This window comes from Salvia splendens, chromosome 6 (assembly GCF_004379255.2).
Source record: "Salvia splendens isolate huo1 chromosome 6, SspV2, whole genome shotgun sequence".
NCBI lineage: Eukaryota > Viridiplantae > Streptophyta > Magnoliopsida > Lamiales > Lamiaceae > Salvia > Salvia splendens.
The window spans coordinates 20,055,622-20,199,800 of record NC_056037.1 but is presented as its reverse complement, the minus strand read 5'-3'; the positions used below and the strand labels follow the sequence as shown (position 1 = coordinate 20,199,800).

At 39.4% G+C, this 144,179-nt stretch overlaps 6 protein-coding genes, 2 long non-coding RNA genes and 1 pseudogene across 21 annotated transcripts; 6 read left to right on the top strand and 3 right to left on the bottom strand.

The window, feature by feature from the left end:
* The first annotated feature begins 8,145 nt into the window (after positions 1 to 8,145).
* LOC121806753 lies at positions 8,146 to 9,409 on the top strand. Its single transcript, XM_042206888.1, has 3 exons — positions 8,146 to 8,666; positions 8,857 to 9,022; positions 9,124 to 9,409. The coding sequence occupies exons 1-3, from the start codon at positions 8,630 to 8,632 to the stop codon at positions 9,242 to 9,244; spliced, it is 324 nt and encodes a 107-aa protein (XP_042062822.1). The 5' UTR covers positions 8,146 to 8,629; the 3' UTR covers positions 9,245 to 9,409.
* Positions 9,410 to 12,575: 3,166 nt separating this feature from the next.
* Positions 12,576 to 14,925, top strand: LOC121807144 (ankyrin repeat-containing protein BDA1-like). Its single transcript, XM_042207342.1, has 2 exons — positions 12,576 to 13,335; positions 14,140 to 14,925. The coding sequence occupies exons 1-2, from the start codon at positions 12,757 to 12,759 to the stop codon at positions 14,875 to 14,877; spliced, it is 1,317 nt and encodes a 438-aa protein (XP_042063276.1). The 5' UTR covers positions 12,576 to 12,756; the 3' UTR covers positions 14,878 to 14,925.
* A 27,393-nt stretch (positions 14,926 to 42,318) lies between these two features.
* On the top strand, positions 42,319 to 50,972 carry LOC121808498 (protein MODIFIER OF SNC1 1-like). 4 transcript variants are annotated; one of them, XM_042209030.1, is made up of 11 exons: positions 42,319 to 42,565; positions 44,403 to 44,478; positions 44,812 to 44,892; positions 44,992 to 45,036; positions 45,189 to 45,561; positions 45,752 to 45,854; positions 46,346 to 46,414; positions 46,486 to 46,872; positions 47,038 to 47,794; positions 47,889 to 48,156; positions 48,240 to 50,972. In XM_042209030.1, the coding sequence occupies exons 2-11, from the start codon at positions 44,447 to 44,449 to the stop codon at positions 50,601 to 50,603; spliced, it is 4,479 nt and encodes a 1,492-aa protein (XP_042064964.1). In that variant the 5' UTR covers positions 42,319 to 42,565; positions 44,403 to 44,446; the 3' UTR covers positions 50,604 to 50,972. The 4 variants fall into 4 exon arrangements, with proteins under 4 accessions (XP_042064964.1, XP_042064962.1, XP_042064963.1 ...); XM_042209028.1 differs by having other exon boundaries at positions 45,201 to 45,561; positions 46,486 to 47,794; XM_042209029.1 differs by having other exon boundaries at positions 46,486 to 47,794; positions 47,889 to 48,126.
* Positions 50,973 to 52,199: 1,227 nt separating this feature from the next.
* Positions 52,200 to 91,062, top strand: LOC121808500 (annotated as a pseudogene).
* On the bottom strand, positions 58,171 to 59,720 carry LOC121808501. Its single transcript, XR_006052221.1, has 2 exons — positions 58,577 to 59,720; positions 58,171 to 58,428 (listed from the first exon to the last, which is right to left on the bottom strand). It is a non-coding gene; the product is annotated as an uncharacterized LOC121808501 (long non-coding RNA).
* Positions 91,063 to 110,128: 19,066 nt separating the features above from the next.
* Positions 110,129 to 114,209, top strand: LOC121808361 (eukaryotic translation initiation factor 3 subunit C-like). Its single transcript, XM_042208795.1, has 4 exons — positions 110,129 to 110,276; positions 110,514 to 110,579; positions 110,995 to 112,764; positions 113,031 to 114,209. Exons 2-4 carry the CDS (start codon positions 110,556 to 110,558, stop codon positions 113,979 to 113,981), a joined length of 2,745 nt encoding a protein of 914 aa, XP_042064729.1. The 5' UTR covers positions 110,129 to 110,276; positions 110,514 to 110,555; the 3' UTR covers positions 113,982 to 114,209.
* A 4,019-nt stretch (positions 114,210 to 118,228) lies between these two features.
* Positions 118,229 to 127,185, bottom strand: LOC121807995. Of its 11 annotated transcripts, none has more exons than XR_006052085.1 (8): positions 126,791 to 127,185; positions 120,772 to 120,968; positions 120,293 to 120,350; positions 120,194 to 120,223; positions 119,693 to 120,054; positions 119,581 to 119,624; positions 119,358 to 119,499; positions 118,229 to 118,394 (listed from the first exon to the last, which is right to left on the bottom strand). XR_006052085.1 is itself a non-coding variant. In XM_042208325.1 (6 exons), exons 2-6 carry the CDS (start codon positions 120,220 to 120,222, stop codon positions 119,463 to 119,465), a joined length of 309 nt encoding a protein of 102 aa, XP_042064259.1. In that variant the 5' UTR covers position 120,223; positions 120,293 to 120,763; the 3' UTR covers positions 118,683 to 119,462. The 11 variants fall into 11 exon arrangements, 1 of the variants encoding a protein (XP_042064259.1); XR_006052078.1 differs by lacking the exon at positions 118,229 to 118,394 and adding an exon at positions 121,318 to 121,445 and having other exon boundaries at positions 118,683 to 119,499; XR_006052077.1 differs by lacking the exon at positions 118,229 to 118,394 and adding an exon at positions 121,318 to 121,442 and having other exon boundaries at positions 118,683 to 119,499.
* Positions 127,186 to 127,509: 324 nt separating this feature from the next.
* Positions 127,510 to 128,276, top strand: LOC121808945. The gene is made up of 2 exons (XM_042209500.1): positions 127,510 to 127,853; positions 128,049 to 128,276. The coding sequence occupies exons 1-2, from the start codon at positions 127,551 to 127,553 to the stop codon at positions 128,274 to 128,276; spliced, it is 531 nt and encodes a 176-aa protein (XP_042065434.1). The 5' UTR covers positions 127,510 to 127,550.
* A 1,995-nt stretch (positions 128,277 to 130,271) lies between these two features.
* Positions 130,272 to 133,019, bottom strand: LOC121807222. Its single transcript, XR_006051773.1, has 2 exons — positions 131,804 to 133,019; positions 130,272 to 130,708 (listed from the first exon to the last, which is right to left on the bottom strand). It is a non-coding gene; the product is annotated as an uncharacterized LOC121807222 (long non-coding RNA).
* Between the last annotated feature and the right edge of the window lie 11,160 nt (positions 133,020 to 144,179).

Sequence of the window (144,179 nt, the reverse complement as noted above, 5' to 3'; positions counted from 1 at the left end):
ATTACGAGTTCTGTCCCGGGGTACTGTAACGCTATCTGTCTCTCTTTACAACGAATGGTAGCGTACTTCTCGGCTAACCAATCCATTCCTAGTATGATGTCGATGCTCCTCATCAACATCACATGTAAGTTATGAGCTACTAGGTTCAGATTTCCCATAGAAAATTTTATGTTCGAGCACGTTCGTGAGATGTCTATAAGGCCTCCTACGGGTGAGGACACCCTCATCTTATGTTCAATCACGTCCGTAGGCAAGTTCAAAGTATCCACACAATGTGTTGATATAAAAGAGTGCGATGCACCGGTATCAAACAAAATGGCGATAGGCACGTTGAGGAGAGTTCCCATACCTGCCAAGTTGTCTTGCTCCCATTTCCCCTTCTCGGCCTTAGGCTGCTTCTGCCGCAGTGCAAAGGCTCTCGCCTGTGGGGGAAGTCTCGGGCATAGCTGCCGCTGAGTCTGTGGAGCAGGGAGTGTTGTACCCTCTTTCTCTTGTTCAGCTTGGAGTGCCCGCAGTTGCAAACGCTATCCTCATGTCCCAGCTACTTTCCCTGGGCAGTCCCTGGCGAAATGCCCCTTCTGGCCACAGTGGAAGCATCCATCTGTCCCGGCCTTGCACTCGCCACATGTTTCTTCGAGCATCTTACACATCAAGGTGTCTGAGCTCGGTGCTCCACATTTTGGGTTGGGGCAGTCTGGTGCCAACTGTTCTATTGTGGCTTTGGGGCGAACTGTGGCTTCTTAGCATCAGTCGAGACACGGTCCCCTTCCCACTTCCACTTTTCTCGAGGGGGCTGCAGCTGTGGCAGCGGTTGTGCAGTGGTGACATGTGCAGTCAGCCTCTCTTTGGGCATAGCTGCCTCGATGTCAAGGGCTCGGCCCAATGACTCGACATAAGAGCATCTCCAGTGGGCGGACATCCCACTAGGACATCCACTAGGACATCCCAAAAACACCTTCTGCCACGTCACTAGGACTTCCCATCCCACTGCCACGTCACTAGGACATCCCCTCCTATGTCCGCCCTTCCCACTAGGACATCCCGCAATAAAAAAATCACAATAATTTAATTAGGTAAAAACGGAAATATAATTTTAACACGGAATACGGGAAATCAAAATACGGGCAAAAATACATATTCATAAAACATAAAAAACACATAGTTAGAAAAAAGCAAAATACATAGTCATTCAAAAAAAAGAAAAATACATAATCCAACATCCCCGGCTCACTCCGCGCTGTCCTCGTCGTCCGTGCCGCCCCCGTCGCCCGTACCGTCACCGTCGCCCGTGCCGCCCCCATCGTCCCCTCCGCTAATCTCGGCGCCATCATCTCCAATGGGGGGCATCCCCAAATCGCGCCGACATCCATCGATGACATCCTTCAGCATCCTCTTGTACAGCGGATCGGTCGTGCTATGCCACCTATGCATGGTTCGGACCAAGCTTGTCGTTAACTACGCGCGGGCGAGGCGGTCGATATCTTCTTGGGGAGCAGGGGCCTCCGATTCGACCTCGAACGACCTGCTACCGCCGCTGGTTCCCCTAGCCCTCCGCTGCGCAGCCTTTTGCCCAACCGGGCGACGACGACGGCGAGAGTCTGATTGCGGTAGCGGGGACACTTCGTCGGCTTCCGGGAGCTCGTGCGAACCAGCACTGCTGCTGTATTCACCGAAAGCGTTGATCTTCGTCCGCTTCGCCCAGCCCGATTCGACTCCCCCACAAAACTTTGGGGAATCCTTCACCACGAGAAAGGCCTCCCACTGGTCGAATTGTTTGAATTTCAAGGCTTTGTCAGGGTACTGAGCAAAGGCACGGTTCCGGACATCCTCCTCGGACATACCGCTGCTTGCCTGGCGGAGGTTGTTTTGGTAGAGGCCAGCAAATCGACTAAGCTTAGGCCTCAACCGCTCCCACTGTTTCCAGCACTGTTCGGGAAGGCGAAGCTTCGCCCCAGCCGGTTTGTGTGTGTGGTAGGCTTCAGCGATCCGATGCCACAGTCTGTCAATATGCTGGTTGGCACCGACATAGGTATCCTCGACAATTGCAATCCAAGCCTTCGCAAGCGCGACGTTTTCCCACTGGCTCCAGATCGTCCTCTTTCCCGTCTCCTCATCCTCCTCCTCTGCCACCGTTCGTGAGGAAGACCCTGGGGCTTTCCCCTTGCCCTTGCCACGTCCCTTCCCCCTGCCCCCGCTCATATCATCGGGCGTCTGCCTGACTGGAGATATCCCCAACTCCACAAAAGAGAAAGTGTCTATGCCGGTGAACTGAGTATCCGGAACATAAGTGGAAGGGGTATCAGTAGACTGCATATCCACAACCGGTCGATAGACATCGTCCGCTAGTGGTTCAGGACCCCTGCCACCCCCTCCCACATGCATCATCCCCGGCATCATCCCCGCCATCATCCCCGCCATCATCCCCGGCATCATCCCCGGCATCATCATATTTGGGGTCATGCCCCCCATCCCCATCCCCGGCATCATCATATTTGGGGTCATGCCCCCCATCCCGGCTGCCCTGGGCATCATACCACCCATACCACCCATCTGTCCCATCCAATTGTACATATAAGGGGACATCATCCCACCCATGGCCCCCATCTGTCTCATTCCCGGTACCGTTGTCGCATTTCCGCTTACGTTTCCCTCCAGGTGGCCGGGGAGTTCCTATCGTTCTCCATTAAAAGTAGAAATGAAATTTGTAGTAAAAGAAGAGAGAAACTTGTTAACAACAAGTGGTGCAAATGAAATGAAGTTCAACGAGCCGTATATATAGGGTTTAAAAAAAATAAAAAAAATTCGGACGTCCGAGCGGGACGTCCGACCCTTGCCACAGTGGCGGACGTCCGCCCGCCCGTCGCAGGGACGTCCGAGGACACCCGACGTCCTCACGGGACGTCCGTATCCGACCCTAAACGCCACAGTGGCGGACGTCCGGGTCGCCCGTCGCGACGTCCGACCAGATGTCCGACCTGACGTCCGCCATTGGAGATGCTCTAAGTCAGACCTCTATGACTGACCAAAGCCATCCTTATCTCCGATCTCAGGTCAGTGCAGAACTTTTCTGCCATTTTCTCGTCCGTGTCCACTAAGCCAGGCGCATAGTCAGACATATTGCAAAACATTCGATCATACTCAGTCACCGATATCTTTCCCTGCTTCAGACTATAGAATTCTACTTCCTTTGCTTTGCGATAGCTCTTGGGAATGTACTTGTCGTACAGTTCATTCTTAAACTCTTCCCAGGTTAGGTGTGCCAGTTGTTCACGCGTCATAATCATTCTCTTGGCTTTCGGCGGATTCAGCTAGTTGAAAATTCACACAGGTGAGACGCTCCCTGTCCGTGCACTGTAGGAAGTCGAAGATGCGCTCTATAGCACGCACCCAGGTCTCTGCTATGGCTGGGCCTCCGAGACCATTGAAAACCGGAGGGTTCTTCCTGAGGAATAACTCCTCCACTCGTCTCTCTTGTGGTGCAGGAGGCGGTGGAGGAGGAGGTGGCGGCTGAGCTCCCGCTTCCCCAGCTTGATTCCCCTGGGGCACACACTCTGGTACTTGCGCGTTCTTTTTTGGTCGGCCCCCGTGTCTTCTGGGCGGCATTCTGTTTACAAGGTGATATTAGTACTATTTATCCACTTTCCTCATTAGACAAGTCTGTTTTCCTTAGGACTCATTTCATGTTTCATGCATTTACTTTCATGCATATACTTAAAAATAAACAAGTAGGAGTCATAACTGTGCAACGTCATAAGCATTCATTGAAAGTAGGGGAAAATTGTCTCTCGTGAGGACTTAATATCTGTTACATATGACGTCATTAAAGTTCTACAAAAGGAATGAAAGTTAATCTACTACACTGGCATGGCTACGATCCGTCCAACCGACCCTACTCTGAATCGCTACTGATCCACACTGGGTCATCGTGGCTCGTCCCTGGAAAGGGAATCTCAATTGGTGACCACAGTTCCCCCTCATCCTCGGGTGCGACGATAGGTTGGGGAACCCTTGGGGCCATATCTGGCGCCACTGGAATGTTGGGGTCGGCGGCGAAATCTCGATCCACATGCTCTGCGTAGAGATACAACCCCTTGTAGAAGACTAGATCTACCGGATGGAGAGGCTGCTGTAACTCCTCGTGATAGGGCTCCATGGGAGGTGGAGGGATCTCTGGTGGAGGCCCGATAAGATGCGGAGGAACGACCCCATCATCAAGTCTGCGGGGCCGCCAATATGTGGCTCCCTGGTGTCGTCGTCCCCCATCATATCCTCCTCTGGATCCTCATCGGGATCCTCCTCCTCTGAAGCCTCCTCTAGAGCCTCCTCATCATCTCCATCTCTGGTGCCGCTCTCCATGGGATGGAACTCGTCGCTGGAATCCGACGTGTCCTCCATCTCTGCCCTGCCCCTGCGACGGGCGGGAGCTCGGGACGACTGTCCCTCCTCGAATATCCCATCTGTCGCCCGCATAAGGGCCAATGGTGGCAGGCTACGGAAACGCTCGCTACTTGGGGCCTGGGTGGCTGGCGGAGGCCCATTCCCGAAGTGGAAACATCCGGCCGAGACCGCACTCAAGAAGCCCGGCATGTCTCTTGTCGGCTCATAGGTAGGAGGCTGTGATGAGGTGTACAACTGTGTTGTGGCCGCCATCCACCCTTGCCACTCCGGAAGGATTAGCTCTACGAGTCTGACTATGCCCTCGTAGGGTTTCACCCCATGCCGATTCACCTCGTCCCATAGCTTTCCATAATGGGCGACAAACTCGGTGAGAGTATCCCCATGACTGTGCCGATACGTCCTGTAGTAACGCACGGCTGCATCGGGATCAGCTCCTGTCCGGAGTGGGCGTTGGTGGGTATAGCGATGTCGAACCATCTCTACATGAAAAGAACAAAGCTCTCAAGAATGGCTCGTGACTGAATGTACATATATATATATATATATATATGAAAAACTGTGTAAAAGATGGTATGAACCGATTCGCTGTCTCTCGAAGAGGTTATACTAGGTCTGTCTGTGGCTATATCTCATAACCGTCTAGTATATATATATATATATATATATATATATATATATATATATATATATATATATATATATATATATATGCGTACTATATGTGTGTTCTAAGGAATGGACTTCATTTTCTTGCTGTCTATAGGTAGTACAACTATACTTTCTGGTTCGCTGTTGCTTTCTCATAATTCCAAGGAATTAGAAGCTCTCCCAAACTGACGGGTGTTAGTTGGTTTCATCGCCCTGGAAGGCGGTAACAAATTCTCATTCTACTAGCACTTGGCCGCATATGTCTCACCTACGGTACTTTTCTAAAGCACTCTAGGTTCGCATACATAGTCCACATGACATCTGTACATTCATGTCAAGCTCTTTGAACATAAATCACAGATACATTAAGCATATCTCATGCAAAGTATCAGCTATCACGTTGCATCTTGCAACATTTTTCAAATAAACATTTTCGTTCCCCAAAGGGCTGTGAAAATATTTTTTTTTCTTTTTCTGAAAATCTAGAAAATTTCATTTTCCTTCTCAAAACGGAAAAATATTTTCTTTCTTTAAAATTCTCTTTTCTGGACGAGCGGGCGTCGACCCCTGTTTCTGGTGCGGTTGATCGTGTCGAGCTGAGATGTTGGGATCTTGTACTGATCATTATGTTCACTTCCTAGCCTAGTACTATTGTTCTGGACTAAGGCTTAGAAGGAAGATTCTTGGGTTAGAGCGAAAGAAAAGTGTTCTGATACCACTCTGTCACGGCCACATCCCTCTAGTCAAAGAAGGTGTAGTTATATCGCGACTAAATCTTACTGCAACTGTCTCAACTCATCATAAGATGCTTAAATCAAGGGAACATTGTCTGAAATGTGTTGAGGGTACAAATCATACTGAATCCGAGTAGTTATGGGACATTTGTCTTTACTAGAACAAGTTCTAAATTTGCGCAACGGAAGAGTACCAAGACAAATGTAATATGTATGAAGACATACTACATCAGCTATCTTTCTACTTATTCAATCTTCTGTCCCAACACCTTCTCGGCCTTGACAACGATCAACCTGCATATTAAGGAAAACAATATGTAGGGCTGAGTACTTGAAGCACTCAGTGGACTCATGCCGAAAACATTTCTCTTTTAGTTGTCAGCCAAGCTGAGTGAACACGGGGTTTTTCTGAAAATAAGTCTCAGTCACTAAAACTGTTATTTCTTTCTGAAAATAGATTGCAGTCATTTAAACTTCTGATGATATACCATATCTAATCTGTGTGAACCGGGAATGTAGCCACATTCCACGATCACCGGACCGGCCAACCTGGCGCTAGCACACGGTCCCTATTGGGACCCCGAATTCGATTTAACTTGCTTGGCATAGCCAACAGATAGGTAATCATAAATAAAACAAGGCATGACAAATCATCTCAAAACATTCACGTTTTCACATAAAGTTACGTTTTGAAAGAAAAGAAGAGCCCACGTCGTTTGCTTAAACTCGTTCAAACGAGTGCTTTTTCCTGTCCTGAGATTACGCGTCGTGCGACGACGTTCCTTTACAAAAATTAATATACTTAAATTAGGCTTTAAGTAATTATTCATCTTGCATGTATGCATGCCTAAGCATGTGCTTATTATTTTACTTCTTGCCTTCTAGATTTAGAAGTCTTAAATCTGTAATTAAATCGGTGATTTAATTTATTCGGGATCTTGCCGAACTGATCGGGTATGATGAAATTCCCGAATTATCTTAAGTATTTTAGAATACTTACTTTGACTAATAAGAGTCTGTTTTTCAGTGAATAGTGTGGGAAATGTTGGTGACTTCATCAACTGTGGGGATGATGATGGAAACACTGTTTTGCATTGAACCGCCGTGAATCGGTAGGTAGTCCGGTCCGGTTCACCCATTTAAACCACCACTACATTGAACCGTCGTGAACCGGTGGAACTAGCCGGTTGGACCGTGAACCGATAACCGGTTTTCTATTTTTTTTCAAAATTTTTTAAAATTTGTTGTTGGTAGAGGTTGAACTCATGACCTCTCTTCTAGTTAAGAAGACCTCTACCACTTCACCACATGGGCTCATTAAACAATTTGAACATTAAATATTTTTATACATTAACCATTAATTTTATCTACAAAAACTAATAATTCATTTTAATTTTATTATTCTTTAATATAATTATTAATTATAATATATATAATTATCATCCTTTATATTTTAATGATGCTCTATTTACCACCTATATTATTATTAGTACCATATAAGATTCATTATTTACTATAAATAAATTTTTTATATTACATACTTAATTTATATACCCTAGCTATTAATGATGCTCTACTTACCACCTATATTATTATTAGTACCATATAAGATTCATTATTTACTATAAATAAATTTTTTATATTACATACTTAATTTATATACCCTAGCTATTGACATTAATGAATAATCTTATCTAAACTAATTAATAAGTACTTAATTCGTATTTAATTATATATTATTTTATGAAATAAATTTTGTTAAATTAATATAAACATTATCTATTTTAATACATGAAATATTAAATTTTTTATCTAGACTAACTAATATTAAATATATATATCTGAATATATTTACTAAATTTTAATATTATTTATATTTATACATCACTAATTATCTATAAGGTTTAATGTTTTGTGATATATTATTAATTGTAAATCATTTACTAAATTTAATATATTTTTATATATATTTGCAATAGTAAAACGGTTAGACCGGTGGTTCGACCGGTTGGACCGGTTGAACCGTGAACCATTAACGTCGCCGGTTCGCTTGCCGGTCCGGATTTTTAAACATTCTTAAATTTTTGGTTGAATACTATTTCACACGGACTAACAAACTTCTTCTTTTCTGTGGCTTAGGGAATTAATCCCATAATGCTTTTAAATTGATTTAGGATAATGGCTTCAACCATGTTAATGGTCCAAAAAAAAAACTCGGGTCCATAATACTTCTTCGTTAAATAAAATCGCCCCAGCCTTCCTTGGTATAAGAGGCCCACATTTTTTTTAAAAAGTCACTAGTGGCCCAACTCTTCTCTTCTTTTTTTCTAATTGCCCAAAAGAAAGTGAACCAGGCCCAAATCCCTTATTCCTCAATTGCATCCCCCCCCACATCTCCTTCACTCTCAAAATCAGCAAATCCCCAATTTGGGAGGGCCAAACCCTAGCTAAATCAGTCGTCTCCCTCGCCGTCTCGCGGTCTTCCACCGCACCGGAGTTCTCGTCCTCCTAGCTCGGGTCGGATTCTCCTCGGAGCTGAGAGGCCTATCCTCATTCAAGCGGCAATAGTGATGTTCTCTTCGCGAGGGAACTGCTGGCGTTGCCTCCTTCTTCTCGCGACGTCATTGTTCGTCGTCACTGGAGTCACATCGTCGGAGGAGGAGAGGAGTGATCGCCTCTCTCTCTCCCTCTACGCATACGCCCCTTGATCTATGTCTCTCGGTTCCAGCCCTTGGTCTCAGCCTCCCTTACTCGTTAACTCACCAGAATTTCAAAGATTTGGTGATGGAGAAGGCAAGGGCTGGGGTGATACCCTTTATATAGGGTGATGTGCAACTGAAAGCAGCAAAATGGCTGATGTACTTGGCTGGAAAAAGGGATTCACAGGTTGTGCAGCTTTGCAGAGCATGTACTCTGAGTCCCTGTTCCTTTCTAACTGATCTTGGCTTATAGTGGAGTACTCGTGGTTTTATTAGAAATGCTGAGCCCTTGCTATGCCCCACACCCTTTGACTGTTTTTGGCTTATTGTGTGGCCTAGTACTGAACTCATTTAAGCATTTTCGTCCCTTGTTACAGGTGCACTCAGGAGATGGCATTTGTGGCTGATTTCCTTGACCATGGCAGTTCTAAATGCAGGTGGTACAAGCTGTCAACTGCGGTCTTGCAGTGTGCAGTTGTGGGAGGGGAATTTGCTGCCTGATCTTGCCCTTCTCAGCCCAGCCCTGCCTCACCTTTCCGAAAGGTGAGGTTCCTCCTTCATTTTCTAATACATGGTAATCGTTGTCTTTTATTTATGCATTCAAAACTCCCACCTAATGTGTGGTTTGGTCTGTTTTTGGCTAGGTGCTGGCAGCCTCGCGCGGCTAGCCGCGGAGAGAGTGCTCCTTTGATGTCTCGCCCATTCGGGCATTTTCTGAAATCTGGACCGAGGCGGCCTATTGATGAAAATCAACATAGTTGCTAGGGCTTCAACCATGTAATAGTGTAGCTCGACTTAAACTTATTTCCCAACTTGTACGAAAGTTCGACAAAAGTGGGTGTGTAATTGTACTTTATTAGCTTTGAAATTCTGGATACTTATATTTATACTCTTTTTCAAGAAATAAAAACACTCCGTTCTTTATTAAAATTCTAGTATTAACTTTTGAAAATTCTCGAGAATTTAGGTCTCGGCTATTACATGGGCAGATAACTCGGCGGTTGATAGAATACTCTGACGCCCAATTAGGATCGGCGGAGGGAATTTCTGATGTCTCTGTGTGCTGATTCTTCCATCAGGCAGAGAGCCAAAATTAAGATTGGAAAACACATGTTTATCTTTGGTGGGGAAAATATTTCAGTAATTAATTGAATGCCTAAAATGATAACAATCTTTGCTATTTATAATACTAGAATACCTACTTAATGAACAAGAAACAAATATATAAAAAGATATGCAAATCCCTAATATATCTAAACTAAATGAAGTGCGGTCAAATTCTCTTAATAAAGTTAAGATAAAAAGAAATATGGGCCATTTATTTTGGGTAACCGGCTCCCACATAATGGGATCAACCCAACAATGTTCTGATATCATACGACCATGTAATTTTTACATGAGAAAAGAGTTTTAAAAAATGAGAAATATACATAGATACAATTGGGAAAATAATTAAGATTCAAGAACTTTTGCTATTATTGAAGAGATGGGAGATCGAATGGAACTCATCCTTATTTTTCAAAATAAATTTCCAAATAATTTTTCAATTATTGTGAATTACGTAATGGGTAAATTTTGACCTTTCAACATATTAGAAAAAATTACCACTACAACAATAATAAAATAGGGAGTGTTAACGACATAAAAAAAATGAAGTGGTAAAGAAATAAATAACAGATATATTTAACAAGTATACTTATAAATTAAATTCATGAATCAAGATTCAGAAAACAAATAAAAACACTGAAAAACAAAGTGAACATTGGCCCTTTTCCTTTTCTTTTCGTTTGTTTTTTATAGAAATCCATGGGTTCCATCCTAAAACCAATTGGTGATAGGAGGAGAGTCCATGAGACTTATATAGTAGATTAAGCTCTTTGTGTACAAAGAAGTGGGATATTTTTTATGTTCATTTTATGTTTCAATTGCCAACACCCTCCCTCTTATGTTCATTTTATGTTTTAATTGCCAACACCCTCCCTCAAACCCTTCAAGGTGAATCTTGGAGGGGTTGGACTTTATCTTGGAGGGGTTGGACTTTTTTATGATCGATTGGACAATCGGCCCAATTTTTTTCCGATCGGTTAGACCACTGGCCCAAATTTTCAGCCCAATTATACTGCTGGGTCAGTCATTTTTTTCGGTTTCAGCCCAGATATACTGCTGGGTCAGTCAATTTTAGCCCACAATCAGTGACCCGTTCTAATACCATGATAGAAATCCATGGGTTCCATCCTAAAACCAATTGGTGATAGGAGGAGAGCCCATGAGGCCGAGGCTACGAGCCGCATATCATAACCCTTGTCCCGTACTTCGTGCAACGTGTGGTCCGAACCTCGCCTATTCTTTTTAGACCACTTGAAATTCCACTTTGTCCATGTCGTGCCCCCGTTCAACCTCAACGCATGTCATGTCCCAAATGGACCTGGACATGTCCACAATGGACCACATCGTGTAGTGTGTCCGAATGTATCTTCAGCTCCCACAACGACTAGTAGCCCCTGCGGTTTTAGTCAAAGACATGATGATGGCAACTTTATATCTGTTAACTCCAGCACCCCCTACAGGTGGACTCGGCATATAAATAGGCATGCATCCCTTGTATTTTCGACACAACACACTCAATTATTCTGCATACACGCGCTCTCCCTCTCTGCGTTGTTCTTCTGTCGAAGCTTTGCCCTCGCTATCATCCAGATCGCCAGAGCTCTATTGTGAGCTATGCTGCTACTTCATAGACAAAGCAGTTTTATCTTTAGACAGCAGTACCGGGGCATATCTCGTCTTGCGAAAAGAGGACTGCTCGACTCGTCTTACCTTTTCGTACATTTTTATAGTTCATTTGTTTAGTTTTATTCCGTGTAGTAAAATTTCAAATGGTGAACCGAATTTGAAATTGAACTCCTTGCACTCTGTTTTCTTTGTTTTTCATGCACTAAATCTGTCATATGGATACGTATAAAATTTCAAATATTTATTCATGAAGAAGTAAAAGTAGTACAAACTTGATTGCATAACAAGTGTTCGATAAAACATAATTCGAAAATTGACAAGAAATTTACTGAGTCTTACAAATCAGCTCCAATTCATCAATCTCGATTTGTATTTTTTGGTGTTTTGGAGTGACGACGATTCCAAATTAGCAAAGTGTGAGATAATTTTTAGTTTTGTAGTCTTTGGTGTTCTGCTATTTCTTTAAAATTGTTTGCATTTTCATATTTTTCAAGAAAAAATTACTACCTCCGTCCACGAAAAATAGATAAGTTTTGCCATTTTGGTCCATTTACAAAAAATATACATAGTTCAAAAAGGAAAGTTTTCAACCAATACTAATCCTACACATCATTCTAAATGTGGACCCCACATTCCACTAACACTCGTTTCACTACCTTTTCCCTCTCTTTGCTTTTACCCTCTCTCTTATTTTACCAATTATACATTAAAACTCTTGTCATTCACAATCTTGTCTATTTTTCGTGGACGGAGGGAGTATGCCAGAATTTAGTCATTAATAAAACATAATACTCCCTCCGTCCTCAAAGAATATACATTTTGGGTTCGACACGAGTTTTAATGCAAAATTGAAAAAGTAAGAGAGAGGTAGAGAGAAAAAGTAATTAAAGTACTGTTAGTGGAGAATGGGTCTCATCTCATTAGACTGAAAATGATTTTTCAAAATTGTAAAGTGTATATTCTTGTGAAACGGACTAAAAAGGAAATAGTGCTTATTCTTGTTAGACGGAGGGAGTAGTAACCTAATCCAGTTAAAATAGACTTAATTGTTGTTGACCATCACTTTTTCATAATCCATCCAAAATGAACTAAATTCAACCCGTTTTCAATTGTGTAAGATGGAATAATTCAAAAGATAATGTTCTTGATCATAATCATAAAATCAGCATATATCTAACACCACCTGCCTTTACTAAGTTACGATTTACTATCACGACAATTATTTATTCCGACTACTATTCACCATCATAACAAATTAACAATCATTAGTCAAATATGGTGACTTCAATATGAGGTAGATCATCTCAACAAAACTTACACAAAAAAAATCATTAGCCAAGCATTTAAGAGAGAGAGAGTGATAAACTGAAATCATCTTTAATTTGTTTTTACTAACAAAATTCCAGATGTTATCTTCAATTGTTATGGATTGGTCCACCACAAAAATAAATTATACTACTATCTAGCTATTAAGCGTCCATAAATGAGCTGGAGCACTTGAGTCCATGTATCACACACACACAAAAAGAGAGAAAAAAAATTAAATGGAGCAGCTGCAAACCAAGCTATTCGAAGCTGCAATGCAAAATTCCATCACTCAACTTCAACAACTACTGATTGATGATCCACTGATCCTCGAGCGAGCTCTAGTTAACCGTTTCAACGAGACACCTTTGCACGTTGCAGCCATGTTCGGTCACGTGGATTTCGTGCGGGAAATCGTAGGGTTGCAACCTCAATTGGTGAACGAGTTGAATTTGCAGCTCTCTTCTCCTCTGCATCTTGCAGCGGCTAAAGGGAATGTTGGGGTCGTGAAGGCTCTTCTATCTGTCGATAACCGGGCCTGTTTGGCCCGCGATAGGAACGAGCTTTTGCCGTTGCATTTGGCAGCGGCTAAAGGCTATGTTGAAGTTATGAAACCGCTGTTTGAAGCTCGGCCGGAGGCGGCTATGGTTAAGGCTTGTGGAGGAGAGAGCATCCTGCATTTGTGTGTCAAAAGTTATCAACTGGAGGCTCTCAAGCTAACAGTGAATAGTGTGGGAAATGTTGGTGACTTCATCAACTGTGGGGATGATGATGGAAACACTGTTTTGCATTTGGCTGCTGCAGAGAAGCAAGTTGAGGTACAACTTATTTTTCAATAACTTTATTTATTACTCCCTTCATGCACAATTAAATTTCTCATTTTTCTTTTTTCGTACAATAAATGTCTCATTTCACTTTTACTATATTTGATAAGTGGACCTTACATTTCACTAACTCATTCCACTCACATTTTATTATAAAACCAATATATAAGAGTAGGTCACACGTTCAACTAACTTTTTTTATCCACTTTACTTTATAAAGTCAAACAATTTATTAAAACTCGTACTGGTCAAATATGTGACATTTAATCATGACGGAGGGAGTACTTCTTCTCGTGTCCACTAATTGTCTCATTTTGTTGTCTCATTTCAGTTTTACTATTTTTTATAAATGAACCACATTGTCTACTAACTCATTGCATTCAAAGTTATCATAAAACTAATAGTACTCCATTCGTCCCAGTTAATAGTCTTCTTTTCTTTATTTTGGTTTGTCTCGTAAAATTAGTTCACTTCCATTTTTGACAAGTTTTACTCTATTATTATGAGGTGGGTTCATTCTCCACTAACTGAACACCAATCACTTTACCAATTTCACATTAAATCTCATGTAGTCCCCAAAATCTTTATTTTCATAAACGGAATAAGTATATAAAGGTAGAATCCACATTCCACTTATTTTTTCCTCTCACTTTTCTTAAAACACGCGCCAGTCAAACATATGAGACAGTTAATGAGGACAAAAGGGAGTATATGCAGTAAAATTGAGATATAAGTTGGTATAAAATCTTGGGGTAAAGAAAAAAAGAAATGATTTTGATTGGGTTTATTTGAAATTAGGTGGTGAAATATCTAGTGAGTATGAGTGCATTACAAGTGGATGTGAAGAATGGCGATGGCTTAACAGCCATGGATATTCTAATCAGAAGCAGAAGAGATCTGAGGGACTCTGAAATTGAACACTTGCTTAAACATGGTGATAAGCCAGCAAAGAAGAAGGCAAAGAAAAACAGTTGGAATGGTTTGATGAAGCAGCATTCTGCTTGGCTTGAGAAAGAGAAACATATATTGATGGTGGTGGCTTCCCTTATCGCGGCCATGGCTTTTCAAGCCGGAGTTAACCCTCCCGATGGTCTTTGGAAAATCCATGACATTCCAAAGAATGCAACAAGCGATATTGATCCAAAGGCGCTCAAACCATCCACACATATCACCCTCGAATATTCTACGAAATTCTACATTTGGAACACAATAGCGTTTATATCGTCTCTAAGCATCATATTGCTTTTGACAAGTGGATTGCCGATAAGGCGTAGGTTTTTTATGTGGATCCTTATGGTGATCACGTGGATCGCCATCTCAGCCATCGCACTGAGCTATTTAGTCACCGTGAAGTATTTGAGAGAGATAGAGGGAAACCATGATCCGTTTGAGTTAGGAGACCCGCAAGGGTACACGCTGCTCGTGTGGACCTTTTTTATGTTCCTCCTTCTCGTTGGTCACACCGTCCGTATTGTAGTGAAGCTCATTAAAAAGCTTAGAAATGGATGGATCAAGTGTACAAGCTCTTTGTGCTAACATATTACTGCTATATATGTATGTTCATGCTTTTAATTTGTTACTTTATCTTTTAGTTGTGTTATCCGCCTTAGTGTTAGAGACAAAGAAATTGGAGATCCAAGTGTAAGTTTATAGAACAGTCTACATAGAAAAAGAAAATACTCCCTTTGTCCCACTTTAGTAGACCTATTGAGTTTTTCGGAGTTTTCAGAAATATAAAGAAATATTTTGGTGGAAAAAGATAGTGGAACGTGGATATCATTTTTATGTGGTATTAATTTTATAATAAAATGTTAGTGGAATGTGTGACTATTACTATTTATGGAAGATTCTAATTCAGACTCCTAATGCTGGACGGACTAAACTAAAGTGGGAAAGGATGGAGTAATATTGATATGCAAATTGAGAGTACCGCGTAATCTTTTGACCTAATCATAATCTTTTGGAGTAATCTTTTGACCTAATCATAATCTTTTGGAAAGTGTTTAGAGTGAGTTATTTAAGTTCCACGCCCTTCTTTTCTTTGAATTTCAATTTAATCAAGTAATAAAGTGCACTGAAATCCATTTTTTTATTTGCACCAAACAAGTAGTTGGCTTATCCGAATCTTATCAGAATCAAAGTAACTAAAAGGGAGGTTTTTTTTGCCTCAGCAAATTGGGTATTTTGGTAGTCGTTTGCTCAAATCCTTAGTCACTTTCTTTAATGCCTCGACACGAGTTTCAATTTGTGGCACTGTCATCTCCAAATTCACCGCACCGATTGTCAAAGACAAGAAGCGAATGGAGATCAAAGTGTAACTTTATGTAACAATATGTAAAGGAATAGGAAAACTCCTTTGTTTGAAGGCCTTCGCTATTCAAGTTGATTCTAGTCTTTTAACCACCAAGGACTATTTATATATTATATACATGTAATAATAATAAAGTAAATACAATGGTAATTAAGTCTGCTTAATTCCCACTAACTCCACTACTCCAAATGATAATTATTCTAATAACTCCCACTACGTCCACTACTCCAAATGACAATAATTGCAGCTAATAACTTCCACTGCTCTCACTCCTCATAGGGGCTGTGAAGTTGCGTTTTGTTCTCAAAAGCTTGGCTCCTCATATTATAACTTGGTTCGCTTCTATAATACCAAGATTAGATGGTATCTTATTATTAACTATCTCACTTTTAGTTTTGTGATTAATTTATTTTAGACAAATTCCATTGCGGCTTATCTCATATTGTATCTTACTACTCTCTCTATCTCTCATTATATGTCTCAGTTTTTCAATTTGGTTCGTCTCGTGATATTGTAACTTGGTCTGCTTCTATAATACCAAAGATTAGACTGTATCTTATTATTAACTATCTCACTTTTAATTATATGACTAATTTAATTCTAGACCAATTCTGTAGTGGCTTATCCAATATTGTATCTTACTACTCTCTCTGTCCCTCATTATATGTCTCAGTTTTCCAATTTGGTTCGTCTCGTGATATAGTAACTTGGTCCGCTTCTATAATACCCCCTCATTATATGTCTCAGTTTTCCAATTTGGTTCGTCTCGTGATATAGTAACTTGGTTCGCTTTGTATCCTATTATTAACTATCTCACTTTCAGCTTTATGACTAATTTAATTCTAGACAAATTCCATAGTGGCTTATCCCATATTGTATCTTACTACTCTCTGTCGCTCATTATATGTCTCAATTTTTCAATTTGGTTCATCTCGTGAGATTGTAACATGGTCCACTTCTATAATACCAAGATTGAATTCTATCTTATTATTAACCATTTCACTTTCAAAAAATTTCTGTAGTGGCTTATCCCATATTGTATCTTACTACTCCCCGTGTCCCATACTATGTGTCTCAGTTTTTCAAACTGGTTCATCTCGTGATATTGTAACTTGGTCCGCTCTTTTAATACCAAGATTATATTGTATTTTATTATTAACTACTCCCTATGTCCCACTTTAGGAGTCTCGGTTATTTTTCTACACTTGTTTTATAAAAATGATAATAAATAGTTAAAGTAGAGAAATTGTAAAGTAAGATAGAAAATAATGTTGAGAAGACTATTAATATTATTCTTTATCTTACTTTACCATTTTTCCACTTTAACTATTTATTACTCCCTCCGTCCCAGATAGTTTGTCCCACTTCCTTTTTCGCACTAGTTTTGCAAAATTAATACTCCCTCCGTCCGCATTAGGAGTCTCATTTATGAGCGACACTGGTTTTGAGAAATATTAAGAAAAGTGGGTGGAAAAAAGTTGGTGGAATAGGGGTCCCACTAGTATATATTAATTTTAAAAGAAATGTGATTGGAATGAGTTAGTGGAAGGTGAGACCATATTACCATTTATAGTAAAAGTGAACCGGACTCCTATTCGCGGATGGACTAAAATGAAAAAACGGGACTCCTATTCGCAGACAGAGGGAGTAATAAATAGTTAAAGTGGAGAGCTTGCAAAGTAAAATATAGAATAATGTAGATAATAGTCTTGCCTACATTATTGTTTCTCTTATTTTACTTTCTCTCAACTTTACATATTTATTATTATTTTTGCAAAATGAATGCGAAAAAAGAGGGGAGACAAACTATCTGGGATGGAGGGAGTATCATTTTTATAAAATGAGTGCAAAAAAGTGAAGACTCCTAAAGAGGGACGGAGGGAGTATTTCACTTTCAACTTTATGACTAGTTTAATTCTAGACAAATTCCATTGTGGCTTATCTCACATGGTACCTTACTACTCCCTCGGTTTCTCATTATGTGTCCAGTTTTCCAATTTGGTTCGTCCTTTATTAATTGTTCTACTTTATCTTTACTATATTTGGCAGTGAACCCCATATTCCACTGTCTTTTTACATTCACATTTTATAACAATATTAATTTATAAAAGTGGGACTCACATTCTACTAACTTTTCCAACTAACTTTTTATTGTATTTCTTAAAATCCGTGTCAGATCATAGTGGGATACATATTAAGGCTAGGACGGAGAAAGTATTATCTTGTCTAAAATATTACCATTACATAATGGATAGTAACGGTTGCCTCCATACTTTCACACCGATATCATCCTCCAAACTTTTGTCCTCTTACACGATATGTGAAGATATAGCGAGTTATCAAATATTCTTTGAAGAATCAAACTGTAAAAGTCTGGATCCTTAAATTTCATGTCATAGGATTTAATGTCCTTTACGTTAATTAAATGCATTTTTCATGTTGAAAGCACGAATTGAATTAATCCTCATACTAAATAGATTCTCAATTACAAATTTGTTTACTTTGTTATCATACGCTGCAAAACCCAACAGTACTGCATTGCATGTTTTCTTGTTATAGATATAGCTGCTTTGCAAACTAGCATCATCAAAAACATCCATTAATTTCGAACCTGCAATTTTTTTTAGAAGGAAGTTGTGATCGAACATGCATGTTTGTTAATTGGGCTAATCCAGATGCCCAATAACATGTCAATTGGGGCTACGACCAAACCTCTAGCTTATGGGCCATTTGGACGTGTAATATTCAAACAATAACAATAATACAAAAGGGAGCGATAGGAATAAAGTGAAGTAGTAAATACACTGGGATACAAAACGAACATTGGCTATTTTTCTTATTCCCTCCGTTCCCTTATAGTTGGGCGAAACTTTTCGGCACAGAGTTTAATAAAGGGATGTTGAATGTGTTAAATAAATAGACCAAAAAGTAAGAGAAAGAAAAAAGTAGAGAGAATAAAGTAAAAAGTGAATAAAGTAAAAGAGAGAAAAATGTTACTATATATGAAAATTACTCAACTATGAGGGAATTTACCGAAATTGAAAAATGACTCAACTATAAGAGAACGGAGGGAGTACTATGGAAGCATCGACGATAGAAGATATGAGTCCACATACCCAAAAAAATACTTCCTCCGTCCCTCACTAAGTGGGGCATTATTTTTCAGCATGAATATTAAGAAAAATGGAGTTTTGTTAGTTAAATGGAAAGAATAAGTGAAGTGTAGAAAATAAAGTAAAATAGTTAAAAAATAATAGAGAGGAAAACATAAGAAAGAGTGCTATAAAGGGAAATGATTCACGTTGCTTGGACTTCCCTAAAAGGAATATGAATCACTTAGTAAGGGACAAAGTAGTATAAATTAACAGACCTGATCAAATTAATAAGAGACATTACTCATCCTGTTCTAGAATTGCTTCTATGTTTAGTATTCAATTATTAATACTCCTCTACTGACCTTCATCCTATATTTCAGATTTTGAACATTGTCAAACATTAAAATACATAATAAGGGGAAAAAATAGAACAATATCTTAAAAATTTATTATAAAATGAAGGGATAGCTCTAACATTACAAATTCTTCAGCCACTTCTGATCTGATGCACTTTTTATTAGCACTAAATAAACCTGCAAGTATACAGAGTATGTATAGCATAGCTAAAGGCCAGTATCGAATATCGAACACAGGAAAAACGATCACAGATTGTCTACCTTCTACTAAGTTGCTTCTACTATTTGGAGAAAACAAAGGTTTTTTGAAGTAAAAATTGTAAAAACACGAAAGCAAATAACAATTGTAGATAAAAACACAGACATAAATCAATGAGATAAGGGAATTCCAAGGATGTGCTTTCACAATTATGGTTATACAAGTTCCAATTACAACACCCTAGCACGGTTCATACTTCACTAGAACGAGTCACATAAATATTGTCCATGCGGCATAAGGTAGATTACAAACACTAGGGGTGTCAATCCTAGATTAGTATCTCCTAAAAGCTCCTAAGACTCATAATGTTCTCGCTCTCCATTAACAGTGTTGTTTTAAGGGCCTATTCTAACTCGCAAACCTCCTCTCACGATTATGTTACAAGTCAATGGATCATCACACAATGTGTCACTCAAACGTGAAACAATTATCCAGCACTTAGAATAGAAGCAAAGTAATGAATAAAACGGATATTAAATAAATAGGAACTGTATGAACCAATAAGAGTTAATAACTCATCCCTAGAATTCTATTAGTTTAGTTACTCACGATGAAATAAGCTAAACACATAGTTTGTAGGGAAAACAAAGAAAACATGAGAACTAAAATAATAAAACCCAAAGATTGAATCTTGAAGCTTCGATCTTCTCTTGAATCACACTTCAAACGCCTTGGATCTTGATAAACAATAGAAGGAACTCTCAAATATTATGCTCTGAAATTATGTAGCAAAAGGTTCCTTTGATGAAGCTTGAGGGTGTATTTGTAGCCCCAAAGTCAAATTCCACATTATGGTAAATCTTCAACATAGTATGGTAAGTCTTGGAGAGGAAAAAGGGCAATTTCAGTGCACTGCGTTTATCCAGCGGGCCGCTGCATATGGTTCAGCGGTCGCTGGCAACTAATCCTGTAGCTTCTGTCTCTCGATCAACGGTCGCTGCAAATTATTCCATAGCTACTGGATCTCTCAGAGCAGTCGCTGCGCACTTCCCAGCGGTTTCCAAACGTTTTCTTCTTTTCAGCTCTAATTTTCCGAAGCAGACCGCTGCAGGTACAACGGTCGCTGGCTGAGTGGCAGCGGACCGCTGGCTGGCTTGAATACTCTAGATTTCCATTTTCGACCTTTTGCTATCTTTTTAGGCTCTGATTTGCACATTTCTCACCAAAATAGATAAAAATGCAAATAATGGACATGTAACCTTTTAACACACAAAACGGACCAAATAATGGCCTTAAAACAGTGCAAAATCTAAGCGTATCAACTTCTCATCTTACTAACTAGACTATATGGAAAACATGCACATCATACCAGCATAAGAAAATTGTCAAGTTCAGTTACAAAATACAAAACCAACACAAAAAAACATAGGATGAGAATTCTTTTAAGATGCAAAAAGATAAAAGACAACAAAACATAAACACCAACTCTGATTACCCATCTAAATAGAACAAATAATTTTCTTTCTTCCGCTGAACTTCATCAACATCTCACATCCTTCAATTTCTAAATCCAAGCATCGCTTCACTGAGCCTTCAACACCCCATTCATGATTTTTCTCATTAGAAACAGTGGGCAGATCATGTGTAACAAAGACTTTCTGAGAACACTATATTAATAATGTAAGTTAGTTATAAAACAGTAAGAACAATTACAAAATAATCAAAATAGCTAAAATGTAAACACAATTTAGAAATACCTCAGCAACATCAACTCCAAACTTTAATTCAGATTCTTCAACACACAATTCATTGATATTCTCATTAGCAACAGAGGACAAATCAGGTGTAACATTTGCTTTATGAGAAACCTATAAGTAAAATGAAATCAAATAAAAAACAATAAGAACTTTTTCAATATAAAAAATATAGCTAATGAATAATAAGAAAATAGAAATACCTTAGCAAGATGAGCTCCAAAAAGTATATTAGATAACCTCAAATCAGATTTAAAGATATGTTCACCAAAGTTTTTAGGAGTATACTTGTCAACTACTTTGGGGAGATTGCATAATTTGTTAACAGTAAAAGGGTAACTTTTGCAATACTCAATATGATTTTTCAGCTGAAGTTTAAACAATACATTCTGACCCACAAGACTGTCTTCAACAAGTGTAGGAATGGAATTCATAGGAGAAACCAGATGAAATTGAAATGAAATTAGAACTCACCATGATTTAAAAAAAATAAATTTCAATGTTTAAAAATACAAACCTGACCACCATTTCCTAAAAAATTAGTCACATTTCTCCCTAACAATTGGCTGCCTTCCCTATCCCACAATAACAAAGATGCATTGCTGGTATGATCAACAACATTCACTACAAACCTAAACTTGAACAAGATAAAATTATCTATCAATATATAAAGTGAGATTTTTTGGGAACTTTTTAAAATACCAGTTTGCCCTTTTTGGCAAGGAACTGTGCATTATAACTATTGTATTTTTATGTTTTTTTTACCAATTTTGTGTTAATATTATAAATCATGTTAGATATAGCTTGATTGTAGTATTTTTGGCTAGCAAGCCTATATTTGCTATCTTGAAAGCCTACATTTTATTTATAATAATTACTACTCCCTCTGTCCCATTAAATATGAAACGTTTGCTTTTTCACAGATGTTTTGAAAAATGATAATAAATAGCTAAAGTGAAGAAAAAATAAAGTAAAAAGAGAATAATGTAAAGGGGACTCTCACCTACATTATTTTCTCTCTTACTTTATTTTTTCACCACTTTAGTTATTTATAATAATTTTTCCAAAACAAGTGCGAAAAAGCAAATGATTCATATTTAATGGGACAACGTATTTACTATTACATTATGTATTTATTTCATTCTTTCAAGTCATTTCATGCTCCTTTAGACCTCTTTGCAATTCATACCTGAAAAATGAAATACATCATTGGTTAAAATCCAAGCAAACTTTCAGGAGTTATTATAGTTTGTTACTAATACCCCATTTAAAATAAAATGTATTTCATTTGCTTGATAACTTAATTAGTATCAACTTCCCTAACTATTATTGAAATCTATAGATGAATATAACTCAAATCAGACTTTATTGAGATAACAATACAATTCAAGTATTATTTGATGGAATTGAATATGTATTTGGTAGTTCTCTACTTACCTGATTTTAAACCAAGTAGAACTTCAATTCAAATCAACAAGTTGTGTTTGGTGGAATTCAATGTGTATATGTTAGTTCTCCACTAACTATGTCTTAAACCAAATAGAAATTCAATTGAAATCATATAGTTTGAAAGCTTCTTACCTTTTCAGATTATAATGGTTTGTTATTATGCTTGTGCATGAACTAGAAACTGTTGGAATCGTGTTTGGTCAAACGACTTTGACTAATAATAAATGTTATAAGACATTTAATTTTATGAAATTAAATGCAATAGCCATGATCTACGTTCCGAGTGGATGACCGTAGTATATTCATTTTCTCAAATCCGATTCCCGGTGAGTGAGAAATAATATATTAAAGTTGGTCACAATAAAGCTAAAAATGAGCTATGGGAAAAACCAAGGGATTAATTAACTAAGTATTAATTATCCCACATCGGGGATGATAAACTTATTTGATGAAATATTTAATAAGATGAATTATTATGTGTGATAATTATCGTGGAACAAGACGGGTGACAGAGCCCACAAGCGCGCCGCCGCCCGCCCGCGAGCCGCGAGTCGCGCACCGTGTGCCTTGTGCCTTGTGCCTTGTGCCTTGGCAATTGGTCTTTGGAGCGGGTCGTTGAGCGTGGTTCAAGCCCCGCTTATTCTTTTTAGACCACCCCAAACTCCACGCTATCCCCGACGGGTCCTGGTCCCTTTCATGGGACAAACTCGGCATCAATGGCACCAAGGATGATGCCACCCGCCGAGAAGCCATCAAAGTTCACGGGAACGGATTTCAAGAGATGGCAATAAAAAATATTGTTCTACCTAACAACGTTGGGTGTCGTGAACTTCCTCAAGGAGAACGAGCCAACCCCGCCAAGTGATGACGAGGCACGTGTCGAGATATACGTCGAGTATGACGCTTGGCGCAAAGGAGACTATCTTTGTAAAAATTTTATTTTAAGTGCTTTACATGATAGTCTCTACAACGTGTATTGTACTATTCCCACATCAAAACAAGTATGGGAAATGCTAGATAAGAAGTATCGTAGTGATGATGCGGGCACTAAGAAATTTGTAAAAGCCAAGTACTTGGACTACAAAATGGTCGATTCCCGACCAATCATGGACCAAGTGCAAGAGTTCCAGCTGATCGTCCACGACCTCGCCGCCGAGGGAATGGCCCTGTCTGAAGCTTTCACGGCGGGCACAATCATTGTAAAACTTCCACCCGGCTGGAAGGACTTCAAGAGCTACCTTAAGCACAAGCGAAAGGAGATGAATCTTGAAGACTTGATCGTGAAGCTGCGCACTGAGTCAGGCGTGCGCAAACGCGATGATTTGGCTAAGGGTCATGGTCCACCTGTTGCAAAGGCCAATCTGTTGGAGCGGGGCGGTCCCTCCAACAAACGCTCCCGTCCAACTGCAAAGGACAAGGGCAAGAGGAAGCAGCCTGCGAGGGAGGTTGAAGGCAACTGCTACAACTGTGGCAAACCTGGCCACTTTTCCAAAGACTGTCGCAAGCCGAAGAAGAAGCCGACTGGCTACGTTGTTGAAAAAGAGTTCAAGGAATGGGATGAAAATGACCTTGTTGTTGTGGTCACGGAAGAAGTCAACCTTGTTGATAACAAATGTGGTTGGTACATCGACACTGGAGCTACTGCCCACATCTGTGCCAATAAGAGCAAGTTCGCCTCCTACACCGCTGTTGAAGAGAGGAAAACCAATATGGGGAATCAAGCCTCGTCTCAACATTGGGGACGTGATTCTCATGATGACGTCCGGCGTCACCATCACCTTGAAGGATGTGCTGCACGTCCCGAACATCCTCAAGAACCTAGTGTCATGATCAATACTAGTGAATAAGGGGTTTAAACTTGTATTCGAATCTGATAGGTTATCTTTGTACAAGTTTGGAAAGTCACTCGGAAAAGGCTTTGTAACCGATGGACTTTTCAAACTTAGTGTAGCTACACGCCATGTCCCTAAGCCGTTGGCTAATAATAAGAATGCATCTACTTCTTCTTACTTTACTGAGTGTTCTAACTTGTGGCACAATAGATTGGGACATGCAAATCCAAATGCCATTAAAAGATTAGTAAGTTTAGATTTACTAAAGGCAAATGAAGTAGAAACTCAAAACAAATGTGAAACTTGTCTTGAGGCGAAAATGACTAAGTTACCGTTTTATTCGGCTGAACAGAACACGAAACCCCTTGAATTAATTCACACGGACGTATGTGACTTAAAATTGGTGCAAATGAGAGGTGGTAAAAAATACTTTATCACATTCATAGATGATTGCACAAGATATTATTATGTCTATCTTTTAAGAAGTAAAGACGAAGCAATAGAAGCGTTCAAAAATTATAAGAACGAAGTCGAGAATCAATTTGGATATAAAATCAAAATGATTCGAAGTGATTGAGAAGGTAAATACGTAACCCCGTTTGAGGACTTATGCAACGCAAGTGGTATAATTCATCAAACGACTGCACCATATTGACCACAATCTAATGGTGTTGCAGAACGCAAGAATCAAACTCTCAAAGAGATGATGAATGCGTTACTGATCAGTTCGGGGATGCCCTAGAACATGTGGGGGGAAGCTGTTTTGACAGCCAACTACATCCTAAACAAAATCCCACGCAAAGGTAAGGACGTTACTCCTTATGAGTTGTGGAAGGGAAGGAAGTCATCCTACAAATACCTCAAAGTGTGGGGGTGTTTGGCAAAGGTAATGGTTCCTCCGCCCAAAGAAGTTACATTCGGTCCTAAAACGGTTGACTGCATCTTCATTGGGTATGCACTTAATAGTAGTACATATCGATTTGTTGTTCACAAGTCTGAAATATCGACTGTGACAGTGGGAACAACAATCGAGTCAAGAAATGTTGTATTTATTGAAAATATATTTCCTCGCAAAGACAAGGAAAATATTGCACCCAATTCTAAGATGAGAATTGAGGACGAAACCACTAGTTCTAAATCAGTGGATGAAGAGCCAGAATCCCGTAAACGAACAAGGCCTGATCCAAACTATGCGGTACCAAGACGTGGTAGCAGGGTCAGAACACCAAAGACATTTGGTCCTGACTATATTGCATTTATGTTGGATGAAAAACCAACATCGATAAAAGTAGTCTTTGTTTGCCCAGACGAGTTGCATTGGAAAGAAGCTGTTTAAAGTGAAATTGATTCAATTTTGCTAAATCACACGTGGGTGTTGGTTGATCTACCTGAATGTGCTAAACCTTTAGTATGCAAATGGGTTCTTAAAAGAAAATTTAAGGCCGATGGAATAGTGGACAAGTATAAAGCTCGACTAGTAGTCAAAGGCTTTAAACAAAAGGAAGGGTACAATTTCTTTGATACCTACTCACCTGTAACGAGGATTACATCAATTCGAGTGCTTCCCGCGATTGCTGTTGTACACAATCTTGAGATTCATCAAATGAATGTTAAGACTGCCTTTCTAAACGGTGACCTTGAAAATGAAATCTATATGGAACAACCTGAAGGTTTTGTAGTACCTGGACAAGAGAAAAAGGTATGAAAACTGGTTAAATCCCTCTATGGATTGAAACAAGGGTCGTTGCAGTGGCACTTGAAATTTGATAACGTGATGTTATCAAATGGATTTAAAATCAACGAATGTGACAAATGTGTCTACATTAAGAACACTGATAATGGATATGTTATAGTGTGTCTCTATGCTGATGATATGTTAATCATGGGTAGTAACACCAAGTGATTAACGACACGAAAGCCATGTTAAAGAGAAACTTCGACATGAAGGATATGAGTCTGGCCGATGTAATTCTTGGAATGAAAATTCTAAGAACATCCGAAGAAATCACCTTATCACAATCTCATTATGTTGAGAAAGTATTAAAGAGGTTCAACGCCTATGATGACATCCAGGCTAAAACGCCTATAGAGCTCAATGTTCACTTGAGCAAGAACATGGGTGAGCCCGTTGCACAAGAAGATTATGCACGGGTCATTGATGCATTATGTATCTTACTAATTGCACTCGACCTGATATTGCTTGCGTCGTGAACAAGTTGAGCCGTTATACGAGCAATCCAAGCAAAGAGCATTGGAAAGCTCTTGTAAGAGTATTGAGGTATCTCAAGTATACTCAAAATCATGGGCTACACTTTTCGAGATACCCCCCGGTACTTGAAGGGTACTGCGATGCAAAATGGATATCCGATAACAAAGACTCACTTTCGACAAGTGGATATGTCTTTACCATCGGGGGTGGTGCTGTCTCGTGGAAATCTACGAAACAGACATATATAGCCCGATCCACCATGGAATCTGAATTCATAGCTTTAGAAAAAGCTGCAGAAGAAGCCGAATGGCTTAAAAACTTCCTTGAAGATATTCCATATTGGTCAAAGCTCGTGCCTCCAGTGTTAATTCACTGTGATAGCCAAGCCGCTATTAGGAGGGCAAACAATGGCCTGTACAATGGTAAGTCTCGACACATTCGTCGACGACATAATACCGTGAGACATTTTATCACAACATGGGTGATTACAATTGATTACGTGAAGTCATTGGATAATCTAGCGGATCCGCTAACCAAATGGTTAAATCGTGATTAAATGAATAAATTGCTAGAGGGAATGGGTTTGAAATCCACAAACTAAAGAATTGTCATAGTGGTAACCCAACCTGATGACTAGAGATCCTAAGAACTTGGTTCAATGGGAAAACTAAGCTATGAGAATTCGTGCGAACACTCATCTACATCTATTCCCTAGAGAGTAATAGAGTGTTGAAAAAATTTACCTAGTGGTGAGGTTAAGTCTATGACTTTTAATGATCCCTAAAGGATCTCGTTGAGATGAAGTTCTCAAGGAGACCGAGTATGGCAAAATACTTAACGAGGAATCACCTATATAAGTGTGAAGTGGGGCCGCTTCAAACAATATACTTATGAATCCAAAGTGGTGTCCAAGGCCTGAAATGGACACAAAACGTGAGAACGGATGAGGTTAAGGTGTTTAAGTGTTAACATCATTGTCTCGGTGCACGTCGTGGAGGAATAGTTCAAAGCATTGCGCTACTAGTACACCTGTGTATCCGATGGTGTTGACTATGGATGGTTCAAAGCTAAAAACTACCTATCCTTATGCTTACATACCTCTTGAGGGTTGAACTTGTGTCTGCATACATATACATTTGGCAATTTCCACTCATGTGGGAGATTGTTGGAATCGTGCTTGGTCAAACAACTTTGACTAATAATAAATGTTACAAGACATTTAATTTTGTGAAATTAAATGCAAAAGCCACGATATACGTTCCGAGTAGATATTGTCTCGGTGCACGCCGTGGAGGAATAGTTCAAAGCATCGCGCTACTAGTCCGCCTGTATATCCGATGGTGTTGACTTTGGATGGTTCAAAGCCAAAAACTACATATCCTTATGCTTAAATACCTCTTGAGGGTTGAGCTTGTGTCTGCATACATATGCATTTGGCAATTTCCACTCATGTGGGAGATTGTTGGAATCGTGCTTGGTCAAATGATTTTGACTAATAATAAATGTTACAAGACATTTAATTTTGTGAAATTAAATGCAATAGCCACGATCTACGTTCCGAGTAGATGACCGTAGTATATTCATTTTCTCAAATCCGATTCCCGGTGAGTGAGAAATAATATATTAAAGTTGGTCACAATAAAGAAAAAAATTAGCTATTGGAAAAACTAAGGGATTAATTAACTAAGTGTTAATTATCCCACATCGGGGATGATAAACTTCTTTGATGAAGTATTTAATAAGATGAATTATTATGTGTAATAATTATCACGGAACAAGACGGGTGACAGAGCCCACACGCGCGCGTCGCCGCCCGCCTGCGAGTCGCGCACCGCGCACCGTGACCCGTGCCCCGTGCGTCAGGTGTCGTGTTCCTTGTGCCTTGGATCTTAGCAATTGGTCTTTGGGTGGTCTTTGGAGCTGGTCGGTGAGCGTGGTTCAAGCCCCGCTTATTCTTTTTAGACCACCCCAAACTCCACGCTATCCCCGACGGGTCCTGGTCCACGTCATGTTTCCGCTGGACCCCGACGCATAGCAGGAGACAAAAGGTCCCGCTGGACCCCGACGGTCCATGGTGTATCCCATCGTGTAGCATGTCCAGGTGCGTCGTGTCTCTTCAGCTCCCAATGGCTAGTGCACCAGTCAATAACCCCCGGCGGTTACAGTCAAGCCATCATGGCACACATAATGGTTGTTGACTCCATCAATGCCCCTGCGGGTGGACTTGGCCTATAAATAGGCATGCATCCATTGCATTCAAACAGAACATACACAAGCATTCTGGCATACACGCTCTTTCCCTCTCTGCATAATCTTCCCGTCGAAGCTCTGCCCCTGCCTTAATCCCGTTCGCCGGAGCTCTGCTGCTAGCGGTGCTGCTACTTCAGAGACGAAGCCGTTTTATCTTTGGGGACGACATGCCAAACCGTGAGCACTACCGGGGAGTATCTCGTCTTGCGGAAAGAGGACTCCTCGACTCGGCTTACCACTTTCCACAAGTTTCCATGTAAATTTTCTTAGTTTTTTCGTGTAATTTTCGCCCGGCAAGTTTGTATCTCTCATTTTCTTAAAGAAACAATCTTTGTTCCATCTTCACAAAGCTACTTTGATTAAACTTTAGTCCTTTTTAGTTCCCGTAAGGTACACAAAAAACTTATATTAAATTTCTTCCTTTGATTTTTTTTATAGTATTGTTTCAAAAAAAGTTTATGATTATATGTACATTGAGCACATGTAATATTCAAAGTAAAGAGGATCGAGGGATGCTCATTATTAATACCTTTTTCTGTTAGTTTACAGCTTCAGTCTTTAAATCTAGACATTATATAAATTGTTTAGTAATATTTCATGCACATAATCATTGAGATAAAAAGTTTGCCCTGAATAGATTTATAAGATTATCTTTAATCTATAAAATTTTCTTACCTTTTATTTGTTTTTCTTTCTGCCTACCATTTTGTTCAGGTTGTAGACTTGTGTAGCTCTTCATGCGTGCATCATTAATGTGTGCCTTTCTATAATCATTCTACAAAACATTCTCTTTCTTTATTAGGTTTCTTTTTCTTCCTCTTGGTATTCTTGTGAAAAAAGCCTTTTTAAAATAGGAGAAAGATCAATAATTTCTCATTTAATGTGTCATTAAATTTTCCAGTCAGAGAAGCCATTCAATGTGCCATTATTTTCTATCTATTCTATATATGTTGGCTACCGTATTTAATGAAAATTTACTAAAACTTAGTAATACAGCAATTTATGGTTTTGTTTAATATTGTGTATTTTAGTTTTATTAAAGAATGAGTATATACACGTTTTGTCTGTTTAATTTTCAGTTTTGTTACTTTCTTTAAATTCCCATTTTCAATGATGTTTATATTTATTATGTGAAATTTGGAAGATTGTTGTCATTATGATGTCTTTTTGGGAACCTGCACAAAACTTTATGAGTGTATGCTCAGCTTGCCCATCTTCTATAAATACCTTAGCATGGTTGTTTACACTCTCATTCACACATTCAGCTTCTGAGAAGAAATAACCATCTAGCATCTTTAAGTTTCCAATTCAGTTGTTAGGTAGTTTTCTTCTTTCCTCTCTTCTCTTTTATCAAATCAGAATATAGCTTATTCCTTACATTCATATTTAAAGCTTCTTCTCTCTATATAATATGTCCTGAGACACACGTTTTTCACTGGTCGATACATTAATTGTTTTTGTTTTTAAATAGAAACTGTCATTCATTTTTATTCTCTTTTAATTGTTGATTCGATTATGATATTCCTTATATTGAGATTTAAATGTTATAACATCTATCACTATGTGGCCATATGTATTCTTATATCTAGTGAAAGAGTTCTAACATCTTTTTATTGCTTTTTCCTATTGTATAGAACATTTGATACTCTCATTCACACCTTCAGCATCTGAGAAGAAATAACCATCTAGCACCTTTAAGTTTCTAATTCAGTTGTTAGGTAGTTTTCTTCTTTCCCCTCTTCTCTTCTAACAAATCAGACATATAGCTTATTCCTTGCATTCTATTTAAAGCTTCTTCTCTCTATATAATATGTCCTGAGACACACGTTTTTCACTGATCTATACATTCATTCACTACACAAAACTCGCAATTTAATGACGGATAATTCCATCACTAATTAGCGAAATTAAGGCACTTCCCATATTTGGTGACAGAGTGAATATCGGCAGATCCGTCATTAAAAATCTTGTCAATAAAATACATTAGTGACGGATCCGTCTGTCACGAATATTACAATGACGGATGTCAAAGGCGACTGCCACGGTAAATTCGGTTTAGTGACGGACTATTCTGTCACCAACTAGTGGCTGATGTTTTTCAGTCATATATCCGTCACTAATTCTTGAAATTTCAGCGGTGTCACTAATATCCGTCACTAATGAGCGATTTTTTTGTAGTGATTGTTTCTGTTTTTAAATGGAAACTGTCATTCATTTTTATTCTCTTTTTATTGTTGATTCAGTTATGATATTCCTTACATTGAGATTTAAATGTTATAATCTCTATCACTATGTGGCCATATGTATTCTTATATCTAGTGAAAGAGTTCTAACATTTTTTTATTATTTTTTCCTATTGTATAGAACATTTGTTGATATGTGTCATTTGTGAATTGTTTTTTACCATCCTTTTGTCACTTCCATTGGCCTTCTTTCGCAACTTATTAGCTATAAAAAAAAGGTGAAATCAGTCTCAAATTATTATTCTTTGCAGGCATGTATAAATGAAAATGTTTTGGAGTTCACCTGTGAAATGTCTTCATCATTTGATATTGTCATTTTTTAATTGTTTCTAACCATTTGTTTGTCACTTCATTAGCCTTTTTCAGAGGTTATAACCTAGCCAATATTTTGAGATCAGTACTCTACATAATAGAGTTGTATGAGTTGCATAAGTCATTATATATCTTTGTAATTGAACCAACTTTTTGGCTTTTTTACAAGAGTACTTCTCAAGTAATAACTCCATTCATTACCTGTGTTAACAATCTTTGCAAGGCAATTACCAATTCCACAATCAAAGTGAGGTGTGTTTGGGTTTATCAAGGTCTACCTGAAGATAAGAATGAAAAAAGTTTAGAATGTGTATTTCATGACTCCAAGGTAGATAATATCTGGAAAATATGCAAGCTAACACTATCTATTATTTTAACTACAATTAAGAACCAATGTTATTCTTTATAACATATGTTTTAATATTGCTTTCTAGGGTACCAGAATTCAAGCTACATTTCCAAACAACTTAGTTCAGAATTTTGGCTAGAATAAGTTGTTTGGAAAAATGTAGCTTGGATTCTGGTACCCTGAAAAGCAATACCAAAACATATGTTATAAAGAATAACATTGGTTCTTAATTGTAATTCAAATAATAGATAATGTTAACTTACATATTTTCTAGAGATTATCTACCTTGGAGTCATGAAATACACATTCTAAATTTTTTTCATTCTTATCTTCAGGCAGATCTTGATAAACCCGAATACATCTCACTTTGGTTGTGGAGTTGATAATTGCCTTGCAAAGATTGTTAACACGGGTAATGAATGTAGTCATTACTTCAGAAGTACTCCTGTAAAAAGCCAAAATGTTGGTTCAATTAAAGAGATATATAATGACTCATGCAACTCATACAACATTATTATTCAAATATCTAACTCACGTATCTATCTGTAGGTATCTATCAATAATACAGGAGTGGAGTCCTAAACTTAAAGTTACAAAGAAAGGTAATAAGAGCCTCCATTCATTATGTAAACTGTTTATTCCTGCCAAAAACATTTATGTAGAGTACTAATCTCAAAATGTTGGCCAGGTTATAACCTCTAAAAGAGTCTAATGAAGTGACGAACAGATGGTTAGAAACAATTAAAAAATGACAACATCAAATGATGAAGACATTACACAGGTGAACTCGAGAAACAATTTCATTTATACATGCCTACAAAGAATAATAATTTTAAATTGATTTCACCTTTTTTTCATAGCTAATAAGGGGCGAAAGAAGGCCAATGAAAGTGACAAAAGGATGGTCATAAACAAATCACAAATGACAGATGGTCAAACATATGTTATATACAATAGGAAAAAGCAATAAAAGGATGTTAGAACTCTTTCAATATATATAAGAATACATATGGCCACATAATGATAGAGATTATAACATTCAAATCTAAATGTAAGGAATATCACAACTGAATCAACAATTTAAAGAGAATAAAAATGAATGACAATTTTCATTTAAAAACAGAAACATTAAATTTATAGACCAGTGAAAAACATGTGTCTCATGACATATTATATAGAGAGAAGAAGCTTTAAATATGAATGTAAGGAATAAGTCATATGTCTGATTTGATAGAAGAGAAGAGGGGAAAGAAGAAAACTACCTAACAACGGAATTAGAAACTTAAGGATGCTAGATGGTTATTTATTCTCAGATGCTGAAGGTGTAGCAGAGAGTGAAAAACAATCACACCAAGGTATTTATAGAAATGGGCAAGCTAAGCATGCACTAATAAAGTTTTGTGTAGGTTACCAAAAAGACATCATAATGATAAAAATCTTCCAAATACTAACACTTAATAAATATAAACAGCATTGAAAATGGGAATTTAAAGAGAGTATAAAAACTGAAAATTAAATAGACAAAACGTATATATACTCATTCTTGAATAAAACTAAAATACACAACATTAAACAAAACCATAAATTGTTGTATTACTAAGTTTTTAGTAAATTTTCATTAAATGTTATAGCCAACATATACAGAATAAATCGAAAATAATGGCACATTGAATGGCATGTCTGACTGCAACTTTAATGACACATTAAATGAGAAATTATTGAACTTTCTCCTATTTAAAAAGGCTTTTTTCATATGAATACCAAGAGTTAGAAAAAGGAAACCTAATTGGAGTCTGGCCGCCTTCCTTCTTCAAGGATAAAGAAAGAGAAACTTTCTGTATAATGATTGCAAAAGGGCACACATTGATGATGCACTAGTTAATAGCTACACAAGTCTACAACCTGAACAAAATGGTAGGCAGAAAGAAGAACAAATAAAAGGTAAGCAAATTTTATAGATTAAAGATAATCTTATAAATCTTTTCAGGGCAAACTTTTCAACTTAGTGATTATGTGCATGAAATATTACTAAACGGTTTACATAATGTCTAGATTGAAACACTAAAGTTGTAAACTAACAGAAAAAGGTATTAGTAATGAGCATCCCTCAATCCCTTTTAGTATGAATATTATATGTGCTCAATGTACGTATAATCATAAACTTTTTTTTCAAACAATACTATAAAAATCAAAGGAAGAAATTTAATTTAAGTTTTTTTTGTACCTTACATGAATTAAGAAGGACTAAAGTTGAATCTTAATAGCTTTGTGAAGATGGAACAAAGATTGTTTCCAGTTCCTGCACAAGCATAAATAATAAATCATTATAATCTGAAAAGGTAAGAAACTTTCAAACTATATGATTTCAATTGAATTTCTATATGGTTTAAGACATGGTTAGTAGAGAACTAACTTATACACATTGAATTCCATCAAACACAACTTGAATTATAATGGTTTCTCAATACAGTCTTATTTGAATTATATTTCTCTATTAAACTCATACTACTTGATTTGAATTGAAGTTCTATTTGGTTTAAAATCAGGTTACTAGAGAACTACCAAATACACATTCAACTCCATCAAATAATACTTGAATTGTACTGTTTTCTCAATACAGTCTGATTTGAGTTATATTCATCTATAGATTTCAGTAATGGTTAGGGAAGTAGATATTAATTATATTATCAAGCAGATGATATACTCCATCTGTCCCTAAAAATTTTTCATGTTTCATTTTCTGCACTCTTTTTGAACAAATGTTAATAAATAATTAAAGTGGAGATAAAGTAAAGTAGGAGAGACAATAATATAGATAAGACTCTCATCTACGTTATTATCTCTCTTACTTTACCCTCTCTTCACTTTAGCTATTTATTATCATTTTCCTAAAATGAGTGTAGAAAATGAAATGTGACAAAATTTCAGGGACGAAGGGAGTACATTTTATTTTAAATGGGGTATTAGTAACAAACTATAATAACTCCTGAAAATTTTCTTGGATTTTTTTAACTAATGATGTATTTAATTTTACAGGTATGAATTGCAAAGAGGTCTAAAGGAGCATGGAATGGCTTGAAAGAATGAAATAAATACATAATGCAGGTAAATATTAAATATTGTAATGGAATAATATATAAAAAGTAGGCCTTCAAGATAGCAGATATAGGTCTGCCTCTATACAGTCCACAAAATAGCTGAAAATACTACTATCAAGCTATATCTAACAGGATTTATAATATTAACACAAAATTAGTAAAAAAAACATAAAAACAAAGCAGTTATAATGCTCAGTTTCCCACAAAAAAGGGCAAAACTGGCATTTTAAAGAGTTCCCAAAAAACTCTCACAAATAGATTTTTATTTCAACCTCATTTTCTATTGAAATAAAGCTTTGTTAAATTAACATTTATAATAATTTCAATGTTTGAATTTAATAATATGTTTATCTCTTTCTAATGAATGCAAATAATATTTTATTTAACAATACTTTTATATTCATTATTATTATTATTATTATTATTATTATTATTATTATTATTATGAGTATAGTTTTACATATTAATTTACCTAATAAAAACTAGTAATCTAATTTATAAATCTTAACATGTTTTTTAAACACATGAATTAGTATATTATATTGGATTCGTATTTTTAAAACTCACATTACTATGAAGCATAATACCAGAAATCATAATCCTAGTAATCATTTTCTCTGACAACTTTACTCTCCTACCAACAAATGAGGCCTACTGTAAAAATATAACACCATTATGACAAAATAATACTCCCCCCGTCCCATAAAAATATGTGCACTTTCCATTTTCGTTCGTCCCACAAAAATATGTGCATTCCATTTTTTGAAAGTTATATCAATTTAATAATGTAGGTCTCATTATCCACTAACTCTACTTTAACTACTATTCTCCTCCTCTCAGTTACTTTACCAATTTTGTCTTAATTCTCGTGCCTTTTCATCTGCCTATATTTTTAACGGTAATTGGTTCTCACATTCCACTAACTCCTTCCACTCACATTTCATTTAAAACTAACATAAACAAATGACAAATATTCCACTAACTTTTTTCCATCAATTCTTCTTAACATTTCTTAAATCTCGTGCTACCAAGAAATGAGAATCCTAATGGCGGACGAGGGGAGTAATATCTAGATGACAGAAGTTTGATGATTTTAACTAGTAAACAACAATAATTTTTATAAAATAGAAAATATATAAATTAAACTTTTAATTAGGATTGAAGCTATGTTAGGAGGACCACATTCATAATAAAAAATTCTCCTTCTAAAAGTGCTCGAACAGTTTTTTTTTTCATTAAGAAATGACACTAATAGGGCATAACACAGTAGAGACAAAAAATGCAGCTAAAGATTGTTCTCTGATACGAGTCTTATACTATTATTATTTAGTTTAGATATATTAAGGATTTGCATATATTTTTCTATATCTTTATTTTCTTGTTCATTAAGTCAGTAGCATTATAAATAGAAGTTATTGTTATCACTTTATTTAGTCAATCAATATATGAAATTATCATTCTTTTGGCTCAATTGAGTAGCAAACAAGAAACATCTCCTAAGGTTGCCGACGAGGCTGATCTTGCGCTCAACCGCCCCTTTTTGCCGTCCAAGTCACGACCCAACGTTGGGCGCTCGACAACGACGACATCTCGTTTCTTGATTTTGTGTGAAAATCGACGTTAAGGATTTAGGTCCTTAACAACTGGTGCTTTCATTGAGAGTCACCCTCCGCATCCATTCACCCTAATTAGAGACTTTGAGATGCCAAATTTGGAAGACTCCTATACAACCAAGTTGTTTGATCGCATACATGCTGCGATTGACAAACTGGAGACCCGGTTGGACGCAGCCAATCGACGCTTTGGCAAACTTCGTGCGCCTCCCCTGCCGGAGCCACCGCCTCATCAGACTCCAGACCCGATGTACTCGCAGCGAACCCGCCGCTATCCACCCCACAGTTAGTCGCGGCCTAGAACACCTCCATACACCTCTAGGCCGTCATCGTATTTCAGCCCAGATACGTACGGCCCGCAGCCGTATTCGTGTTCAGACTGGGAACAACCTGGAGTGCTCAGCGACTACTACGAGCCGCCGCACGCACGCTCTATTTCCAGCTGGTATTCCACCCGACAGAATGTCTACCGGCCTCCGCGCAACGCCTTCACCTCTGGGGATCAGTTCGCGGAGCAGGAACGGCCACTCCGACAGCCGCATTGCGCTCGCCAAAGCCCGAACTCGGGTTGGTCTTCGTCAGAATCGCACCAGCAGCCGTTTCTGCATGTGAAAAACCAGACTTGCTGGGATCTGCCCTCCCAAACGTCCGGTCGCCGTGTTGGAAAGATTCGCGCTCCCCCGTTGCCAGAACATCAGCCACAGCTGACTCCGTCAGATCGTCAGCTACAGCAGCCAAGTACAACATCGACTATTGAGCTTCCTCCCTACGCCGCACCGAGCCCTTGCCAGCCCTTGCTATCGATGTCCGTGAAAGCTCCATTATGCGCCTTTCCTCGTCAACCGCAAGCGGGTGTCTCAAGCTCAAGGAAAAAGGAGTGGAAAATTGATTCGCACGATGATGAAGAGAAGAGGGAAGAGAAGTTGATAGTACTTAGTAATGTGTGGAATCAAAAAGAGATAAGGAAAGAGAATGACTCTATTACCAAAAGAGAAGATGAGGTCAACAACACTTTTCTGAGGGTGATCGAGAAAGAGATGAAACCTGAAGCTCTTGATTCTAGTTTGGAGTCGAAAGAAAAGACTTTAAGTATGCATCCTGAAAAGCAGAGCAAAATCGAGAGGATGGAGAGTCTAAGCCTTGTTGAGGAGGACAAGGCTGCTTTTGAGATACAAAAGTACAACCTTGAAGAGGAAATGGAAGAGAAGAGAATGTTATTTGAGGAAGAGATTAGAGTCAAGACTGTAAAATTGGTTACGAAGAAGACCGCAATCAGCAACACAAAGAAAATATTGAAAAAGAGAGGGCAGTCTTGTGCGTTTGATCCCGGAGGGACTCTTCATGGTGTCGTGGTTTCCACCTTGAGGACAAGGTGGATTTTAACCGTGGGGGAGTTGTTACGATCCCCATATATCTTAGGATTCCCCAAATATTTAGTTATCTTTTTATTCCCCATATCTTTTGATTCATAGTATATTTTCATATCTTGTTTTCTTGTTCCCTAAGCTAGTATTCTAGTATTATAAATAGGGCTAGGTTGTTATCTTTTTATTCATTGAATGAAGAAATAATTTGCCCACATTACTTGTGCAATACTCATTATCAAACCTTGAAGACTGCCGACGGAGGAAGTTCTCCGCGCCAGCCACGAATTGAGCCGCCGACCCCAACGTTCGGGGCGCCGGATTGGTGTGTTGCGAGTGTAATCGCAGGATTTCTTCGTTAAGAGAATTGTGCTCTTAACAACTGGTGCTTTCATTGAGAGCTGACCCTCCCACCATCTCGAACCGAAGCTACACCGCTGCCCGACGGAAAACATTCCGCGCACAGCAACTGCTTTGGTTGTCGAGTCCCGCCTGTCCGCCGAGCTCTAGCCGCAGGACAACACTACTTCTGCAACGCCCGACGGGAAGGATTCCCGCATGCCGCGTCGAAGTCAGACGATCATCATCCACCACAGCCACGCCTCAGTCCGTCAACATGTCATACGACTACGCCGGCTATCGTCGTCGTCAATACTACTTCCCTCAGGCCACACAATCATTCCGTCCCTACCATCCGGCCCAACCTCACCGTGTAACCAGTTGGGACCCTCCGAGCAGTCGGGTGGAAGTACTCCGCCCGCAGTCGTGGCCTGATCCAGAAACACCTTACGTCTCACACCACTTGGATCCACCTGATCGTCACCCACGGCCGATATACCAGCCCATCAGGTACCGCGATCGCGCGCAAGACGCTTGGCCGCGACACCGCGGTGGCTACGTCGAGAGGGGTGGCCACCTATCTGATCGCGGAGATTATCAGACCCAATTAGGGTTTGATTGGGCCAACCCCAACGCAGCGGCACCGTCCAACGTGCTGGGACCCACCGGCTCAACAGGAGGACCGCGGCTACCCGACCGTTGACCGGCCCCGACGCTCGGAGACGTGCTGGGACCGACCTCGCCCTCGGGAGGAGGTGAGAGCGCGAGTCCAGCCCGCCTCCCACCAGCCCCGCTACTCCACCGAAAAGCCAACGCGGGACCTGTACAGTCAGCCCGCGCGTGTGACCAGTCAAACTCCAGAGCAGCCACGCCTGCCGCTAATACGGGTCTCCCAAGCGGAGAAGTCAGAACGGTCCAGGTTGGGTCTTTGCTGGCACTGTCCCGAGAAATGGGTGATGGGACATGTGTGTAAACAACGCATTCTCTGTTATGCGGATGATGAGGAGGAGTTTGAGGAGAACATTCAAGATGAGAATTTAGCCGAAGAGAAAACTGATAATACTCCCACGATAGTATTCGGTGATGATGTTCCCAATGACATTATCGATGTTCACAATGATGGCGCTCCTCTTGATGTTCCAAACAACGAGTCCCCTGGAGAGTTCGTCAAGAACGACAATGAGTCACCGCAAGTGCTCGTTGAGGTATATGATGAGAAGATTGGTGAAAAGGAGGAGACATTGCTAAAAGATAAAGAGGAGGATGGTTCTATTGGTGATTACACTGTTTTCCACGAAAGTGCTTGTGTCTATAAGGATTTGAATGTTGGTGATGTTACAAGTTTGAATCAACGTTCAACATCGCTCGACGTCGATCCAAGGTTGATTCCTCTGCGAAATAACACGCCGTGTTTGAGCATTCATGACTGTGTGGCAGAACTTTCCATTCTATAGTTGAATTTGGACGACCACATTAGTCTACCTTTGTTGATTTTTTATGGAGGTGAAGAAGGGAGACGGTCAGCTGTTCGATGTGTGTTTGATCCTGGAGGAGTTGCCACGCCGAAGCTTCTGATTTCAACTCTCCTTTTTGCTTCGTGGTTCCCACCTTGAGAATAAGGTGGATTTTAACCGTGGGGGAGTTGATACGAGTCTTATACTATTATTTAGTTTAGATATATTAGGGATTTGCATATCTTTTTCTATATCTTTGTTTTCTTGTTCATTAAGTCAGTAGCATTATAAATAGAAGTTATTGTTATCACTTTATTTAGTCAATCAATATATGAAATTATCATTCTTTTGGCTCAATTAAGTAGCAAACAAGAAACATCTCCTAAGGTTGCCGACGAGGCTGATCTCGCGCTCAACCGCCCCTTTTTGCCGTCCAAGTCACGACCCAACGTTGGGCGCTCGACAACGACGACATCTCGTTTCTTGATTTTGTGTGAAAATCGACGTTAAGGATTTAGGTCCTTAACATTCTCACAGTATAGACAAAAATGCAGCTAAGGACTGAAAATAGATTATATCAATCCCTTTTGTCCTCAAAGCCTTCTTGTTTTGCCACAAACTTTATTATACGGCCAAGAATTTCACAATACATCTACTCAGTCGTGGATATTTCAAACAGTCCCTTAATTTAGGGATGATACGGATGTGATTAGGTGCTTGGAGTGGGGAGTGTTATGATCTTGTCGATTGGTATAAGAATCAGAGTGAACGACAACAAGTGAACCAAAGCATATGACAAATGAAGCGCTAAGATCGCTTAACCATGCAATGGATACAATTTCAAACCATGAGTGTTTAACTTTCAACAAGTCAGTAAAATATGTTATCCACGTACTTAATCTCAAATATATTTTCAGATCTATTCTGTCAGAGTCCACCCCTTAATGCAGAACTAGAGATCAAATTAGAGCCCTTAGATCTAGATTTTGATGGATGAGATGACATAATATGGTGAAAATTTTGGCCTTCATTAAGTAGCCAAATTACTTAAATTGAGGGTTATTTTTGTCAAATTATATTCGTAGTTTATTACTTCTTTCCATTATTTAATTACTTCATTTTAGTAGTTAATTACTTCATTCCACTTTGAATATGAAATCATTTAAACTTTTTGCAAACTTTAAAGCGAATTGACTATATGGAGTGTTTTAAAAATGAAGTTTTTTTTCTTTATTATGATTTATTCGTATTTCAATGTTGATGAAGTTATAACCTCACTGATAAAGTTATAACCTCGCTTAATAAGAGAGTGAACTGAAGTAATAACGCACTTGAAGTTTAATAAAGTAAAAACCTATTTTGATGAAGTGATATACTTGTTGAATGAAGTAAATGCACGTAAATGAAGTAGTGATCAGTCTTCCCCATCTACTCTTCCTCATATGCTCCAGAATCATTTAGACTAATAACCTAATTGAATGAAGTGATGGAACTATATGAATGAAGTAATAGAACATAAAAAATGAAGTAATGACCTAGTCAAATGAAGTAATATAGAAAATTAAATAATGAAGTAGTAACCTAGTTGAATGAACTAATAATCTAACTAAATGAAGTTATAACCTAGTTGAATGAAGTAAAATCGAAAATGACGATTTCCACATTGCTCTGCAGTTTCTTCATTTTCTCCGCCACCGACAACAGCTCGTCCAGCATCCTCTCCGGCCAATTCCCATGTAGCCCCATAACCTCATCAATTAACTCCTTCTAGATCTCCTTATTCGCCACTTTTCCAATGTTGAACATCAAGTGCAACACCATGTTATCCACCATCTTGTGTGTCACTTCATTCTAGTAGGTAAGTACTTCATTCCAGTATTTTATTACTCCATCCGTCCCTGAAATTTTATCACATTTTTTCATTTTCGTTCGTCCCACAAAATTTATCATATTTCACTTTTTACCATTTTCGGTAGTGGATCCCACATTCCACTAACTTATTCTCACTCACGCTACCTTTAAAACTTTTGCTAAATTAATGGTTGGACAAATAAAATATGGAATATAATAATTTAATGTTGTAGCTCTATGCTTGAGAGCCCCAAATAACCTCGACAACAATGGTGGCGTATTCCGATTGCGAAACACAAACCTCATATTGTAGCTCTCTCCAATATAAGTTATTTCACCACCCCCTTCTCTATGTGCCGCAGCCCTTCACCCACCTCCAACCTCGCCATGCACTACGTAAACCCCACTTCCGAGCTCTGCAGCACCGCTAGCTTCCAAATCATGCCGCCGTTGATAACCGCCTCCACCGCCTTCTTCCGCCCGAATTATCCGATCTCCATCACGCACTCCATCGCCACCGCCCTCACCTCCGCCTCCTCCGCCGACAGGTTCCTCACGATCGTAGCGATGCCGCCGCAGATGGGATTCGGTAGTGGTGATGGGATTGCTTGGGATCGTGGGTGAATCATCTTGTTTTCCAATTATACCCTTCAGCCATTTTAATATAAATAAATTAATATTTTTTGGATGAATTATTGTGACACAAGATTGTAAAATTGATGGATGAGATTTGATCTGTAGTTCGATCTTTAAAATTAGTTCGACATTGATCACAACTGTCAATATCAAATTTTTTATTAATGGCAAAATCAAAATAAATGAATATTCAGGTAGTTCAGATACTATAATTTATTTTAACAAAAATAAAAATAACGAACTCCATCGCAATATAGTTTTAGATTTTCAGTCGACCTTTCTCTCTCCTCCAATTTTTCTCTCTCTCCCCCTTCTCCTCCGATCCTCTCTCGCCACCGCCTCCTCTCACCTTTCCTCGCCGCGATCAATATTATCACCCTCCGCCGTCTCTATCATCTATCCCTACGTGTATATAAACTCCCACAACTATTTGCATTCCTTCAATTTTGTGATTCTCGACTCTCGCAGATAGATACTTCGCAGATCCACCTGGCTTCGCTCCCTTGCTCGGTTCGTTCGTTTAATATCTGAATTTCGACTAATTTACGGATGATTTGTGGAAGCTAGTTTAAAGATTAAATTTTGATCGAGAATTAGAAAAAAGTATCTGGATTTAGGGTTTCAATATTTGGTACTTCAAAATTGTGGTGAGTAGTACACGGGCAAAGATAGTTGTATATGATGTATGTAATATCTGTGTGCTTGGATTTCTGCGGTCTTTGGCTGCTTGGGGCTAAAGGGTGAGGTACACAGGAGAAAAATATGAAGATTATTGTTTACTCCCATTGAGATTATGAGGCGTAGCTTGTTCGTTGCCATGTGATACGAGCTGATTTGCCAATGTGATTGTGATAGTTGATATGTATAACTGCGTTCAGTAGAATCTGTGTGCGGATAGGTACAATAAACTATGAGTCATTAGGGGAGTTGGAAAGTAGGTCTGAGGGAAGGATACGCTACAATAAACTATGAGTCATTTCGGATGACATACTTGAACATTATTTTCATTATTATTAGGACTTGGGAGTGCTAATATGTCTTCTTTTCTCTACTACACGGCTCACTATGTGCGGGAGTTCCAATCCATTCCATTCACAAATTTACCCACGAGAGTCGAGACCTATGTGGGAGTGCCAGGGATTTGCTAACCTTGTCTTTTAGACGGAAATTTTGTAAAATAAAATATGAATTTGATGCTCATTGATTACCCATTTAAGTTTCTGTCATGGAGTTGTTTGTTTTTCTTTCTTGCTAGTCTTATAAAAGAAGAATATTTGTATTGTAATTAATTTATGAAATGTTTTATACGCATGAATAATTCAGTTAAATGTTTTATTTTTTGTTCTAAAGAATACTATCTATCGTTAGACCAGTTAATTATTACTCCCTCCGTCCCATAAAAATAGTCTTCTTTTTTCATTTTGATCCGTCCCACAAAAATAGCCACTTTCTATTTCTATTTTTTGGCAAGTCTTTTCTCTCTTATAAGGTGGGCCCCCCATTCTCCACTAACAATACTTCAATCACTTTTTCTTTCTACATCTCTCATACTTTACCAATTTCGCATTAAAACCCGTCCCATCCCCAAAGTCCCCATTTGTATGGGACGGAGGGAGTACTTTCTAATTCTGCAAAAAAAAAAAATCCCAAATTTCCCCACATATGCCTTCTGTCAAATTCTCAGAAGTTCCTCACATATAATTTCTCCCTTTCCTATTTGTATTCCTGGCTCCGCCCCTGAACTTATATGTACATGTGGTGAATTCTAGCGGAAGTCATCACACACCAGTTGACACCGCCATTTAGGGTGGTCGGTGGGTACTTTTCAAGGCTTATCGGGCTTGCTTAGCGAAGTTTAAGCTCACTAGGATTCTTAGGATGTGCTTTGGTCAAAGTGTGATATCTGAATAGTAGATGGTTTTGCAGAATTGATATATAATATGACTGATAAGACTCTTGAATTTTGATACTGGTCTAACCATGGAGAAATAAATCCCGAGTTGTTTACTGATTTAAGTGTTACTGGTAGTAAAGAGTTAGAGTGTCCAGAGGGGTAGTCTGATGTCATTGTCAGCTACAGATGAGCTGTATAACAAGTTAACAACCTGTACAAAGTATAAACCATATTATATGTTGTTTTAACTAGTATAATTATTGGTGATCTGTTAGTCTCATTATTTCTTGCACCTTGATTAGTCCCTCCCATCATATATTTACCCTTTTTGTGGCCCTGTCTTTTCTATCAATCCATTCGATTGTACAAGGGACAAACATTTTAAGAAAGCTTCCCTAGCCCCCATATTTTAGTTTGAACTTGTTCTTATTAAAGTTTTGTCTTGTCTTTTAGGCTACTGCAAGTTGTTTGGATGACATTGACACTTCCGTTGAACAATGAATTCAAGTATGTTGGCTGGAGAGCGGAGGTACTTTATGAGCCTTCCCTTTGTCATGGAATATTATGTAGCACCTGTACTTTTTGGTTAACTCATAAAGTGTCATTAGAAATGACTTAATTTTGCATTTTGCTATTATAGATTCCATAATAATTTACACTCTACTAATTTCCCGATCCTTTAATTTTTTGACACTAAGTAAAAAACGCTGCTAGATCTGGTTTTGTTTCACGTATATTCCTGTAGTTTCTCTTGCCCTTCTAGTTTATTATGTTGTGAAGAACATTGTGTTTTCCTATTTCTTTCAAGGAATTGGGTTTATTTGACCTATCCACTGTCTTATTTTGACTTATTCCTTTGTAGATGGGCTTCTGCAAGAAGGGGTGGCATGACCGTGTTGGGGAAAGTTGCTGTTCCAAAACCAATAAACTTGCCAAGCCAACGGTATTTGCATCCTGATTACCCCCACCCAACCTATTTCTCATCCTTTCTTGGGCTTTCTTATTTCCTGTTTTCTAATAGCATCTTTGACTTCATTTTAAGGTTGGAGAATCATGGTTTGGATCCTAATGTTGAAATTGTTCCCAAGTGAGTGCTTCTTGTTGTTTGATACAGAAGCAACATTCTAGAGTTCTTAATCTGGAGCAGTTTCCTTTAAAAGTTTCTTGTTTGCTAGAGCTGTATCTTTGTATATCCAGCACTATTTTCCAAGTAATTAATTGAGCTTTTGAGCTGAATAGGGGTACTGTTAGCTGGGGAAGCCATTCTTCTTCAGCTGGTTCAGGTGCATGGAACGCTTCATCTTTGTCCCCAAATGCTGATGGTGGCACTGTTTCACCTAGTCATCTCATTGGCCGCCCTTCATCAGGTGGAACTGGTACACGACCATCATCCTCAGGCAGTGATAGAACTCATGATCTCGTTCCAAATGCATGGTCTGCAAACTCCAGACCTTCATCTGCTTCTGGGACGTTGTCATCAAACCAGACATCATCATCATTGCGCCCTAGAAGTGCCGAAAACCGGCCTAATAGCTCACAGCTTTCAAGGTTTGCTGAGCCTGTGTCCAAATCTTCTGTAGCATGGGGTTCAAGTGGTACCGCAGAAAGATTGGTATGATTAGTATGCTTTTCTTAGTCAGTTAGTCTTCATATCCAAATGAACTTATATATGCAAATAGAAAACCCTTTGTGTATCCTTGTGAACGCCACGTTTCTTGCATTTTTCAGGTGTACTATAAGTTTATAAGCATGATGTCTAAGCTATAGTTGACTTTGTTTTTGGTTCTGTATGTCATTTGCAGGGGGTGAAGTCGATGAAGGATGATAGTTTCTCTCTGACTTCTGGAGACTTTCCAACCCTTGGTTCTGAGAAAGATAATTCAGTAAAAAATGTTGAAACAGAAGGTGATTACTTTACATGAAATGATTATCTTCGGCCAAATATTAATGCTCCACATTTAGTTTAATTTTCAAATCTAGTAATTCATATAATTTTCTTCTGTGCTTTTGTAGTGCTATGATGATATATTCAGCTTATAATGACCCGAGTAATTATTTTACTTGTAATGCTGCTAATCTAGACACTACGTCTCTTGACCATGTTATGCACAGTTCATATTCTGCAGCCAATAGCCCAATACTATTTTAGACACTTTTGGTCAGCACTGTATTCTGTCCAAATCCTATCCGTTACTCCCTAAAAAATATTACCATATTGTATTTCAAGATTTTCATTGCCCTGGTTACATAGCTCTGACGTTTATAATTATAGAGAAACTTGATTTCTTTTTTTGGTTGTCATTTGTCTTGCTTATACACGCATTCATGAATGGCAGTGACATTTGAAGGATGGGCTTGAATTATGTTTTTATTTACCTGCCAACTTTGCTTTGCAGATAGCCGCCCTAGCTCTACTTCTAGTAGAATAGTTCAGGCCAGCAAAGATGACAATATACCCCTTGATGGTATGCTTTCTAATTTTTTATTCTAATTTAGGTTGCCTAAAAATATGCTCAGTGATCTTCTTTGAGTACAGATGTCAAACATGGAACTGTCAATACATGGAGGGCAGAAACTACCCCACATACTGAGGATGATATCCCGCCTAGCATGGAGAAGTGGCAAGGGGGTCCCCATCAATATTATCCAAATACTGCCCCTCAGCGATTTGAAGGGTGGCATGGTCCTCCTATGAATGGCCCATCTGGTGGTTGGTATGGGGGACGTCCTCGAGGTCCTGCTTTTGGGGCTCATGTTCCCCCTGGTGGCTTCCCGATGGAACCATTTCCTTATTATCGACCTCAAATTCGGCCTCCACCTTTGGCAGGCTCACAGCCAGTTCGGCAGCCGGGTCCTCGAGGACCCCACCCTAAAAATGGGGATTTATACAGACCACAGATGCATGAGGCCTACCCTCGACCAGGTATGCAGTTTAGGCCTAATTTCTACCCAGGACCCCCAGGTCCCATGCGCTTTGAGGGTTACTATGGGCCACCTATGGGCTATTGCAACAATGAACGTGATATGCCTTATATGGGTATGCCAACAGCCCCCCATGTTTATAATGGTTACCCTGCCCCTGCTCCAGATATAAGCAATTCTCAAGGTCGAGCTACTGTGCATGGCCCTACTGGAAAAACAATGCCAGAACAAGTGGAGGCCGGTCATTCAGAGGAAACACGCGGACCAAAAAGAGTTCCTGTAAACATCCATAATGAGTATGAGCAGGAGGATAGTGATCATTGGGAACAACATTTGCCACCTGATATCTCGCATCATGGGAAAATTCGGTTTCCCACATCTTCTCAAAAGACTGAGTGGGGTGCGGAAGAGGTTGGAGAAGAATCTGTATCCATCAAGAGGATGGCACCAAATCAGAACCCTTCTAACAGTTGTGGAAATAGAATTCATTCAGCAGACCACATAAAAGTGAAGGCATTTGAGGGAATGTCCAATACTAAAGGACTTGACGATAACTGGACAAATAGGTCTGAAATTCCTCCTTTTCCTTCTGTAGAGCCTCAGTTAGCTGTTGCTAGTGAGAGAGATACTGTACCAGATACAACAAAAAATGCAGCACTGATACATAAAATTGATGGCTTAAATGCAAAATTTCGTGTTTCTGATGGATGGAGTGATTCCATGAATGCTGATAATAGGGAAAAAGAAAAGACTGCTGCTCAAATAGTTGATTTGAAAGTTAATAATTGCACCAGGGAAGTTAGTAATGCTGCAGCTGCTGTGGCTTCTCATAGGATTATTGTTTCCAGAAACTCTGCTGCCCCTGATGAAGTGACTGTTCCTGTTGGTGATAATCCATTGCACCCGATTGCTGTCATCCCTAGGTATGAGAGCAGATACATATGTTTTTCAAACCATTTATTTGACTTCGAGTAAATACCATTATGCTTATTGCATGATAATTAATTGATTTCACAGGAGATCATATCAAGGTGGGCATCCTAGAGTTGATCAGCGTGGTAAAGGGAAGTTCAACAGCCAGGAAGCTGATGGATGGCGGAGGAAGCCTCTCAGTAATGATTCCTCAAATGCAGTTATATCTTCAAACAATGAATCTACACCACATATTCATTTTCGTGGCCCTAATATTGTTGGGAAGGCTTATGAGAATTCTATGATGGATCTGGTAGGAAATACTGAAGGCGATTCGGCTGAAGTATGTGATTCTGCTGATATTCAGGCTCAGGTTGATACTATGGATTCTTGTATTCCGCTCTATACTAACTTTTTTCATTTCTTTGTGACCATAAATATTTGTGTTGAAATCAGCGTGCCAAGATGAAAGAGTTAGCCAAGCAACGCTACCTGCAACTGCAGAAGGAAGAGGAAGAGCGAGTAAGGGAGCAGAAGGCCAAGGCTCTTGCTAAACTAGAAGAATTGGACCGCCGAAAACTATCAGGTGAAGCTTCAAACCAGAAGGCTGAAAGAACTCTGGTCATTGGTGACGTCGGGGTAGAACAGCAAGAAGTGCATACAGTTATAGGCACTGTGATTGCTGAACTCAAGACTAATGAATCTGGCTTTAACTTAGTTTTGAGTCCTGCTGTTGCTTCTGCGGGGACAGATAGCAACACAAATCAGGCTGGAGATTCGACTGAAGTGTCGAGGGACTTGCACATGCGGATACAACAACAAGGTTTAGTGGAATCTAATGTGTCTCCTTTGTGTAGAATTGAAGACTCTGAGGATGGGAGTACTAAAAAAGTAGTATCACAACCAGATGATAGAGGAATCTCCAGACACAAGCGAGCAGGCTACAAACAGAAGCAGAATAATGTGCCGCAGAAAGCTGTATATAGCCCTACATTTGAGGTGCAAAATGATCGTACTCTTCCAGCTGTTGCTGATATGCATGAGCCTCCATCAAGTGAGTCAAATGTGCTGAACACATCCAATACCGTGGTTGAGCCATCATCCCAGCAGAGAAAGAGAATCAATCTGAGTAATAAAACTAAGCCCAAACCCGAAGAAATACATAGTCTTTCTGCTTTACCACCAGTGATATCTAACATTACTCATGCAGATGAATCACTTGACAATGGTGGATCTAATGATTTGGTGTCAAATTTGGGTGTGCCAATCTCAGCAGTGCATGAGTCTGATACAGCAGTGCACACTCGGGAGCACTCTTCTCTACCCAGTGAGGAATCCCAGAGCAAAGTATCGAGTCAGTGGAAACAAAATCGCAGAATTCCCAAAAACCAACAGGGTCATAGATTTACAGACAAGCATAGTGATACCGTGGTTTGGGCACCTAAGGCTAAGGGTTCAGATGAAGTGAGTCAAAAGACTCAAAACTCTCCGCAGGAATCTGCTGATTCAATGAAGAGTAATAATGTGGCACAGAAAAGTTTGAAAGGCAAGAGGGCTGAAATGGAGAGATATGTTCCAAAGCCACAGCTGGCTCAGCAAGGAAATTCTCCGCCTCTGTCATCCTCAGTTAGTTCATCTAGATCAACTGAGGATGCTTCTGGGGAACAATCGGGGTCAAATATTTCTGCAAATGTCAGGTCTAACTTGGAGATGAATGTGGGGGATAGCAGCCATAGCAAGAACAAAAGTTGGAAACAACGTGGTTTGATAGATTCATCCGAGATGAAGAGCGTGCCTACTGGTCCAACAGATACTTCTCAAGTGAAGGCTGCCCATTCTGGGCAATCTCCAATATCTGAGCCTATAAAGGAGATTCAGCAGTCCAAGGAGCTTGTGCATTTTGGGAGAAGTGAATCTAATAGAGTGAATTCTGAAATCAAAATCTCTGGTGATATGGCTGCAGATTCAACCTCAGCTGCTGTGAGCAAACATCCTTCAGTGAAAGATCAGGGTGCGACAGGCAGAGGAAAGAGGCATCCAATAAGGGGTCCAAGAAGCGGTGGAAATAATACTGATTTTGAGGACACTTTACATGGTGAAGGTGATGGAAGTTTGTCTTCAGTACCAGATGTGAACCAGATGGATAAATCTATTATTTCAAAAGAGAATCGTAGCTTTGGGGAGCGAACATCCTCTCATTGGCAGCCCAAGTCCAGCCCAAGTTCTGCTAATCATCAAGGAAATAGAAATGGTAGAAGTGAATACATTACTTTCGAAACTAATAGGGTTCCGAGGAAGGGTGCTCCTCAGGATAAGGAGAGTAGCAACTCTAGCCAACCTCAGCTTCAGCCCGGCCAATCTGTTAACGTCAGAAGTAATGTGGCTGGTGATTCAGTTGCTCATCGCCATCAAGACTTTGACAGAGAAAAGAAGCCAGTAAAAGGGCGTGCTTACTCCCCAAACCAAGATCTAGTTGGCACTGGCAAATCATCTCTTACTAACGCAGATGATCTGCTTGAGCACAATGTTACATCAGGATCTAGGAGAACTGGAAGGCAAAACAGTCGGCCTGTTAGAGGCCATGAATCCCGTGGAGAATGGTCTTCAGAGCATGAAAACAGGTCACATAATGCCCCAGCGTTCCAGGACAGGCAGAGGCAGAATGTGCACTTGGAGTACCAGCCAGTTGGACCTTTCAAGGGTCACAAAGCTGAAAATGTGGAGGAGCTAGCGGATGGAGGAGCTGATAATGTGGACCAAAGGCACAGGGAAAGAGGCCAGAGTCACCCCAAACGTGGAGGAAACTACTACAGGAGATGAAAGTGTCTCATTTCACGGAACCTGGTCAGGAGATTCTGGGATTTACAAGATAATCTTCCAATTTGTCGCCTTTGCTTGATTAGGTATCTTCATCCTAGGTATGCATCTACATTTTCTGTTCTCATGATAAATAGAACGGTAGTTTATCTGCTAACTGGTGGCACGTGCACTGAGTAGCAGGATTAGAGGCCAGGTTAGGGCACACCTTTGAGGGATGTGGTATTTTAGATCGAGGAAATGAGACACGATAAACCCTTTAAAAATTGTAATTGGTGCGTGATACACTGCAATGTGACGGATTTTCAAATGCAGCATTTTGTGCATCTGGTAATCTAATGTGTGCCTGAGTGCAGGCCAAAAAATTGTTTAGATAGTAGCATATATTCCTCGTATATTTGCTGGAACCTTTTCGTTGCGCTTGATGCTTTTATTTTTGTGCTAGTGATTGCATTTGCATTTTTGATGCAAGTAGATGCACTTGGATGAGTTGGACCTCGTCGATATTTGAAGTGAAACGGCGCAATTTGTTCATGGTTTCCCTATTTCTCTCAAACTTTAGCTAATATTACTTGTAAACTTATGTCTAAGCTGTCAATATCCATAAAAAGTTATGCAAAACTGTTACAAAAATGATGACAAACATTTACTGAAACATAGAGGAAATTATAAATGGTGTACCAATGAAATGAATCTTACTACTAAAAAAGAAAAAAAGATTCTCCAATTTTTCAATACCCCCTTCACTACTAAAAAGAAAGAAACGAGTTTCCAATTATCAATATTTATGGTTGATCGATATTATATCTTTACCAAATGTATCATTTTATGTTGTACTGAAATCGTTGGTATTATAAATTTCACACCGATGCAGAAATGCTTAATGACTCTTAAGACACACCACTCCAGATTCGTTTAATGAGTATCTTCATGTTGTCGACACAATAGGATGAGAGTGCCCAACGATGTTCATAGATTTCACATTCCAAATGAAAGAATTATCTTGTGACATGGAGGGTTGCATCACTAGTGGGGAAAAGGACACACCTTATTAAAGGCCATATCTGGATTTGACATGTATATTTCACAACTCATTCCAAATGAAAGAATTATCTTGTGACATGGAGGGTTGCATCACTAGTGGGGAAAAGGACACACCTTATTAAAGGCCATATCTGGATTTGACATGTATATTTCACAACTCAAGTAAGCATGAGAGGGACCCATGGAGAGAGCTTCCCGTTGTGGACTAATGTTGACTAATATGAGAATGAAGATTTGGCAGGGAGTTGTGCTATGATGTATATAATTTTCGTTTCTATACATATTCAAACATCATTCTTAGAGTATATAGTAGTACATACTCTCCGTCTCTGAAAAGTATGAACTCTTTCATTTTTAATCCGTCCCAAAAAAATATAAATTTACTAATTTTGAAAACTATTTTCTCTCTAACGAGTGAGACTCATTTTCCATTAATAATATTTTAAAAAAATTTCTTTCTATCTCTTTTATTTCACTGATTATGCATTAAAACTCCTACTGATTTTATATGTAATACAGAATTTGTATACATTTTCACCCCTTCAAAATAGTTTAAAAAAATTAAATTTAAATGAATGATTGATTGGGGTGGGCACTACTCAGTTGATACACACACTCAGGTGACGATTATTTCCACACATCACCACTCTCGATCTCTCCGCCCTCTCTCCCTCCTATATTAATTTCTTCCGATTCATTCATTCATTCTTTCTCCTCAATCTCCCTTCAGATTTCCGCGGCAATCACAAACCTTTTGGGGTCTCTCCCATTGCCTTGCGCTCTCGCCGGAAAAATGGCAAATATCATTCACAATCCTCTCGTGCTCAGCTCCTCAAGATCTGCTGAAAAGTCTGAATCTTGCTGCAAATTATCCGGCCCCGCCTCGTTTACGAGCTCCAAGTTTCTCGGAAGTAAGTTACTCTGTAACGACCCACTTTTCGAACCCTAATTTTCGAACCCTAAGACGATTGTATTTATTACTTTGATTGCCGCAATTAAATGACGAATTGTTATGTGTTTGCTTTGGTGACCTAATTTTGATTTGACCGAGTCAAATCCGTTGATTTTATGACGTGGCTTAAATTAATTGATGTGGAATGAAATATATATTGCGGTGAATTATATTTTAAGGAGGTGAGATTTAATTAGGATCATAAATAATTACCTTGCCCTTTTATGGAGAAAATTTCGACCACTATTAATTATAGGGGAGGAAATTCTTTTTCTTGGATTTAATTAATTGTTTTGGGATAATTATCCAAATTAAATCCAAAGCCTAATCATCTTATTGCTTCATGATAAAAATCGACCCCTATTATTTTTCCTAAGGGAGATTTCGAAATCTCCTAATTTTTGGGAGGAGGGGATTATTCATTATTTATTTTGATTCCTTAATTATTTCTTTCCATGTTTTAATTGGAATGTCCTAGCAAATCTTTCCCTACTTTATTTTATTAAAGATTTGGAAATTATTCATTGTGAGAGGAATATTCCACACGCCTACTACCATATTATTTGGGAGGATTTTCATTAATTTTCTGCTCTGTATTATTTTACTCTGCTCCGTGGAAATACCAAATTAAATCATGGCTAATTAAATAGCCATAATTTTTGAAAATCCTCCTTATTTCTCCCTCAATATTCACTCCATTTCCTCCCATCAAATCTCCTCAAATCTCTCAAATCTTTATTTCAATTATTCCCCCATATCTTGAATTAATTGGGAAATATTGTATTTTCCAACTCTATAAATAGGGATAACCCAAAACCCCCTAACCCTAGCCCCACTAATCACACGCCTACTCCACTCTCTCCTCACGCCATTTTCTTCCCCTCCACATCTCCCACTCGTTCTTCTACTCTACTCAAGATCCTTTCGAATTGCCAAGGGTTTGTTGAAGAATCGAGAATTATATTCGTTCCTACCGTTTGTTTCGTCCAAAGAAGGTAAAATCAAACCTCCATTCTTCATTCCTCTCCATCTAAACATTCCTTGACTCCCTCATGCATGTAGAGAGTGTAGGAAATTCAAATCTAAGGGTTTAATCGGTGGGAATTTGTGTTTGTATGTGTGTATGCGTTTTGAATGAAATTGTATGAATTTAAATGAATCTTTGGTGAATGATGTGTGATGTTATGAAAGCATGAGGGTGATGATTCTTTTAAGCATGTTCGTGTGTTCAAAGCATGAGAAGATTGTGTTTGAATGAATAGGGATAAAACCCTAATTCGGATTTAAAAGCATGAAAAAAAACTGTGAGTTCAGACAGTAGGTCCCGACACGTATTTGACCGACCAAATGAACTCCGTTTCGATCGATTCTTTTTCCTGAGTAAACTTCATGATGTCTTCTGTGTTGTGTGTGAATTTCAACCCTTTTGGATAAAATATGAATTTGTGGTAAATTTTTGAAGTTGACTGCGCAATTCTGCCAGAAAATGTTTTCTCGACCAGTAGGTTACGTTTTCGAATTGACCGACCAAAAAGGGGTATTTTGATATGAAATTTAAACTGGAAGTTATTTGATGAGTCTACTGCATTGTGGTAAATTTTTAGCCCCAACGGAAGTCGGGTGAATTTTAATGATTTTTACAAAATGGTTGCGCAGTTCTGCCAGATTTTTATCTTTACAAGATGACTAGATTGTTATGTAATAAGTGATATACATGATTTATATATGGGTTAAAGAACCACTCTATGATGAAGTGATGTGTTATTCAAAGATGTATGCTATGATGTGATTTCCATATGTTGATGGGGAAAAGGGAACCGTCGGGGGCATGCATAATATTAAGTCAATGTTTGTGACTAATTGGTAATACACATCATCTAAAGGTGATAACGCGTGCGCGAAGTGTGATAACAAAGGAAAAACAGGACTTGAGATTCTAAACGGTCGAGGTGGGCTCTCTTTTAAATAAGGACGATGTCCTAAATGCTTTATTGATGAAAATTTCTATGATTATCATGCTGCGATTTGTTTTAACGTGCCTATCTGATGTGGCTTTTGCCACTGTTATATAAATCGAATTCGGGTCCTCGTAGGGCCGCAAACCCTACGTGGATTAGTGTACACCTATGGTAGACTGTGTGCTAGCGTACGGGCTGGCCGGTCTAGTGGCTTGGTTTGTGGCCACATTCCAAGTCATGTATTGGCAGATATGGTTGACGTCTATAGGAAAATGACTGGGCAGTCGCTATTTTGAACAATGGAAAATATTTTGGGTGCCTCAGGCCTTTCTAAAACTCAAACCCCGATGATTATTTACGTATGGGATGATAACATATACTCTTATTTAAAATGTTTTCGGCATGAGCCACTGAGTATTTTTATAGTACTCAGCCCTGCATGTGTTTTCCCTATGTGCAGGTTGAGCGGCGACGGACGGTTGGTGGTGTTGAGCAGAATTAATAATATACTATGTTTGTTTTGAAACTCCGAGTGTCGTTGTGTCTTCACACATGACTTCACTCTTCTCTTGGATGCTTCCGCTGTGATATTTTCTTTACTATTTTTTTTATTTAACTATGAAACTGTTTGTTGGGATGTTTGAAAACTTATTATCTTTTGAATAAATGCTAAACCTTTAGTCTTTTTATTTATTAAACTTAAATTCTTGGTCAGACTTTTATTGAAACCCTAGTCTTCTATGTCTGTTCATTAAGTCCTTTTAATCACGATCGCCCGCTTTTATTAACCCTAAAGGGCGGTCGTGACATACTCTCTACTAATAGCTCCGCGATTTCGCCTGCTACCCGCCGATCCGGCGTCGTCGTCGTAGTTTCCTCCGATGTTGTGAAGGAGAAAAAGCTCAAGTCCACCTCCTCCGTCGCTAATCTGGTAAATTTTTCGATTTTCCCTTAACATTGTTGTGTGCATTTTGCAATAGATACTGTATTCCATCAATGTAGTGTAGTGTGATAATTAAAATTTAGTCGTGAATCTAATATCTGCGCAGGACTCGTGATCCTTGTTGATTTGAGTATTTATGTTTGGGGTAATTCTTTTGTTGTTCTAGAGTATAATTAACGTTCCATAAGTGTACTAGACTTTTTTTTGTTTCGGCTTTGGGAGAGCCGCATGAGGGTCATGCATCTCCCGTTAATGAAACGCATGATGGAGATGCGTTTTACAGAAAGACGCATGACTCTCATGCGGCTTTCAATTTTTCGTTTTTTTAAAGACGCATTAGCGTCATGCGTCTTAGGGAGAGACGCATCTCCATCATGCGTCGATTGTTTTTTTATTTTATTTTATAGACGTCGCATGACCGTCATGCATCTTAGGGAAAGACGCATGAGGCTCATGCATCTCTAATTTGCATAAATCAGACGGGCCAGACGCGACAGAGGGCAGACGCGAGAGAGAAAGAGCAGACGCGAGCAGAAACAACAGAGCAGGCGCAACTCAGCGATTTCAGCAATTTCTTGGCGAATTCCCGTCATATTCCGGTAAGTTTCCTTCAATCTTTCAACATTCCTCCCTTATTTGTTGGTTATTTGCATATTTAATGTAGATTTCTCTCAATTTTGTAAATTATGGTTTATAAGAAAATTTTCAAATTTGGCTGATGTTTTGTTGTTTTGTTAGTTGTAATGGATTTTATTGGTGAAATTCATTCTATTGTATAGTTTTTGATATGTTTGAAATGCTTGGTGTTGCGATTTTGGTTGTTATTGGAGAAGAGAGTAGGGGTTGAAATGTATCTTGTAATTTAACCTTCTAATTTAGTAGTTATATGTAAATTAGGCCTTATAAATCATGAATTGTGATGAATTGGAGTTTCTAATATATAGTATTCAATAGATTAGGAGTGAATCATTTGGTTTATAATGTTTTGTTGTTTTGATGATGATTTGAATTTATATGTTATTTGTATTTGAAATGTGAGTTTGTAAATGTTGTTTTGTGAATATGTTATTAGATTAGATGAAAACTTCAAGTTCTAGCGGACAGTTATTATATGGACCAGAAGATCCGTCAGTGCTATATCTTAAAAAAAAACACATTTCAAATAAACTATTGAAAGATGGCACAACACAAGTTTTCAAAGTTCGAAGGCTGGAAAGTAAGACATGAGATGTGGACATGCATGAGAATGTGAGGTATTGGCTTGACCTATTTGGTTTCAAAGGCGTGATGGATTGTGGGAAGTCGATGAAGGTCGACAATGAGCTTATCACGGCTTTGATTGAGCGTTGGAGGCCGGAGACGCACACTTTTCATCTACCAATTGGAGAGGCGACAGTGACCTTGGAAGATGTGCAAGCCATTTGGGGCTTGAGAGCGGACGGTCGCATTTTCACAGGACGTGACCATCATGTCGGATATCCCGATTGGCCTAGCAAGTGCCGAGATTTGTTGGGATGGATACCGGATACAAACACAGAGACAAAGCAAGACGGTTTGCTGATGACCGCTCTGATCAACCAGACGAGGATACCTTTGGGTGGTGACCTACCTACATATGCATACATCCAAATGGCACGTATCCATGCCCTAATTTTGTTAGCAGGTCTCATTCTACCAGACACCACGGGGTGTAAGGTTCCTTTTATGTGGTTGAATTCATTTGAGGATCCAGACGAGGTGCAGAATATTAGTTGGGGAAGTGCGGCTTTGTCGTACCTGTATCATTACATGTGCGAGACTTCCATGGATAAGAGGAAAGAGTTGGGCGGACCTATGATGCTTCTGCAGCTATGGGCGTGGGAAAGAATGCCCACATTGAGGTCGTCGTTCATAGGAGCACTCGTGCACGAGCTATATACGCCATGTGGCACCAGGTATATATTTAAATATTTATTTGTTTAGGCATCTTAGGTTATTTCCCATGAACATTCATTCGTTTTTTTAGCATCAGTCTTGCTGATAATAGCTACCCCATCTTCTGTCCTCCCTGCTGGATATTTGTATACGGCATGCTACCTTCTTAATTTGCTCTCAACCACCCTAAATTGTCGGTGTTGCCTCAGACTCCACATAGTAATAGCAGTCTTCACATGCAGCTTGCTATCAAATTTTGTTACCGCATTAATCCGATACGGGTGTGCTTCATCCCAGTACATAGTACTGTGATTATTACCAATATCAGGTACCTCAGAAGGACCACTCGGTAGTCTGCGAAAATATTTCAACCCACTGTGAACGTACTCTGGAAGTGGATGTTCACCTTGCACGACGGGTTTACACACTATCTCCTCATCACTAGAAACATCACCTGAAGAATCATCACTTAAAATAGCATCAGATGATGATGACGACAATGGTGGATCAAGGTCTCTTCGTACAACATCAACATGCTCTTGCACATTCACTTGATTATTCATTCCAACATCAGCAGCATCTGCAATATCTACTTGCTCATTCATACCACAATCAAGACTCATATGTTCAGCCTCGCAGATGAAACAACACCATAATCAACAACCGGTGAGATTTCAAAATTTCCAACAGACGAATACTCAACAAATAATTCAATATAACGAGTAGAATTTAGAGCCTCATTGAACATAAACATCACACTTTTATCACTGTCAACCCCAGTACATATATAACTCGTATCGGTACCAAAGAGATAATGCCTCTATGATATTTCGATGGAGTGTTGATATGAATCTATTATTATCTTAGCACATATCATTGTAACTAATTCAGAGAATGAAACACACGAATTCAATACGATGGAGGCTCTCGCACGAGGAGGATCATAACAAATACCCACTTGAGGAAGTTGAACTATTCTATTACCCCAATATAAACTCACAAATACTTACATGATTTCTGCAAAAATATATACAAACCAATTTAGAGACAATTTTTTCTATAAATCCTAATTTAGTAAGTTTAAGATAAATTTATTAGAAACCCTAATAATATGCAAATAAACAACAAATAAGGGAGGAATGTTGAAAGATTGAAGGAAACTTACCGAAATATGACGAGAAATCGCCGGAATTGCCAAGAAATCGCCTAAGTTTGCGTCTGCCTCTTTCTCTCGCGCAGAATGTGAGCTACTGATTCGCCTCGCGCCTGTTTTGTTTAATATTAGAGACGCATGAGCCTCATGCGTCTCTCCCTAAGACGCATGACGGTCATGCGTCGTCTAATAAAATATTTAAAAAAAGGTGACGCATGTGGAAGATGCGTCTCTCCCTATGACGCATGATGCTTATGCGTCTTTAAAAAAATAAAAAAATAAACGACGCATCTCACTCATGCGTGTTACCCAAAGACGCATCTCCGTCATGCGTTTCATAAAAGGGAGACACATGACCCTCATGCGTCTCTCCGAAAGCAGGAACAAAAAAAAAAGTCCAGTACACTTATGGAACGTTAATTATACTCTAGAACAACAAAAGAATTACCCCTTTATGTTTGTTTTTCTATTGTTGGAGTGGTTAACCTAATGTGATTTGTCATTACCATTGATTGTGCTTATGCTCTTATTAATAGAGTCTGTGACTGAAAGAACATCCGTTTAATTTTTATTTAATTTTATTATTGTTGGTATTACTCACTCCATCCACGATTAATTGAGCCCTTTTGACTTAGCACGAGTTTTAAGAAATACTCCCTCTGTCACACTCTAAGTGACACATTTTCCTTTTGAAGATGACACTCTGAATGCCACATTTCTAAATATAGAAACTTTATTTTTTGCAATTTACTCTCAAAATAACACTACATAAAATCTCGTACCGAATTAGAAATGCTCCACTTAGAGTGGGACACAAGGACTATAGTATAAAGATTATAGTATAAAGTGAGTTTAAAAAGTTAGTGGAATATGACTTCTACTTTTGTATATTAGTTTATATAAAATGTGTGTGATAAGTTAATGCAATGTGAGGTCCATTATCAAAAATAGTAAAAAGTTAGGGTGTCGATTAATTATGGACGGACGGAAAAGGAAATTTATGTCAATTAATCGTGGACGGAGGGAGTATTTGTTTACCTGAGATAGGTTATGAATAAATCAGTCCCGTGTATTTTGTGTAAAGAAACATTGGAGGGGTTTCAAGGAAATTTGTTTTTCTTTGTATGCAAAGGGATAATTTGAAGTATGTGTTAATATGCAGCTGATCACAAAAGAAGAGGGATTGGTATTGTATGAGGACATGATTCTGGGGAGAGCCTTTGAGGATATGTGTGCCCAGATGTACTACAGGGGCAAAATGTTTGGTTTTGTCCATTTGTACAATGGTTAGGAGGCCGTGTCGACTAGTCATTAATATTGTAAAACATCAACCGCAAAACCTTTTTCCATTTTTTTTTACATGTCAAAACACCATGCGAATCTTTCAAAGCTCACAACATATTTGCATTCCAATCAAAACACTCATGCACTTCACATATGTGTTTGAAACAACATTTTTAGATTACTCATTTTTTTTCCTCGAAAATTTCAACATTCTCACAACAACTCATCAATTTCCATCTTTCATGTAAAACACTCCATCTTCCTATGTTCACATGCTTACGTCATATCATTTCCACACATATAACACATACTTAGGTCATCATATCAATCTCGCTCATGTCTCACATAATCATACCATGACAATATCATATTCAAACATACAATACGTGTTTTAATTATCATGCCAATCATACTTGTATTCCACGAAACCATGCTATTACAACATCATATTTACGCACTTAATATATGCTTAAGCTATCATAGCAATCATGCTCACATAGTGATCACATTACAACTCATCCTCATGCATATCGTTCATTCACATGTATAAACTTGTCAATCATCATATCATATCATCATCCATTTCATGCATCTATCTCACATGCCTTCAACAAATAAAACATACCTCACTTTCATTGGTTGAGCGTGATGCTATGGATGTTGAGCCTTCATGACACTTCTAGTCAATAAGGATTCACTAATCTAGACTTAAGACAAAAGAAGACTCTCGGACCAGAGCGAACACTAGGCTCTGATACCACTCTGTCACGACCGCCCATACTAGGGTTACTACAAACGCGGCGATCGTGATACAACATGCAAGGATAGAGTTTTATTTGAAAACTTAATTAACTTAAAAGAATGAAAAACATTTTGGTTTAAAGAAGTTTAAAGTTATAACTTTTCTATTAAATAAAAACGACTCAAAATAAATACCTTTAAAAGAAAGCAGCGGAGAAAAATTAATTATTAAAAACCCAATCAACTTCTAAGAAAAACATTTAGTTTACTTCGCGGGAAACATCATTTTTAAGTAACATTGTAAATACTCGTTTAAAACCTAACACAACCAAACATACTCAAACACAGTACGAAAAAGATTAAAGTATTGGAACATAGTTCAAGACATAGCAGCGGAAATAAGGTTCAAAGAGAGAGTCAAGGATAATGCCTATGTATGGAGACACATCGCATCCTAAGTTCTTAGGCCGACTCAACATCCTCCGCAACATCCCGCTCAACCTGCACATAAGAAAAAAAAATATATGCAGGGCTGAGTACTTGTTGTACCCAATGGGCTCATGCCGAAAACATTTTATATTAGTTATGTCATCCATACCAGTGATCTCGAGTTTTATGTAGTAAGAAATATCACGAGAACACAAAAACATTTCAAGTATGGCCAGACAATTTATCTCCCCACTTTTCACATCATTCCATCAATCACAATCATCATATCACAGTGCGACGAAAGTGTGGCCACACTATTCGCCCACGAGACCGGCCGACTAGCAAGGACAGCTCACGATCCCACCAGTGTACACAGCCTGATAGGGTTTACGGCCCTACTCAGACCCGAATTCGTTTCACAACACAACCATATAGCCTAACGGAGTAAGCTCATACGAACTAGGCATCAGGCAACAATCTCACAAACAAAATAACATGGCATGACATAACAAGTTAAACCACCCTTATAACACCACATCGTACTTTCGAAAAATAAAAAGGTTTGAAAAGAAAGCCCACCTCGATTGCTTAACAACACAATTCCAACTTATGCAACTCTCGTTCCTCGAGCTCACATATACTCAATCACCCTTGCCAACGATAACGCAATCAGCTTTCCATAAACTTATGTTATCATGCATGTCCTATTGTTCCTTTTTCGTTTCCCTTAAATTACCCATCCCATCATTCATCGACATAAGGAAAAACATGCCATATTATTTCTCAACGTGTCACACGTAATTACGTCATAGGATACTTTCCCAAATCATACATGCATCATATAGTTCATCAAACTTAGCAACAAGTGATATTTTCACATAACAACAAAACTGGCAGAACTGCGCGGTTGGTTTGTAAAAATCACCAAAAATTCATCCGACCTCATATGAAGCTAAAATTTGGTCACAACACAGTATACACATTCAGGTTCATTAAGTTAAAGTTTCACACTCAAATCATGGCATTTGATCAGTCAAAACATTTATACAACTCTATTGTCGGAACATAAAAATTCTGGCAACATTGCGCAGTTTATTGGAAAAATATTCACCATAAATTTATCCGATGTCCAATGAGGCTGAACTTTTTACAAGACTCAGAAGACACTTCAAATGTTCATTTAGTTCAAGAATCACATCAAACGGAGGTCATTTGTTTGGTCAAACAGAATACGAAACTTTCTAGGCGAGAACACAAGTTTCTGGTAGAATTTCGCAGTCAACTTCAAACATTTATTAAAAATCCATTTTTCGACAAAAAAGGGCTGAAATTCTCACGAGGCACAGAAAACACCTTGAAATTTACTTAATAAAATTTTCACATCAAAATTCGATAGTTTGATAGGTCAATTACACATCAGAAACTGCTGTTCGAACGTCACCGATTTCAGGCTCACAAATTCGAAATTAGGGTTTCTTCCTCAATCATCCAAATACAATTTTTCATGCTTATAACACAAAATCATGCTTCAAAAAGGTTCTCATAATCATTTTTGCACATTAACTCACATCATTCACCGAAGATTCAAATCAAACTTCACATAAACTCAATCAAAATCGCATAATTATCAAAGTTCTCATGCAAACACACTTTCCCACCGATTAATTTTGCGATCTATCATTCCTACACTCACTATATGCATGTAGGGTTCAAGAACAAGGATTATATGAAAAGATTGAGGGAAAGTGAATCAAATATACCTTTCTTGATGAAAACGAATCGGTAGAAACAAGAATTGATGCGATTCGTCGGAGACTCTTGAAAATAAACTTCAACGGATGCAAGAACAAGGATTGAAGGAGAGTTTATGGAGAGAATGTGGAGAGGTGGAAGAGGCGTGTGGGAGAGGGAGAAAGGAGGAGGGAGCGTGTGAAAGAGAGGAATGGTGGCTAGGGTTAATTTGATTTTATAGTCTAGGTTTAATCCTACACTTAAATTAAATAATTAAAATTGTGGAGGAATAATAAAATCCCACAATTAACATGGAAATGGGCGTGTGAAATTGGAGTAATGAAAGGAAAATACTTAAACCTCAATTAAATAAGAATAGGTTTTAAATTTGGAAATTTACTTGTTGGAAAAAGGCTCCCACAAAATAGGTAACAATTAAATTAATTCCACAAGGAAATTGGAAGCATATGGGGCGAAAATTTAAAGGCTTTAAAGAAGGTATGCGTCAAATCCTAATTAAAATAGGATATGGAGGAATTTGAAAAAAGATTTGTCACGACCGCACTTCCTAAGGATAGAAAGCACGGTGGATCGCGACTAGTGGGGGAATTTAGAAGCGAAGAAGAAGGGGGTAAACAATCAAGGAAGTACAACTTATAGATCAAAAGATGAAATTCCATTATCAACTCATAGTCTTAGATCACGAAACAACATAGTACGAATAAAAGTAGTCCAACGTATTAAAGAAAAATATAAGAGTTCTTAAAACTTTGAGTAGCGGAAGCAATTGAGAGTTTGACTACTACTATGTATGAGGACAGAGTAGTAACCGGAACATTTATTGAATAAAAATCTTGGCTCATTGCTCAACATCCTCCGCCTCCCGTCCTCGCTCAACCTCCACCTAGGGAAAACATATGCAGGGGCTGAGTACTTGATGCACCCAGTGAACTCATTCCCGAAATACATTTATCGTTTAAGTTATGTCAAGCCATAATTGAGTGAAACTCGGGTTTTACTTTAAAAGGCCGAGTAACACTAAAATCATTCCTTAAAATAGTGTCCACGCGGAAAAACATCATCCTCCATCATATACCATATCTGAACCATCATGTGAAACGAGAATGTGGCCACAAACTCGATCACTGGACCGGCCGACCCAAGGGACAGCTCACGATCCCCATCAGTGCACTAGCCTAAGTAGGGCTTAGACCCTAGTTAGACCCGAATTCATTAACCATCAAAGTCTAGTAGAACATTATTCTAGTAGACAATCAGATAGACAATTCAAAAATATAAAAAATATGGCATGACATAACATTTAAACCACCCTTATCTCACCATATACACATTATTGCAAATAAAAGAGTTTAAGTAATAAAGCCCACCTCAAAAGCTTAGGATTTCCGTAAATAGTTCCTCGTTCTGACTTTTAGCGTGCGTGCGAACCACCTTTTCGAAAAAATACATAAAGTTCACATCAATTCTCGGTAACGAAGGTATTTAGAATGCATACACTCTAATTAAAATCTTTTAAATTCTTTTTCTCGGCGTTCACATCAGTTCCGCATTCACATAAAGGCGTCGCGTGCGACGCCGGTCGGCCGCTTACGCTTGTTATTTCCTCCGTTGGCTCCTCGTATTTTCCATGACGTCGGAAATAATTTCTAAAAAAACTTTATTTAAGCGTATACTTTAATTATCGCAACTATCTAACGTTGAAAACATATTATTTCATGCTTAGGGTAAAATCATTCATTCTTCAAAACGTTCCGGGATTTAATTTAATAAATTTCTGCGATTTAATTTTAATTGACAGCTCCAAAAGATTTAATTATAGCCCACCTTATTCATCCAATTAAAAATTTTAGGAAGCCCCAAAGCTTTAATTAAAGAGGCCCAAATTTTAACTAAACTTCCACTTTTAATTAATAAGGCCCCAACTAAAAAAAAAATAGTTACACAAAGGCCCAATTCCACAAAAACCAAAAGTGGCCCTACTTTTCTATCTTCTTTCCCACCACCCTCTCTCTCTACCTCTCTCTCTCGACAGTTCACACAGCAGTCGTCCCTACCGTGAAAGCGACGACACCGCCGCTGAAGTCGCCCGCCGTCGCTGCTGAAGTCGCCCGCCGTCGCAGCCGTCGCTGCCGAAGTCGCCAGGAGCTGGAGTCGTCGCCGTCACCGTGACGGTGCTGCTGCCACGACGCCGCCGCTGCTGTCACGGGGAAGGGGAGCTACTGCCATCGCGCCGGGAGCCGCTGTCCGCACCGGGGAATGTCGAGTGCAGCTGTCCGCCGTTGCCCGTCGCCGGCAGCGGCTTTCCCTTCTCCGAAACCACCCGAACGACCCCGATTCAACCCGCAACAAACACTCTCATTAAAAAGTTAAGTTCTTTGAGACCTTCGATTACGTACGGCGATCGTTTGATTTGTTTTACAAGTTGAGTTGGTTGAGTGATTATGGAAGAGTTATGGAATGATGACACTATATATACATACAACAATTCATGCTTTAGGATAGGGGAGAAATATACCTTCAACTTGGTTGGTTTTGGTGGTGAGTGAACAAAAAAAATGGTGAAAAGAATCCTCCTCCTCTTCCCTTCGTTTCTCTCTCGGCTCTCTCTCAAACCTTTCTTTTTTGTTTTTGCAAGTTGTGAAAAGTTGGGGAAGAGGTAAATGAATGAGTGGTGGTGACTCTTTGTTTGTAGGTATTGATGGAGGAAGATAGAAGGTGGAGAGGTGGAAATTTGGAGGGTCTCCTCCTTGAAGAGGAGAAGGCGTCGGCTAGGGGGAAAAAGGAAGAAGAAGAGTTCTTGAGCTTACCCCATTTTCTTGGAGAGATATTGGGCTCCACTTAAATTAATTACATGTTGTTGGACTCAAGTGTTTTAAGCCCAACTTGGTGTTGCTACTATTATTTAGTGGATTTAAAATAATTAGGGTCCAAGCTATTTGTAGATAATTGGACTCTAATTAAATTTGAAAAGCTCAAAATAAATTCATACTTTATATTTTCGTATTTTCCTTCGATAATTCAAATTCACGGGTCTTTGTTAAATTTTGTTAACTCATCCTTCCCGAACAAAAATTAAGTACGTTTAACGGCACAACTTATATTTGGTGTTGTTCCAAATATAATCCCTTCAACCATTCCTCGATTTACGTACGTCGTCTTCCATAAGAAAAAATATCCATCTCCATGTATTTCATTCGTCTTGCTACAAAAATTAGCAATTTCGTCGTCATTCTTTCAACGAGACCTTCAACGTGTCTCCCAACGTTCATAATTAAATATAATAAGCATGCTCCTTTTCACATTAAACACATAAAACCATACGATTTCCCAAATCACATTTATCGAGAAGCATAATATTTCAAAATAATTTTATCAATTATTTCGTTACATAAATTGGGTTCGTACTTAAAGGTACGGGTGTTACAAGATTAGATTTAATTGGATTTTAAATTTAAGAAGGAAATAAAACAAAGTACCAATTAAATCTACAAAAATAATTCATCCTCTTATTTAATAGGGATTTTCGAAAACTTCCAAAGAACAAGCTAGGTTCGACATTTACGTAGAATAAATTAGGGATAATTTGATTTGGATTTAATTTGGATAGATATCCCAAAACAATTAATTAAATCCAAGAAAAAGAATATAGTTTCCAATAATTGGAGGGGCCGAAAATAGCCACTTTATTTGGCTAGAACAAAATACATGCTCTTATTTAAATTAATTTCCCATATTGAAAAAATATAAATAACACTTCATTCCAAATCACTCATGACAATTTATTCAACATAGCCAACTCAATCACGTAGCAACCATTAAATTTCATAAATGAAATTCCCAATCGACATATTTAAATAAAAGTCGCAAAATTTTTTTTTTTTGGGATGTTACATCCTTCCCCTCTTAACAGAAATTTCATCCCGAAATTTGATCGTCTCACATAAACAACTCGGGGTACTTTTCTTTCATTCTATCTTCTAACTCCCACGTGGCTTCCTCGGGACCATGGTGTTTCCACAATACCTTCACGGATGCTATCGACTTGTTTCACAACTCTTGCACCTTCCGATCTAGGATTGATTCGGGCCTCTCCTCGTAGCTCATGTCGGGGGTCAGGATCGCTTCCTCTTGATGAATCACATGCTTGGGGTTGAACACGTACTTGCACAACTGCGACACATGGAATACGTTGTGCACATTCCCCAAAATTGGGAGGTAACGCCAAACGGTACACTACAGGACCTACTTCATTGATAATCTCGTACGGCCATACAAAACACGGTTTCAGCTTGCCCTTCACTCCAAACCTCACAACTCCTCTCGTCGGGGATACTTTCAAGAATACTTTGTCATCAACATCGAATTTGATTTCCGTTCGTCGCACGTCAGCATACGACTTCTGCCTATCTTGAGCTTCCTTGATCCTTGCGCGGATTTGATGCACAATTTCGGTCATCTCCTTTATAGCGTCGGGTCCCAACATCTTCCTCTCGCCAACTTCATCCCAATAAAGTGGGGATTGACACTTTCTGCCATACAAGGCTTCATACGGAGCCATATCGATCGTCACTTGGTAGCTATTGTTGTAGGAGAATTCAACCAACGGTAGAACAGTTTCATAACTTTCCCCTCGATCTAAGACAACGGCTCGCAGCATATCCTCAAGCGTTTGAATCGTCCTCTCTAACTGTCCGTCCGATTGCGGGTGATAAGCAGTGCTGAAGTTCAATTGTGTGCCCAATTCACGTTGCAAACTCATCCAAAACTTTGATGTGAACTTCGTATCGCGGTCGGACACAATGGTCTTTGGCACTCCATGCAAACGCACAATCTCATTCACGTAGAGTTTTGCTAATTTGTCCGCGCCATAAGTAATTCGAATTGGTAAAAAGTGCGTGCTTTTAGTTAGTCGATCGATGATTACCTAAATCGCAGTGTTGCTCTTCTGTGACTTTGGCAAACGTGTCACGAAATCCATAGCTAGATGCTCCCACTTCCATTCGGGGATTTCGAGTGGTTGCAACTTCCCATATGGCCGTTGGTGTAAGGCCTTCACTTGTTGGCATGCTAGACATCGTTCCACATATGACGCTACGTCTCCTTTCATTCCATTCCACCAAAAACGTTGCTTCAAATCTCGAAACATCTTCATGCTTCCGGGGTGTGCAGTGTAAGGCGTGTCGTGCGCTTCACTCAAAATCTCATCTTTTAGCGTCTCATCGCTCGGCACACACAATCGCCCATCGTACGTCAAAGCATTATCTGCCTCCTCACGGTAATGATCAAGTTTCTCGGCTCTCACCTTCACACGTAATTCTTCCAACTTCTCATCACGTCGATGTGCTTCTATGAGCTTGGTTCTCAAATCTGGCTCAATCACTAGCGTCGCTATTCGTCCTTCTACTGGGTCGGGCACTTTTACTATTTCCAATCTCATTCTGTCGAATTCGCAAATCAACGCTTCCTCTTGCGTTAGGAAATAAGCCAATTGAGGTTAGTTCTTCCTACTCAAAGTATCGGCTACTACGATTGCCTTGCCCGGATGATAGTGAATTCCACAGTCATAATCTTTCACGATCTCTAACCAATGTCGCTGTCGCATGTTTAGCTCCTTCTGCTCGAAAAAGTACTTGAGACTCTTGTGATCTGTATATATCTCGCATCTCACTCCATAGAGATGGTGTCTCCAAATTTTCAGTGCATGCACCACTGCTGCTAACTCCAAATCATGAGTCAGAAAATCCAATTCATTCGGTCTCAACTGTCGGGAAGCATATGCTATTACTTTCCCATCTTGCATTAACACATATCCTAGTCCTACTTTCGATGCATCTGTATAGACGGCGAAATCCTTGTCGGGTTTTGGTACCGCTAGGACTGGTGCTGTAGTCAATTTCTCTTTCAACAGTTGGAAACTCGCCTCGCACTCTGGCGTTCAAACCACTTTGATTCCTTTCTTTAACAGTTGCATCATCGGTCTCGCAATCTTAGAGAATCCTTCAATGAATCGTCGATAGTATACCGCCAATCCCAAGAAGCTGCGGATTTCACTCAGCGTTTTCGGCGATTTCCAATTCTGCACGGCCTCGACCTTTGCTGGGTCTACTTGAATCCCATTTGCCGTCACAATATGACCAAGAAAGTTTATTCGAGTCAACCAAAACTCACACTTACTAAACTTGGCATAAAGCTTCTCCTTTCGCAACGTTTCCAACACTGTTTGTAGATGCCATCCATTTTCCTCCTCGTTCTTCGAGTATACTAGAAAATCGTCGATGAAGACTAACATGAACTTGTCGAGGTACTCGTGGAAAACTCGATTCATCAAATCCATGAAAACTGCCGAGGCGTTAGTAAGTCCAAATGGCATCACGACGAATTCATAGTGGCCATAACGAGTGCGAAAAGCAGTCTTAGGCACATCCTCTCGTCGGACCTTTAGTTGATGACATCCCGACCTCAAGTCCATTTTCGAGAATACACCCGCTCCTCGGAGTTGGTCAAACAAGTCGTTAATTCTTGGTAGCGGGTACTTATTCTTCAAAGTCAACTTGTTGAGCTCACGATAGTCAATGCACATCCTCATCGTGCCATCCTTTTTCTTAACGAACAACATTGGCGCTCCCCACGGTGACACACTAGGCTGAATAAAACCCAAGTCTAACAGTTCTTGCAACCGAATCTTCAACTCTGCCAACTCTTTAGGTGCCATTCGTTATGGTGCCTTCGACACTGGCGCAGATCCGGGTTCTAAGTCGATGGTAAACTTCACTTGTCTATCAGGCGGTGGTCCAGGTAAGGTTTCAGGGAACACATCGGGAAAGTCTCGTACTACTGCCATGTCTTCCACTTTCAACTCCTTTTTCTCCTCTCCGTTCAAATACACAAGGTATGTCGGACGCCCTTTTCTTATCATCGTGGTTGCTTGCATAGCAGAGATTATGGAGGTCCGTCGGTTGATGGAGATTCCATACAAGATGGCCGGCTCGTGACCAGGGGTTTGAAAAGAAATCTGTGTCTCTTTACAGTTAATCATTGCGTGGTTCTCGGTAAGCAAATCCATTCCCAAAATTATGTCAACGTTCTCCAAAGGCATGACGTGTAAAAGTCGAGCTACTAGTCCTAAATCTCCTAACACAAACTTTAGTCAAACAGTCTTAACTTGGATATGAACCGATTTTGAATTGTAACAATTGGTTATGATCATCCCCTCGGAGCTTGAAAGAACATAAGATAGGTCATGAATATGGGATGGAATCAAATTAATGTCAACTCTCATAGTAGGCTACCAAAAGATAATTCAGTTGTTCGACCAAATTTGAAAGGTCCACACATCAATGGATAATGACTTAAAGGGTTGAGGAAAAGAAATGATCAGTTGCACGAGGATTGAGAAATGTAGGCAGTTGTCACAAGCAGTTTTGATCATGGTTCAAGGAAAATCATAATATGGACTGACAGAATCACATCAATGGGTTCATAAGTTTGTGAAAGGCAATCAAAGTCAAAGAGTCTATTGAAAACAAAAATCAAGTGGATTAAGTTTGTTAAGGCAAGGAACAAAATGTAGGCCTTAACTTCATTTTGTAGCAAGAAAGGTTCTATTATGGAAAGGATACATGAACTGAACCAAAAAGAATTTCACTCTGTAAGAAAGAACTTGACACGGACATGGTGACAAAATAAAAGGCTGAACAAAAGTTCGAAGAAGAATATCACATAGAAAACATGTCTGTGAAACGTGATTATATTGAAGGACGTAACTGCAAGCAGCCTTAGGAATGAAGCTCAATAACAAAGGCTCACAGAGTCAAAGTATGGTCCGTATAAATAATAGGTCGAAGAAGACTACAATCAATCCAAGTGTCCAAAGTTATGAAGGCAACACCACTTTCCAAGAACTGAAAGTGAGTTATGACTCAATGGAGGAAAAGAAACAATATGCATCACTTGCAAGGGGTGAATAAGACAAGCTGTTAAATAGACAATGGCTCACGGCTATTTGAAAGGTACTGAAAGATAACTTCTTATAATCCAAGTAAGAACTGTTGATTAGAATAGTTTGTTCCAGCTATTAAAGTCGCACCTCCTTGTTCATCTTTCGCAAGCCGAAACTGGTAACATCGCTCTAAGAACTGTGGATTCCACGCTGAGATTCTTCGTGTCATTGCCACTAATAACGATAGTTGAAATCCATATCTTCATAAAATTCTTTATCTGTCATAATGACTATCCTCGTAGGACATGGTTATCATCCTCGTGCTCCTTAGCAGGGTATGGAGATCATCTCCATCGTGCTTCCACTTACGCAAGATTAAACTATACTAATTTAAATCACGAGTATGATCTCTCGTCGTTGCATGAAAATATCTCTTAGCATCGGTTCTTCTTGTCTCGCACCTTGACTTAAGCGTTTTCCTCAACTCTCATATTCTCGTACGTTCCATTGCTCGGAAAAGCAATAGTTAAGTTTTCAACTTAGAACTGCGATTCACGCGGTCAACTAGGCTTATATTTTAGGTACTCTAAGTTCACCATACGATTCATCATCTCCTAGATCATCATGCCATAACAAAACACTTTCATACCTCAAGATAAACACACCACATTTTCATACCTCAAGATAAACAAAACACTTTCGAACTTCACAATTATATTCAGAACTTTTGAAACAAAATTTCCTTACACTTTCGCACTTTCCAAAAAAAAAATTCCACATCTCACTTTTAAAAATAAAAGTTTTGACTCAAACTAAAACATACTTTCACATCAACTTTCACATGCCATAACAAAACACTTTCGAACTTCACAATTATATTCAGAACTTTTGAAACAAAATTTCCTTACACTTTCGCACTTTCCAAAAAAAAAAATTCCACATCTCACTTTTAAAAATAAAAGTTTTGACTCAAACTAAAACATACTTTCACATCAACTTTCATCATCCGTATAAAACACTCCATAGAATAACGCATCATACTTCGCACCTCATAACATACATAACATCACACTTTCATAGCTCAATTTTCCAACGAAAAAGTTATTATTATTTTTTTTGTGTCGAAACTCAAATTTTTTTTTAACAATTCATAAACACAACATTTTCCATTGATCAATTAATTTTCCCAAAAGAAAGAACTTACATGTTTTCATTTAAAGTTCAAAGATATATATATATATATATATATATATATATATATATTTTTCAAAAATTCCAACAACTTTCCACAACATAAACATTTTTCCTCAATCAAACTCCACTAGAACAACTAGTCATTAATATTGTAAAACATCAATCGCAAAACCCTTTTCCATTTTTTTTACATGTCAAAACACCATGCGAATCTTTCAAAGCTCACAACATATTTGCATTCCAAACAAAACACTCATGCACTTCACATATGTGTTTGAAACAACATTTTTAGATTACTCATTTTATTTTCCTCGAAAATTTCAACATTCTCACAACAACTCATCAATTTCCATCTTTCATGTAAAACACTCCATCTTCCTATGTTCACATGCTTACGTCATATCATTTCCACACATATAACACATACTTAGGTCATCATATCAATCTCGCTCATGTCTCACATAATCATACCATGACAATATCATATTCACACATACAATACGTGTTTTAATTATCATGCCAATCATACTTGTATTCCACGAAACCATGCTATTACAACATCATATTTACGCACTTAATATATGCTTAAGCTATCATAGCAATCATGCTCACATAGTGATCCCATTACAACTCATCCTCATGCATATCGTTCATTCACATGTATAAACTTGTCAATCGTCATATCATATCATCATCCATTTCATGCATCTATCTCACATGCCTTCAACAAATAAAACATACCTCACTTTCATTGGTTGAGCGTGATGCTATGGATGTTGAGCCTTCATGACACTTCTAGTCAATAAGGATTCACTAATCTAGACTTAAGACAAAAGAAGACTCTCGGACCAGAGCGAACACTAGGCTCTGATACCACTCTGTCACGACCGCCCATACTAGGGTTACTACAAACGCGGCGATCGTGATACAACATGCAAGGATAGAGTTTTATTTGAAAACTTAATTAACTTAAAAGAATGAAAAACATTTTGGTTTAAAGAAGTTTAAAGTTATAACTTTTCTATTAAATAAAAACGACTCAAAATAAATACCTTTAAAAGAAAGCAGCGGAGAAAAATTAATTATTAAAAACCCAATCAACTTCTAAGAAAAACATTTAGTTTACTTCGCGGGAAACATCATTTTTAAGTAACATTGTAAATACTCGTTTAAAACCTAACACAACCAAACATACTCAAACACAGTACGGAAAAGATTAAAGTATTGGAACATAGTTCAAGACATAGCAGCGGAAATAAGGTTCAAAGAGAGAGTCAAGGATAACGCCTATGTATGGAGACACATCGCATCCTAAGTTCTTAGGCCGACTCAACATCCTCCGCAACATCCCGCTCAACCTGCACATAAGAAAAAAATATATGCAGGGCTGAGTACTTGTTGTACCCAATGGGCTCATGCCGAAAATATTTTATATTAGTTATGTCATCCATACCAGTGATCTCGAGTTTTATGTAGTAAGAAATATCACGAGAACACAAAAACATTTCAAGTCTGGCCAGACAATTTATCTCCCCACTTTTCACATCATTCCATCAATCACAATCATCATATCACAGTGCGACGAAAGTGTGGCCACACTATTCGCCCACGAGACTGGCCGACTAGCAAGGACGGCTCACGATCCCACCAGTGTACACAGCCTGATAAGGTTTACGGCCATACTCAGACCCGAATTCGTTTCACAACACAACCATATAGCCTAACGGAGTAAGCTCAGACGAACTAGGCATCAGGCAACAATCTCACAAACAAAATAACATGGCATGACATAACAAGTTAAACCACCCTTATAACACCACATCGTTATTTCAGAAAATAAAAAGGTTTGAAAAGAAATCCCACCTCAATTGCTTAACAACACAATTCCAACTTATGCAACTCTCGTTCCTCGAGCTCACATATACTCAATCACCCTTGCCAACGCCAACACAATCAGCTTTCCATAAACTTATGTTATCATGCATGTCCTATTGTTCCTTTTTCGTTTCCCTTAAATAACCCATCCCATCATTCATCGACATAAGGAAAAACATGCCATAATATTTCTCAACGTGTCACACATAATCACGTCATAGGATACTTACCCAAATCATACATGCATCATATAGTTCATCAAACTTAGCAACAAGTGATATTTTCACATAACAACAAAACTGGCAGAACTGCGCGGTTGGTTTGTAAAAATCACCAAAAATTCATCCGACCTCATATGAAGCTAAACTTTGGTCACAACACAGTAGACACATTCAAGTTCATTCAGTTAAAGTTGCACACTCAAATCATGGCATTTGGTCAGTAAAAACATTTATACAACTCTCTAGTCGGAACATAAAAATTCTGGCAGCATTGCGCAGTTTATTTGAAAATTTCACCATAAATTTATCCGATGTCCAATGAGGCTGAACTTTTTACAAGACTCAGAAGACACTTCAAATGTTCATTTAGTTCAAGAATCACATCAAACGGAGGTCATTTGTTTGGTCAAACAGAATACGAAACTTTCTAGGTGAGAACACAAGTTTCTGGCAGAATTTCGCAGTCAACTTCAAACATTTATTAAAAATCCATTTTTCAACAAAAAGGGCTGAAATTCTCACGAGGCATAGAAAACACCTTGAAATTTACTTAATAAAATTTTCACATCAAAATTCGATAGTTTGATAGGTCAATTACACATCAGAAACTGCTGTTCGAACGTCACCGATTTCAGGCTCACAAATTCGAAATTAGGGTTTCTTCCTTAATCATCCAAATACAATTTTTCATGCTTATAACACAAAATCATGCTTCAAAAAGGTTCTCATAATCATTTTTGCACATTAACTCACATCATTCACCGAAGATTCAAATCAAACTTCACATAAACTCAATCAAAATCGCATAATTATCAAAGTTCTCATGCAAACACACTTTCCCACCGATTAATTTTGCGATCTATCATTCTTACACTCACTATATGCATGTAGGGTTCAAGAACAAGGATTATATGAAAAGATTGAGGGAAAGTGAATCAAATATACCTTTCTTGATGAAAACGAATCGGTAGAAATAAGAATTGATGCGATTCGTCGGAGACTCTTGAACGATTTCAGGCTCACAAATTCGAAATTAGGGTTTCTTCCTCAATCATCCAAATACAATTTTTCATGCTTATAACACAAAATCATGCTTCAAAAAGGTTCTCATAATCATTTTTGCACATTAACTCACATCATTCACCGAAGATTCAAATCAAACTTCACATAAACTCAATCAAAATCGCATAATTATCAAAGTTCTCATGCAAACACACTTTCCCACCGATTAATTTTGCGATCTATCATTCCTACACTCACTATATGCATGTAGGGTTCAAGAACAAGGATTATATGAAAAGATTGAGGGAAAGTGAATCAAATATACCTTTCTTGATGAAAACGAATCGGTAGAAACAAGAATTGATGCGATTCGTCGGAGACTCTTGAAAATAAACTTCAACAGATGCAAGAACAAGGATTGAAGGAGATTTTATGGAGAGAATGTGGAGAGGTGGAAGAGGCGTGTGGGAGAGGGAGAAAGGAGGAGGGAGCGTGTGAAAGAGAGGAATGGTGGCTAGGGTTAATTTGATTTTATAGTCTAGGTTTAATCCTACACTTAAATTAAATAATTAAAATTGTGAAGGAATAATAAAATCCCACAATTAACATGGAAATGGGCGTGTGAAATTGGAGTAATGAAAGGAAAATACTTAAACCTCAATTAAATAAGAATATGTTTTAAATTTGGAAATTTCCTTGTTGGAAAAAGGCTCCCACAAAATAGGTAACAATTAAATTAATTCCACAAGGAAATTGGAAGCATATGGGGCGAAAATTTAAAGGCTTTAAAGAAGGAATGAGTCAAATCCTAATTAAAATAGGATATGGAGGAATTTGAAAAAGATTAGATTTAATTGGATTTTAAATTTAAGAAGGAAATTAAACAAAGTACCAATTAAATCTACAAAAATAATTCATCCTCTTATTTAATAGGGATTTTCGAAAACTTCCAAAGAACAAGCTAGGTTCGACATTTACGTAGAATAAATTAGGGATAATTTGATTTGGATTTAATTTGGATAGATATCCCAAAATAATTAATTAGATCCAAGAAAAAAGAATATAGTTTCCAATAATAGGAGGGGCCGAAAATAGCCACTTTATTTGGCTAGAACAAAATGCATGCTCTTATTTAAATTAATTTCTCATATTGAAAAAATATAAATAACACTTCATTCCAAATCACTCATGACAATTTATTCAACATAGCCAACTCAATCACGTAGCAACCATTAAATTTCATAAATGAAATTCCCAATCGACATATTTAAATAAAAGTCGCAAAAAATTTTTTTTTGGGATGTTACAGTGTTAAGCAGAATTTTGGGATGAAACTGTGAAATGCAAAGCATGATACGCGTATAGTTGCGAGTTGCGATTGTGATACAGATGAGCATGAACTGCATGAATTAGGAAATGCGATTCCATGGATGATTGATTGACTGAGTGTTGCTATTCATATATATTAATGTACGATGTTTGTTATGCTATGGAACACCAAATGATTTATACGAATAAATGTGTTGATTGTGCAATATATGGATGACGTTTATGTGGTGAAGATTTATGACCGATGAATTACGAGGTATTGTATAGAACCACTATTAAAGTGAAATGTGGAACTTTTGAACTTTGTTGCGAACGTAGGAGCCATATGAAGCTTGAGTTAGGTAATGATCAAATATACGTTGAAGTACGAGACTTCAAGCTATGCTTGAAATTATAGAGTGCCTAAGAGGTAGGTCAGACTGAACGTGCTAGGACTTAGTTGTAAGTTGACAACTGCAATATCACTTTCCTGAGTGATAAAACCAACGAAAGTATTTTTTTTCGAACTTTGGAGTATCCTCACAATGGCGAGATCACACCTAAGATCTAATAAAACTATGCAGTCTTGCATACCATGCCAAAGTAGCGATGCGACACAAATACGACGACGTTTACGACACTTTAAGACCACGTGTACAATGGCAATGCATTTCGAAAACCTACGTGGCATGGCAAGAACACTTTGAAGATGCGACCATCAAAAATAGTTATTATTTTCGACGATACGATGAATCGCAACTTGGAATCCACGAGTTCATAGAACGCTGTTACCATGTTCAGGCTCGCAGAAAATGTGTGAGGGAGTGCGATCCTCGTAGCTAGAATGAACGATTTTTAAATCAACAGTACTTACTTGGATTCTAAGTTCTTTTTCGGGACGTTTGAAATAAACGTGAGCCCTTGTCTATTTAAACACCTTGGTTGACTCCCAATTTGCAAGTAATGTCCATTATTTTCCTTATATCGAGTCATGACTCACTTGTCTCGAAAGTTTGTGTTTGCCTTTGTAACGTTGGATAGCTTGATTGAGTAGTCTCCTTTGATTCATTATTCATAAGGACAATATTTTGACCTTATGAGATTCAGTCATTGAACTTCATTCCTAAAGCTGTTTGCAGTTTTGACCTTCAGTATAATCACACCTCCAGACATGTTTTCTTCAAAGGATGGAATATTCTTCTTGGAACTATTGGTTCACCTCGTTATTTTGTAACCATGTATGTGGCAAGTTCTTTCTTGCAGAAGTAAAATTCTTTTTAGCTCGGTTTCAGTACATATATTGTTTCATACTCAATGATTTTTCTTTCTGCAACACCAAATTAAGGCTATCATGTTCTCTTCTTCCTTAACGGGTTGATCGTGTTAAATTTCTGAAAAATTCCATTCACTTTGAGTTGTCTTTAACAAACCCGCGAACCCATTGATGTGATTTCATCTTTTCCAATAACATGGTGTTGTTGAACCATCATTTGTACTACTTCATGACATTTGCCTATGTTTCTAAATCCTGTCGCGTCTGATTGTTTTAGGCCTTGACATGTTTGAACGATATCATTCATTGCTGTCCGGAATTTTTGCAAATCGTGATCTAGCAGTCGGCTATGGAATTTGAGAATTTTTGCAATTTCATCCTGTTTCCATGACCTATCTCATGTTCTTCCAAGCTCTCATCAGAAGTAAATTCTCAAATATCTATGGTTTTTATTTGATACCTCTAAACCATTTAATTCTCAGAGTGGACGGGTTGAGTCCCATGGAACTCAATCATTGCATTGTTGTTCTTGTTTCCTTGATTAATTTTGGAGCCTTCCCGACTAAAGACATCCTTAGCAATGTTGCAACAATTTGAAATCTGTTCATATCCAAGTAAGACTGTTGGGTCAAATTTCGAATCCTTGATACTAGACGGTAGGCAAATGCAGTAGTCGACTCGGATATACGCAAGGAATAAGTTTCTATAGTCAGACATGCTCAAAAATGACACACCACTCCCGGGAGAAAAGGAAGTGGGATGATTCTTGGACTCCATACAACGGAAAACGGTACCAGTCGAGTCAGCATCGATCTCAACACGGAGGAGGACAACATACTTCTAGTCAGAGAGGAGACTACCGATCCAGGGCACCACAGTGCAACGTATGCTCTAAGTATCACTTCAAAGAATGTCGGCATCAAAACGTTACCAATTGTTACAAATGCGGAGGGAATGGTCACTTCTCTAGGGAGTGTCCGAGCAAGAAGGGAGGATTGGGATCGAGGCAGAACGATCAAGGATCCCGTCAGCAATCAAGGGCACCGCAGAGGGAATCAAGGGGAAATCGCGATCAACCTCCGCGACAACAACAACCTTACTGCCCAAGACTCCTTCCTCAGGCTAGAGCATATGCCTTGAGACAGAAATAACCCAAGACTGAACCAGGGAGTCACGAGAAGGGAAACCTGGCAGGTATGGGCAAAATCCTCGACACACCCATTGTTGTGTTGTTTGATACGGGCGCATCGCATTCTTTCATATCTGAATTATGTGTGGACACCTTAAGTTTGCCTGCTTACAAATCTGAACATACGATGATGGTGTCCTCACCAGTGGGAAGGACAATAGAAATCCCTCGAACATGCCCGAACGTAGAATTTGTTATGGGAGAACTTAAACTAGTCGCTCACAACCTACAAGTCATGGCAATGGGGGATATTGACATAATTTTGGGAATGGATTGGCTAGCTGCAAATTTTTCTACGATTCGTTGCAAGGAGAGACAAATATCTCTGCAAGCCCCGGGGGAGGAACCCACCATATACTATGGAATCTCGATGAACTGGCGAACGTCTATCATCTCCGCGCTTCAAGCTAGTACGATGGTGAGAAAAGGGCGTCCTGCTTATCTTGTCTATCTACAAGGAGAGGAGAAAGGAGAAAGGAAAGTGGAAGATGTTGCCGTCATACGAGAATTTCCAGACGTGTTCCCCGAAGCTTTGCCTGGACCACCGCCAGATCGACAGTTGGAGTTTACAATCGACCTAGAGCCAGGGTCGGCGCCTATGTCCAAGGAACCATACCGAATGGCGCCTAAAGAGTTAGAGGAACTCAAGATACAACTTCAAGAGCTTATGGACCTGGGTTTCATTAGACCCAGTGTCTCACCGTGGGGTGCTCCTGTGCTTTTTGTCAAGAAGAAGGATGGGTCGATGAGGATGTGTATCGACTATAGAGAGTTGAACAAGATGACCCTCAAGAACAAGTATCCACTGCCGAGAATAGATGACCTATTCGATCAACTCCGAGGAGCCGGTGTGTTCTCCAAGATGGACTTGAGGTCCAGATACCACCAATTGAGGGTCCGAAGGGAAGACATACCAAAGACCGCTTTTCGCACAAGATATGATCACTACGAGTTCGTTGTAATGCCGTTCGGATTGACAAATGCACCCGCAGTATTCATGGATTTGATGAAGCGAGTATTCCACCCATACTTGGATAAATTCGTCTTGGTCTTCATAGATGACGTACTTGTTTACTCGAAGAATGAGAAAGAGCACGAGGAGCATCTGTGAATCACCTTGGAGACATTGAGGACTGAGAAGCTATACGCCAAATTCAGCAAGTGTGAGTTTTGGCTGAAAGAAGTCAACTTTCTAGGTCACATTGTGTCGGCAGAAGGAATCCGAGTGGATCCCGCCAAGGTTGAGGCGGTACAACAATGGAAGGCACCTTCGACACCAAACGAAATTCGAAGTTTCCTGGGTTTGGCAGGATATTACCGAAGGTTTATAGAAGGATTCTCCAAGATAGCGAGGCCAATGACCCAACAACTCAAGAAGGGGGTAAAAGTCAATTGGACCCCGGAGTGTGAGGCAAGCTTTCAACTTTTGAAGGAGGAACTGACCACTGCACCAATCTTGGCTGTGCCAGAGCCCGGAATGAGCTACGTGGTCTACACCGACGCTTCGAAAGCGGGACATGGGTGTGTTTTGATGCAAAACAACAAAGTGATTGCATACGCATCACGACAATTGAGGCCACACGAGTTGAACTATCCAACCCACGACTTGGAGCTAGCAGCGGTTGTACACGCCCTAAAGATTTGGAGGCATCATCTCTACGGGGTACGATGTGAAATCTTTACGGACCACAAAAGCCTGAAATACTTTTTCGAGCAAAAGGATTTAAACATGCAACAACGAAGATGGCTCGAATTGGTGAAGGACTACGATTGCGGCATCAATTACCACCCCGGCAAGGCAAATGTAGTGGCAGATGCCTTGAGCCGGAAGAGCCATCCCCAACTGGCCACTTTTCTCACCAAAGAAGAAAGCTTGATGCGTGAATTTAGCAAGATGCGTTTGGAGGTAGTGAGAGCACCTGAAACGGTGGAAGGGCGAATCGCCACTTTAGTTGTTGAACCTGATCTAAGGTCGAGAATTGTTGAAGCACAACGGATGGATGCGAAACTAGAGGAAATACGCGTAGAGGTGCGAACCGGCGAATCTGGAAACTTTAGTGAAGAAGGTGACAACGCTCTTACCTTCAAAGGAAGACTATGCATGCCGGACAATGAGGAGCTCAAAAATGAAGTGATGAGCGAAGCGCACGAGACTCCTTACACCGCCCACCCAGGAAGTACGAAGATGTACCAAGACTTAAAGAAGTCCTTTTGGTGGAATGGTATGAAGAGGGATATAGCGGCCTTCGTGGAGCGCTGCTTAGCCTGCCAACAGGTGAAGGCTCTACATCAACGACCGTACGGGAAGTTGCAACCACTAGAAATTCCCGAGTGGAAATGGGAGCACATCGCCATGGATTTTGTGACAGCATTGCCAAAGACGCAAAGAGGGAATACTGCCATATGGGTGATTATAGACCGACTCACCAAGAGTGCACACTTCATACTAATACCCATAACCTATGGATCAAACAAGCTAGCTCAAATTTATATAAAGGAAATAGTGCGACTACATGGAGTCCCAGTGAGGATCACGTCTGACCATGACCCGAAGTTCACTTCAAGATTTTGGATGACTCTGCAACGCGAGCTTGGATCTCGATTGAATTTTAGCACGACGCTTCACCCGTAGACCGATGGACAATCCGAGAGGGCGATCCAAACTCTAGAGGACATGTTGAGAACCGTGGTGCTCGACCGCGGAGGAAGTTGGGAATCAGTGCTACCGCTAATCGAATTCGCTTACAACAACAGTTTCCAAGCAACGATACCCATGGCGTTGTACGAAGCCTTGTATGGAAGAAAGCGTAGATCGCCGCTCTATTGGGACGAAGTTGGCGAACGAAGAGTACTTGGACCTGATGCAGTTAAACAAATGATTAAAATTGTTAGACAAATTTGCAAAAAGATCAAAGAAGCTCAGGACAAAAAAAAAATCCTACGCGGATGTCCGGCGAACCGACTGCAATTTCAAACCGACGACAAAGTTTCCCTCAAAGTATCCCTGTCGAAAAGGATAACGCGTTTTGGTGTCAAGGGAAAGTTGAGACCACGATTTATCGGGCCTTGTGAAATTCTATAAGGAGTAGGACTTGTTGCGTACCTATTGGCGCTACCGCCAAGCCCTGTGAAACATGCATGCACGTCTTTCACGTGTCGCAATTGCGAAAATATGTGTTTGACCCGAAGCACGTGATTCACTACAAGGGAATCGCGTTGAACCCGGACTTGAGCTACGAAGAGAGACCCCAAACGATATTAGACCGAAAGGTCCAAAATGTGAGAAATAAACCAGTTGCTTACGTGAAAGTACATTGGAGAAACCACGGGCATGAAGAAGCCACGTGGGAGCTCGAGGACAAGATGATGGAGTTATACCCAGAACTCTTCCCATGAGAGTACCAAATTTCGGGATGAAATTTCTTTTAAGAGTGGTAGGATGTAACGCCCCACTTTTCGAACCCTAATTTTCGAACCCTAAGACGATTGTATTTATTACTTTGATTGCCGCAATTAAATGACGAACTGTTATGTGTTTGCTTTGGTGACCTAATTTTGATTTGACCGAGTCAAATCCGTTGATTTTATGACGTGACTTAAATTAATTGACGTGGAATGAAATATATATTGCGGTGAATTATATTTTAAGGGGGGTGAGATTTAATTAGGATCATAAATAATTACCTTGCCCTTTTATGGAGAAAATTTCGACCACTATTAATTATTGGAGAGGAAATTCTTTTTCTTGGATTTAATTAATTGTTTTGGGATAGTTATCCAAATTAAATCCAAAGCCTAATCATCTTATTGCTTCGTGATAAAAATCGACCCCTATTATTTTTCCTAAGGGAGATTTCGAAATCTCCTAATTTTTGGGAGGAGGAGATTATTCATTATTTATTTTGATCCCTTAATTATTTCTTTCCATGTTTTAATTGGAATGTCCTAGCAAATCTTTCCCTACTTTATTTTATTAAAGATTTAGAAATTATTCCTTGTGGGAAGAATATTCCACACGCCTACTACCATATTATTTGGGAGGATTTTCATTAATTTTCTGCTTCGTATTATTTTACTCTGCTCTGTGGAAATACCAAATTAAATCATGGCTAATTAAATAACCATGATTTTCGAAAACCCTTCTTACTTCTCCCTCAATATTCACGCCATTTCCTCCCATCAAATCTCCTCAAATCTCTCAAATCTTTATTTCAATTATTCCCCCAAATCTTGAATTAATTGGGAAATATTGTATTTTCCAACTCTATAAATAGGGATAACCCAAAACCCCCTAACCCTAGCCCCACTAACCACACGCCTACTCCACTCTCTCCCTCACGCCATTTTCTTCCCCTCCACATCTCCCACTTGTTCTTCTACTCTACTCAAGATCCTTTCGAATTGCCAAGGGTTTGTTGAAGAATCGAGAATTATATTCGTTCCTACCGTTTGTTTCGTCCAAAGAAGGTAAAATCAAACCTCCATTCTTCATTCCTCTCCATCTAAACATTCCTTGACTCCCTCATGCATGTAGAGAGTGTAGGAAATTCAAATCTAAGGGTTTAATCGGTGGGAATTTGTGTTTGTATGTGTGTATGCGTTTTGAATGAAATTGTATGAATTTAAATGAATCTTTGGTGAATGATGTGTGATGTTATGAAAGCATGAGGGTGATGACTCTTTTAAGCATGTTTGTGTGTTCAAAGAATGAGAAGATTGTGTTTGAATGAATAGGGATAAAACCCTAATTTGGATTTAAAAGCATGAAAAAAAACTGTGAGTTCGGATAGTAGGTTCCGACACATATTTGACCGACCAAATGAACTCCGTTTCGATCGATTTTTTTTCCTGAGCAAACTTCATGATGTCTTCTGTGTTGTGTGTGAATTTCAACCCTTTTGGATAAAAGATGAATTTGTGGTGAATTTGTGAATTTGACTGCGCAATTCTGCTAGAAAATATTTTCTCGACCAGTAGGTTACATTTTCGAATTGACCAACCAAAAAGGGGTATTTTGATATGAAATTTAAACTGGAAGTTATTTGATGAGTCTACTGCATTGTGGTAAAGTTTTAGCCCCAACGGAAGTCGGGTGAATATTTAATAATTTTTACAAAATGGTTGCACAGTTCTACCAGATTTTTATCTTTACAAGATGACTAGATTGTTATGTTATAAGTGATATACATGATTTATATATGGGTTAAAGAACCACTCTATGATGAAGTGATGTGTTATTCAAAGATGTATGCTATGATGTGATTTCCATATGTTGATGGGGAAAAGGGAACCGTCGGGGGCATGCATAATATTAAGTCAATGTTTGTGACTAATTGGTAATACACACCATCTAAAGGTGATAACGCGTGCGCGAAGTGTGATAACAAAGAAAAAGCAGTACTTGAGATTCTAAACGGTCGAGGTGGGCTCTCTTTTAAATAAGGACGATGTCCTAAATGCTTTATTGATGAAAATTTCTATGATTATCATGCTGCGATTTGTTTTAACGTGCCTATCTGATGTGGCTTTTGCCACTATTATATAAATCGAATTCGGATCCTCGCAAACCCTACGTGGATTAGTGTACACCTATGGTAGACTGTGTGCTAGCATACGGGCTGGCCGGTCTAGTGGCTTAGTTTGTGGCCACATTCCAAGTCATGTATTGGCAGATATGGTTGACGTCTATGGGAAAATGACTGGGCAGTCGCTATTTTGAACAATGGAAAATATTTTGGGTGCCTCAGGCCTTTCTAAAACTCAAACCCCGATGATTATTTACGTATGGCATGATAACATATACTCTTATTTAAAATGTTTTCGGCATGAGCCACTGAGTATTTTTATAGTACTCAGCCCTGCATGTGTTTTCCCTATGTGCAGGTTGAGCGGCGACGGGCGGTTGGTGGTGTTGAGCAGAATTAATAATATACAATGTTTGTTTTGAAACTCCGAGTGTCGTTGTGTCTTCACACATGACTTCACTCTTCTCTTGGATGCTTCCGCTGTGATATTTTCTTTACTATTTTTTTTATTTAACTATGAAACTGTTTGTTGGGATGTTTGAAAACTTATTATCTTTTGAATAAATGCTAAACCTTTAGTCTTTTTATTTATTAAACTTAAATTTTTGGTCAGACTTTTATTGAAACCCTAGTCTTCTATGTCTGTTCATTAAGTCCTTTTAATCACGATCGCCCGCTTTTATTAACCCTAAAGGGCGGTCGTGACATACTCTCTACTAATAGCTCCGCGATTTCGCCTGCTACCCGCCGATCCGGCGTCGTCGTCGCAGTTTCCTCCGATGTTGTGAAGGAGAAAAAGCTCAAGTCCACCTCCTCCGTCGCTAATCTGGTAAATTTTTCGATTTTCCCTTAACATTGTTGTGTGCATTTTGCAATAGATACTGTATTCCATCAATGTAGTGTAGTGTGATAATTAAAATTTAGTCGTGAATCTAATATCTGCGCAGGACTCGTGATCCTTGTTGATTTGAGTATTTATGTTTGGGGTAATTCTTTTGTTGTTCTAGAGTATAATTAACGTTCCATAAGTGTACTAGACTTTTTTTTGTTTCGGCTTTGGGAGAGCCGCATGAGGGTCATGCATCTCCCGTTAATGAAACGCATGATGGAGATGCGTTTTACAGAAAGACGCATGACTCTCATGCGGCTTTCAATTTTTCGTTTTTTTAAAGACGCATTAGCGTCATGCGTCTTAGGGAGAGACGCATCTCCATCATGCGTCGATTGTTTTTTTATTTTATTTTATAGACGTCGCATGACCGTCATGCGTCTTAGGGAAAGACGCATGAGGCTCATGCATCTCTAATTTGCATAAATCAGACGGGCCAGACGCGACAGAGGGCAGACGCGAGAGAGAAAGAGCAGACGCGAGCAGAAACAACAGAGCAGGCGCAACTCAGCGATTTCAGCAATTTCTTGGCGAATTCCCGTCATATTCCGGTAAGTTTCCTTCAATCTTTCAACATTCCTCCCTTATTTGTTGGTTATTTGCATATTTAATGTAGATTTCTCTCAATTTTGTAAATTATGGTTTATAAGAAAATTTTCAAATTTGGCTGATGTTTTGTTGTTTTGTTAGTTGTAATGGATTTTATTGGTGAAATTCATTCTATTGTATAGTTTTTGATATGTTTGAAATGCTTGGTGTTGCGATTTTGGTTGTTATTGGAGAAGAGAGTAGGGGTTGAAATGTATCTTGTAATTTAACCTTCTAATTTAGTAGTTATATGTAAATTAGGCCTTATAAATCATGAATTGTGATGAATTGGAGTTTCTAATATATAGTATTCAATAGATTAGGAGTGAATCATTTGGTTTATAATGTTTTGTTGTTTTGATGATGATTTGAATTTATATGTTATTTGTATTTGAAATGTGAGTTTGTAAATGTTGTTTTGTGAATATGTTATTAGATTAGATGAAAACTTCAAGTTCTAGCGGACAGTTATTATATGGACCAGAAGATCCGTCAGTGCTATATCTTAAAAAAAAAACACATTTCAAATAAACTATTGAAAGATGGCACAACACAAGTTTTCAAAGTTCGAAGGCTGGAAAGTAAGACATGAGATGTGGACATGCATGAGAATGTGAGGTATTGGCTTGACCTATTTGGTTTCAAAGGCGTGATGGATTGTGGGAAGTCGATGAAGGTCGACAATGAGCTTATCACGGCTTTGATTGAGCGTTGGAGGCCGGAGACGCACACTTTTCATCTACCAATTGGAGAGGCGACGATGACCTTGGAAGATGTGCAAGCCATTTGGGGCTTGAGAGCGGACGGTCGCGTTTTCACAGGACGTGACCATCATGTCGGATATCCCGATTGGCCTAGCAAGTGCCGAGATTTGTTGGGATGGATACCTGATACAAACACAGAGACAAAGCAAGACGGTTTGTTGATGACCCCTCTGATCAACCAGACGAGGATACCTTTGGGTGGTGACCTACCTACATATGCATACATCCAAATGGCACGTATCCATGCCCTAATTTTGTTAGCAGGTCTCATTCTACCAGACACCACGGGGTGTAAGGTTCCTTTTATGTGGTTGAATGCATTTGAGGATCCAGACGAGGTGCAGAATATTAGTTGGGGAAGTACGGCTTTGTCGTACCTGTATCATTACCTGTGCGAGACTTCCATGGATAAGAGGAAAGAGTTGGGCGGACCTATGATGCTTCTGCAGCTATGGGCGTGGGAAAGAATGCCCACATTGAGGTCGTCGTTCATAGGAGCACTCGTGCACGAGCCATATACGCCATGTGGCGCCAGGTATATATTTAAATATTTATTTGTTTAGGCATCTTAGGTTATTTCCCACGAACATTCATTCATTTTTTTAGCGTCAGTCTTGCTGATAATAGCTACCCCATCTTCTGTCCTCCCTGCTGGATATTTGTATACGGCATGCCACCTTCTTAATTTGTTCTCAACCACCCTAAATTGTCGGTGTTGCCTCAGACTCCACATAGTAATAGCAGTCTTCACATGCAGCTTGCTATCAAATTTTGTTACCGCATTAATCCGATACGGGTGTGCTTCATCCCAGTACATAGTACTGTGATCATTACCAATATCAGGTACCTCAGAAGGACCACTCGGTAGTCTGTGAAAATATTTCAACCCAATGTGAACGTATTCTGGAAGTGGTTGTTCACCTTGCACGACGGGTTTACACACTATCTCCTCATCACTAGAAATATCACCTGAAGAATCATCACTTAAAATAGCATCAGATGATGATGACGACAATGGTGGATCAAGGTCTCTTCGTACAACATCAACATCAATATGCTCTTGCACATTCACTTGATTATTCATTCCTACAACAGCAGCATCTGCAATATCTACTTGCTCATTCATACCATAATCAAAGCTCATATGTTCAGCCCTCACAGATGATCCAACACCATAATCAACAACCGCTGAGATTTCAAAATTTCCAACAGACGAATACTCAACAAATAATTCAATATAACGAGTAGAATTTAGAGCCTCATTGAACATAAACATCACACTTTCATCACTGTCAACCCCAGTACATATATAACTCGTATTGGTACCAAAGAGACGATGCCTCCATGATATTTCGATGGAGTGTTGATATGAATCTATTATTATCTTAGCACATATCATTGCAACTAATTCAGAGAATGAAACACACGAATTCAATACGATGGAGGCTCTCGCACGAGGAGGATCATAACAAATACCCACTTGAGGAAGTTGAACTATTCTATTACCCCAATATAAACTCACAAATACTTGCATGATTTTTGCAAAAATATATACAAACTAATTTAGAGACAATTTTTTCTATAAATCCTAATTTAGTAAGTTTAAGATAAATTTATTAGAAACCCTAATAATATGCAAATAAACAACAAATAAGGGAGGAATGTTGAAATATTGAAGGAAACTTACCGAAATATGACGGGAAATCGTCGGAATTGCCAAGAAATCACCTAAGTTTGCGCCTGCCTCTTTCTCTCGCGCAGAATGTGAGCTACTGATTCGCCTCGCGCCTGTTTTGTTTAACATTAGAGACGCATGAGCCTCATGCGTCTCTCCCTAAGACGCATGACGGTCATGCGTCGTCTAATAAAATATTTAAAAAAAGGCGACGCATGTGGAAGATGCGTCTCTCCCTATGACGCATGATGCTTATGCGTCTTTAAAAAAAATAAAAAATAAACAACGCATCTCACTCATGCGTGTTACCCAAAGACGCATCTCCGTCATGTGTTTCATAAAAGGGAGACGGATCTCTCCGAAAGCAGGAACAAAAAAAAAGTCCAGTACACTTATGGAACGTTAATTATACTCTAGAACAACAAAAGAATTACCCCTTTATGTTTGTTTTTCTATTGTTGGATTAGTTAACCTAATGTGATTTGTCATTACCATTGATTGTGCTTGTGCTCTTATTAATAGAGTCTGTGACTGAAAGAACATCCGTTTAATTTTTATTTAATTTTATTATTGTTGGTATTACTCACTCCATCCACGATTAATTGAGCCCTTTTGACTTAGCACGAGTTTTAAGAAATACTCCCTCTGTCACACTCTAAGTGACACATTTTCCTTTTGAAGATGACACTCTGAATGCCACATTTCTAAATATAGAAACTTTATTTTTTGCAATTTACTCTCAAAACAACACTACATAAAATCTCGTACCGAATTAGAAATGCTCCACTTAGAGTGGGACACAAGGATTATAGTATAAAGATTATAGTATAAAGTGAGTTTAAAAAGTTAGTGGAATATGACTTCTATTTTTATATATTAGTTTATATAAAATGTGTGTGATAAGTTAATGCAATGTGGGGTCCATTACCAAAAATAGTAAAAAGTTAGGGTGTCGATTAATTATGGACGGACGGAAAAGGAAATTTGTGTCAATTAATCGTGGACGGAGGGAGTATTTGTTTACCTGAGATAGGTTATGAATAAATCAGTCCCGTGTATTTTGTATAAAGAAACATTGGAGGGGTTTCAAGGAAATTTGTTTTTCTTTGTATGCAAAGGGATAATTTGAAGTATGTGTTAATATGCAGCTGATCACAAAAGAAAAAGAAGAGGGATTGGTATTGTATGAGGACATGATTCTGGGGAGAGCCTTTGAGGATATGTGTGCCCAGATGTACTACAGGGGCAAAATGTTTGGTTTTGTCCATTTGTACAACGGTCAGGAGGCCGTGTCGACTGGCTTTATCAAGCTCTTGAAGCAGGAAGATTGTGTGGTCAGTACTTACTGTGATCACGTACATGCATTGACCGAAGGTGTGCCTGCCCGCCAGGTTATGAGCGAGCTCTTTGGCAAGACCACCGGTTGCTGCAGGGGCAAGGGTGGCTCAATGCACATGTTCTCCAAGGAGCACAACGTTCTCGGTGGATTTGCCTTCATTGGTGAAGGAATTCCTGTTGCAACGGGGGCTGCCTTTACTAGCAAGTACAAGAGAGAAGTCCTGAAGGAGGATTGTGATGAGGTGACTTTGGCATTTTTTGGAGACGGGACCTGCAATAACGGCCAGTTCTTTGAATGCTTGAACATGGCTGCGTTGTGGAAGCTTCCTATTGTGTTTGTTGTTGAGAACAACTTGTGGGCTATCGGGATGTCCCATTTGAGGTCCACCTCAGATCCTCAGATATGGAAGAAAGGTCCAGCATTTGGAATGCCCGGTGTTCATGTTGATGGTATGGATGTTTTGAAGGTAATGGAGGTTGCACAGGAGGCTATTGGTAGGGCTAGAAGAGGCAAGGGTCCGACTTTGGTTGAGTGCGAGACCTATAGGTTCAGAGGACACTCCTTGGCTGATCCCGATGAGCTACGTGACCCTGGTGAGCATTTTGGAACATTTTCAACTCTCATCCTAATTGTATTGTTCTACATTATTTACCTCAATATTGGTGTGCTTTAGAAAAACAATTGAGTAATCCTTGACATTCACCTCTGTGCATCTAGCTTGAAGAATTTCATTTGTTCCAAACATGGTGTATGAGAATTAGTTAGAAACATGTAATCTTCAAGTAAATGAACATTCTGATCAGATGAAAAGCAATGTGTTTCACTAATTATGGTAGAATGAAGCCTTCTCTTGATAAAATCTGTGAGCTTGATATTGAAGTGGTTATACTCCCTCCATCCAAGGAAGATGACCCATTCCTTGGGCCGCAAGGTATTTTATGAAGTTTTATTTTGTGTGTTAGGTGGAGATAATAAAGTAAGAGAGAAGGAATAAAGTAGAGGTAAAGTGGTTTCTATTTTTAGTAATGAGTCATCTTAAGTGGGATAAATTAAAAAGGAAAGCGGGCCATCTCCGGTGGGACAGAGGGAATACTTGCTTATTCTTTTGATACGTTGTTCATCCCTGATAAGTGATGCTTATACGTGATGGTCGCTGACCATCAGTAGATTCTGTAACCACTGCCTCATCCTAGTCGAACATCGTCCTATGACTAATATTTGTGTATCTTGACAGCTGAGAAGGCTCATTATGCGACAAGAGACCCCATCACCGCATTGAAAAAGTATCTGTTCGAAAACAACTTGGCAAGCGAAGCAGAGCTGAAGGCCATAGACAAGAAGATTGATGAAATCATCGAAGACTCTGTTGAGTTTGCTTACGAGAGCCCAGTTCCAGCACGCAATCAACTGCTGGAAAACGTGTTTGCTGATCCGAGGGGATTTGGGATTGGACCGATGGTAAGTACCGATGTGAGGATCCTAAATTTACGGAAGGAACTGCTCAGGTGTAGCCTCAAAGTGTAGGTGGACTGCAGCCATTACTGATAGGAGGAACAAGCTTAGTCTTATACGTGCCAAGGCAGTTTCAGTATTACAATTACTCTATGTTTTTTCTTTTTCTTTTTGTGGGTCTAAATTATGGTTGTTTGTGGGAACCTATTTCAACAATTCTTTGGTGTATAAACAAACCTCTTTAAGTATATTCTTTACTTTCACTGGTTTGAATGCAGAATTACTAATAGTGGAGTTACTATCTGGTGAGTAGGTATGTGTGGTGTAGAAAACAGCTAAAACTTATTTTAAAGATTAACTATCAATAAATAGTAAGTATATAATACACCCTCCGTTCAGAAATAGGTCATTTAGGATTTGAACGAATTTTAATGTGTAATTGATAAAGTAAGAGAGTAGGAGGAAAAATAGCTGAAATGGTATAGCAGATGGTGAGTTCCATAAATGATAAAGTAAAACAGAAGGGAGAAAAAGATTACGATAAATGTATATGGACTATTTTTATGGGACAGACTAAAAAATATGGTTTATTTCTATGAGATGGAGAGAGTATCATATTTCAATAAATAAGAAAATATTAAATGATTGTACTCTTTTCGTTCCAAGGAAGAGGAGTCGTTTCTTAAGCAACATTATTTTATGCGTTATTTTGTGTGTTAAGTGGATAAAGATTAAAATAAAGATAAAAATATTTTTATTATAAAAAATGGTCATCTTTATTAGGATTGATGAAAAAGAGAAACTGAGTCATATTCATTGGGACGGAGGAGTTTAACTTAAGGGACATATATGGAAATACAAAAACTCATGGTATATTATTATAGGCAAGATACCGCCTAAAAGCATGTTTGATAGTTGAGTTGGATGGGATGTGATCAAATTGCTAACTCATCTTTTAATTGCTAACTACAACTAATTTGAGACCATAAGATTTTAAAGATTTAATGGTCTATAAATTGTCACGTGTAATTTCGTTTATCATTTTTTTAATATTAAAAAGATAATAACAACTATCAATTTAGGGTTTAAGAAAACAATATCAATATAGTGTATTAAATATATCAACACAAAGACATGACAATGTCAATACAATTTCATATTGACATTTTAAAAGCATTATATTGACATACTATGTAATGTGTATTGATATAAAGCTATTCACGAAATTTATGAATATTTACGAAAATTTTATCAAATTTTGACATCGAAACATATTGGATCTTGTTTCCTTATAAAATTATCTTTAATTGATATATGTTAGTGCGAAAAAATAATTTAAATCAAGATAGTTATATGCATTTAAAGTTTTAAGATATTTTTCAAAAGTTAATTATAAGTACTTTGTTGTTAATTAATATTAATACCCTAATTGATATTTGATAAGGCTAATTTCATGCATCGGTCTAGGGATTTTATTTCGTGAAAACGCTGGGTCTAACGCATGTTTAAAGCCAGGTGTGTGAAGGTTTTCGCTAGATCCAGAAAAGGAAGAGGACGCTTGCATGGTCCTAGGAAACTGGCGAAAGAGTGGACATTATGAAGAAAATTGCTTGACGGAGGAAGCCTCGGAGTTGAAGGGTAGAATAGGGATTCCTACGAAGACTCTAGAAGGCTATGTCCGCATCTATAAAAGGAAGAAGCATGCAAGCTGTAGGGATCTTCTCGGTTGGAGGCCTCGCTAACAGCCTGTAGCTTAAGTTCACTTTTCACACACTTGGGTTCTAATTCGCGGAGGATCTCGGGTTCGCACTGGGGTTCACGTTTAGTTTTCTCGGAAGTATTTGTGGGTTGTAACACCGTCTTTCTGTGGGGCGAAGAAACAATTTAATTTCCGTTTTCGTACTTTGCTGATTTCGCCGAGCTCCGATGTTCGAAGCTCGGTCCTCTGTTTCTTTGCTGAATATTTCTCTTATCTTAATGCAAGTTTCGTTTTCGCTTATGTTGATTGTGTTGATTTCTATTTGTTGATTGTGTTTACTTGAATGCTGGAGTTGGAATTGTTGGAGTTGGTTGTTTTCATGGATTATTGCAGGTTCGTGGTTGGATCTGGGAGAATGGAGTTTGTTTGTGGATGAATCGGGGTTTTGTCTTGCTGATATTGTAGGATTGTCTGTGATTGTTGGAATTCGGAGTTGATCGGAGCAGATCTGTAAGAATCGGAGTTATGAAGTTGATTTTGATTGTTGTTGAGTTCGGATGGCTTGGATCCGGAGTGGATTAAGCACTCGACGTGAATATGAGCAGTGTTGATTTAATTTCATGCCTAGTTTACGTGTTTTCATTTCGCTTCGCCTAGTTTATGTCGATCTAATGTATTTCCGATTCGTAGCAAGTTTCCGGCGTCCTGATTTCTATATTCTGTTTGAATCTAGGTATGTGCTCTGTTTTCTCCATTTACGTATTTGAGTCGGTTAGGAAAATGCATGTCGTTGTTAGGTAGGGCATGAGTTGGTTGTTTGCAGCTTTTACCGTACTTGCTATATTAGAGTCATGGTCGCCACTGCTTTTATTCTCTCTGTCTAGTCTTAATTAGTGAATCGTTTACACGGTCTAGGAAGTGATTTTAATACCTCGTGGTCATGACGATGTTTGCTGTCAGTGTGTTTACAGTTTCCTAGGTCTAGCATTTACATTTCGTGCCTAGGACTAGAGTTAGGTAAAATTCTCAACCCTTTGCATGGCAGCAGTCGCTTGTTTCCAGAGTCTCTAAGCACTACTTTACGAATCCATCTTCGTGGGATCGACCCCGCTTCCCTTTACTAATCCATAGTATTTGGGGTTGAGGGATTTAATTGTTGAAGGGGAGTCGAGTGTGTCCAACGATAGAAACACTCTGTGTTCCTTGAGTTCCTGGACCTAGTGATCCAGTGGATTTAAGAAGCGTGGTGTCTTGACCGAGCATCTGCATTAACTTTCTCTGTGCACACTTGCTCACTCCGCTCCTGAGTCATATCTTAGCGAGCACGCACTTCAAATGGCGCCGTTGCCGGGGATGGATGGCGTGCTTTGTGTTAGTGTTCAGAGCCAGTGGTGTAAATAGTTTTGATTTATTTTCTCTCTCTTTTATTTGTAGTTTATGAGCAGAGGCTCAAGATCTACCTACTGGAGCAACTCATCAGGGTGGAAGCACGGCCAATTTAACTGGCGGGTAAAGGATACAGTCTCTACTGTGACCACCAAATCAAGGTTGACCACGGGAGATCCGTTTCCGAGTGAATTTACTAGCGACGAATCTTGGACGTCGTCAGGATGCGAAGATCTAGAGTCACCACCCGAATCAGAAACAGAGTCAGAAACAGGGGAAGCAGATGAAGTAGTCATGGCGCAAGTAGTAGATCCAGATCCAGAGATCGATTCGCTCACTTCCCATTTAGATGGAGAACCAGCTCAAGCAATAGTGATGAATCCACGCCAGAGGACTATTGAGATCAAGACAAACGTACTTGGCATCTTGCCAACGTTCTCTGGGCGTAGGAATGAGTGTCCGTATGAGTTCCTAAATGAATTCAGTAAGTTGTGTGGTATTCAGAAGAGGCCGAATGATACAACAGAGGAGGATTATCGCCTACGTGCAATTCCATTTACCTTGAAGGGGGAAGCTAATACGTGGTTATTGAGGTTGCCCCCAGATTCTATCCGCACATGGAGGGACTTCAAGTTGGAATTCTTAGATTATTTCTTTCCATCCAACAAGACGAATGCACTGACAAAAGAAATACTAGAGTGTAAGCAGGATTACGATGAATCGCTGAGTCAGTATTGGTCGAGATTCAAGGGGTTGTTGGATGCATGCCCGAACCACCGAATGAGAGAGGCAGAGACCTACTCTCTGTTTTACGAAGGGGCAACTCCTGAGTCAAAGGACCTAATGAATTCCTCGAGTGGAGGGAATTTCACAAGAAAAAGAGGAAGTGAGGCAAGAGAAATCTTGGGGAAGTTGATCGACGCTAAAAAAGCATACGATAACCCTAGGAATGCAGTGAGGGGAGGATCGGTGCATGCTGTAAGAGAGCAAGAAGATGACAAAGTAGAAGCAAGAATTGATAGGCTCGAGAAAGCTCTTTTGAATGCGATTGAAAAGACGATTCCACTGGCTTCACAAGGGAAGGAGAAATCTCCTGGTCCAGGAGATAATCAAATTCAGCAATATTACGGGACCCAGGAAGGAGATTATCAGGCCCAGGTCAATTCAATGGGAAGTTGGAATCCCGATGGGAGTTGGAATCCAGGGAGACAGAGAGATGCGCCCTGGAGGAACCATCCAAATTTCAGATGGACTGACAATGAGCAGAATCAGCCGGCACCACAACAAAATCAGCAATTTGCACCTCAGCCCGAAAGACAAGGTAACTGGTCAGGAAGGAATCAAGAGGGGCAGGGCAGCTAGATCAATCGGAACCAAGGAGACCACTCGAGCTGGGGAAACAGAAATCAGAACAGTCAAGGGAACTCTTATGTACCACCGCACCAAAGGAATTTTCAGAACAATTACCAGGGTCAAGGAAATCAATACAACAATTCTTCAGGAGGTCAAGGAAACACTCGTCAGGGGCAAGTGAGTGGACCGACTCTGAGCATAGGTCCAGGGCCCAGTCAGCCATCGAAATCACCAAAGAGTATCGATGATATGGTGCACAATCTCATCAGTTCTCAGCAGCATATGCAAAACAACCTGCAATCAAACAATGACGTAGTGCACAAGCTTCAAGAAGCTCAACTGGAGCAAAAGGCAGCAATGGATATGCTGGCCAAGCAGTTATCCCAGATAGCCACTTCTTTGAGTGATATGAGGGGAAATGAAGGGAAGATTCCCGCCTCCGTAAGGCCACCGGATAGAGCGAATATAAGTCAGATTACCTTGAGATCCGGGAAAGGATATGATGGGCCAGTGGTAAGAACGAAAGAAGCGACAAGCCCCAAGGAAGGCAAGGACGAGGATACAATTCCTAGGCCTAGGAACTTGGAGGGAGGAACTTCCTGGGTCAAGGATTATCTTAAGACAGGGGATTTGGAGAAACCCTTGCCAAGGTTAGCTGAGCCTTTTTTCCTCGATCCAGAGCCGGAGTTGGAGAACGAGGCAGTAAGGGAGGAAACTGGAGAATTCTTAGCTGAAAGCTCTACAGGAGCAGGGAAGCGACTGAAGCCTTTCCCAAGTCGGGGGGAAGCCAAGAAGAAGAAGGAAGAACCGGTGGACTTTATGGATATTTTCGGGAAATTGGAGATTAATCTACCATTTTTACAGGCCTTGAAATTGCCGGTGTTTAGCAAGTTCATCAAGGAATTTATAGCTGGGAAGGCTAGACCCAGTGGAAAAATTTTGATAGGCGAGAACGTCTCTGCAGTGATTCAAAAGCGGAGGATGCCTTCGAAATGTAATGATCCAGGTATGTTTACCTTACCCATCTCTATTGGTGATGTAAAAACCGAGCATGCTATGTGCGATTTAGGTGCATCCATAAATGTGTTACCACAGTCTATATACAAGAAGTTAGTAGGGGTAGGCATGGTGGACACGAAAGTTGTGATCCAATTAGCAGACAGGTCATGCATTTGTCCTGAAGGGGTACTTGAGAATGTGATAGTCAAGGTACATAACTTCTTGTACCCAGCTGATTTCCATGTGATTAGAATGAGCGATAATGAATCTGCAGAATCTGGCGGAGTACTTTTAGGGAGACCCTTCCTACGTACCGCCAAGACTATCATTGATGTTTTTGATGGAACAATTTGGCTTGACTATAATGGGGAGAAATATACATTCAGTGTAGATAAGGAAATGAAGAAACCTCTTGACGTTGAAAATCTGCATGCTATGGATGTTATTAACCCCTTGGTCCAGGAATATCTTGAGACCGAATTAATGCAGGAACAGATCGAGAATTCCGAGATAAGTCATGCCATTGATAGAGAAGTAGCTAGTTGGTGTCAAGCAATGAACACGAGTGAGTTATCAGATGATGAGCTAGCTGAAGCGATTCTGGAATTTTGTGCGAACACGAAGCTAGCTAGATCAAGGAAGGCACCTTATGTGGCTTGACCGAGGGACAAGAAGTGAAATTGCTGAATGTGATCCGGAGACACAAGAAGGCTATTGGGTGGACACTCTCTGACTTGGTTGGAATCACTACAGATATGTGCATGCATCACATTCGTCTAGAAGAAGGAGCAAAGGCCTGCAGGGACCCGCAACGCAAGTTGAATCCGAACATGAGGGAAGAAGTGCTGAAGGAAGTATTGAAGCTGCTATCCCTAGGAATCATATATTCCATACCAGACAGTGAATGGGTTAGTCCAGTACATATGGTACCAAAGAAGTCAGGAATACAGGTGGTTAAGAATGATAAAAATGAGTTGGTCCCCACTCGACTTGTTACTGGGTGGAGGATGTGTATTGACTACCGGAAGCTGAACGAGGCTACTAAGAAGGATCACTTCCCGTTACCTTTCATTTACCAGATGTTGGAGAGGTTGGCGGGCAAGCAATATTTCTGCTTCCTGGATGGATATAGTGGGTATTTTCAAATCTATGTGGATCCCGAGGACCAGGAGAAGACAACTTTCACGTGTCCCTTTGGAACGTATGCTTATAGACGGATGTCGTTTGGTCTGTGCAATGCGCCAGGCACCTTTCAGCGGTGTATGATGAGTATCTTCTCGGATCTCCTGGAGGATTGCATCGAGATTTTTATGGATGACTTCACTGTGCACGGAAATTCATTTTACTCGTGTTTGGCAAGTTTGGATGTAGTGCTGAGGAGGTGTCAGGAGAAGCACTTGGTTTTGAATTTCGAGAAATGCCACTTTATGGTCCCCGAAGGAATTGTCCTAGGGCATGTGGTATCGGAAAGAAGCATACAGGTAGATCAAGCAAAAATCGATGTTATCTCAAAACTGCCTTGCCCGACGAATCAGAAAGAGGTGAGAGGATTCCTAGGGCATGCAGGATTTTATAGGAGGTTTATAAAGGATTTTGCGAGAATTGCTCAACCACTCACTCACCTGTTGCATAACGATGTTGATTTTGTCTTTGATGAGGAGTGCAAAAAGGCTTTTCAGTTGTTGAAGGATAGGCTAGTATCTGCTCCCATTATTAGAGCGCCCGACTGGAATCTACCCTTTGAAATTATGTGTGACGCAAGCGACTATGCCGTGGGAGCGGTGCTAGGTCAAAGAGTCGATGGGAAAAGCTATGTGATCTTTTATGCTTCAAAAACGCTGAATCAGGCTTAGAGAAATTATGACACTACTGAAAAGGAAATGCTGGCGGTAGTGTACTCATTTGAGAAATTTCGCCCGTACTTGCTTGGGTCGAGGGTGATAGTCTTCACCGACCACGCGGCTATAAAGTACCTGTTGGCGAAGAAAGAATCCAAACCGAGATTAATCCGTTGGGTGTTGCTTTTGCAGGAATTCGATTGGGAAGTCAGAGATAAAAAGGGGATAGAAAATAAGGTGGCCGATCATCTGAGTAGGATATTTCAAGGGGAGACCGAGGAAGCAATACCGGATGCATTCCCCGAGGAACATTTGTACTATGTGAAAGAATTTCCTCGACCTATCAGCTGGGAAGAGATTATGGCGTTAACAGGTCTAGGGGAAGCCGAAAAAGGGAAATGTCATCAAAACGATGAGCCATGGTTCGCTGACCTGGCAAATTACTTAGTCACTGGAGAGGTGCCCAGTTCCCAAGTAATCTCCCGGGCCCAGAAGATGAAATTGAAGAGCGAGGCTAAGTACTATTTCTGGGATGACCCGTATTTGTGGCGAATGGGAGCCGACCAAATAATCCGGAGGTGTATTCCGGAGTGGGAACAGAGGGATGTGCTGAATCATTGCCATACCCTAGCTTGTGGAGGTCACTTTGGACCTAGGAAGACCGCAAGGAAGGTGTTAGATAGTGGATTTTACTGGCCTACATTGCATAAGGATGCGTTCGAATTCTGTCAGAATTGTGAGAAGTGTCAACAGACTGGTGGAATCTCCAGAAGAGACGAAATGCCACAAGTTCCAGTGATTGTGTGTGAGATCTTTGATGTCTGGGGAATGGATTTCATGGGTCCATTTCCGTCTTCATACGAGAACACATACATACTTGTGGCAGTTGATTATGTTTCAAAGTGGATAGAGGACAAGGCGACCACATCGTGTGAAGCCAAAGAGGTAGCGAAATTTCTTAGAGCTAACATCTTTAACAGGTACAGAGTGCCCAGAGCTATAATATCTGATAATGGGACGTATTTCCGTAACCGGACTATTGAAGCTCTAATGAGAAAGTACGGAGTTCACCATCGCCTTTCAACACCATATCATCTTCAATCAAATGGGCAAGCTGAAATATCAAACAGGGAAATCAAAGCGATTCTGGAAAAGACGGTTAATCCGTCAAGGAAGGACTGGAGTAAGAGACTTGATGACGCACTATGGGCATACAGAACAGCATATAAAACGCCCATTGGAATGTCTTCTTACAGGTTAGTATTCGGCAAGATGTGTCACTTGCCGGTGGGAATTGAGCATAGGGCGTACTGGGCAGTCAAGGAGATTAATATGAATCCTCAAGCCTGTGAGGGAGAGAGGAAACTGCAGCTCCAGGAGTTGGAAGAATTGAGGCTTGAGTCTTACGAATCAGCGATGTGGTACAAAGAAAAGACCAAGCTTTGGCATGATAAGAATCTCCGGACCAAGGAACTGCAAGTTGGGCAGAAAGTTCTCCTGTTCCAATCCCGGCTCAAGTTAATGCCTGGTAAGCTGAAGTCCAAATGGACTGGACCATACACTATTGTGAGTCTTCGTGCAAATATAGCAGTAGAGATCTAGGGAAGTGCTTCAAACTCAACTCCTTTTCTTGTCAACGGTCATCGTGTGAAGGTATTTAGGGATAACTCGGAGCTGTGTGTAGTGGACGAAATGCCACTACGCGCACTCCCTGATATCGCCTGATCGGTCTAGGAAGAGAGTGTTCTTAAGGACTTCCTAGGTCCAGTATCCAAGAAGTTTTACCATGACCTGACCTAGGAATCGTGAGAACACTTGAACACAATTTGTAAATATTTAATTGTTTTCCTTAAATCAAGAAAACCCAAACAAATCAGAAAAAAATAATCTTCCAAAAATATTTTTGAAATACCAGACTCCTTGGGAATGTTTTTGATATTGTCATATCCTAGACCTGGGGGGTCTAGCGTTTCATTTTTCTAGTTTGATTCTTTTTTTATGTGTAGTTCTGCAGAGAGTATCTACTGGGGCAGGGAGTTGAGGAGCAAAACATTGGAGGGAATTGGCACCGGTTAGGATTTCAAAAAAAAAAAAAAAACTAAACGGACACCTTTATGGGGAGGCGTACAGTCGCTAGCGTCATGCCTGCCAACTGCCTGCAAAACCGTCCTCTCCCATACCTATCGGCTAATAACCGTGTTCTCCTTTTATTTTTCCTTACTCACTCTCTCTCTATATCCAGAATTCCCCAAATTTCTCTCTAGGTTTTCTTTCTCTAACCCTAATCCAAGAAAATTTCTGTCCAAGTTTTTGTCAAAATTTCTACAAAATTCTTCATGGATAACAAGCAGAATACCGGAAACACTTCAGGATCCGCAGATTCTAATGTGGCGGCATTCATGGCTGACCTACTACAAAAATTTGGGGGGCCAGAAAAAGCTGTGGAGGCGTTCGCCATGTTCGCATCTGTGATGGGGAAATCCGTACCAGCCGTTTCAACATCCGCCGCGGAAACTCGTGAAGAAGAAGCAGATCTGACCGCGGGGTTGGAATTGTTGGCCGTAAGTGAACCCAGGTTAGGTTCTGTTACTGAGGGGGAAATCCCTGTTTTAGAGGTAGAGGGTAAAGTGGTTGTCGTTTCTGAGGGGGTAAATCCTGTGTTTGCCACTATGGATTTTGTTGAGAGAGAATCCCTACCTGAATCTGAGGGTGTGGATCTTTCTGCTGTTACTGATAGTCGTACAGAGGGGGAAACCCCTGTTTTGGAGGAGTTTGTTAAGGGGGAAACCCATGTACAAGCGGTGGGTGCCAAAGCCTACGTTAGAGATGGTTTGAAGGGGACAGAAACCCCTATTTACATCACGGGGGCAACCCCTTTACTGAGTGAAGAGGGAGAAGCCCTCGTTTCTGGAAATGTACAGGAACCCGTCGGCGACGGGATGAATTTGATAGTGGACCTGACTGATGTCCCCGAAGGGACCGATTCACCGGTTAACGCAAGAGAAGCAAGGAGGCAAGCTCGCCGGAGCCTACTTGATGAGATAGATGAAATCGTCCAACAGACGGAAGAAGGGTCGATGGGTCTAGAAATTGCAGCCCCTGAGCAGGTAATCTCTCCTAGTCTTAACGATGAGGAGAGCGACAAGGAGGAGCGCCGCCAGGCAGTGGATAGAAAGAGGAAAGGAAAACAGATTGCTCCTTCCTCGACCAAGAAAGCAAAAGGAAAGCCCGTTGAACACTCTCTCACTCCACCTGCTAAGGTACCGTACGCTGCTGAGTCCGAAAGCCCTGAGGGGTCCAGTTAATCCGAAGAAGCACAAGAAGTGGAGCTCAACTTTGAGCCGAAAGAAATCTGGATCACTAAAGAACTGCTGAACGAGATGAAGAAGTTCGCAGACCCAAAACGCACAGCAATATATACGGAGAAGAGTGTCGTGGGGAAGTATGCTAAATCAGGGAAGATGTACGATTCGGCCGAGCTTAAGGGGATCTCAAGCAATGACGAGTTTCGGGGGGTATATAGAGGCAATCAGTTTTGACTGGTTGCTAAAATATAGCACCCTTGAGGTTCCGATAGACTTGGCACAGGAATTTTTCTCGACTTTTCGGTTTAAGTCCACCACTGACTTGGATGCCAATTCCATCAACTTCCGGCTTTTCAATGAAGAACATGTGATGAGCATCCGTGAGTGGACTTTACGAATGGGTCTGCTGACGCGTACAGAAGATGACGAAGGATTATGGAACGAGAGAATGGTTGGCCCACCAAAGTTCACACCAGGTTTCAAAGCGCAGAGCGCATGGGAATTCTTGACTCACCCGAGGGTGGGTCAATTTAAAACTAGTTTTTCGAAGGCTCACCATATCGAGGACAGGGTCCTGAGGTTCGCCCAAACCTTCATTAGCTACAATCTGATGGGCACGGCCAACAACGCATTGACGGCCCCCGACTTATACTTCACCTGGTGCATGGCCACGGGAGTGCGTGTCCATTTGGGTTATTGGTTAGCCCAAGCTTGCCACCAAGTAACTGCCAACCCTTCTCGGCATCTATATACATGCCATCTCCTTGGGGCTTATCTACAGCGGAATGTGATCATGAAGATCCACAAGGCTTGTCGGGAAGTGAAGATGTGTCTACCCCCCAGAGGTTTTCAACATGGATTACTTCTTTAACAAGGGGCTGCTAATCACGCACGGGAAGGATGTCTGTTTTTATGAAGTTGGTAAATCGGATGCCCAGATGAAACAGGAGCAAGAGATGGCGGGAGTGAAGGAAGTTGCTGATGTGGATGGAGCAAGACAGTCAGTCGTGGAAGTGGAAGTAATGAGGAAGGAAGTCGGATGGATGAGATCCGAAATTAAAAAGGTGAGGGAAGAAATCGTGGCCCTACGGGGTAATGGAAAGGACAGTAGTGAGGCTGAGAGGGTCAGGAAAGAAGCTGCCGGAGTAGGAACGGGAGTGGAAAAAATGAGAACGGAGGTTAGAGAGATTAGGAAGGAAATGGTGGCCCTCAAGGGGCGCATCTCTGATCTAGTGGCGACGTCATCCAGATGCACTGAGAGGATGACGGAGGGTGTCTCGCTGATAATGGCAATGACGAAGTGGTTGCGCGAGAAATTCCCGGACGCACCAAAGACACTTCCTGGACCTAGTAGCGGATCCAAGGCGCCAAGTCCAGGAAATCTATCTATCCAGAAGCAGCCACAAGTCACCAAGCCTCTAATCACCCCGTTCTCTACTAGACCCATGACCCTGAAGAAGACCGTACCCGGACAGACATAAGAGAGGACAGAGAAGCCGGAATCGCCGGCAAGAAAGAAAGCTAAAGTGACCCAACAGGCCGTGCCGCCCAAGTCTGGCTCCCGAGGGGGCTAGACCCCGAATTAATCTCCTAAACCAAGTAACATTTACTTTTCTGTCTTTTACTTTTCGTTTTTCTTGCGTTTGTGTTTTTATGTGCCAGCATGCTTTGTTTTGTATATATGTGTTATACCCTTCTACACTTAGCCCAATTTTTGGTTTAAGTGTGAGAAGGGGTTGTTTTGTCTTGCATGTCTTGGTTTTGTATGTTGTGCCTTCTCCCACTTAGCCCGATGTTCGGTCTAAGTGTGAGAAGTTTGTTTTGTTTGTGCGCCTTGTTTGTTTTTGTTTCATGTTTCTGTTTGCTGTTCTTACTTCCTTTCCCCCCCTTCACTAGGATAGCTTGGGGACAAGCTTGAGTGAAGAGGGCGGGGGGGAGTAAGTATGGTGTCTAATTTTTGTTTTAGAGTCTTTAGGATGTGTGTTTCGCATGAGCTAGCAAGATAATAAGGCAAGTTTCCCTTAGTGAGAGCGATTAAAGAGAGAATGCATGTCAACTTTGATACCTTCTTCCTTAATAAACTAAAAGCGGTCTGAATGAAGTTAGGACGATGGAAAAAGCCTTAGATAACCTAGCTGTGCAACCCTACTATAAGAGTGAGTTATAAGCCTAAATACTTTTTGTGCTAACATGTAAAATGGGCTACCACTTGATGCTTAGGGAGTAGAGTATGAAGGAGAAAAAAATGGGTTATGGAGGAATAAGCTGGACGAAGTCCAGAACTGTTGGTATAAGCTGGACGAAGTCTAGGAAAATGAGGTATAAGCTGGATGAAGTCCAGGGGAGGAGAAAATTGAAAAAAAGGGGGGAGGTATAAGCTGGACGAAGTCCAGGGAAAAAAAAGGGAAAAAAAGAATAAAAATTACCTGACCTAGAAAAAAAATAATAAATAAAAAAAGAGATGATAGAAAGGAGAAACTCTCGTAACCCAACGCATCAGTGGTGTAACTTTAACTTTGGAGCGTTTTTGTCCTAACATCCCTGGTGAGGAATGAGCGATCGAGTGAACCTAACCGCTGGGAAATCAAAAGGATATCTTGACGAACTGACAGACCGTTTAGATAGAAGAAGGAAGGGGGAGGATTTGAAGACTGTAGACGATCGGATTGAACTTAAGCTTGTGGGGACGGTCGCCTAAAAGTTGAAACTAGTTCATGTTTATCTGTTATGTTTGTTGTGTTTTGTTTTTGTGATGTTTTCTTTTTTGAGTCTATTAGTTGTCTAGGTCTAGGAGTCTGTTTTTATTTGTAGAGTCGTACTTGGGGACCGTGCATTGAAATTCGCCTTATTTCTTTTCTTGTCTTTCATACTTGAGGACAAGCATGGTTTAAGTGTGAGCAGTTTGATAAGGCTAATTTCATGCATCGGTCTAGGTATTTTATTTCGTGAAAACGCTGGGTCTAACGCATGTTTAAAGCCAGGTGTGTGAAGGTTTTCGCTAGATTCAGGAAAGGAAGAGGACGCTTGCATGGTCCTAGGAAACTGGTTAAAGAGTGGACATTGTGAAGAAAATTGCTTGACGGAGGAAGCCTCGGAGTTGAAGGGTAGAATAGGGATTTCTACGAAGACTCTAGAAGGCTATGTCTGCATCTATAAAAGAAAGAAGCATGCAAGCTGGAGGGATCTTCTCGGTTGGAGGCCTCGCTAACAGCCTGTAGCTTAAGTTCACTTTTCACACACTTGGGTTCTAATTCGCGGAGGATATCGAGTTCGCACTGGGGTTCACGTTTAGTTTTCTCGAAAGTATTTGTGGGTTGTAACACCGTCTTTCTGTGGGGCGAAGAAACAATTTAATTTCCATTTTCGTACTTTTCTGATTTCGCCGAGCTCCGCTGTTCGAAGCTCGGTCCTCTGTTTCTTTGCTGAATATTTCTCTTATCTTAATGCAAGTTTCGTTTTCGCTTATGTTGATTGTGTTGATTTCTGTTTGTTGATTGTGTTTACTTGAATGCTGGAGTTGGAATTGTTGGAGTTGGTTGTTTTCGTGGATTATTGCAGGTTCGTGGTTGGATCTGGGAGAATGGAGTTTGTTTGTAGATGAATCGGGGTTTTGTCTTGCTGATATTGTAGGATTGTCTGTGATTGTTAGAATTCAGAGTTGATCGGAGCAGATCTGTAAGAATCGGAGTTATGAAGTTGATTTTGATGGTTGTTGAGTTCGGATGGCTTGGATCCGGAGTGGATTAAGCACTCGACGTGAATCTGAGCAGTGTTGATTTAATTTCATGCCTAGTTTACGTGTTTTCATTTCGCTTCGCATAGTTTATGTCGATCTGATGTATTTTCGATTCGTAGCAAGTTTCCGGCATCCTGATTTCTATATTCTGTTTGAATCTAGGTATGTGTTCTGTTTTCTCCATTTACGTATTTGAGTCGGTTAGGAAAATGCATGTTGTTGTTAGTCAGGGCATGAGTTGGTTGTTTGCAGCTTTTACCGTACTTGCTATATTTGGAGTCATGGTCCCCACTGCTTTTATTCTCTCTGTCTAGTCTTAATTAGTGAATCGTTTACACGGTCTAGGAAGTGATTTTAATACCTCGCGGTCATGACGATGTTTGCTTTCAGTGTGTTTACAGTTTCCTAGGTCTAGCATTTACATTTCGTGCCTAGGACTAGAGTTAGGTAAAATTCTCAACCCTTTGCGTGGCAGCAGCCGCTTGTTTCCAGAGTCTCTAAGCACTACTTTACGAATCCATCTTCGTGGGATCGACCCCGCTTCCCTATACTAATCCATAGTATTTGGGGTTGAGGGATTTAATTGTTGAAGGGGAGTCGAGTGTGTCCAACGACAGAAACACTCTGTGTTCCTTGAGTTCCTGGACCTAGTGATCCAGTGGATTTAAGAAGCGCGGTGTCTTGACCGAGCATCTGCATTAACTTTCTCTGTGCACACTTGCTCACTCGGCTCCTGAGTCATATCTTAGCGAGCACGCACTTCAATATTTTGTGCATGATATTGATACTGATCTTGGCCTTTAATTTAAAAATCTAATGGCTATCATTTAGTTGTAGTTAGCAAATTAAAGATGAGCTAGTAATATAACACACCCCTAAGTTGGATTTGTCATGTTACTTAATAAATAATATAAATTATTTAATTTTGTATAAATAATCGACGATAAGGATTATAATAAAAAAATATTCACTTCTTTTAATTTATGCAGTTCCTTAGTCCGGCCTCACCTACAAAACCCAACCTCATGTGTCAGGTTTTCATATGTAGTTTCTCAACTACATTCAGTTCACTGCGTGTTACATCTGCAACTAGATAGTACAAAGCATTTATCCTCTCTGGTTTTATGACAGTGTGCCAATCCTTCATAAATTGCATTTTGCCACATGAAAAGGAGAAATTGAACCCCTTCTTCTAATACACTCAAATTTTGCATTGTTTTAAAGCTATTATTTGTTCTGTTTTGAGTGTCAAAGTTGCATTACATGTCCATTATTTACATATTTTATCCATTTGGGTATTTTGACGTGTTTTGTGAGAAATGTGCAAAATAGAGCTGAAAAATTGCATAAAAAGGTCAAAATCTGGAAGCTGGAGCAGAAGCTCAACCTAGCGGTTGCTGAAAACCAGTCTAGAGAGCTCGGAAGCCGTCCAGTGGGCCGCTGGGCATGTTCGCACGCAGTAGTCACAGTTCAAACCCATTTTTCTGGTGATTTTGAAGCCCGATTAGGGCGTTCTACATACCATTGTCTTCGTCTTTGAAAGATCTTCGCGATGGTACCTTGAACATCTCAATCGGAATTTTTTGAAAAAAATTATAGCCATTCTACGAACGTCGCGCAATATTGTCAAGTGCTGGATTTAGGCGGAAATTCAAGGAAAGAAAGAAACTATTACCTTGTGAAGCCAAATCTTTTCCGATTCTACTACCATGTCTTGGTCTTGCATCCGTTGGATCAGGCCTAGATTGCTTGCGAGATTCTAGCTCTACATCACTGATTTAGAACTAGTGGCTCCATCTTCAATCCTAGTATCAAAATTGGTTCGAAATTATCTTTGTCTTTACAAGTAAATTTATTATCAAAATACGTCTTCAATAGTTGTTCCTATAGTCTTATTTGGTACTATATTATACTTGATGATAAAACTGATGTGCACTACTATTAAGTGCATATCTAATAAAGATGGAATCGTTCGTTTTAAGATCGATTGTCAATTTTTTTTGGGTGGATGAACCATCACATTTGCCAAATACCCCCACACTTTGAGGTATTTGTGGGATGACTTTCTCCCTTCCACAACTCACAGGGAGTAACATCATTACCTTTGAGTGAGATCTTGTTCATGATGTAGTTGGCCGTAAAAACAACTCCCCCCCACATGTTATGGGACATCCCAAAACTAATCAACAAATCATTCATTATCTCTTTAAGAGTTCAATTCTTGTGTTCCACAACACCATTAGATTGTGGTGAATATTGATCAGTCATTTGATGAATTATATCACTTGTGTTGCATAATTTCTTGAACGAGGCAAACATACATATCTCCTCTGTCACTTCGAATCATTTTTATTTTACAACCAAGTTGATTATCAACTCCCTTCTTATAATTATTGAACGCCTCGATTGCTTAGTCTTTACCTCTTAAAAGATAAAGATATCCATAATCATGCAATCATTTAAAAAAGTGATAAAGTACCTTTTACCACATCTAGTTTTCACGAATTTTAAATCACATACATCAATGTGAATTAATTCAACGGGTTTCATATTCCGTTCATCCAAATGAAACGACAGCTTAGTCATTTTCGCCTCAAGACAAATCTAACATTTATTTTGGGTATTGACTTCATTTCCCGTTACTAACACCTTGTTTACTACCTGTTTAATAGCATTATGATTCTACAATGCCACAAATTTGAGCTGTTACAAGCTGTTAAGGGTGCCAGAGCTGGAGCTAGAGGGTGAGCCTGAACGAGCGTATTGGGACATGTTGCGTGTCTAGATTCGTTTACGCCACATCGTTATGTGCAAAAAAGACTCGTTTCATATTTAATGGGACAAAAGGGGTATTGTTAATGACTTTAAACTTTAGTATTATATAGCATCTTATTATTGTATACTCATTTCATATTAAGAGTCCGACACGGATTTTAAGAAATGTAATAGAAAGTTGGTAAAAAAATTTAATAGAATGTGAGTCTCATTTGTATACATTAGTTTTATTATAAAATGTGACTGAAAGAGTGAATCTGGGTTAGGAAGTAAAAGGGAAAACTAAAACTCCTAATGCGGGAGAGGGAGTATTTGAATTGGTTTATATTACTTTAATTATTATGGTGGCGTTCGGTTGCCATGACCAATATCATGAGACTATCCATCTAGGATTAAGTTGTGGGATTATTTTAGTTGGAGGGGGAGGCTATGACTAATTATCATGAGGCTATCCATCTAGGATTAAGTTGAAGGGTTCAATCTTATGAACCAAACATGATACATATTTAATCATGAGATTTAATCTTGCCAACGAACACCTATAACCCTATAACTAAGACTAAGGTAGAAATTAACTTTTTTGGAATACACGGTGCATGAAAGATTTTTTCGCTTTGTCCACCATGATTTACATGAAATGAATGTATTAACTACATCCTTTTATTCTTATTTGAGAGAATTCACAGTTAGGTATCTATTATTATAGGAGAATAAAAAGTGTAAATCATAGAGTACTACATAAATTTATTTGTGATAATTAAGTCGCCATTATCGAATATCATGATTTACATATATTACCTTTATTCATTATAACTAAGGTAGAAATTAACTTTTTTTGGTATACACCGTGCATGAATGATTTTTTCGCTTTGTCCACCATGATTTACATGAAATGAATTTATTAACTACATCCTTTTATTCTTATTTGAGAGAATTCACAGTTAGGTATCTATTATTATAGGAGAATAAAAAGTGTAAATCATGGAGTACTACATAAATTTATTTGTGATAATTAAGTCGCCATTATCGAATATCATGATTTACATATATTACCTTTATTCATTATAACTAAGGTAGAAATTAACTTTTTTTGGAATACACCGTGCATGAATGATTTTTTCGCTTTGTCCACCATGATTTACATGAAATGAATGTATTAACTACATCCTTTTATTCTTATTTGAGAGAATTCACAGTTAAGTATCTATTATTATAGGAGAATAAAAAGTGTAAATCATGGAGTACTATATAAATTTATTTGTGATAATTAAGTCGCCATTATCGAAAATCATCAGTTTAAATTAAGACATAAAAGAAATTCAAAATTAGGAAATTTCATCACAGTGATATATTATATTATAAAATTTATAAAATATTTTTTTAAACATCGATTATTATAGATGCTCAAAAACATTATCAATATCTTTACAGAGTAATAATTTTAATATACATATATTTCTATAACAATAATTCAAATATACCATAATAAATTTGATATACAAAATACTAAGAACTGATAAATTTTTTATAATATCATTAGTGTGATATTATTGAAATTTTAAATAATAATAATAATGTATTTATATTATTGCAAAATCTGTAAAGATCATATAAAGTGACGAACTAAATAAAAATAAACAAACATAGAACATGAATTGCAACAATTAAATAAAATAATCTTGAAAAGGATTGAAAATTTGAAAATTAGAGAATACGTCATTCTCATCATCCATGTTGTATAAAATAGAAAAAAATAGATAATGTAGAATAGAAGAAAGATTATATATGGACAAAAATAGAGATTTTTGTGAATGGAAATATAGCAAATGTGGTCCGACAAACTATATCATTTAATTTATTTTAATTCACAGAAATAAATGTTTTATAACATTTACAACTCAGTCAAAACCTTTGACCAGTCACGATTCCGACGATATTTAAACCAATGAAAAAAAATGCAATAGAATATTTTCTAAAAATGCTTTAAAATAAAATTCTCTCCCTCATTTGGTTTGATACGGTGCATTGAAAATAAAGCCCAGCCCACAAATATTCCTTCTCACCGCCATATACGGCCCATATTGAATTTAAAGCATGCACAGATGATTAGGGTTCCATACCCCATCTCTAACGCTTCTTCTCTCCTTCGTAGCAATTTCAATCTACTCAGGTGATTCGATCGGTAAGTTTGTGTTCGGTCGTCTGTTTAATTTTCATCAGCTGAGAAAAATTCGCAGGGTTTTCCGCTTCCCTTGAAAAAGATAAAAGTTGTGTTTTTTTGTTTGCATCCTGTTTGAGAAGTTTTAGATCTGAATTAATCGGTTTTACTTCGTCGATATATCGTAGATTTTGTGTTGTAAGCATTTTTTGATCGTATTATCGATTTTCATTATTTCTGATGTTTATAATTTGATTGCAGGCATCGAAGAAGTTTCTGAGTCGTTTCTGTCGGATTGAGAAAATGGCGTCGAGATTTTGGACTCAGGTTAGCAATGAATCCATTTGATTTTTTTTTTGTTCATTTTCTAAGCATCGTTCTCTATAACCAATCCCTATTTTGCTTTGATATGTTCGAATATTGTTTGCGAATTAGTTCTTTCTGATATGAGCTTGTTGTAGGAATCCCTATTTATGTTTTTTGTTCCTCCCAAGACTGATTATTTCAAATCAGACTCGGATTTATTATCAATAAAGTTTTTTTAATTGATACCTGAATATTTTAGTCCAGCTTTTATTATTTATTGCATTTCAAATTTTGTTTAACTGAATGTTTAAACTTGGGGATATGCTCCTAGTCCAATAAATTGTATTTCTGTCAAACTAGTTCTCTTTTTTATATTTGAAAACTTGATTTAACATTGTAGTTACAAATTGAACGTTTCCTTTTTTTGGAAATGTAGGGTGATAGTGACACTGAGGAGGAGGAGAGTGACTACGATGAGCAGGAAGACAATGTCGCTGTGGAAACAACCACCGCGACAGCTGCTAGCAGATATTACTCTGGCAATGCTAGTGATAGTGATGATTCTGATGGGCAGAAGCGTGTTGTTCGCCGTGTCAAAGACAAGAGGTTTGATGAGTTGTCTGCTACTGTGGATCAGATGAAAAATGCAATGAAAATCAATGACTGGGTGAGTCTCCAAGAAAGCTTTGAGAAGATTAATAAGCAATTGGGCAAGGTCATGAGGGTGACTGAGTCTGATAAGCCACCAAATCTGTACATTAAGGCTCTCGTGATGTTGGAGGACTTCTTGAACCAGGCCTTGGCCAATAAGGAGGCTAAGAAGAAAATGAGTAGTAGTAATGCAAAGGCCTTGAATTCAATGAAGCAGAAGTTGAAGAAGAACAATAAGCTCTATGAGGATATGATCAATCAGTGTAGGGAGAAGCCTGAACTTTTTGAAGAAAAAGTTGAGGAGCAAGAATCCGAGGATGATGTGGAAAGTGACACCAGTGAGTATCCGGACAATCTGGAATCAGAGGAGAGTGACGATGAAGAGGAAACTGGAAATGATGCAGAAACTGGTTCTGGATGGGAGAAGATGTTGAGCAAGAAAGATAAAATGATGGATAAGCAGTTCAAAGATCCCAGCCAAATTACTTGGGACACAGTGAACAAGAAGTTTAAGGAGATTGTTGCTGCCAGGGGTAAGAAGGGTACTGGGAAAATGGAGTTAGTTGAGCAGCTCACTTTCTTGACTAGGGTTGCCAAGACCCCTGCTCAGAAGCTTGAGATACTATTCAGTGTTGTCTCTGCACAGTTTGATGTCAATCCAAGTCTGAGCGGTCACATGCCCATCAATGTGTGGAAACAGTGTGTGCAGAATATGCTTGCAATACTGGATATTTTAACGCAGTACTCTAACATTGTGGTAGATGATATGGTAGAACCTGATGAGAACGAAACCCAAAAGGGAGCTGATTTCAGTGGTACAATTAGGATCTGGGGTAATTTGGTAGCTTTCCTGGAAAAGGTGGATGTTGAATACTTTAAGAGCCTTCAGGTTATCGATCCACACACACGTGAGTATGTTGAGAGACTCAAGGATGAGCCTTTGTTTTTAGTCTTAGCTCAAAATGTGCAGGAGTATTTGGAAAAGGTTGGGGATACCAAGGGTGCATCAAAGGTTGCTCTTAAACGAGTTGAACTTGTTTATTATAAACCTCAGGAGGTTTATGATGCTATGAAGAAATTGGCTGAGCTGGACAGTGGAGATGCTGAGTCTGGAGAAGAAAAAGTTCAGGAAATTAGGGGACCAACAGCTTTTGTTGCAACTCCTGAGCTGGTTCCTCGTAAGCCTACTTTTCCGGAGAATAGCCGTGCTCTGATAGACATACTTGTTTCACTCATTTACAAGTATGGTGATGAACGGACCAAGGCCCGTGCTATGCTTTGTGATATATATCACCACGCCATATTTGATGAATTCTCAACATCACGTGACTTGCTGCTTATGAGTCACCTTCAAGATAATGTCCAGCACATGGATATATCTACACAAATACTTTTCAACAGAGCTATGTCACAGCTTGGTTTATGTGCCTTCAGGGCGGGTCTTGTTCTCGAGGCCCACAGTTGCCTATCAGAACTGTATTCTGCTGGCAGGGTGAAGGAATTGTTAGCACAGGGGGTTTCTCAGAGCAGATATCACGAGAAGACTCCGGAGCAGGTATATTTTTCTGGTAACTTCAGTTTTATTTTATTTCATGTTGAAGATGTTAAAAGCTTGCTACTTTTGAAACTCCATATTCAAATTTATCTGATGGAAGTGAATTAAATATCAGTTTCCCCCTTTTGTTACTTTGTTTTTTTTGTGCTATTAATCTACATCGATTTTTTTTATATGAAGTTATAAGTGGCAAAGTGTCATTATTGTTGTCTTTGAGATTGTTTGTAGCTCTCATTCTGGCCTCTTAAGATTCTAAAAATTTGCAGGAGCGGCTGGAGAGAAGGCGACAGATGCCTTACCACATGCATATAAATCTCGAGTTTCTTGAAGCTGTACATCTGGCTTGTGCAATGTTACTGGAGGTCCCCAACATGGCAGCCAATGTGCATGATGCCAAACGTAAGGTCATAAGCAAGAATTTCAGGAGGTTGCTTGAGATGAGTGAGCGACAAACCTTCACTGGCCCGCCTGAAAATGTCAGGGACCATGTAATGGCTGCTACCAGGGCTCTCAGGCATGGAGATTTTGACAAGGCATTTACTGTAATCAAATCCCTCGATGTGTGGAGATTGCTGCGCAACAAAGATTCGGTTCTTGAGATGCTCAAGGCTAAGATCAAGGAAGAGGCGCTGAGGACCTACCTCTTCACATACTCCTCGGCTTATGATTCCTTAAGCCTGGACCACTTGTCCAAGATGTTTGATCTTTCGGATGCAGAGACACGTAGCATTGTTAGCAAGATGATGATCAATGAGGAGCTACACGCCAGCTGGGACCAGCCAACAGGGTGCATTGTCTTCCATGATGTCGAGCACACTCGATTGCAAGCTCTTGCTTTCCACTTGACAGAGAAGGTTACTGTGCTTGCAGAAACTAACGAGAGGGCCATGGAGGCCCGCTTTGGTGGTGGTGGGATGGAGGGTCTTCCTCTTAGGAGGAAGGACGGTCAAGATTATGCCGGAGCAGCAGCTTCCGGTGGTGGCGGTGGTAGGTGGCAAGAGTTTTCATTCAATCAGAACCGGCAAGGGAGCAGCGGTGGCAGAGGAGGCTATACTATTAGTGGTAGGGCATCGGCTCCAGGGCTCGCTAGCAGTGGTTTCTCTCGGGATCGGCAAGCTCGTTTGGGTCGGGCTTACCACACGGGCTCTGGTGCTAGGGGTGGTCAGTCTGATGGCTCTGCAAGAATGGTTAATCTGAACAGAGGGGTTCGAACTTAGGTTTAGTGTAGCCGATTTCCATCTCATAATTTAAATTTTGGTCCTCTCTCTATAAATCGACGACTGTTTTACAGTGCCTAACACTATTTGCTGTCTTGTTCTTGCTCATTATCAAATTTTGCTATCGAATTGTTTAAGGATACGTGTCTTTGTAATAGATGCTGTTGAACTCGCTACTTTGGCTTATGTTTTATCGAGCAAATTTATATGATTTCAACTTTTTATTAATTGTTCTAAACTCTGTTGACAATTGTCATTATAAAGGTTCAAAGTTTCACTGATGTTTTACATGTATTATGCTCTTGTAGATGATTATCGAAGCTAGGGGTGGCGAAACGGGTTATCCGCGGGTACTCGCACCCGACAAGTCGGGTATCCGTGCCTGATTTCAGCCAAATTTGTTGTCTCAATACTCGCCCCGCAACATATCGGGATTACCCGATACTCGTGTCGGGTATCCCGTACCCGACATTGCGGGTACCTGAACCCGATCCGAAACTCGGATGCTGAATATGACCCTTTAATCGTGCAGAAAATGCTTCAAACCAAAGGTCGAGTTCATGAAAGCAAAATGAATTTTGAGATTGTTGCCGCGTAATGATTTCAGCTTTTTGTTTTTTAATTTGCTCTTCAATCTTTATGCAAAAATTCCAACTATCAACTATGCACAAATGTGGTGATTTCTAGTCTCACTTTGAAAATAATCAAAATTTGATCAGAGTATGTATGTGCATTATATTTGTATATTTAAATATATAGACTAAAGACCCATTTTGGTCCTTAACATATTGCGATTTTACGATTTTGGTCCAAAACATTATTTTTTGAATTATTCGGTCCCTCACAAATTAAAACGGGTCACATTTGGTCCGAATTTGACGGAACTGTTAAAATTTAACAGTCAACGGATTTTAATTACATTTTGACCGGATTAAGTTAATAATTATGTTTTATTAATGTATAATATCTAATTAACCAAAACCTAAAAATTGCAAATTTTTAGTAAATAATAATTATTACAAAAATAAATTAAACATAAAATGATTTAACAAAATTATATCAAATGAACCAACGCCTCACAATTTCTACACTCAATCGCGTCCAGCTCCTCGAGCACAAGCTGCTCAAGGAGTCCATTGCGATCCTGCCGATGCTGGAGAGCGAGATTTCCACCAAGGATTGTGAAATTGAGCGGTTTAGGAAGAAGATCGAGTGCCTGGAGGTGGAGAATGAGTGACTGAGGAACGAGAATGAGTTTTTGCACATGACCAACCAGAATCTGAAATACGAAGAGAAAATCAAATACATGCAGGTCGAATTGTGCGATATTAAACGGGCGGTCGCCGAGCACGAGGAAACGACGCCGTCTTCTTCTTTTCCGCCGAAGCTCGCCGATGTCACCAATAACTACCACAAAATCCAATTTCACGGCTAAGGTTTTGCAAAAATGCGTCATGCAGAGTAACATTGCCTCGAATTCTGCGATTCCGTCGCGAGCGTGAAGAAGGACGACCTTGGAGGCGCGGCAAAGAACGCCGAGCGGCCTTAGAGTTCCCGCTTCGATTCCGAGGAGATTCCCGGAACTTCTGAAGCGTTGATCATGATTCGATTCCGTGCGCCGCGGGTTTCGAAGCCGCCGCCGCTGCTGTCGTCGTCTCAGTCTCAGTCTTCATCCGCCTCTCTTTCTGATTCATCCAAGGTGGCTGCACCTCCTCCACCACCACCTCCGAAGGGGGTTACCGTGATGCCTCCTTCTCCGCCACCGCCTCCGGTAAAATCTAAGGTGGCTGCGCCTCCTCCTCCTCCACCACCACCACCTCCGAAGGTAGGTAAATCGAAGGCGGCGTTGGCGAAGGTCATGAGAGTTCCGGAGGTTGTTGAGTTTTACCACTCGCTGATGCGGAGGGATTTGAGCTTTAGACGCGATTCTGGCACCTCCTCCGTTAGACGCGATTGAGTGTAGGAATTGTGAGGCGTCGGTTCATTTGATATAATTTTAGGTTTGGGTTAATTAGATATTAGACATTAATAAAATATACTCCATCTGTCTCATTAGAAATGAAACGTTTTTCTTTTTAGTTTGTCCCATTAAAAATGAAACGTTTCCTAAAATGTAAACGTCTCTATCTCTACTTTTTCATCTCTCTTCATTAACTCACAAAATAACACTACATAAAAACCCGTGCCGATTTCCAAATGTTGCATATTTAATGGGACGGAGGGAGTATTTATTAACTTAATCCGGTCAAAATGTAATTAAAATTCGTTGACTGTTAAATTTTAACAGTTCCGTCAAATTCGGAGCAAATGTGGCCGTTTTTATTTGTGAGGGACCGAATAATTCTAAAGATAATGTTTTAGACCAAAATCGTAAAATCGCATTATGTTAAGGACCAAAATGAGATTTTAGTCAAATATATAATTTGCACATTTCCTAATTCCAAATTCCAAATTCAAAATTACAATGCAAATTAAAAATTATTGTATTAGTTTTAATTGTAAGCTTTGAATAGATTGAGAATAAAAGTAAGTGGACACTGTATAGCTAGTTCGGGTGAGTTTTCAAATGTATGTTCATTGAAATATGAAAATATTTTAAAAAAACTCTTTGAACTTTTTTAGATTTTATAAAGTAATTAAAGATTGTATATTTTTAATACTAATAATAGCGGGTATTATCGGGACTAACGGGTATACCCGCGCGGGTAGCGGGTATACTCGTACCCGAAAAACTCTAAAACATACTACCCGATCCCGCCCCGTTTCCCGTTATCGTCGGGTAGCGGGTATCAAATACCCGGGGGTATCGGGTCGAAATGGGAATAACTCATTATCCGCTAACCATTTTGCCACCCCTAATCGAAGCAAACACTTTCTCTATAGCGTTTTTGGTCATGTAAATTTTTATTAACTTTGCATTAACTTTGATTTTAAAAAAAGGTACTCTTTTCATCCCACTTTAGGAGTTTTGGTTTACCACTTTAGGATGTCCCACTTTTGGAGTCTCGGTTGGAATATTCTATAAATGGTAATAGGCTCCACATTCCACTAACTTTTTTCAACTTACATTTTATTATACTAAAACTAATACTCCTATATAAAAGTATGACTCATATTCCACATCTTTTTTAACCAACTTTTCTTTATATTTCTTAAAACTCGTACTGAGTTCAAATGAGACTCCTACAGTGGGATAGAATGAGTAACAAACAGAAGATTATAAATATTATACTCTCCGTCCTGGTTAAGATGACACATTTCTTAGTCGGCATGAGATTTAAAAGTTGTTGGTTAATGTGTTTAATTGGAGAGAGAAAATGGATTGTAAGTATTAAATGGAGAGAGAAAGAGTGTTAAATATTTAATTGGCTAGAGAAAAAAGTGGTTGAGTGGGAGTTATGGGACTGAGAAATGAGAGTGCTCATTATTGAAAAAAGGGTATGAGGTGATGTCATATTCTTTGCTTGCGAGGATTCTACACCTTACACTGAATTTTCTTACAATGAGATATTTCAAACTGCGTTGCTTCATGCTCAAACAACATCGCAAATAAATTGTGCAGAAGCTAATGAAGCTGAATCAAGATTACCAATCGACTGATATCATTTTATTTGTTTGTATAGTACTCCCTTCGTCCCATAAAAATATTTGTAATTAAAACGACGTAGAAATTAACAGTGGCGGACGCAGGATTTTGACACTGGTGGGTCCAAAATCGTGTAAAAATTGTTGCATATTTTTAGAGTCAACGATACCAGAAACAACCATGACACGAACAGTACATGAATAACGAATTAACGGGAGATACATAATTTGAGAATGAACAATATAAATTAAAGATACAACAATAATGATGCCAACAATAATTGAAGAATAAATTTTTTTAATAAAAAATATAATTATATAATTAATTTATTAATATTATATGCTATACATGCATATTTATTGGGCTAATAAATTATTATTTCATTTTAAATAATAAAGATCATTTATAGTGTAAAAAATATACTAAGAGAATCGGGCATGAATAATGTGAAAAATATCATATTTATTGGGCATAATTCATGATCTTAAGATAACAAGATTTATACAAATGAGATAAATTAAAATAAAAAGTTACTAATATAAATGAAATAATTGCAAGGTCTATGCGAAAATGAAGAGAAGAAAGCACAAATGAAATAAATAAAAATTGCACAAAGTTACTATACTAATATAAATGAATTAATTGCAAGATCAATGGCTCTATGCGACAACGAAAAGAAGAAAGCTTCTCTTGTAGACATGTGAAAATGGCGACAACGAAAAGAAGAAATCTTTTCTTGTAGACATGTGAAAATGGAAAAGAATGCATGCAATAGGAATCGAACCTCCAATCTCTAAATTAGAAGACCCATTCTGCAACCAGCTTCGCTATATAAAAATTGGCAAGCCTATAAGAATATATTATATATAGTCAAAATCAAAATGGCTGTGGTCCCATGGACCCCATGCCTCTACATGGGTTCACCCCAATAAATTAATGTACAATTGATAAGAGAAATGAAGAGATGGGTAGTTAAGGTAGTATTAGTAGATAGTCGAACTCACATTATTATTAATTATTATTAGTGTTTAATGAGTTGTAATGATAAACTATACTAATATAAGTTGTAAATAAATAGATTGATGTATGAGTAATGAGTTGGTGACAACTTTTCATAAATGAAAATGTTTATATTTTTATGAGACATCGAAAATAAAGTGTATATTTTTATAGGACGGAAGGTGTATTACTAACACAGTCAATTTCTTGTGTATAAATTGACAAAAATGGTAGGTTGCGTTTACAATGGTGGAGTGCGTTTAGGAAGCTCATATATGGCAAGCGAAGATCAACTCACCTCCTCCAATTGTGTGATTTTTCCGCGTATATATTCCTCCGCTTCACTGCCAGTTTCTTCTTCCACTTGCTAAATAATTGAGGCCGCGGGACTGTAAGAATACAGCAGAAAGATGCAGAGCGTTGCGCTACACTAAAATATACTCCCTGCGTCCCAGGAGAAAACTTTCCTTTTTCGTCCATCCCATAAAAATATCACATTTCTATTTTTGGAAAGTTCTACCAAACTCATTATCCATATGTATCAATTAATTTACAACTTGTACCCGTGGGACTCACCATTACAACCCATTAATCACTAATACTAATGTGGGTCCCACTATCCACTAATATTATATAAGCACCTTTCTCCTCCTCTCTTACTTTACCAATTATGCATTAATTCCCGTGCCGTGCCAAATGTCCTTATTTTTTTGGGACGGGAGTAATAAAGATGATGGGCTAGTTTACGCAGTAATACTAACAGTATAATCACACTCAAGTAAACATTTTACCTTTAAATTGTCTTTTCTTCTTTGCCCTTCTCCTCTCTCTATCTACCTTTGTTAATTCAGTTTCTTCTTTAATGTCGCCTTTACCAGAAAATACTTCTTCCGGAGCTAGCATAGCTGCATCAGATACAGCCAGAGGTGCAACCTACAGACAGAAAATGGTTACAACAGATATGCTGCATAGAATAATTAATACTACAACTAATGATCTAAGCCCCTAATGTACCTCCTCCATTGCCAGAGCAGGGACATTTGCTTGTCTTGAATAACCTGTTCAGAATGTGAAATACCTTTAATAATCGATAAGATGATGTGGAAATAAATGCAAGAAACATTACCGGTTTTGGACAGAAATGGAAATGGGATAGAGCATCCAACTTCAGGCAGAGAGTCTTGAATAGCATAGTTGCATGAGAATGTAAAGAAAGCCGACTATCAGATAGCGTCAACCTAGTTTCTGCGCAACTACTGAAAGATCGTCGCATGTGGCGTGGATGGAGAAGAGGAAAACCCGTACCAATTGAAGGAGTTTGTGTAAGCAATACAGTGTAAAAAGAACATTACATAATATAAAGTCAGGTAAACAACAAAGGAGGGCAGAGGAGATGAGATATAAATGTTATATACGCACTTCTTTCTTTTGTTCATCTGAGAAAGACAACGCAGTAGACACGAGGCCAGTCTTCTGAGCATACTCGTCCTGCATTAAAAGGAGGGAAGTTGGTTAGGTTGGGAAGAAGATCTTCAAATACAACAGGTCGGGACTTGTCATAGATTGCCAAGAGACTAATAACAAAAAACATATAGAATTCAGATCATATTCCATTTAAAAGACTCACCTCATAAAGTTTTTTGCTCTTATTTTCATCCTGAAACATTGAAATTGATTAATAACGACTTAACAAAGTAGAGATTTAGAATTTCAGAGAGATAATTACCATTTCTTCTCTCTCTTTTGGTGCTTTGTTTAATAAAGTAGGTGGCCTCTGGACATCCCTACACATGGCATCGAGCATAATATTAGTTATATCCCTAACAATGAAACAGAATGAAAGAGCTTGATGATATAAACATAGTTTATCCTTTAACACAAATAACATGACAAATATACATTCGGAGAGAAATAGTAAGTATGAAACAGTGATAAATCCTGACAACCATCCAAAATGAGAACAAGGACAAAAGAATTAAAAGAATGTCTACAAGCACAAAGCCAACATCTATCCAGATGCCTCTCCCTTCAGAGAAGGACTATCTACAGAGTATAGATGATGAAGTTGGATTTTCAAAGTAGGGGATAAATGCAGTAACTGTTAGAAGATATGCAAATATCACGGAGTTAATGCAAAAGATTACAAGATCAATTATGGAGATCCCTCCCCAATTATAGCTAGGGTAAATCGTGCATGTATCTTACCATATGTAAATTCCCTCTCTGCCTATTAAGGCATGTTATTTCCTCTACTGTAAACATACAATATATGAATATATTTTCTCCCTTCAACATGGCATCAGAGCCACCGAAAATTCAAAGAATTCAAGGGCTCAGAATATAACCTCATCACTGCCCAATTACCTTTCCCGACCAGAAGGCAGTGACGGACGAATCGAAACCTGAAATGGCAGAAGGAGAAGACGTCAAGACTGGCGATCTCAAACTAAAGGCAAGCAAGAATGTAACAGTTGCATTCAAGCTAAATGGGAGAAATTATGCACTATGGGCCCGACTGATGCGGGTAGCCATCGGAAGCCGACGACACTGCGGCACATTGCCGGGGTACCGGAACCCCCGAAACCTACCGATAAAGAGTATCTGGAGTGGGAGGAGACCGATTTAGTGGTCTTCTCCTGGATCGTTGACAATATGGAGATTGAAATCGTGGCAGATTTCGCACACCATCAAAGTGCGAAGGCGATTTGGGATAGCTTGGCCATAACGTACCAGAGTACGTCGGACTCTTACCTGATATATGACCTGGAGGACAAGGTCAGCCGGATTGTCCAAGGGGACATGGATCTGGAGACTTACTGGAGAACACTACACGGGGTGTGGATCGATATTGATCGATGTCAAACCAAAACCATTACCTGCTGTGACAAGGGAATATGTGAGTATCGAGAAATCACCAATCAAAAGAGATTGTACAAGTTTCTGGCGGGATTGAACTCCCAATTCGAAGGAACAAGGCGAGACATCCTCAAGGAGAGTCCAACCCCCCAAGTGGACGTTGCCTACGGCTGGATCAAGCGAGAAGCCGTCCGGCTCAAGATCATGCCGTCGGTCAATACCGACACAACCACAGCAGCAGCCAACGGGGTGGGACTCGGATTTGGGGCTCGACAAACCCGATTCCAGACCCATCCCCAAACACAACCAGCGCAGCCACCACATAACCGCCAAATACAACCGTCCGCAGCCACCAACAGCCGCCGCGGAGCCACCAAGCCAGACAAATCCAAACTATGGTGTTCGAATTGTGGGATGAACAAACATACCCGTGAGAATTGCTTCAAATTGATCAGATTCCCGGAGTGGTGGGAGGAGAGCCAAAAAGGGAAGGCCAGATTGGCTATCGGCATGGAGGAAACGAGTGGAACAGAGAATACCACCCGTGGACGGAGTACTGACGGTGTCACTCCACGCGGCGGTGGCGGCAGACGGACGGAGGATGTCGGTCAGGCAGCATTCGCCGGACGAGTCGGCGAAATTGAGAGAGGCAACGAAGGAGGTAATGGGCTAGGGTTTTCTAAACCTAGCCCATATTATTTTTCATATATGCCTCAAACTTTTGATGAATTACACATTGAACCCCATTCTATGCAATCCGCCCCCCAAACTTTGGTTAATTCGAATCAGGCCCCATTCGACTACAAGAATTTATAGTCTGCCCCCCGAAATGTAGCTAATTCGAAAACAGACCCCATATTGTGTGATGAGTTGTATGTTAGCCCCAATAGGTTTGAAATTTTGCATGACCTGCCCATTGCATGTGCGGTGCGACATAAGTCTAGGGAAAAAGATAATCGGTGGATTTTTGATTGCGGGGCAACTGATACTATGACTCATGATAGGCAGGATTTTGTGGAATTTTGTGGAACTATGAAAAGTCAAATACAGACTGCTGACGGGGAATTTACTTTAGTAGAGGGGAGTGGAACTATTGAAATTTCTCCGACACTGACATTATCAAATTGTCTTTATGTGCCCAAGCTGCCTCATAAATTGATGTCGATTAGTCACGTCACAAAGGAATTAAATTGTACACTACTGATGCATCCAAATTTCTGTGTTTTACAGGATATCAGGACGAGGAGGATAATTGGGCGTGGCACTGAGCGTCAAGGCCTCTACTATGTCGACGAGATGGCTCACCAAGGCAGTGCCGCGATGTTGGCTCACGGATCTGCTACTCGAGACGCTTGGTTGTTGCACAGACGTCTAGGTCACCCATCTCTTGGTTATCTTAAACTTCTTTACCCGAATTTTTCGCATATTAAGGATTTTGATTGTGAGTCATGTGTTTTGGCGAAAAGCCACAGACAGTCATTTAAATCTACTGAAACTCGTGTTAAGAGTCCTTTTTCACTTGTCCATACTGATGTTTGGGGCCCTGCGCCCGTTACTGGGGATCATGGTTTTCGATATTTCGTATTATTTGTGGATGATTGCTCAAGAATGACGTGGGTGTATTTTTTGAAAAATAAATCTGAAGTCTTTGAAAAATTTGTTTTGTTTTACAAACTAATCAAAACTCAATTTCAGACAACTATAAAAATTCTTAGGTCTGACAATGGGAGGGAGTTCGTTAACAAGGACATGTCAAACTTTTTCACAGACAACGGGTTAGTTCATCAAACCTCGTGCCCTTATACCCCCGAACAAAATGGAGTAGCCGAAAGAAAGAATAGGATTATTTTGGAAATCACACGTGCCTTATTTTTTGACTCAAAAGTTCCAAAATTTTTGTGGCCTGAAGCTGTTGCTACCTCTGTTTATTTGGTAAACCGTCTCCTTACAAAAATCTTAAACATGAAAACCACATTAAACCTCTTGTCTTCCCTAGCCGATGTTCCTGAACCTCTTACCCTACCCCTTAAAATCTTTGGATGCTCGGTGTATGTCCATGTCCCTAAACACGAACGAACAAAATTTTCCGCGTGCACCCTAAAATGTGTTTTCTTGGGGTATGGAATAAATCAGAAGGGATATAGGTGTTACGACCCATCGTCTAGGAAGATTATAACGACAATGAACTGCAACTTCTTAGACTGCGAATACTTCTACACCAATTTTAGTGGTCAGGGGGAGAGTGGAATAATTGATAGGTCAAGTGGACCCCTAAATTGGTTTGTGCCACTACCAAGCGAATCTGTGGTGGAACCAACAGAGATAACTAGCGCTGTCGCCGAGCCCGTCTTGTCACCGGCGGAGCCTCCCCAGTCACCCACGTCTGAACATCCTCCTCCAGTGATATCCAAGGTAAACATTGAAACCAATGTCAATAGTACAATTGTTCCTAACGATGCTGATGTAGAACCCACGGAGAGTGCTGCAATTGATGGGGACACAGGACAGTATATACTTCCAGAGAGGAGTACAAGGGGTGTTCCACCTAAACGATACAGTCCCGAGCGTATATCAAAGAAGAGCAGATATTCAGTGGGAAACTTTGCATCGGCAAATCTGACCAAGATGGCAAAGGATTTTATGACCGCTTTGTACGAGGAAGAAGAACTTCCCCGGACTCCAGAGGAGGCAGTAAAGATCCCACATTGGAAGGAAGCGATGATGGTGGAAATGAAGGCACTAATGAAGAATAAGACATGGGAAGTCTGTCGAAGGCCAGAGGGATCTAGACCAGTGGGGTGCCGCTGGGTCTTTACAATCAAGAGGAAACCAGATGGATCGATTGATCGCTATAAAGCGAGACTGGTGGCAAAGGGATATACACAAACCTATGGGGTAGATTATGCCGAGACCTTCTCACCAGTAGCAAAGATGAACACGATCCGCGTATTGTTCTCTATTGCAGCAACAAAAAACTGGCCCCTACATTAGTTTGATGTTACCAATGCGTTCTTGCATGGAGAGCTAACACGACCAATCTATATGGAAGCTCCACCAGGGTTCGATGGAGAGTTCAGAAGGGGAGAAGTGTGCAAACTCAAGAAGACGCTGTATGGTTTGAAGCAGTCACCAAGAGCATGGTTTGGAAGATTTACAGAGGTGATGAAGAAATATGGATACGAACAGAGTAACTCTGACCATACTCTGTTCATAAAAAAGAGGGAAGAGAAGATCACATGTTTGATTATTTATGTGGACGACATGATTCTTACTGGGGATGATGAGGACGAGATCAAACGGTTGAGGGATAATCTATTCACCGAGTTTGAGATGAAGGACCTGGGCCTATTAAAATACTTTCTGGGCATTGAAGTAATGAGATCGAAGAAGGGGATCTTTATAAATCAACGGAAGTATGTTCTTGATCTTTTGGCCGAAACAAGGATGCTTTGACTGCAAGCCTGCAGAGACCCCGATGATGCAGAACCACGGTCTGCGACTGACAGAAGGAGCTGAACTCACTCATCAAACAAGATATCAGCGACTGGTGGGTAAGCTTATCTATCTCTCTCACACGAGACTCGATATTGCATACGCCGTGGGAGTAGTCAGTCAGTTCATGCACAAACCTCAAGTTGATCACTGGGAAGCAGTCTTGAGAATTGTGCGCTATTTGAAGGGAACACCGGGGCACGGAATTCTGTTCGAAAATCATGGGAACTTGGAGGTACATGGATTTACAGATACAGATTGGGCAGGAAATCCAAATGATCGGAAATCAACTGCTGGATACTTTACCTTCGTTGGAGGTAATCTGGTGACTTGGAGAAGCAAAAACAGAAGGTGGTAGCTCTATCCAGTGCATAAGTAGAATTTCATGGAATCAAAAGTGGGATAACAGAGATATTATGGCTGAAGAAGTTACTGACGGAACTCGACCTAATGTCCAAGGAGCCGTGTAAATTGTTTTGTGACAACAAAGCAGCCATCAGTATATCTGAAAATCCGGTACAGCACGATCGAACGAAGCATGTCGAGGTGGATCGACATTTCATCAAAGAGAACATAGAAGGAAGAGTGATAGATCTCCCGTATGTCCGGTCGAAGGATCAGCTAGCCGATATCCTCACAAAGGCTGTTGATGCAAGAAGCTTTAATGAAGTATTGGGCAAGTTAAGAATGGGAAATCCCCTTGCTTAACTTGAGGGGGAGTGTTAGAAGATATGCAAATATCACGGAGTTAATGCAAAAGATTACAAGATCAATTACGGAGATCCCTTCCCAATTATAGCTAGGGTAAATCGTGCATGTATCTTACCATATGTAAATTCCCTCTCTGCCTATTAAGGCATGTTATTTCCTCTACTGTAAACATACAATATATGAATATATTTTCTCCCTTCAACAGTAACCACCAGCTCTAGAGCTCCAACCCTTGCAGAAGGGGGGTAAAAAGAAGCTAAAAGTTATTTTGAAGATTAACCCCAAAAATATGCTATCAGTCTGCAGCCGTGGATAAACAGGTATTAAGAGTTAAGTACTTTTCCTTCAGATCAAAGGTTTTTCATGCATTTACTAGTGATAGGCTGGGAGGAAAAAGTTGGGTGTTCTCCTTGGTCTGTCCTAACCAGTCACTCACATGAATTTATATATTATATTATAGAATAAATGCTCAATTTGGTCCTTAACATATTGCGATTTTACGATTTTGGTCCAAAACATTATCTTTTGAATTATTCGCTCCCTCAACAGGTCACATTTGGTCCGAATTTGACGGAACTGTTAAAATTTAACAGTCAACGAATCTTAATTCGATTTTGACCGGATTAAGTTAATAAATATGTTTTATTAATACCTAATATCTAATTAACCCAAAACTAATAAATTATAATTTTATTTGAAATTATTTTTAACAAAATGGAACAATTGAACAACACCCCCAAATTGAAACACATGCCCAGATCCCTCGGCCCTCAAAGAAAATCACAACACAAAATTGAACAGAAAATTTGAGCTCCCTCTCCTCCAGGTATCGTCAACCTCTCTCTCAAACAAGATCCCCAATTCACCGCTGCAGGATCGCCTTCGTGACTGCACCAGTCGACTGATTTAAGCGGCAATCGTCGCCGGTCAGGGCCGTCCTCCGCATCCGCGCAATGCCGGAAACGCGACGCTGCTGCTGGGCACTCGACGCTGTCGCCGCAGCAGCTCCGATTCCACCCCGAAGACGCTGGACCGATTCTTGATTCATTTATATCCAATTCTTAATTCGGGTTGCTTCGATTTATTCGATTAGTAGGTTGATTACATATTATGGTATATGGTGGTGTATGCAGTATGAACTCGGATTTGGGTGGATGAAGTATACCTTCAATGACGGATGGTAAACAAATTGGTTCAACAAAAAGAATGGTGGCTTCTGCTCTCTTTTCTCTGAATTTGTTTCTGGGTCTCTGTCGGAACAAGTTTCATGTAGCGCCTTCCTCCTCCTCTCAAACGTGTAATTATTATCACGATGTCACGAGGATCGTCCAAGCAAGGGTGATAGGAGTTGTACACGAACCAGCTCATGAAGAACTAAGGTTTTTCACGAGAGCTAGGGATTTTCGCGAGAACTAGGGTTGAAACGATGGTTGATTTTTATGTAAATCGCCGCCGCGAACTACGATGGAATCGCCGGCGAGAACCAGGGTTGAATCACAGGCAAAAACTAGGGTGTTTTCCAAGTGAGATAGATTGGGGAGATGGACGACGATTGAATGAGGAATTGTGAAGAAAGAGGTGTCGGTTCATTTGTTTTAATTTTGTTAAAGAGAAAAGTCCATTTTTGGTCCTTAACCTATGGCGATTTTATGATTTTGGTCCAGAACATTATCTTTTGAATTATTTGGTCCCTCACAAATGAAAATGGTTCACGTTTGGTCCGAATTGGACGGAAATGGTTAAATTTAACGGTCAACGAATATTAATTGAATTTTGACTAGATTAAGTTAATAATTAAGTTAAGAATTAAGGTAATATTAAGTTCAAAATTGCACTGCCGGAGCCGGTGCCCCTCCTCCGCCACAATCTCCGCCGCCGCCATATGGTGTCAACCACCAGCTCAATCATAAGAGCTCAACCACCATATGGTCCTCGATGGAAAGGGGAAGAAGAAGAGCTCAACCACCAGCTCAATCTCTCTCCTCTTCCCTTCCACCGCGAAGCACGTCCGCAGCGCGTCGCAGATCGACACCGACAAATGCACCCATCCCTGCGCCGCCTCGATTTTCCTGAAACTGACCTCGGAGAGTTTCAATTTGAATGCTAATAGCGTTGCCGGCGTAATTTACCGGCGGTTTAATTGGGAAAAACGCAGGTATCTCACGGGATTCGATGCACAAGAGGCGTGCTACTGGAGGGAAGAAGAAGGCGTGGAGGAAGAAGCGAAAGTAATCTTCTCTTTTTTTCTCTTCTTAATTCACTCTTCTTCCACTAATTCATCTGAATTGAAACATTGTTTTCTCAATTGATTTACTTGCTATAAGTATTTTTTTGTAATCTATTTTCAATTTATTGTATTGGTTGTGGTGAGTGTATTTCTGTGCTATGTTTATCTAGTGTTTATTTGGCATCTGAAATTCCAGATAATTGAAAAATTGGTTTTTGCGGAGAGTTTCATGGAGGAAGAAGAGGAGAGGCAGATGAAGGCTCGCTGCTGTTTTTGCGGAAACATGAAGAGCTGGTGGTTGACACCATATGGCGGCGGCGGGGATGGTGGCGGAGGAGAGGGGACCGGCTCCGGCGGTGGAGGGGAGGGCACCGGCACCGGCTCCGGCAGTGTAATTTTGAACTTAATTCTTAACTTAATCTGATCAAAATTCAATTAATATTCGTTGACCGTTAAATTTAATCATTTCCGTACAATTCGGACCCAACGTGAACCATTTTCATTTGTGAGGGACCAAATAATTAAAAAAATAATGTTTTGGACCAAAATCGTAAAATCGCCATATGTTAAGGACAAAAATTGAATTAAGATTCGTTGACTGTTAAATTTTAACAGTTCCGTCAAATTCGGACCAAATTTGACCCGCTTTTATTTGTGAGAGACCGAATAACTCAAAAGATAATGTTTTGGACAAAAATCGTAAAATCGCAATTTATTAAGGACCAAATTGGGCCTTTAAGTCTATAATATATAATAGCAGACATGATTGATTCTGTTTATAAACAGTGCATAAAAGCAGTTTCTAATGCATGAGAACTGATGAAAAGTAAGAGGCAGCATGGATGCCGACATACCTCAACTATACGTTACATAATTAGTTCTTCAAGAGATGCAGTGTTCTCCACGGTTGTAACAGGAGGAGGTCTCACATTCTGGTCAAAATCCATATCGACTTCCAAAGCACTATTTTTTGGTCTTTTAGCAGCATTAACCTGCCATTAGACAACAGAATTAACATACAAGAAAACCTAGTCCTGTAAGCATATGATCTTGGGCGGTTGATTTACGAGGAACAATCAAGCAGGGCGGCTGGCCTCCTAGGAATTTGTTAAGCCATTTAATCTTGGCGGTGACATCCTAGAAAATTGGAATAGTAATTAAATTGGCTGGCGGCTGTTTAAGAGTTTGAATTAATCCGAGTGGTTAGTGCTTTCGAATTGGTACGATCATTAAATTGGGGCGGTGGAGACTTAGTATAAGTAGAAGTCAACTTACTCTTTTGAGAGTATCCATTTGTTCCAACGACGCATGTTCCTCATGTGTCTTATACAAAGACGCATGACTGTAATGCGTTTCTTGTCTCATGCGTATCTCCCAAAGCCGGAATAAAAAAAAACTCCAGCACACTTGAGCAATGTTAATTGTAGTCTAAAATAAAAAAAGAAATAACCCGGCTAGCTAGGGTTTATGAACATATAAGAAGAGTAGTACAGTCTCGTAATGAATACAATTCCATTTTAAAAATGAATACTATAACCGGTTCGTAATTAAAAAAATATACTTCCTCTATTCCATAAAAGATGTCACATTTGTGGGACGACACAAAATTTTAGGAAGTTTTGTTTTGTGTGTTAAATGGAAATAGAAAATAAAATTTTTATATTAATGTGAGAGTGAACTTTTTCCAAAAATGAAAATATGACATTTTTTGTGGAACAAACTAAAAAGGAAAGTGTGACATCTATTATATGACGGAGGAAGTATATGATTCATTTTTATTAGCACTAACATATTTTTAAGTGTGCGATGCAATAATGGTTAAGAGAGAACAAATTTTACAGTAAACAACCTTTTCTATGCATTTACCTATAAAAAAAATACTCCCTCCGTCCTTGAAAATTTGTCACATTTCATTTTCTGCACTCGTTTTAGAAAAATGTTAATAAATAGTTAAAATGAAGATAAAGTAAAGTAAGAGAGAGAATAATATAGATAAGACTCTCGTCTACATTATTATCTCTTTGATTTTACCATCTCTCCACTTTAGCTATTTATTATCATTTTTCTAAAACGAGTGCAGAAAATGAAATGTGACAAAATTTCCGGGACAAAGGGAATAGTAATAATAAAATGAAAGAAGCACAAATGTTGTAGTACTATCTTTAGATACTCCCTCCGCCTCCAAGGAATATGAATTTTGGGTTCGGCATAAGTTTTAATACATTATTGGTAAAGTAATAGAGAGATAGATAGAGAAAGTTCTTTAAGTATTGTTAGTGAATAATGTAAACAATACTCTTCTTTACCTTATTCTCTCTCTTATTTTACTATTTCTCGACTTTAACTATTTATTATCTTTTTTATAAAACAAGTGCAGAAAAGCAAGTGTGATAGTTAATGCGGGACGAAGGTAGTACTATTTTAGTAAAATAATATAGCATTTTTGTCTAATAATGTAGCTTAGCTAATAATGTAACATATTAGTCTAATAATGTAACTTATCACAACCATCTAATCTAAGGATCCAAAGGCTGAGATTTACTTTGATTTTTTACAGAATTTCACTTATTGACCATAGTGCGCTTCTATGTTGATGATATAATTCTGACATGAAATTCTTATGATGACTTGAAATCTTTCATCTCCCGTCTTCATCAAGAATTTTCCATCACTGACCTTGGAAAACTTGGTTATTTTTTGGGCTTGAAGTCACTTATACTTCTTCTGGCATTTTCTTGAATCAGGCTAAATATACTTGTGATATCCTTCATGCATCTCTTGCCTGTCTCTACACCCTTGGTTGCAAGTTGCCCCCTTTCAACGAACGGCTTGCCATTTGAGGATCCTACTTTATACCTGACAATTACACGTCCTGATTTATCTTTTGCAGTAATCTTGTTAGTCAACATCTTTAACATCCTACCATTGCTCATTTTTAAGCGGTAAAATGAATTCTTCGCTATGTAAAACACATCCCAGCCTTTGGCTTAAGTTTTACACGTAGCTCTTCATTTTCTCTTGTTACATATTCTGACGCTGATTTGGCTCGTTTTGTTGAAACTAGACGATCTAGTTATCACTATTCTATTTTCCTTGGCGGTAATCTAGTGTATTGGAGTGCCAAGAGGGACTCTAGACCTAGTCGTGTCGCTGAGCACTCGACTCTAGCCTTATTAAAACGTTAACCCAGTAGCTACTAACTAGCATATGGAAGTAAGGACCAATCCCAAGAAGATAGATGGTTGTAAAACGCGTGCATAGACATTTCATAAGGAGTGGTTTGGTTTGGCCTTTTTGGTTTCTCAAGAAATGGGATGGCTCTTGTTAGTGATTCCCTTTTCATGGCAGGAGAGAAATATTTCTATTGTTTGGTTTGACTTCAATGCTTTCTATAGTTCAAATTCAGATGTTTGGTTTGGATTTTAGGCAATTAAAAATAGCTTGTAATACCAAAAATATCCTCATATATTATTCTTATTTTCAATTTTATCGTCATCTAACCCAGCAAAAATTTGATTGAGGAGCCGTCAATGACAGTCTCCTCGCGTCGCAACCTCTTCATCTTTTGCCTCTTCGCAGGCAACGTTAAGTATCGATTTCAGTAAAAGAGCTATTGAATTGCAGTAATTGTAGTTTGTAATCTGACTTTGTATCATAAATTAGGGCTTAATTTGATTTGCAATTATTGTGTTCATCCATCCACAAATGTAGTTTGTTCCAGTTTCATCGATTATTCCTAATTTGTCATCATAAATATGAATCTGGAATAGTTTAACCACAATATTCAGCTGGAATATGCAGCACAATGCTAGAAATAGTCAATTATGAGAGTTGAATGGAAGAAACACAGATTATTGTTACAAATATGAAACTGTTTAATTGAAACCCACAAGATAAATTTGTGGGCTTCACTCACGAAATTAGGATTCAAATACACAGGTGGAAGCTTACCTTGGTCGTCGTGGGTATTTAACTCGAAGTCCCTGAAGAAGCCGATGCTAATTGATGATTCCGCGGAGAGAAGACGAGAGCAGGCAGCGGTAAAAAAATGTACAGAAAGGGAGGTGAAATGTTACGTGATTGAAGAAGATGAGGACAAATAGGTCATTTCAGTTTTCCAATGAAGTTAACACTACGAGGCAGAAAACGTTTCTTTCAAAATTTAGGAGATACCCTAACTAATGAAATGGGCATAAATGAGGCGGGCCGGACTCATTAATGGAGGCCCTATTGAAATGGTATTCACCAAACCAAACATGAGAAAATGTTAGTTTTTGGGCATTTAATACTCTTATTTGCCAAACCAAACACCTCCTAAGGGTTTTTGGCTTGTTGGCACGCAACATGAGTGGATTAAGTTTAACAACTACAAACTGAACTTGGAACATGTGTTCTGACTAGGCTGACTAACTAACTAACCTAGAAGGCTATACATGAATTAAGAATATTCGACAACATGAAAACATGGCACTAAACGGGTCAGTTAGATCAAGGCTACATAAAATGCCCAGAAGTGAAAGTAAACAAGGATTACGACATAGGACAACTTCATAACTCAAGAACAAGTAAAGATATTCGAGAACACCTAATTCAACAGATAGAAAAAAAATTTCCTTAAATATAGACAAACAACCCGAAAAGCACTTTTGGCACCACTATGCTCTAACAAACCTAAAGGGACCTCTTCTTGTGGCCAAACCACTTCCCATTCTCCACGCCTGTAGACTCTCCAACTAATATCCGTATCAGAATGAAGCAAGTCAACCGAGAAAGTAAAAGCTGTTGCTGCGGAGCGTAGGGCTATTAATATAGTGCTGCATAGACAAACGACTATAGATTTTTTTTATTGGCACTTTCAAAGTTGTGTCTCATTTTTTTCAGTTTTTCTTCTCTCTGTAGTTTTTCCTGTTGGAGTTAGACATTGAACCTGACTAACCAGCTCTCCTTTCGGGTTCATGCAGGCTTACTGATAGAGTAAAGGTGCCTAGATCGACGCAGAGCACGAGGAGTGCTCGACAGAGGAAAAGAAGAAATAAACTTCCTTTCACAGAGATCACAAACGATAACAACAAGTATGCAAAAATAGGAACTGAAAAGAACACCACAAAATAGGAAAGATGAAAACCATACAATTCATAGTTAGAAATAGATAGTGAATGATAGCCAAGTGTACTGTTTCATTGGATGCATAGTGAAGATTACAAACTGAGATTTTATGCTACTTCATGGAACAATCTAGATCCATATTCTGTTACACTTAACTCACTAATCAAGGCATACAACACTAATCCTAACCAACGGCTCTCTACTTTAATCCTCTCATCAACACCTCTTTAAACGTACAAGAGTGGTCCCTCGCTGCAGCTGGCAGCGGCTTTAATCCCATGCTCTTGTGTACCATGTCATCTCGTGCACTCCTTTTTCCATCAACACAGGAAGCCATGTCAGCATGAAAGGCAGTAGCTCGTGCACTCTCTTTAATTGGTTTAGTAATTTAATATTGTGAATCTTGGATTTAAAATGGAAGTGAGGGAGTATACAGTACGTGTATAATTCTGGAATGGGAGCTTTGTGCCTCTTTTATTTTAAAATCTTTATGCAAACACATTGCTCTTTATTTTGGAACATGTAAATATTTGAGGTTGGTTTGTAAAAACGGAATGGCAGTCAGTGTACGTTTTTTTTTAAAATGAGAGTACACATGTCTTTTTGTTTTGTTGGGGCGTGGGCGGCCGGAATTAATCGAATTACCTAAGCTTATAATTGGGAGGAATTTGTAATCTTGATCGAGAAAATAATCGAAGCCTTAGGATGCATGCATCTTATTTATTGGCTTATTTTGTGGTGTTGATTTATGTGTTATTTAAAAGCTAAAGGTGATCCCTTGCAAGCGAGACGTGATATCTAGGGAAAGGAAATAATTTCGAATTAACAACTTGAGGTGGACTTTCTTTTAAATAAGGACAATGTCCTAAATATTTTATCGATGTGAATGAAACTATGTTTATCATGCCGTGATTTGATTTTAACGTGCCTATCTGATGTGGCTTTTGCCATTATTATTTAAATCGAATTCGGGTCCTCGTAGGGCCGCAAACCCTACTTGGATTAGTGTACACCTATGATAGACCGTGTGTTAGCGTATGGGTTGGCCGGCCTAGTGACTTGGTTTGTGGCCACATTCCATGTCATGTATGTGCAGATATGGTTAACGTCTATGGGAAAATGACTGATCAGTCGACTTTTTACAATGGGAATGATTTTGAGTGCCTCGGGACTTTCTAAAGCAAAACCTCGATGGTTACTTAGGAATGGCACGATAAATATTATTTTGATAACTTGTTTTCGGCTTAAGTCCACTGAGTTTTATTCAGCCCTGCGTGTGTTTTCCTTATGTGCAGGTTGAGCGGCGACGAGAAAATGGTGGTGTTGAGTAATTAAAATAATATTATTTGGTTATCTTTGAACTACGAGTGTCGTTGTGTCTCCACACATGACGCCACTCTTTTTCTTGAACGCTTCCGCTGAGACATTGTTTTTACTCATAATTTATTAAGCTTTGAACCTAATTATTTGGATATTTGAAAACTTGATATCTTTTTGATAATGTCAAACCCTTGGTCTTTTTTTAAATATTAATTATTGGTCAAACTCTTTATTGAAACCCTAGTTTTCTTCGTCTGTTTACTGAGTTCTTTTAATCACGATCGCCCGTATTTATTAACCCTAAAGGCGGTCGTGACAGTTTGGTATCAGAGCCTCAGTTCTTTCCGCTCTGGACCCAAGAGTCTTTTTTAGTCAATATCTATGCTTGTATTAATTGGCTAAAGTGTTAAACATCGAAGGCTCAACACCACAACTCGTCACGCCCAACCGCGAAGAAAGAGGTAAAAGTATTTTGGTGACTTTTGGTTTGGATTATTGAATATTGGAAGTTGCAATGGGAAATTTTGCTTTTGGAGATTGAAGTCAATACTATGGTTTTGAAAAATATTGTTCGAAATGTGAGATGATATATATGATTGCTCTTACTTGATTGTGAAGCATGATTTTGCCAAATATGATGAATATTGTCAAGCATGTGAAATTGTATCTTTCTTGATGAGGAAAATATGTGAATGTATGTTGAACTTCCATGAGTGTTGGAAAATATAATTTTCATTTTATTCATATATGGTGGGATTTACATGGTTTTGGAAGTTGTGGAACGCAAAGTATGATGTATGTGATTTTGATAGATACAAATGTATAGAGTATGAAATACAACTCCTATGGTGATGAACTTTTTGCTTGTAACCAATACGCACCTATAAAATACGTGATAAATAAGTTTGCGATAATAATAAACGTGGAGGTGTGAAATGTCTAATACGAGACAAGTAGCCTATGGGGATCTAGAAGTCGACGTACTGCGATTTGACGAAATACAAAATCAAACAAATGAGCGAACCATTTACCTTAAGGGCAAAAGTTTTATTCTTGACGCGGTACAACTATCATACCTCTACTTGTATACATATCTATATGCATCTACATCATACTCTCAACATCTTTTTGAGTCATATATCTTCCATATTCCTTTCTATCTTTGAGTTGATGTTGAGATTTCCATCTATGTAGACGGCCGGATCGTATTATGCTCCGATGCGTAATCATTACGCAAGAAATAAGAACTTCCCAGTTGAGAGCTACAGAGAATACGAGTGGGATGGAAAGATCTATCTTATGGTATACGTTGCCGAGTTTTACGATCGATGGATGGATGCCTACGCGTATGGGGGAACCACCCATCACGAGGGAATCGCAAAGCTCATCCACACCCTACCGCCCCCTTGGAGCCAGTGGGTCGATCAGGCGGCAGATTCATTCACATGGTATAGCCCGCCCGAGTACGTACCGCAAGGTGACTTGCCCGGCCTTTTAAGGGTACTACTTCCAGCCTTAGTGGCTGCATCAGATGGACCACCACGTTAGCCACCTCTCTAGATTTTTCCGCCTAAATAAGCTCTCTTAAAGAAATATCGTTATGATAAGGAGCCACACGTCTCACGCGCTCCCAAAAGAGCAAGGCTCGGGATACGCACTTCGGCCCCTCCAAGAATAGACAGGGAGGTCGAGAGGATACTCATGACGATCCCTTCACTCGTGCCCGCCGAAGAAGAAGATGAGGAGGAGAAGGAACCCCTCGAGGAAGAAGGGAACCCAAATATGGAGAGTGTTGGCGAGACCGAAGAGGAGGAGGAGGAAGAGGAGGGAGAAATTTAGAGACGATAGTCATGGAATAGATTGTGTTGCTTTCCCCATGTTTTGATACCTTATTGTTTTCGCTTGACTAATTACCATTATATTTCAACGTTTTGGTTTTTCTCCTTCCTTGGTTGTGATTGATACTAAGACCTCTTGGAGGCAACGTTTTGATATGCTATGGAAATTTCTATCTTTTGCTACCCTGTTGGGAAATTGTCTTTTGATATTCTATTGTGCAATTGTCCTTGCTATTCTATTGTGTATTCTTCTCTTGTTATCCTATTGTGCAAACGTGTTTTGCTAATCCATGGTACAATTGTTTTTCTCTATCCTATTGTGCAAACGTCTTTTGCTAATCCATGGTACAATTATTTTTCTCTATCCTATTGTGCAAACGCCTCTTGTTATCCTATTGTGCAAACGTCTTTTTCTAATCCTTGGTACAATTGTTTTTCTCTATCCTATTGTGCAAACGTCTCTTGTTATCCTATTGTGCAAAAGTCTTTTGCTAATCCATGGTACAATTTTCTTTCTCTATCCATTGTGCAATTGTCTTTTCTTTTGTTGTACAATTGTCCCTTGATCCCTACTTATGAGATATTGCATGACCTTTTCAACTATACAACATGACTATTGATAGATTTGAATAAGTGCAATAATAACTCGTTTGATTGATAATGAATCAGAATGCTGCCAAGACGTAATGTGAGAAATGGGAACCGGGAGCCTACGATAAATATTATTTTGATAACTTGTTTTCGGCATAAGTCCACTGAGTATTTTTATAGTACTCAGCCCTGCATGTGTTTTCCTTATGTGCAAGTTGAGTGGTGACGAGAAAATGGTGGTGTTGAGCAATTAAAATAAAAGTATTCTTTGGTTATCTTTGAACTACGAGTGTCGTTGTGTCTCCACACATGACGCCGCTCTTTCTCTTGAACGCTTCCGCTGAGACATTGTTTTTACTCATCATTTATTAACCGTTGAACCTAATTATTTGGATATTTAAAAACTTGATATCTTTTGGATAATGTCAAACCATTGGTCGTTTTTTAAAATATTAATTATTGGTCAAACTCTTTATTTAAACCCTAGTTTTCTTCGTCTGTTTACTGAGTTCTTTTAATCATGATCACCCGTATTTATTAACCCTAAAGGGCGGTCGTGACACCAACGGTCCGCTGGACCTTACTCAGTGGCCGCTGGCCACCAAGCCCGCTGATCATGCAGCAACCCGTCTCAAATATTTGTGCTTGAAAGAACAACACGCGCCAGCGACTGGGGGTGTATACGATGACCACTCACTAGAATTTCGGATGGCTCTGCAATGACCGATGGGTATTGTCCAACGGCCCGTTGGGAAACCGCAACACATCAATTTACCTAATTTCTCTCCAAGACTTTACTAACTGGGATAGAGGATTTACAATATCTTTATGCTCGACTTGAAGGCTATAAATACCCATAAAGCTTCATCAAATGAACCTTTTGCTGCATATTATACTCGAGAGTAATATTTGAGAGTTCCTTCCACCGTTATCATCGTTTTCATCGTTCACGAAGTTTGAAGCTTAGATTTTAGAGAAGATCAAAACTACGAGATTCAACATTTGGGTCTATTATCTTAGTTTTTATATTTTCTATGTTTTCCTACAAACTATGGGATTAGATTATTTGTCCACGAGTAGCTAAATTTGTCGAATTTTAGAGATATGTTAGTAACGACTTTGGTTTTATAGAGTTCCTATTTATTTAATATCCGTTTTGTTCATTGTTTGCTTTATTTCTAAGTAGAGGATAATGATTCATGTTTGTGTGGCATATTCTTGTGACGATCTATTGACTTGTAAAGTAGTCGAGAGTAGATCTGCATGTTAGAAAAACTTAGTTAACTATACAATAAAGAGTAAAGGTCAATTTTGGTCCTAAACATATGACTAAAATAAAAATTCAGCCCAAAACATTCACTTTTTGAAAAGCGGGTCCATAAAAAATGAAAATATTACCGAAGTAGTATTTTTTTACGGTTCCACCAAAAAACTAACGATCAACGCTAATTAAATAGTGGCATGACCGGTAGTTTTTTGAGAGAACTGTAAAAAAAAAGACAACTCCGATAAGGATTTCATTTGTTATGGACTTGGTTTTCAAAAAGTGAATGTTTTGAACCAAATTCGTATTTTGGTCGTATGCGTAGGACCAAAATTGACTTTTACTCTACAATTAATTCTCCTTAAAACGATACTTTTAATTGAGAGTGAGAATAATATGAGTCTTATGTGCTTTTGGTAGTTGCTAATCTAGGATTGACGACCCTAGTGTGTAATCTACTTTGTGCCACATGAGCAATATTTATGTGACTAGTTCAAGTAAAGCTTTAAACTGTGTTTGTATTGAAATTTGTACAAACCATAACTGTGAAAGCTAATCTCTGAAATTCCCTTGTCTCATAATATTTTATCTCTATATTTTATATGCAATCTTTTGTTGCTTTTGTATATCTGCTATTTTTCCAACCCACAATCATGCATCCAAATAGTGAAAGCTTAGTAAGATATAGCCAATCTGTAATAGCATTTCCTGTGTTTGATATCCTTGTGCTTACCCTTAGCTCTATTATATTTCCTCCGTCCCATAATAGATGTCGCACTTGTGAAATGTCACAAGATTTTAGGAGATGTTGTTTTGTGTGTTAGGTGAAGAGAGAAAATAATATATTTATATTCATGTGAGATGGAGCTTTTCCATAAAAGGAAATGTGACATCTTTCGTGGGATAAACTAAAAAGGAAAGTGTGGCATCTATTAGGGGACAGAGGGAGTACCTGTCTTGCATACTTTGTTACGGACTCAATTCCCACATCGGTTGTGAGAACAACTGATGTGGGGTATATAGACTAAATGAGCTCTCTATCCTAACAGGTTAGTCTTTTGGGATGAGTTCTTCTGTTTGGTCTGTATCATACTTCTAAGTAGTTGTAGTGCTAAAAAAATAGTGAATCAAGTAGTCCATTAAGTTAGAGGAGTAGCGCTTCTCGTCATCTTTCAATGGAATGTAGGTTGAAAAAGTTTTAGTAAGAATGGGTAGTCGATTTGGTACAAATATTAGTAGATTGTTGTTCCCAACTCCCAAATTGTCGTGTTTCTCGTTTGTGTTCATGTTGACATAGAATAGATTATAGTTTATTTATATATCTACATTGTTTGTGAGCTACTCTTTTATGTTTTTGATGCCTTCTTCAAATTAGATTATAGTTTATTTATATATCTACATTGTTTGTGAGCTACTCTTTTCTGTTTTTGATGCCTTCTTCAAAGATCTTATGATCATTTTTACTGTATATTAACTTTCGTCATTTCGATAGTTCTTATAGTCGTTCTTTTGAGTTCGAGTTCGAGCATATCTCGATTTCCATTTTAGATTACGTTTGTCTTTTATTTTAGTTTTATCTTTTTTCTATTAGAGAGAAAATTTTCTTTCGCCTTGTATTGTACTCTTTCGGTCTCCTAAAAATAGACTTAGGACATCACACGTTTTGATGCGAAATGGTGAAGTAGGAGAGAGAGAGAGAGAGAAAGAAAAAGTAGTTGAGGAGTGTTGGTGGACAGTAGAATTTATATTATTAGTAGTGTTTAATTGTAAAAAGTTTCTTAAATGAATATTGACTAATTTTGTGGGATGGATAAAAATAACACAAAGGCTATTTTTTTAGAACGAAGGAGTAGTTTTTAAATACGTCTATTACTCAATACATTATATTTTTAGTATAGTCTCTTTTGCATTACTTTGTGGCATAGTGCTCTTAGCATAAATACATCCAACTCTTAGGACTGTTTTCAACTCCGTCTGTGTAGGCATGCACAAACTGGCCCGGCCCGCCGGTTAACCGCCGGTTCGGGCCCGCCGGTTCATGAACCGGAACCGGGCCCGGAACCAGCGGTTTGAACCGGCAGGTGGGTTGAAGGGTCGGAAGGGCCGGTTCAGGTTCGGCAATATATTGAACCGTGAACTGGCGGTTCGGCGGTTCGAACCGCCGGTTCAAAGGATCGAACAGTGTTTCGTAGGTTAGGGGTTCGTAGGGTTCGCGTAGGGGTTTAGGATAGCCGTTGGAACCGGCGGTTTGCGGGGTAAACCGGCGGTTTGTCGGGGTAAACCGGCGGTTCGGGAGCCGGTTTCCGACGGTTCCGACAACTTTTCAGAGGCTAGGTCGTAGGGTCAGTGTTTAGGCCTGCAAAACCGGTCATAAACCGCCGGTTTTCGGTCAGAAACCGGCGGTTTTCTGACCCAAACCGTGGCGAACCCGCCGGTTTATTTCTTTTTTTTTCCCATTAATTCCTACTTTAAAAATATGCAAATACAATTACATAATTGTATTTGTATATACTCTAGTCGATGAAGTATATTTCTCTATACGACTAAATGAGGGAAACTTTTGACAATTCTACTATAATTGTTGATTGTTAGACGAAACTCAACATTTAAAGTTGAATTGCTAAAGGTGTCCTTAATTTAGTTATGTAGAAAGATCTTCTTCGCCGGTTAAGAGTATATATATAATACACTTATACGTTTAAGAACTTCAACGTCGTTTCTTGTCATTTGTAATTAGTTCTTCACTAGTAGTCTCATTTGTATTTAAATTTTGTTTAAGACTTCAAGACCGCCATATGTTTTCAATTTGTAATTGTTGTAACTTGTAACGTGTAATTTGTAAACATGCAATTTCAATAAAATTGCAACTTTAGCCGTATTTTTTTCAATTTTATTTACTCACATTTCATACAAAAACAAACTTGAAAAGTGTAATGTAATTTGATTAAAATTGAAAAGTTGAAAAATGCAAAAAAAAAAAACAAATTCGTCGAACCTTCGAACCGGCCCGGAACCGGCGGTTCAAGCTGAAAACCGGCGGTTTTGAACCGCCGCGTAAACCGCCGGTTTTTTGAACCGGAACCGGAACCGCCGGGAGCTAGGCGGGCCGGTTCAGGTTCATGGATTTCTCGACCCTTGACCCGCCGGTTCGGGCCTGGAACCAGCGGTTCCCGACCCTTGTGCATGCCTATGTCTGTGGTTCATTCTATCAACCTATAGGTATCTGAATTTCCACCCCTACCACAACACTAACAACTAGTTAAGCTATATATGGAAGCTGAATATATAATAGCAACACAAACACTGACAAATAGAAAGCTATATGATGTAAAATCATTTCAATTCAATTGACCTACAAACTTTGGAGTCGAAATTACCACACACATGTAGAAAACTTTACACACATAATATCAATTTTTCTCTCTAGGTTTTCGGTTTCTGTCATGCAGAAATCGCTAATTTCTCGAGTTTTATCCGTCGGAATTGGTTCCAGTTTGTTTCTTTGGATTCCTCGTATTTTTCTCTTGCTTTCTACCGTTTTATTTTTCTGTTTTCATTAGGTTTAGAGTCTCCCCGTCGGTTTTTAGGTTTCTATTTTTATTAGGTTTAGAGTCTTTTCCGGCGAGGTGAGTGCGTGGTTGTGTCTGGGAAGTCTTGCTGGTCCGGGTGGTGGGCGAAGGTTGGGCGGCAGAGGCCTGTGGCGGCGGCAGGAGGTGGCGGTGCACTCTAGGGTTTCACTAGGCTTTTCATTTTTCCCTCTCCTGTTGGTCGCCGGAGCTGGTTTGTCCGACCAGGTCTGGTTTGTCTTGGTCGTGTCGATCTTTTGGTGAGTTGGGTGGCTGGAGGAGACCAGAGTTCAAAGGGGTTGGAGGAGAAGAAGGGCGATGGCTAAGGTTAGTTGGCGGCTAGCCCTAATTCTTGTAGGGTTACTCCATGGCTAAAACAACAGGTGGAAGGGCTGGCCAAGGCGCTGGCTTGGCGGAGGAAGACGATAGGCCACCGTGGATAACTTGTGGTGACGGAGTTGATGAAGGGAATGTAGCCTCCCGGGTTATGGGGGAGGCGAACTACAACGAAACTGACATGCTCTCACCGCATGCTACTCTCAAGGAACCGGAGGTGGAACTACCGGAATCCGTGGAGAAAGAAAGGAGGGAGATTATTGCTGATCGTCATGACAACCCGTGTGAATTGGAGGTATCGGAAAAGAACTCTTTGCCCTATAATTCTTTTGGTCATGAAATACATGCTATATATGACTTGGAAAAGTCACGTGCACTTCAAATTGAAGAAGTAAAAGTTGCGAATTTCGAGATTTTGGAAGAGTCACGTGTGCTACAAATACAAGAGGGACAAGCTGCGAGCCAATTTGAGATCAGCCGTGCCATATCTACTGTGGTGAGACCAGGTACAATTGAGAGACATTTTGGCACGTGGGAGAAGATTTAGCTAATCCTAGCATCCATCCCGGGGGCAAAAAACGCACCCATATCTAGGCCGGCTTCGAAACTTAAGGTTCGTGATTTTCAAAAAACCCATAATCAAGAAGGCCTAAATATTAACCCATCTTCCAGCCAAGCCTCACCCAAACCCCGGAAACCCATACTCAACCCCAACACTGCCCATCTTTTATTACCCTCTTTCGAGCCGTCACCAATAAATAGACACATAACCAAACCTAATTCCTCTCGACCCTCCCGGCCATCCAAAATTAACCGCACTCTCAGACCCTCCTCCCAAAGCCGAACACCCAAACAGAAAGACACCCTTCCCACACCCACCCCGGAATGGATGATGATGATGGATCGCTCCATCATACAGGAACCTAGCCAAGAAGGCTCATCCCGTACTTCGCAGGGTTCAGGGAAAGACAAGATAAATCCTTGGGTGAAGACAAATAAAACCACAGCGGATATGCTCAGGGAGGGGCAGCCAAAGCCATCGAATGTACCTTTCATCTTGGATCCCAATAAAGTGAAACAGAGGGGCACGACATCCCAAGAAGATGGTATTCCTTGTCTGCATTTACCTGATACTGATAACAATGAGCTTGCGGATCTCATGGGACTCGCCCTGATTGGAAAGTTCTCACACTCCATTCCAGCCCCCCACTCGATTCGCAAGGCCCTCTCAAATGAGATTGATGATTATGTGAAAATTTTATGTGGAGCTAGTAACAATAACACTTGGTTTATTGAGCATCATCCGATGAGAATGTTTAAATGGACTGCTGATTTTGATCTATATTTTGAGACTCCCGTTGCTGCTGTTTGGTGCAATTTACATGCTTTACCCATTCATATTTTTGAGGAATCTATGCTATTTTCCATTGGTAAATTGTTCGGTGAGCCCATTCAGATTGATCATAATACTATCACACGTGCACGATTGTCATATGCACGCATCAACATTGAAATAGACATCTCAAAGCCTGTCCCAGAGAAATACATACTTCGACTTGGGGGAAAAGATGTGACCTTGCAGGTCAGATGGGATAATATCCCACGCTACTGTTCATCCGGCAAGCATGTTGGCCACATAGAAGAACATTGCTATGCAAATGGGAAGAAACTAGCCCTACCCATGAAAGACTTCTCCAGATCGGCACAACAAAAGCGGAATCAGGTGAGAGGAGAGCAAGGGGACCAGTCGCGGGAAAAGCAACCAGCCGTGCAAACAGAAGCAGGGTCAGGTTGGAATCGTGTGGGTAAGAAAGGCTTTGTTCTGAGGGACTCAGCGGCGCAGGGATAGAATAAGGGAGTTCAGGCACCCAGGTATGAAAACAGGGTCGTAGCAAACAAAAATGACAACAACCCTGACACCAGCCTATAGACTCTTGAACCTCTTCTTGCTCCGAACTCGGGCATGGTTGACCAGCACCCAGTAAAAAAGGGCAAGAAAAAGAAGAAGAGAAGTTCAGAGAGCAGAGCTAGATACAAAGAGAGAAGAAGGTTGAGGAGTCACAGAGCAGACCGAGATCACTCTCACCCGCCTTTAGAGGGAGCCGTAGCCCTAACCTGAAGATATATATGGGACTCGGCATTCATAGTAACAGTTTTGACATTCTGGAGGATGATGAGCTAGTTACTGAGTCGTCTATGGCCTTGGTTCTGCACGATGGGACGACAGAATCTCAAATTATTCACGAGGCTAGAAGGGCAAAGGGGGTACAGATTGGGGCTACCAGAAATGGGAGCCTGCCGATGGA

Bases quoted from the DNA above. Each gene is read 5' to 3' on its own strand.
- LOC121808361 (XM_042208795.1), top strand. From the start codon at position 110,556: ATGGCGTCGAGATTTTGGACTCAG. The intron at 110,580-110,994 runs GTTAGCAATGAA...TTGGAAATGTAG, and splicing joins CGTCGAGATTTTGGACTCAG to GGTGATAGTGACACTGAGGA. The intron at 112,765-113,030 runs GTATATTTTTCT...AAAAATTTGCAG, and splicing joins ACGAGAAGACTCCGGAGCAG to GAGCGGCTGGAGAGAAGGCG.
- LOC121806753 (XM_042206888.1), top strand. From the start codon at position 8,630: ATGGCTGATGTACTTGGCTGGAAAAAGGGATTCACAG. The intron at 8,667-8,856 runs GTTGTGCAGCTT...CCCTTGTTACAG, and splicing joins CTGGAAAAAGGGATTCACAG to GTGCACTCAGGAGATGGCAT. The intron at 9,023-9,123 runs GTGAGGTTCCTC...GTTTTTGGCTAG, and splicing joins CTGCCTCACCTTTCCGAAAG to GTGCTGGCAGCCTCGCGCGG.
- LOC121808945 (XM_042209500.1), top strand. From the start codon at position 127,551: ATGGTCCTCGATGGAAAGGGGAAGAAGAAGAGCTCAACCACCAGCTCA. The intron at 127,854-128,048 runs GTAATCTTCTCT...CTGAAATTCCAG, and splicing joins GCGTGGAGGAAGAAGCGAAA to ATAATTGAAAAATTGGTTTT.
- LOC121807144 (XM_042207342.1), top strand. From the start codon at position 12,757: ATGGAGCAGCTGCAAACCAAGCTATTCGAAGCTGCAATGCAAAATTCC. The intron at 13,336-14,139 runs GTACAACTTATT...ATTTGAAATTAG, and splicing joins CTGCAGAGAAGCAAGTTGAG to GTGGTGAAATATCTAGTGAG.
- LOC121808498 (XM_042209027.1), top strand. From the start codon at position 44,447: ATGAATTCAAGTATGTTGGCTGGAGAGCGGAG. The intron at 44,479-44,811 runs GTACTTTATGAG...ATTCCTTTGTAG, and splicing joins ATGTTGGCTGGAGAGCGGAG to ATGGGCTTCTGCAAGAAGGG. The intron at 45,855-46,345 runs GTGATTACTTTA...TTTGCTTTGCAG, and splicing joins AAAAAATGTTGAAACAGAAG to ATAGCCGCCCTAGCTCTACT.
- LOC121807995 (XM_042208325.1), bottom strand. From the start codon at position 120,222: ATGAAAATAAGAGCAAAAAACTTTATGAG. The intron at 119,823-119,985 runs GTGCGTATATAA...ACGATCTTTCAG, and splicing joins CAGATGAACAAAAGAAAGAA to TAGTTGCGCAGAAACTAGGT. The intron at 119,500-119,580 runs GTACATTAGGGG...TTCTGTCTGTAG, and splicing joins CTGCTCTGGCAATGGAGGAG to GTTGCACCTCTGGCTGTATC.